The sequence below is a fragment of the Diceros bicornis genome, chromosome 22 (assembly GCF_020826845.1).
Source record: "Diceros bicornis minor isolate mBicDic1 chromosome 22, mDicBic1.mat.cur, whole genome shotgun sequence".
NCBI lineage: Eukaryota > Metazoa > Chordata > Mammalia > Perissodactyla > Rhinocerotidae > Diceros > Diceros bicornis.
The window spans coordinates 33,983,777-34,127,955 of NC_080761.1; the positions used below are offsets into that span (position 1 = coordinate 33,983,777).

A 144,179-nucleotide genomic window follows, 5' to 3' on the forward strand; every position below is an offset into this window, starting at 1 on the left:
CATACAGTAACTAGAAGGATGTGCAACTATGACATACAACTATCTACTGGGGCTTTGGGGGAAAAAAAAGAGGAGGATTGGCAATAGATGTTAGCTCAGAGCCGGTCTTTCTCAGCAAAAAGAGGAGGGTTAGCATGGATGTTAGCTCAGGGTTGATCTTCCTCACAAAAAAAAAATAAAAAAAACAACTGCATACGTAAAAAGCCAGTCATATAAAAATTACTGTGCTTTCCTCCAGTGCAGGACCCTATATAAGAGGGTGACAGGAAACATTGGAGTTCACATTTTTAGTGCCATCTTCACAATCTTTAGAAAATGAAACAAACCATATCTTCTCAGTATGTATGATCTAAGAACTCATGTAGCTGTACAGTAAAGTACAGTATTTTCAGAGAATCATTAACTCTTCCAGACTCAAGGACCTTACGGGGAACTACAGTGAAATGAGTGTTTTTAAAGCTGTGAAACACTTAAAATGACAATCAGGCCAATATGTCTAAGTCATTGCAATACCGTAGGTCTGCAAGGGCTCACAATTTATAGCTTCTTTTCTAATGGTATTGTTCCTGGAGGAGAAGGAGAGTTGTTTAAAACATAAAGTACAGTATAGTGAAATAAGTCACTGACGGTCAATTGTTTTCCGGACAAATGGCTTCAATATCACACTGTGAAGAAAGTGATTTAACCAACTCTTTAAACTTGTTCCTGTGAGGTAAATTGGGAGAAAGCATGATGTTCCCAAGACCCAAAACAATGATGTAAGAAGCTAATCACAAGCCAAACCACCAAGTATCCAAACTATAAAGCTGTCAGCAGTTGGATGGGGAAGGAAGAGCTATTCTTACCAAATAAAAAAATTAAAATAGCAGTTGTTCATGCCTGTGATATATCTATAACTCAGAGTAAGAAATAAGCTTTAAGACTTATTTCCATAGAACATTATGCTATGTTTTCAACTCTGCATTAAGAGTTGAGCAAATATTATATTGACTCCAGACAGGAAGAATGGTGAACAGTTTTCACTGATAAAAGGGTCATTTCTGGGGGCAAATTGGTATCTCCTGAGAACTAGAATGAACTATTGTCCTTCCACAGAGCTCACCTCTTCTTTTCGACATGCTAGCCTAGTTGTTAATGCCTTTGTTTTAGAAAACTTATGTTGAAAACCGAAGGAATGGATCTATTCTAGATAAGGTATTGTGTAGAACTACTGTTGTATTTTTGGTGGGAAAGTGATCATTGAGTTGTCAACTGAAATGTGACAACTTAAAAGTCAAAAAAATAATAATAATAATAAGAGAACAAGATTCCAAATCCTGGAAGTTGAAATACATGTTAATTTTACTGAAAGGAATGTTCTTACTTTATATCCGCATATTTCAATGGTTTTTACTCCACTGTTAAAACATACACACAGACACAGAATGTTATTTAATCCCAGTAAATATATCCAGACTCAAATGCAAGTTTCTCTAACTGAAAATCCTTAATTCAACAAATTTACTTCTGTATACACATCCAGTAATTTTCCACATTTGGGTTCAGATATACACATATTGCACATATTTCAAGTCATTTTTGTTGGGAATAATAAATATTATTTCTATCCCAAATATTTGTTGAGAATAAGAAATAAGAAAGAATAAGAAATAAGAAAATGAGAGAATTCAAAGATTAGGAGAGAGAAGTAAGGCACATAGGAGAGAACAGAAATTGTTTTCAGTGAAGCCATGGGAAAGGAGAAAAAGATGAGTAAGAATAACCCCAGGACAGTGAAGCAGGATGGAGCTGGATAGGCACAGGTCATGCACAGGGTTTGCCACAGAAGGATCCAGAATGCTGAAGTGAATAACTTGTGCTGTATAATTCAGATAGCTATTTAGAGATAATGGAATAAATTAGGAGAGGGAAGCATCCTATATAAAGCATCTGCAATAAACACAATGATTTTATAAATACCTCATTGAAGTTGGTGGGAAGTCAGAGCCTAGAAAATTTTAGTAAGATAGACAGAGAGAGAGAAAGAGAGAGAGAGAGAGAGAGAGAGAGAGAGATAGATAGATAGATAGATAGATAGATAGATAGATAGATAGATAGATTAGATAGAGCGTGCATATCATTTTAAATATGCTGGATATTGTCTTTACAATGACTGTGAAATGAATTTAGGACTTTTATAGTTTCATGGTCTTTCCCTGTCCCCAATCCTATTTTTTGAAACTGATAGTTTCAAGCTTTTCATTACAGAGTTTTCTTCCCAGGTTTTCAGGAATCTAGAAGAGGGACCACTGAACTTCAAAATGCTAATTCTTTCTCTAAATTACACAGCACAGTTTATTGGAATAATTACTGTACTCTGAGGCAGCAGGTCAGGGTTGAATCCTTAATCTGTGACCATGGAGAAACCGCATTTCATCTCTGCCTTCGCTTTCTCATCAGTAAAATGAGGATACAATTAGGGAGAAAGAGGAACTCTATCATTTCCAAGATTTGGCTAAGATATGAAAAGTTTATGATTCCAATAAATTTGTAAGCTAAAGTTCATTAAGCAATTTGGATAGGTTAAGCAATACAACCCAGGAAATTTTCATGGCAAAACTGAGAAAAGGAATCGTGATATGATCTGTTCAAGAAAGTATGCTTTCTGTATTCATTTATATCAAATTCACATTACTTTAGATAAATTATATATGATTCAAATGTATATCTTAGATTCTCCCCCCAATTTTAAATGATTCATTGCCTAAATAAACTTTTTCTCACTTGATTCTCTATAAAAAGAGTTTAAAATAACTTTCTAGAAGTTGTTGAGAATAAATCTCACAGTAAGTGACTTTAGAAAAGTTCAGTGTGGGCCAGAAAATCAACAAAGCAACAAGTCTTCAGAAAGACACAAAAATTATTTTTTAAATATGGAAAATATATATAGTATTGTGATGATATTAGCATGACCAATATCATTTAGGTAACTGAAATTACTGTCTAGCTTCACTTGGAAAAATAGTTTTCTTCCCTATTATTTGACATTGTGGACATCAACAAAATTATCTAAGTGCTTTCAAATACTAATAATTATCATTATTAAGAATTTAAAGCTGAGAATAATTTTTTAATACTAACTATAAACATACTCTTTTGAAGACTACCCAGTTGGGAAAAATTATTAATACTTACTATGAAATAACAAGCAAATTGCAAAAGGAGTACTATAAAATTTTTTCTGGAAATCAAATGGGAAAAAAACTATGTGCTCTACCTAGTCACTGCATTTTATGAGAGCAATAAATGAATTTTTTAGTCATGGTCTAAAGTAGAAAAGGAGTTGTAAAACACTAGTGTATTTATGATCTAGAAATTAACTCTGCACATTCCGCTTGATAATTAAGCCAATAACATTGTCATTTAAATCACTCTTATAAAGCATGACTTTATTATAGATGCAAGATGCATAAAATGCATGAGTGTCAATCCCTGTCTGCTATATCTGTCTGCCAACAAAAGAAAGTGGCCGCTTTCGGTGATTACAAAATACATCAAGTGTAGTCTATATGTCACACCTTCACAAGATACAGGTGGCAGCTTGATGAATTTGCTTTTTTAGCACCAGTGTCTCCCTCTGTCTGTCCCTCTCCCCCAATTCTTTTTCTGTTTCTCTCCCCCACCCCTTCTCTCCCTAGGGGTTCAAATGTCATTGCTACATTGCATAAGAGATGAATCCATTTTCTCTCTGCTAACTCCTCTTCCTGGGAAGATTGAGAATCTCTTCATTGATTTTGACTAGGGAATTTTTTTTTTTTTAAATAAAAAAGACTTCTGACCTTTCAAATCATCAGATTAGGATGGTTATTTTCACATTATTAAGTAATCAAGAAACAAATGCATTAGGAAAGAGTTTGGTTCAGAGGCGGGGCTATTGGCTTCTAAAAAAATACTTTGCACTGACAGCTAACCCAGATTCCATTTCTTTCTTTGCCTATGAACCACATGGGAAGCTAAAATGCATTTTAACATTGCATTTTGCCTAAAGGCTATCAGTAAAATTTAATTTTCTTACTGCATTGATTTTTCCATTATAAGTTGTAACAGTCTAATGATATCTCATAAGAATTTTCAGTACTGCGGAAAGGGATGTGAATGATTTCCCAGTGATGACTGCTTGGAAACATATTGTGATTTTGAAACAAATCTTCTATGTCTCTTTTTGATGGGCAGTTGTTTAAAAATATTGTACATTTCATACTCTTAGTGCTTAGATGGTGCTTTTAATTCACACATTATAAAGTTTAATACATAACCCTCCCCTTAAAAAATAGAATCCCAATATTTGAAATCAAAACATTCTATTGTAGGCAAGAAATTCAATATGTAGATATGGGTTTGACCGTTATTGTCAAAAATTAATGTGCCACGCTGAAATAAGGTGACTGAAAGACATTAGAATGTAAGGCTCTTGCCTCTCAGCCCTGATTGCTTTAGTAAAGGTTGACATCTCATCCTAATTACTTCAAACACATCAAGTTTGTTATATTTTTATTTCAAGTTTGGACAAAGCATGCATCAAAGATATCACACAGCCCAGTCGCCAAACAAAAAAAAAGCCCTGATTCTTCTTTTCCTTTCAAATGGTTGTCTCGTCGCTGAAGCTTCAGCAAAACTTAAAATAACCATGTTGAGAAAACATATAAAAAAATAGAACCAGTGTCACAGTGAAAGCAACACAGGATTCAACGTGCCATATGTTCAATAGCTCCAAGGGAATATTTTAATTATTATTTCACATTGTCATAAACACTACAGGTGGTTATAAGTACAAAATGGAGATTTGTGAACAAAAAATTAACCAAGTTAAATACATAATTGTTAACAAGGGTAGATGCTACCAAATGGAAAATGTCTTAATTGCTATCACTCACCCTTATCTTTAATGTGTTCATTGTGGGCATGTCTCTGATACTTATTTTCATGCAATTTGGTTTCCAGTTTTTTCTTTTTTTTAACATTTAAAGGGCTCGAAATAGAAATGGAGAACATCTGTTTCAAAGAAATAAATTGTTCTTTAAAATGTCATCAAAATAATTTAGAAAATCAATCCTTTTCCTATTTTAAAACTCTAAATTTTAATTTTTAAACCACTGTGCATACTGGGGTAGCTTTTATTGAAAAAATAAAGAAAATCAAGTCTGTATTCTTTAATAAGGACATCCATTTCTTTCTCAGTGTGATTTTTTGAAACAAATCTAATGGATTTGTAATGGACACTTCCATATCAAACAAGCCTTCCAAATGTTTAGTTTAGTTTTAGAAACTAATGTGTCCTTTGTTTAGTCAATATAACCAGACAGAATTTATAACTACCAACTAATTATGATCCCTTCATTATTCTCTGTCATCACTGCTGAGCTAGAATCATCCACAGTAAATGACGAATCAAATCACAGATTCAAGGCAAACTTCTGAGCCAGTGGTATTAATGACCAGATTTGGCTTTTAAAATCTCCAACTGAGAGGCTGGCCGGGTGGCGTAGTCGTTAAGTTCACACACTCCACTTCGGCAGCCCGGCGGGTCCCGGGTGTGGACCTACACACTGCTCATCAAGCCATGCTGTGGCAGTGTCCCACGTACAAAAAATAGAGGAATATTGGCACAGATGTTAGCTCAGTAACAATTTTCCTCAAGGCAAAAAAGAGGAAGATTGACAACAGATGTCAGCTCAGGGCCAACCTTCCTCACCAAAAAAAAAATCTCCAACTGCTCTTGATGGGGTGATGTCATATTTCCACCTTGTATTCATTATCTATTTAACATTTTTATTTACAAGTTGTGTAAACAAAGGCCACACGATAATTTGGAGTAGAAAATATTTGAGGGCGATCTTCATTTTTAATGTTTGATATTAAGAAACAGAAATTAATTTATTCTGAATAAGTAAAAACATGCCTACCAAGCAACAATTCTTTTAATCAGCCACCCACACTCTGCATTTTCTTCCATCTATGCTTGGGTTTATATTAGTCCCTCGAAGTGGTAACACTTATAAATATGCTACCCATTGTACAAGGCTCTGCTGAACAGTCACCCCATACTAGAAGTCTTCCAGCATTCCTAAATGGAATTAATTGCTAATCTTAATGAATAAGAGATGCATTTATTGTTTCTTTTACTTCAACTGGTTGTCCTTTTGCCTGTCTCCTCCAAAATATGGCAGTTTACTACATAAAAACAAAAACCCAAAATTTCTATAGGAAAGTACACATCCGTTCTAGTAAGGAGTAGGCCAAGAATGTAAATGTCCTAAATCAATCACCCTTATTTTGGTTAAAGCACTTTTCATTTCAATTTATGCAAAGGGAAAGAAACTGACTGAAGGATCTAGGGTTATGTCCAGTTGTGTGCTAGTAAGTATTTAACAAGTGGCTCTCCATCCCACATTCATAGCACTTACCAATTTCCATGGTGTAAATACTCCCACCATGGCAGGTTTCAAGCTATGAACATGATGCCGTTGAATGCAGAGATGGGAAGATATGAACAATGTGGCTCTCAAAAGCTGGTTCCCTCACCCTATTGGTTTGTCATAAAACTCAAGGGCAGGATGTAGAGACAGCCTCACAGGAATTGAAAACATGAACTAGAAATCCATGAATAACTGAGGCTACTCTTTGTGTTTCTTAATGACCAGGTGGGGTCTTTTCTCCACTCATCTTTCTACATCTGCTTCAACTTTTTTTCTGTAAGCAGAGAGGCACACATGCCTTTCTTATTAGTACACATTTCACCCAAAAGGCCTTCTCATTCTGGTTTTCTTATCACATTTCTGTTCAAGTCATAGAAGATACTGATGAGCATCCTTAACCCTGAGTCTACAAATTTTCTGGAGAGACAATTTATTTGATCAGCTTGAATGTGATAACCATCCCTGTATTACAATGGTGATGGTGGTGATTGTAATGGTGTATATGTGTGTTGTGTGTGCTTGAGAAATATTTGGACTATGGTAGCATGTGGAAATAATAGAAATAGAAGAGTATATTACTGTGGCTAGAGGGATAGTTTTCCAACAAAGGAAATGGGCCTGGTCTAGGCAGCTACCTATCCACCCTCACCTGAAAACGTCTACTGTACTCATTGTGGTAGAAAAAATCATGCCTCTCCTCTTCCCATCCCCAAAGACATTCATGTCCTAATCTGGAATCTTTGAACATGTTACCTTATGTAGCAAAAGGACTGTGCAGATGTAATTAAGCCAAAGATCTTGAGATGGGGAGGTTATCGTGAATTATTTCATGGGCCCAACGTAATCAAAAGAGTCCTTTTAAGTGAAAGAGCTAGTCAGGAGAATTAGAGCCAGAAAAAGATGAGGAGGGAAGCAGAGTTCTGACTGATTCAACTGCTGGCTTTGAAGATGGAATGGAGTCACAAGCCTAGGAATACAGGGAACCTCTAGAAGGTGGAACAGGCAAGGAAATTGATTGTCCCCTAGAGCCTCCAGAAGGAATGCAGCCCTGCCCACATCTCGATTTTCACTCAAGCCCCAAATTGGACTTAACGACCTCCAGAAATGTAAAGATAATGAATTGGTGTTGCTTTATGTCACTGTTTCTAACAATGTGTTATAGCAGCCATAGGAAACTAATATACTGATCAAATATGATTTGCCAGCCTAGACGGTTAAGTACTTAATCTCTATATTGGAAATCAACACAGAACTTAAGATATTTTATTGATTAAAACCAGCAAATTTATATGTAGAGGATATCTATATCATCACTAAAATAATTTGAGGTCCTTAAAGTAAAAAAAAAAAAAACTACTCTTCAAAGATATAATTCATGTTTACACTGTAGGGCCAGAAATGAGTTAAACTAAATATTCCACTTTAGTTTCAAGGTATTTCAATGAGTATTTCTTGAACACCTTTTGAAGCTTCTAAGCTAAAGACAATTCTGTAACCAGATGACAACAATTTGGGTTTAGGAAGATACCATAATACATATTACTTTACCACAGCTAGAGAACTAGTGCATATTCACACTTACAAAATTTTATACTATATCCAAATAGTTATAATAAGTTTGAGTGTGTTTATTTTATTTTAGGGTTTCTTACAAGTTTTTCACCTTTTTTATACAAAAATGCAGACTTCCAGAGATAGGAATGATATCTATGAATATACCGTTTCAAAACCAGAAGAAGCCCAATAGGAATTGTTGATTACTTAGTCCTCATTATGCTGCTAAATAAGTCATTTATATTTTTACAAAGAAATGAGACTGATCAATAACTGGGAATTCAGAACTTCATTTCTTCCCCTACAGAAGCAAATAATTAACTGAGACTATTCTGTGCCCAAATATATATTGTGAATCAGTTACAGAATGCGGCCTTGTCATTTCCATTCATACTAGTTTTCTATTCAAATTTGAAATCAATAGAAACTGGAATCAGAGGTTTAACTCTTTGTTGTTCTAGCTTAATTAAGGATAAATGATAACAATGAATTACTTTATTTGTGCTTTATATGAAACTCAGGAGAATCTAGCCTAACTCCTTTTCCATACAGTACCAATAACACATTCTAGTAAAATCTTTAGCTCATATAAGGTTAAACAACCTTTCAGTGAGATAACATTGATGTCACTATAAACTTTTCAATCCATCTTATCTAGGTTGTAGAAATAATGTTGACTATGTCATATTTGAAATAAAAAAATTACATCGTGTCTTGATAAGGTATTTTTATTTCAATCAGCAGTGTATAAAACCATATCAATATATCCACCCTTTAAAATAAAATGTTAGTCTGTGTTAATATGCTATGAATACAATGATGGCTTAAAGCATTTTCTGATTCTCTTAAATTTTCTTGCTTCCTTTGTTTCACTTTTTTCTTATTTTCTTGTATATTTAGGGGACAAAATTTTATTGATATAGACCACTTCAATTAGTTTATGATTAGATATAGGATTGAATAGAAATTCTGTCAGAACTTTGGTAATCTAAGGTGATGTAGAACTACTAGTAATAATAGTAATCACAGTAGTAGTATTGCTAGTAATTGACTATACTAAAAACTTATGAATTATAATACTTGAAAGTTATGAATTATAATACCTATCCCACACAGAAGAAAGTAGGTCTCGTGGAGATAAAATGATTTGCACTATATCACATGGGTAGTGTATCTGGACACATACCCAGGAGTATCTAATCTTTAAATCAATTTTTTTTCCACAGTATCATTTTATCTGTTATATTTAAAGCATCATTAGATGCACATGGATCTTAATATAGTATAGACATGCATGTGTAACGAAAACCAAATAGTTCACTGATTTTCCTCAAATATAGGAAATGTTTGCCAGAGAAATATTGCTGTCATTGTCATTTTGAGCTGCTACAACAGAACACCAGAGATGGAGTGGCTTAAACAACAAACACTTATTTCTCACAGTTCTGGATGCTGAAAGTCGGAGACCAGGGTGCCAGTGTTGTCGGATTCTTGGTGAAGGCCCTCTTCCTGGTTTACAGACAGCCACCTTCTCATTGTAGCCCCGCATGGTAGAGAGAAAGGGCTAGCTCTCTGCCTCTTCTAATAAAGACATAAACCCCATCATGGGGGCTCCGCCCTCATGACCTAATTACCTCCCAATGGTCCCACCCCCAAATACCCTCACATTAAGGCTTTAACCTATGAATTCTGGGGGTAGCAAACATTCAGTCCATAGCAATTGCTCTTTCAATAAGAGGCAGCAAAACACAGGGGCCTAGAGTACAGACTTAGGTGCCAGACTGCATGGGTTCCCATCTTAATTCTTCCACTTCCCAGATGGATAAATTTATGCAAGTTATATGCTATCCCTGTCCTTCAATTTCCTCTTTTCTAAAATGAAGATAGAAATCATCCTTACCCAACAGGATCATTATGAAGATTAATAGTTAATATTTATAAAGTACTTAGAATAGTATCTGGTGCATATAAAGCACTGTAGAAATATTTGTTCAACAAATGAGAAACAATATTAAGTCTCAGAAGAGCTGTGTCAATCTTAAAATGAACCAGTGGATTTTAATTGTATTCCAAATTCTGAAGAAAGAGTATATATATATATATATATATATATATATATATATATATATATACACACACACATACATATATATTTCACACATGATGCATATTATATATTATAAATATATAGTATACATAGTTATAAATTGTTATAAATTATATATTATATATATAATAATATATATAATTAAGTGTAAGACAAAATATTTGTCTCATAATCACTCTACTCCTGAAAGGAGATTGTCAAGTTTATAGACTGCTGATCTATTTATTCATAGACTTAACCAAACAACTTAAACCTTCTCTTTTAAAATTATGATGAATGTCACAGCAGGGGCAGTAAAAGAAGCAAACTCCTGCCAAAGAGTCTTTGAGGTAATAGTCAAAGAGTGACAAAGCAGAAGTATTCATAATTTCAGCTAATTTAGGACTACGATGCTATCCTCAGGGACAGAAACCAGGAATCAAATTAATGCAGTGCACTTAGCAGGATTTGTGTATTTTGTGTACAATTACGCACCACATGCTGGAATGAGACAATTCCCTTGCTGTGTTAATTGGGTAAATCACCTTTTTCATTTCACTATCCTTCAGTTTAGTCTCAGCAGTTTAAGTCATTTCTGAGGGATATCAGTGTATTAAATAGAAGGGAAATGATTTTTTTTTTTTAAGAGGAAGATCAGCCCTGAGCTAACATCCATGCCAATCCTCCTCTTTTTGCTGAGGAAGACTGGCCCTGGGCTAACATCTGTGCCCATCTTCCTCCAATTTATATGGGACACCGCCACAGCATGGCCTGACAAGTGGTGCATTGGTGCGCGCCTGGGATCTGAACCCAGGCCGCCAGCACTTAACCACTACGCCAGAGGTCTGGCCTCAGAAATGATATTTTTTAAAATTGATTATATTAAGTTCCCCATAGGCAGATACTTTAAAATACAGGTTCTTATATTATTATTATTATTAATATTTCTCACAAGATAATCATCAGGCTATAGCATTGAGAAGGAAGTGGAATCCTCTAGCACTACTACAAATAAAAAATTCAAACCAAGAACCTGGGATTTAAAATTCCTTCCACTCAAGGATGCCTGAATTCTAGAATTGAAAATGTTTGGAAAAGTACAGCAGCCTTTTGGCAGAAGTGAAAAATTAAACAGTTTTTTCTAGAGATTTGGTCAAGTGTTTCTTGGAAGTCTTGCCCTTTATTCCTCACAGAAAGTAGGCCGTGTCATGTGTGATCTAACCATATATCAGAGTCATAATATAGCTCGAGATGCTCCTAGATTAATGGGCATCTGGGCAAAACTGCTGGTCAACAATAAGCAGTATGGACCATTATCTATTTTTCATCAATGAAGCTCAATTTCTACACCCGGACTTGAATTTTTCGTACCTCTCTCCTCTAATTTTCTCTTTCTCCTTTAGCCCTGCCTATGCTGTTGGTGTTTGGTTCCACTCCAAAACATAAATTTTAAACAAAATGTGAAATCCATGTGATACTAATATCAATTTAGAATTAATGCTACAATTCTTCTCAAATTCACACTGCTTAAATATATGTTTTCTTAGCTTTTCTACTTTACCCATATTGTGTAGACAAATTAATTATTTCCTTTTCATCTACAAAAGCACAGACTCAAAATTAGAAGAGACCTTAGAAGTCTCCTCGACCACATCGCTGGTATTACCACCCATGTGTTCTTGGTTATTTCCATTTTAGAGCAGACGTAATATGTATCCATCCATTTAATATACATTTACTGCATGCTCCCTTTGCTCTGGATAACTGTGTAAACAAGGCAGACACAGGCCCTCTGACAAAAAAACAAAACAAAACACATCTTCTAGAATAATTACTAACATTAAACAAAAGAAAAATTACACAAACAATTGTACTTGGGATAAATACTGTAAAGAAGGAATTCAAAGCTACAGTGAAAGTCAATAATGGGGTAACTTGACCTAGTTTGCAGTGACAGGAATGGTTTACTTAATAGGAAGCAATACTTTAGTTAACATATAAGGAAATGATAGATGTGAAATAAGATGGGGTGGAGGGAGGCAAAGGAGAGAAATGTCTTATACAGAGACAAAAGAATGAACTAATATTGAGATAATCTACGATTAAGTCTAGCTCGGCAAGTATAGCTTATGGGCAATAAAGTCTGGGAGTGGTTAGCATAAAAAAGTGATGAAAATGATGGCATGCAAGGTATCACTAAGAAAGTGACCAAAATAATGGGTCGTGGAACCTGAGGAGTGTAGAGTGAAAGATAAAGACTGAGAAACTGCAAAAGGACTGATGGGTTGGTGGCATCCATGGGCTTGGTAGTTATGGTAGGGATTTTACAATGGATTTTATAAAAGTTTACAAGTATAAAAATATGCTAATGACTTCAAGTTACTGATGAGAGTGTGGAGTGATTTATGTATCATAACACTGACCCAAGCTCATCAAGCAAAACAGAATGTTTATATATCCCCAATACTCTGCTCAATTATGTTTTCTGGTAGGTCTATGATTCGAACCACAAGTCTCAGTATACAAGAAATAAAAATCATAAGCTTAAACTAAGAACTATAGTTCATCATTCATCCAGACCTCATTCCTCAAATCTCTGGTCCAGCATGAATTTAATTGAGTCCCAAATGAGTATAAATGTTTATTCAAATACTCTTTCCATTTTGTGAACACTAAATCATTATGATTCTTTCTTAACATAGAGGTGGGAGTAAATTATACGTATCCCAACAAATGAAATACACTAGCAGAGATAATCCACTGAGGGCAAGGACCAGAGTCTGTTTATTTGTTCAAAGACTTGACATAGAGTTGGTTCCAGTAAAAGTTTGTTCAATGAATAAATACATGAATGAACAAGGAGGAGTATCTGGTTCTAGTTGTTTAACACGAGGAAGCCTCTTGGACTATTTTGAAGTAAAAATTTGACCCTATTGCCAAAGGAATGTTCATATTATAGTTGGACCTTTGACAGCATCATTCAAATTACTCTTAGGCCAAAAATAGCATGATATATAACTTAACAAATTTGAGCTTTCAGACAATAAATAACTGATGATGATCTAAAATGGGAAACTAATTTTATCTTCCTTTGAAACACGTTTTATAATTCTGACCATCCTAAAATAAACTGTGAAATAGGCTTATAATAATAATTATTATTTTTTAGTGCTCCTTCTCCTTCTCTCATTCATCACGATTTGTGCAATTCTCCCACTAATTGGAGCCCATCTTTAGATAGTACCTCCTACTCTGTACCTTTCACACACCTTTCTAACTCTCATCCAAACTTATCTGGCTAGGAGATGATAACTTATCTGGTTAAATAAATTCATCTTTAGAAGTCAAAAGATGAACATATTATCCAATCTGGGGAAAAAATATTTACATTTCTCCAGAAAGATTCTAGAAAATGAATACTTTAAACCCAAAAGAATTTCAGGGCTGGAAATTTCGTGAAGAAATTTCACATCACACCATGGTAACTTCTGCAGCAACATATATACTGAACTTGAAAAATTGAGATGTTTTATACATTGCTTTTCTTCTTTAAGTAAAAAAAGTTAGAAGAAATTTAAAGTGTCCTTAAGTTCTATGAGTGCAATCAAAAGAGCATTAGATTAACAGACAAAACACACACACATACACACACATGTAGTGAAAGGGGCCTCTATCAAAATACTGGAGACTTTTGAGGATTATAGCTGAATTTTCCATTTTTGATATTTTTAACAGCTTAGATAAAAAATAACCTATTTCAAACTAAAAAAAAAAAATGCATGAAAAAGTCATATGTAAATGAATTCTATTTAGTGATGTAACTAGGTTAGCAAGGAGAACCTGAAATTTAATGTTGATAAATGGAAAATAATACAATGTGAGTAGAAAATTATGACTAAAAATGTTGTATAAGATTCATACCTAACATATTTATTTGAAGCTGTACAGGTAAGATGTGCTTTTCAAGACACAACTCAGTAAGAAAATTTACATAAAAATAAATTACAAAAGATTTAAATAATCAAAAGTTTTTCTGAGATTCCTGTTTTTGGTTATCAGACAAATGTTTCTCCACAACTTGCCATGAAAGGTATAGTAGACAGATTGGATAAGGAGACAATTATTTTTATCTAAGATTAAATGGCCTGAACGATCAGCATAATATGACAAAAAAAAATGTGACCCTTACATCTTTGTAGCCTTCACAAAGATGCTGAGAGGAGCTTTACAAGAAAGAATGCTAAATATAGACTGGTATCATGCCAACCTCAAACTGCTATATTCAGCTCAATAAAAAGTGACACAGAAAAGAACATTCATGAGAAAGAAAATGTTCAGAAAAGATGTCAAAAAGCACTTTTTAAAAAAGCAGCATAAAAATTACACGGCAATTCTACCTAAAGTAGCTCGTGAGAATAAATCTTCTGCAGTTAGTCATAAGGGAAACAAACCACAGTGATAGGAAGAGTCTAAAAAGCATGAGCTACATTCTTCTTACGTCTTTCATCAGGTTTGCTTGTGGGCATAAAATTTTCTTGAAAACTAAAAAGCAGCAGTGACTAAAGTGCAGAGAATGCCTTATTTCCTCTTACTTAATACCTAGAAAAGAGCAAGGTACTGTCCATTGTGCAACGATGCTTCAAAAATTTATGGGTGAGTGTACACACACACACACGACTTTTATAAACCATGCTTTTTTTTTTTGGTGAGGAAGATGAGCCCTGAGCTAACATCTGTTGCCAATCTTCCCCTTTTTGCTGAGGAAGATTGGCCCTGGGCTGACATCCGCGCCCATCTTCCTCTACTTTATATGCGGGATGCCTGCCACACCATGGCTTGATAAACGCCGCATAGGTCTGCGCCCGGAATCCGAACCCGTGAACCCCGGGCCACCAAAGCGCAGCACATGAACTTAACCACTACGCCACCGGCTGGCCCCCAACCAATGCTTTTTTGTTGTCAATATAATTAAATTTTCAGATCCGTAACTACTCTCAGTTTACAAAGATTTTTCTTTGTTGTTTAACCCTATAAAATGTTAAATCAACACTCACTCGTTGTTTGCATTTAAATGAAAATATCTTGGCTGTATTTCTCTATGAAATTAAGAGTAGACATTAAAAACAGGCTATTTCACCAACAAGATCCTAGAAATGTAACATCTGATAAACAGAATCTGTCTTAAAATTTTGAGGTGATATTTACCACTAATAACAAATCACTTGAGGTGTTATTAAATCGATAAAGTGGTGAAGGGGGCAGCATGAAGAGACTCATTGTGACAGATAACGTACAAACAAGTCAGAGCAGCCGACGGCAAAGGGCCTACTCTCAGCCTCGAAGAAGCTGCAAAGAGCCGCTCAGGCATCTCCAGGCCTGCCTCCCTTAGGATGATTTTTCCCCAAGTGGGAAACACTAAAATGTTCTCCACCAAATTATATTCTAGAGAAAACTGTATTCATTCACCAGTATTTATGCAACATATATTCTAGTGCTGTGGACGTAGTAGAGGCTCAATAAACATTATTTATCAACTTGAATTAATGAGTATCTATGATATATGTAGCATTTTCAATTCAATCCAAACAGCATCTACTTCCTAAACATGAACATGTAATAATAATAATAATAATAATAATTATAAGGAGGAGGAGGAGAAGTTAGAGGTGGAAAAAAAGGAGGAGAAAAGGAGGTGCTAACATTTGGGGAAGGCTCATGTAATGATTTGGTTAAAAATTCCTGATCCAGATTATTGCATTTAGCCCTAACAAGAACGCTTTGATAGACATGCCATACTTACATCCATTTTTTCCAAAGAAGAAATTGAGACTTGGAGAAACTAAATGGCCAAGAGCACATAGCTTGTCACCAGAGGAGACCACGCTGGTTTATACCTCCTCACTTAAAGACTACATTCATATATACCGTGTTCTCAGCTCCGAACGAGGAGGTACTCAAGATGCAAAACTGAAAATCTGGTCTCTGCCTTTCACACAGTCTAATGAGGGGATCAGAGAGCTCAGGTGTAGATATAAATGCTCTATAAACAAAGGAAAACATACAAGCTCACGGGAAAGAGCTCAGGGAAAGGTGAACATAGGGGATAGACCCCAAAATTGAACAAAAGCAGATCTTGCTGACAAAAATATTTATTTTTAGTTTAATAGATGGAAATATAGCTAATATATAAGGGTTGTCCCCACAAAAGATAAATCTAATACTTATTGTGCTAAGTATTTAATAGGTCACAGGAGATAATGCTTTGTAAGTTATAAAAGGCTATATATAAAGTGTTTTAGAAAGGGAATGAGATAATTCATCTATGAGGCAGGCAAGTATTAGTTTCATGACAGTGACTTTTTTAGACTCCAATTTATCCTCAGTACCTTACAGAGTGCCCAACTCAAAATAGACCCTCAACAACAACAAATTATTAAGTGGTCTCAATTTTATAGTTGCAGTAACTCAAATTTAGATGTTTGCCAGCACCTGGTCAGCCATTAAATTTAGGAGCCAAGATTCAAATCAAAAGTTTTCAGACTCCAAATATGTGATTTTTCTAAGGAAATACAAAGTACGTGACTAAAATGGTGCTCGTGACAGAAACAAGAATTTTGGAAGTGGGGATTCTCCTCCTGATGGTGATCTTACAAATGCTACTAAGTAACTACACCAACTGTCTGTAAGGGACTATTAAATAAGGGGTCATTTTGGCTTGGTGTACTCACAAACATATGATGGTTGTCCAAACAATTAAACCAAAAACACGTTTTAATCTCAATTATCTGGATAAATGGTCCAGCCATAAAATTAGAACTCATATTGTAAAATTGATGCTAGAAGAACACCATAGATTTTAAAGAGAGAGTATTCAAAATTATAATGCATACACTCAGTAAAGGAACACTGCTTATTACTAAAAATTTGCTATTGAACAAGGAATTTCTAAGTATATTTCCATGTGAGAAATTATCACATTTGATGTCTTCTAAAGAAGGATTGGGAAGGCACTTAAAAATTTGTCTATTCCATAAGCTTTTTACTCAAATGCCTTCTTTTCAGTGAAAGCCTCTCTGGCTCCCTATTTAAAATTTTACACCCTACTTCAACACTGTCTACACCTCCTTCATTGCTTTATTTTTCTCTTCTTAGCACTTAATATCTATCATATATATTTTAAAATTTTTATATTTATTTATATTTTATGTTTATTTATTTATATTTTAAATTTATTCGATTTCTCCCACTAGAATATAAGCCTTTTAAAGGGAAGAGATCTTGCTGAATGAATTAATGAAGCAGAATCCTCTAACTTTGCAGATGGCGAAACTGAGGAGAGATTTGCCCAATGACTTATTAGGCCTGGATCCAAAAGAGTCTCGTAAGTTTGTCTCACTTATAGGATTGTTATCAGGACTCAGGCCTTTAACTCTAGGTAAAATTGGAATCATATCTAATTGAGTGCCAGGAAGCATAGTCAGGATCATGAATCCTCACATGAACCTAAACACAGATTGAGAAATGTCTGTGTGGGTCTGATAAACAAGTCAAATGGACCTAGAGAAATTTTGTTATCAAGAGGTACTGAGAACATCTTTGGAATAGAACATAGCCTAAGAGAAGAGGGAAGCAGACATGTTGAACTTGACTTAATAAAAAATTATAGTCACAGGAGAAGAAAGGAAATTATCAGTGAAGTGTGGAACCAGACACTCAAATTACCCAGGGTTCAGGTTCACATGTGAGTCCTACAGAGCCACAAAGAGTTGCAAGGGAGCTTACAAGTAAAACTGAAGGAAGTGTTTCAATAAAGTGACTAAGGCTTTAGAGTGTAAGTAGCAATCGTATAGAAAAGCATGACAGAAAAATTAAAGAGGGGCCAGGGAGAAGATATTCTCATCTAGCTACCATGAATTGCCATGGTAACAGCTAGAGGCCTCCAGTGTTTCAACTAGGAGACAGGAGGGAAACTTTGGGCCCAGAAAACTCCTGACAGGAGGTGGCAGAACCTGATGGTTGCAGAGGCCTCCACAGGGTGTCAGGTGGACATTGTATTACCCAGCAGAAGTCTTAGAATCAGGAAAGCTTTACTGGAGGCCAAGTCATAGCTGATTTGTCATCTGATTGAATTTGCATTTGAACACAGGAAATATCTGCCTGGGACTCCTCAGAACACTTGGGAAGCATTTTTCCCAAGGGCTACCAAAAAACATGTATAAACTAGAAAATTTCAATAAAAAATTAAATTTATGTTATTCCTGTTAACATGAGTCCATTTGTAACCACCGGATAATGAGGCCTATGGAAACTCAAGTTAATGAAAGAAGTACAAAAATAAAGAAAAAATTAAAAACAAATAAATCAAGTCTAATAAGTTTGACACTTGTGTCAAGGAGAACAAAAACAATAATCTACAATATCATACTTTCAAAGTTAAACTTTTGAGGTATGTTCCACTAATATAGTGTGATAATCACAAGATTCTAATTTAATGCTTCAAGAAAAATCATATGAATCATAGTACTCAGGCTGAAACTCAATCCATAGAATTTTGTAACAGTAGGTGGAAGTTGGAAAATGTCATGTAATTATTGCAGATACTTTAGTCCACAAGTAGACTAGCAAATTAATTTTTTTTACATTTTTAAAATCAACTTTATTGAGGTATAACTTATGTACAATTAAATGCACCCATTTTAAGTGAATAGTTTAATTTGTCAAATATATATATAGTCACGTAGTTACTATCCCAAGATATATAACATTTCATTATTCTAAAATTACCAAATGCCCCTTTGCAGTCCATCTTCCATATCTTCCCATCTCACGCAACCACTGATCGGATTCTAACACTATAAATTAGTATTGTCTGTTTCAGAACTTCATATAAACAAAAACATATTATATCTAATCGTTATCTCTGGCTTCTTTCAGTAAGCATACATTGTTTTGAGATTCATTCACATTCTTGAGTGTATCAGTAGTGTGTCCTTTTGTATTGCTGTATAGTACTTCATTGTACGCATACACTATAATGTACTTATCCATTCCCTATCAAACTCATTTTCGAAGCAGGCTCTTCCATTTTATAAGCAGCCCATTCAAAATCTCTGTTTAGTTTTACAAATGTAAAGCAACAACTCACGCATTATTTCCAGTGGATAACTACACACTCACTATCAGCCTGAATGCAGATATTTTATACTGAAAACTGAATGCCTAGTATGATGCAAATTACCTTATCTGCGTGTGTGCGTGACTCTGGGCATGTGTGTGGGCGGTTGTTTGGGAGCGGAGGACAGGTGTAAGGGAAGGAATATAATTTATTTTGTATGTATGTAAATGGTACCATGCTTATACTATTGTGTGTTTTCATGAATGTGGATGTTCTTGTGGATCTGTTCCTTTTGTGTTGTTGTGGTTTGAGAGTTGTTTGCAGGAGATGAGGAGCCAAGATGGAAAGGCTTCAGAAAGGACTCGAGGAGAGTTGCCATCTACTGTGGGAGGAGATTATTTAAAACAGTGCAGAGGAGACCTGCTCACTAATGTACATATTGTCTTATTGATTGCACAATACGGTGACATTGCCTTGTTGGGAGCAGAGAAAAAAAGTCATTCCTTGAAAGAAGGACTACTTACCACTCACCCTGAGGAAAAGACTTTGGGAGGCAGCCTCTAAGATGGCCCCAATGATCCCAGCCTGCTGGTATTCAAATCTTTTTAAATTCCTACCTGTTGTATGTGGGCTGCATTTAGTGACTCAATTCTATCGCATGCAATGTGGCGAAAGTGATAGTGTGTGACTAGGAGACCAGGTCATAAAAGGCAGCACGGCATTTCTTTCCTTTGCTCTCTCCCTCCCTCACTCTCTCACTCCTGCCATGTCATGAGCAGCACTAAAGAGCCCACATGGCAAGGAAGTGAAGCCTCCAGCTTAGACAGGTCAGGCCTGAGGCGAATGCATTCCCCCCACATCCGCTGTGACACTTCGATTGCAGACTTGTGAGAACCTCTGAGCCAGAACCACTGTGCTGAGCCAGTTCCAGACTCCTGACCCCAGAAACTCTTAGATATGAATGTTAGTTATTTAAAGTACTGAGTTTTTAGAGTAATTTGTTGTGCAGCAACAGATAATTAACACAAAGTCTAACCTAGATCAAAACATGGGAACTCTAGTGGTGAGTCTTAGACTGAAGAGAGTTAGAAACTTCTTATTCTGCCAAAACTTCCTAGAAGTTGGTCTAAACTCCTCAAAAACACAGGTCCAACACTTATGGAAAGGGGTCTTAAGGCAAGGAGCTGTGAGCTAAGTGAGGAGTGTCCTACAAGGCCCCTGGCGACAAGTCTGAGCCTGTGGACTAAAAGAAACAAAATCAAGCAGCCAATTGTCAGTTACCCTTTAGGTGTACTTACCTGCCATTACCCCCAAAACTTGAGAAAAGTTTTTAAGAGTGTTTAAAATGACAGCATGGTTTCTCCTTTTGTGAAGTTAAGAGGGGGTTAGGGGGAGCATTGCTTAGTGGTTGGGAGAAAGTGGTAAAGGACGAAACATTACAAGCATCTCATAAGGACAGAGTTGTGACCCCAGCTACAGCTAACAGCCACGTCATTTATAAATGGCCAAGCAGTGACTCAGTATATCCTTTGGCAGAATATAAAATGCCATGGCATTTTGACAAGTGACCAAATCAGAAAAGCATGGCGTTGAATTCTAAAACAGCACATCTCTAATAAGATCACCTGAGGATCTTGTTAAATAAAGATGATAATTCAAAAGGCCGAGGGAGGGGCCTGAGATTCTGCATTTTGAACAAGCTTCCAGGTACTACATATGCTGCTGGTCCACAAACTATACATTGAGTAATAAGATTCTAGAGCACATGTAAGAGTGATTGCCCATGAAGACATAAATAGAACATTGGAATGGTCATGGTTTCAGGCCCCAAATTCCTGCAATTAAAAACATCGGAGCTCAAAGTCATTAATTAGATGTTATTGAAAATATGACCTTATTTTATACTTATAGGCTGGTTAAACCTCAACTAACAAGAAAAACAAAGGGATTTGGAGTCACCAAGTGGCTTCAGAACTGTGGTCTTGTTCCAAATATGTCTATATTTCTCCAAGGATACATCATGAATAATCCTGTTTCAATATATATGGCACACTTTATATTAATACAAAGAGACTGGGAATTCTCTAAGAATTTTGGCAGACAGACAACATTTTGGAACTTTAGCCAAAGAGATTTTAATGAACTATTTTCAAGTGAAGGGAAAACTTGAAGCAAAATATGCATTTCTATGAAAAAAAAGAATCTAAGCCTATTTGTAACCTTGACAAAATATGGAGTTTTTTTCTCATTGCTGAGACAGGAAATAAGAAATCTACAATTTGAAAATCTTTCATCTACCCCAGGAAGGTGTTTTTTTTTAAAAAAATTTAAGTCATTTCTCTGTCATTGCCATTACAGCCTTCTCCTTTGTTCTTAAAAACATATATTCAGCACATAGCAAAATCATATTATCATTAAAACAGGAAGTACTCAGATTTTTTCCGTTTCTTCCTAAAAAGAAAAATTAAGTCCCTTTTGAGATGTGCTTCTATTATTCCTACTTATTTTGAATGGTTTATATTAGTTGCCATCAATTGTGTAGAATAAGTCTAAACGGGCAGATTATATAATTTCCTTTATCGGTAATTCCCTCTAGTTTTGCAAAAGTTTGTGTTCTCTATTTCCCTTAAAAATATATAAAGGAGAAATTAAATTGCACATGTCTTGAGTACAGTTCAATTGGATATTGCTCATGCAGTCTTGAGTAGTGACACCAGAAATGCCTTTTTATATTTCAATCTTTATTTAACTAAACTCAAAAGGGTATAGCACCTATAAAATTAGGATCACTGATTAATATCAAATCAGTCCATTGTGTATATATACCACATCTTCTTTATCCATTCCTCAGCCATAAGAAACGATGAAATCCAGCCATTTGTGACAACATGGATGGACATTGAGGGTATAATGCAAAGTGAAATAAGTCAGAGGGAGAAGGTCAAATACCGCATGATTTCCTTCATTAAGTAGTAGATAATAACAACAATAAACAAACACATAGGGACAGAGATTGGATTGGTGGTTACCAGAGGGGAAGGGGGGAGGGAGGAGGGTGAAAGGGATAATTTGGTACATGTGTGTGGTGATGGGTTGTAATTAGTATTTTGGTGGTGAACATGATGTAATCTGTGCAGAAATAGAAATACAATGATGTACACCTGAAATTTTTACAATGTTATAAACCAATGTTACTGCAATAAACAAAAAATTAAAAAAAAAAATATGTCAAATCAGTCCAAATGCAAGCAAAGAGCTTAATATAGCAAAAATAAAGTGATGCTATTTATACCCGAATTTGCAGTTAATTTATGTTCTTTGAACTGCTGATTGCCTTAAGAGAGGCAGATAGAAAAATGTCTTCAATAAATCGCTGCATTTCTCATACAACCCGGTATGTCGCTGGAGTTTTGTGGCCGGCAGCCTAATGAGAACGAATGGCTTACAATCTTCTGGGACTGACCCACTTAGTCATTCATACCATCCATCGAATGGGAGACTGCTTCAGAGGTACAAGGTCACACCCTTGCCACAATTATTCTGTCTAATGAGGTATCACAAGATGTCTGCCAGTTCAAAGGTGTGTGGTAAGGGCAGCGGAGGATAAAATATTTGGTGTCCTTGCACTGAAGTATGGATACACATTTCTGAGCCCGCCTTTGTCACAGTATCAAATGAAATGAAAATGCCACTTCTTTATGGCATCATTTGCACTTTAAAGAAGTAGCAGTGATATGAACTTTACTTTCATGTTGTCAAGAAGTGAAAGAAAAAAAAAACTCAGAGAGGTTTTCTTCCTCCCCAAAAAAGCTCAATGACAGGTTGACTTAATTATTCAAATGGTAACTTTTTTATAGTAGATCATTCGACCATATGTTAACCTCAGAATTTAAAATAACCAATTTGCTTATATTGTGTGGTTCTCGTCTAACTCTGTACAGGCACCATTTTCAGTGTAAAAAATGAGTCTTAGGTCAAATCAAAGCATCCATTAACATATTATTATCTCTATAGAAATCCATAGGACTATACTAATTATCTAGGCAGCTGATATAAAGAAGTTTTTTCTAATGATAATTGCTAATTAAAGAAAATGGTGAAAAGTAAATTAAAAATAAAAACAGAGATGAACTATAAAAGATAATGAGGCAATTTATGACTAATTGAATAGCTTTACACAAATTTTCCCTCAAATAACCAATAATCACTTCCAAACACGTTGGAAAAATCAGTGACAATTCAGTAAGCGATCTTGGTTTTAAACTTCTACAAAGCGAAGCAAACATAACTAGGGCTTTTAAGACAGACATGTTTCTTTCTCAGTTGGCTCACCAAATAAGTTGATCTTCCAGAGGCAATTGGTTTTGCTTTTTGGCTCATTCAGCCGTGTAGCTTCAGAGTCATATCTACGCCTAAATACAATTTGCCCACATTATTTAATAATTCTGAGAACTTTTTAATTTGATTCATAGATGTTCTTATGTATTTCTATAATAAATTAAAATTAGAATTATGTATGTGTCAGTGATCTGCATTAGCTGGTTTCCAAAAACCACCTTAAAGTGCATTTTAAAATACTTTTTCTACAGTCACATACATACAAACATACATGTGTTTATACCTACATTTGCTTTCTGTTTTAATCCTACAAAAACACATGAAGATAAGATATCCTAGATGATAAGATATCTGTTTTACAGATGAGAAAATTGTAGTTTGCTAACATTAGTAACTGGCTGAAGATCAAGACTTTTGTAATTAGTAGAGCTAGACCTGATCTGAGTTTGACTATTTCTAAAGCCCAGGTTCCTTATCAATAGTACCATTAAGCACTATATTGAAAAATAGTCAACTTCTTATTTTGTAATCAAATTTATTATCATTTATTTTGTTATAGAATGTATATTGAACCAGAAAAAAGAAAAAGTTGTTAAAATTTCCCAGTGCGCTTAATTATGTTTATATGTAACATACGTCACATATGTGTGTGTTTATACGTACATTAGTTAATTTATTCATATTTACTGAGTCCCTGTCATACACACACACTAGATAAAGTCCTTATAATCTAGCAATTATTAAGATAACTTTTTTCTAAAATAATATTTTTTGTGTCATTATAAACAATGACCAATTTTTAAAGGCAGTATAAAATAAAAGGAAACAAAGAATAAGCAGACATATTTAAATGCCTATAGACTATTTCTTATGAAGTAGCATAATTTAATATGTACATTAATTATTTTTATTAAGCAGAGCATTGGTTAAATTTATCTATGACTCCAAATTGGGTGTAATGGTAAACACCTTGAAGAGCTGGCAGAATGTGAAAAATGAGAATCTGGCAGTCAAAAATAGAAGTTAAAGAAAACAAATTTACTTTGTTAGGGACAATATAATTTATATATGTGAGAATTGACTAAACTGTAAGTTACAAGTCTTACAGTGGTTCAGAATGTTTGTATTTAATATTAGAATAACATTTGGTTACATTGCATGAGCATGAGTATAACATGGGCAAACCATGAGATGTCCGACTGGTAATAAAGACAAAGTATTAGGTAGTGTACGTGACTTTTGCCAAATAAATCAAATCAAACATGAAAACTTTACAGGTGTTTATAAAAGGGCTGCTCCAAAAAGGCTAAACACCTTATAAAACTATCTTTGTGTGATGGTTATTAAGAGGATTTCTCTAGAGTACATCATAGTCTTTGGTTCATTTTTTATTACACATATCAAATGAGACGCAAAGGATTGCTTGAAAAAATATGCCTCATTACCAAGAGTACAGATAATAAGAACATAAAAGCACTCTCAAAAAATTTCTCCCCCAAATACGTTATTATTTGGTACCAAGATTGCCCATTAAAATTGTTTAGCACATGCAAATACATAGGTTAAATAGTTTATTTATAGCCTATAGTAATTTGATTCTGTCTATCTAAAGCAAATTTATAACTATGCTTTGTATAAATATACTGTGAGCACTATCAGGGTTTTATTCTTCAAATGAATTTACTGAAGTAATGCAATGATTCCCCATTTGACTCCATGAAGAAAAACTGGCATTTTATTAACATTGAAATAGCAAATCAACAGAAATCGAGAAATGCAGTTTGATTCATTTAATATCCATTTTGAAACAATTCATGACTCAATACTTTTTTAAAGAGTTAAAGCAGCTCATTCTGGATTAGAAATATTTTTAATTAAAGCATCCTACACTTCAACAGCAAGTTTTATAATGTAACTGCAATGGTAAGCAAAGATTTCATTAACTTCCACCAGAAGTCTCAAATTTAGGAATATTGGCTGTAACTAGAAAAATTAAAGCTACACTTCAGAATTAATTGAAATTATTAAAGTGTTTACTCTTGCATTATTTACAGGTGGAATGTCAGCAAGAAGCACTTTATACTTTCTCACAAGTAATTCTACAGTGTATATTAAGAACACAACATGACTTGCATTGAATATTGGGTCTTTCCAGGCGGGCCTGCTATAAGCTTTCATTTTACTCTGACAACTTCATAACAATTCTTCTCTGGGAAAGCATGAGGCCTAATGCATTCCTGATGGATGAGTGTGATGCAAGCTATAGGCATTTGCTGCCCTCATCAAATCTACCAATAGGATTCACCAGAAACTGTGACAGTCTTATCAGACAACTGCACTGTGGATGGAGTGCCCAGCAAGCACAGACTGAGGTTCAGTTTTCTAAACTCAGAAAATTTTATAAAACCTGAAGAGACATGGATTGTGACTATAATGTATCAATTCTATGTTTGTATTAAGTCATTCTTTGATTTCATCTTTGACACTGTATTCAGTTTTATCATAAGTATTATGCATTTTGAATTTCCTAGCTCAAAGTAGAGATGTCTCCAGAAAAAGGAATTTACCTACGATCATAATTTAAAGTACATAAGACTCTGCCCATGATTTCTGCTTGAAACCCAACCACACAGCACAGGTAGATTCACTAGCATGGAAGGAAAACGCAGGTAAAGAAATAGCAGCAGCATTTTAGCAACCTTCTTTAAAATGTTACCTTTTTAGGTAATTCTCTATAGAAATTAACGAAAATTATACAAAAATCTAGTCCCACTCTTTATTGCACAGAAGTCTGGACTGTGGGTTAAGTGACCTGGGTTCTAATTTCACCCTTATTTCTGAAAAACTAATTACATACAAGAATTTGGCATTGGACGTCATGAAGCCTCTTCTTCCTTATTAGTGAAATTAAATGTTTTGCACTAGATTTTTTTCTTGCTAATCCAAACTGCAGTATAGATGACAAAACATCTAAACTACCTATTCTAGATTCAGAGAGTAAAGGAGAATAGTACAGGATATAAAGAGAAGGAAGATAATGTAAGCTATCCCTAATTTTTGACAAGATGAGGAGTAAATGAGTAAATTAGAGAATACTAATTCATTTAATATCTATTTTTCTCTTCCTCCTTTAATAACAGCAACTCCCAAATTTTAGTGCATGACTACTCAGCTATGCACTATATTTCCCAGCTTCCTATGTATCCAGGTATGACCACATGACTAGGTTCAATGGGATTGGAATGAAAATTCCCTTAAAGCAAAGCTGTTTCCCTTAACTTCCATTTCTTATCATCTAAATTCGACATGCAGATGAGGACCATTCTCGAGATGATAACTGAGCAACAAAATGGAAGAAACCTGGGTCCATGAATGTCCTTGTGAAACAGTGTCATCCCACCAGGCTGAACCACTCACCTTAGGACCATTAAGTGAGAAAAATAACTCTATTTCATTTCAGATACTTTATGTTGGGATCTCATGGATACAGCAGCTTAGTCAGTCATCCAATTTGTTCAATGTTAAATGCTGACTATTTAAATTATAATTATTTACTTTGCTACTGATTTATTTTTTTGTAGTGTAGCATGTGGGTTAACAAAGACTTTAAATTTATTTGATTTTGTAGTAACAAGGAATCCTCATATAAGACCCAAAATGCGGGGGATGGGATCTAGAATTCTTAGACTGGTTATTCTATGGGAAAAGATAAACAAACAAACAATTGCTTACCAGGATAAATATTGCAACTTTTTCAAAGTTTGGTCATGAACATTTTACAAATTTCCAACTATTCCATTGATCATGTGGTGGTTAAGTTACTTAATCAGAAAACTCAATTCCAAGATTTTACACAAATTGAAATAATTTAAGATTACTCTATTTTTAATAAAAAGCCTTTTTTCTCCTTCAGTTCTGTGAAGTTGTCACCAATAACAGAACATTTTGATTCTTTCCCCTTCTACTCACAAGCTTTTACCTTTCTGAGTCCTTTCAGTCTCCTAAGAGATCATACTCAATAATTATCAGCTTTACTCACTGATACAAAGAAGCAGATCTCCCAATAGCATAGGTTCTTTAGACCATAGAACTATTTTAATATGGATACTATCAACATTTTTGTAGTCATCACATTATTTTGGATTTGTAGTCTAAAGAAGGAGTTCATGCAATATTTTCAAAGGTCATTAAAAATACAGAGATGGAAGCTGTGACTACATGACGTTATTTTATGATATATTTCTTTAAAATCCGGGGTACCTTTCCTAAGGCAATCAAAATTGATTAACTTAACAAAATCAATCATTTTTTTCAAACTATTATATAAACAAATTTCCTTTAAAAATAATTTCTACCTGGGAATTTCACAGAAAATTGGTCATGGGTTATCTAAATATCCAACAAAGGTTTTTTGGAGTTCTTAGTGTCAAAGCTACACTAAAAAAACATATCATATACTATTTCTCTTTTTGATCTGTAACATTCTCTTCATGTTATACAATGAAACACAAGCCTGGAAAGTGCACCCAAATTCTTAAGATTGATGAGAATAACTACATACATGCTATACTCAATAGATGTTACAGTAGCATCTCCAGGAACAAAGACCTGGAGTTCAGCCAAGCTATGAGCAGCAAAGCCTCTGCCTCTGTGGGCTGGGCTACAGTAAGAAACCCGCACAGTTCCAGGATGGTAAGTCAAAGGAGGCTGACCACTTTGGAGTTGGCAGGGGAAACAACATAAAATTTTGCTAGAGATCATTACTTTGTATGGCAGACACTGGCTGCTGCTGGGAAGCAACAGAAACTGATCAATTTGCTGTGCAGAAGTAATATAGTAGGTGGTTCATCTTGAGCAAAGCCACAAAAAGAAAGAGGTCCCTCAAAAATTGGCATTCTATTGTATATATATCATTCGCTGGAAAGGATACTCATGATACTCTGAAATCAGATTCAAAATTAGTGTCTGAAGGATATATACAAATAATATTACAAAATTTGAGACAGCCTCTTCAACAGGGAAATGCAATTATAAATCTTCATCATCATTATCATCATTTTCATCATAAGCTACCTAAATTACTCAATTTTTACCTTCAAGGTGTTTATATGGCTTTATTATAGAATACTTGGGTGGGGAAGGGGAGAAGGAAAGGAAGAAAGATGAAAAGATGTTTGCAACCTGGGTAACGAAGGTCTCTTTATGTCACACAAGTTTTGTTTTTTTTTTTTCCCTTAACATTATACTCCTTGCAATAAGGAATCTTTTAATGTTGTAAGCATGATCAGATTTGCATTTAAAAAAAAAATTCCTTTGGTGGCAGAGAAAAGGCAGAGACAAGGAAGGGAAACAGGAAGTAGTCATCCAGGTAAGATCTGTGCCGGGACTGAATATTTGCGTTCTCAAAATTCTCTCTTGAAACCTCTTCCCCCATGGGATGGTATCAGGAGGTGGAACTTTTAGGAGGTGATTAGGTCATGAGGGTGGAGCCCTGAGGAATGGAATTAGTGCTCTTATAAAGAGATGACAGAGATCTCCCTTGCCCCTTCCACCATGTGAGGAAGCAGTGAAAAGAAGGCCATCTATGAACCAAGAAATGGGCTCTCTCAGACACCAAATCCACCAGCACCTTGATCTTGGACTTCCTAGCCTCAAGAACTGTAAGAAACAAATTTCTGTTGTTTAGAAGCCAACCAGTGCATAGTATTTTTGTTACAGTAGCCTGAATGGACTATGACAATTTGGTAAGACTCTGAAGTAAAGTTACAGCCACAGGGAAAGATTTGGTAGAAAATAAAGGGTGGACCTGACAGAGCTTGGGCACTGATAGGTATCATTTTAGGGCAGGACCCCATTGAGCTAAATGTGGATGCTACCACAAATCTGATGAGACAAGCTACACTTATAAAAAATTTTACTGTCTTGAAGTTGTAAAATTGGCTTATTTTAGCCAATTACCTGGTCCTTTTACATCTGTTTGCCTGCAGAGACCTAATCCAAGACAATTTGTACCACTCACACAGTATATGCAAATTATATTATATATAACGAATATATTACACTTCAAGAATAATTAGGACTACTTGTTTAAAACCACTTTGGACCTGAAGATTATGTCTTCTTTCTTTGTAAATCGAAAAGAAATAAAAAGATGTTATCGCCAATGTGTTCAACAGTCCAGGGCTTCTTTGCTTTCATTCTCCGCCACTAGTCCTTCTATAAGCTTCTCACTGACAGAAGGCCAAAACCCAGCTTGTGACAAGCAGTTGAACAGTTTAGCAGCTCTACGAAGGTCTCCAGTGGACAAGTTTGCATCATAAAACTGCCCAGTCTGGCACATTTTCTACTCCTCTGTTCTCATTTACAACCGAAAATGCACTGAATTTTCTTAGCAAGTAATCAGAACACTTTAGGGAAGAAAGACCTTAGGGAGGAAAAGATAATCCAATTACCTTGTTCACTAAGTGTTTCCATATCTTTCACACCTGAAAAGAAGAGATTTGAACCTCTTGAAATATGAGTCATAAGACAACTTTAACTCTATATTTTTAGTATTGTGTATTCCTCCCAACATGGGGAAAAAGCAATTTTTTGTATGTATTTTGCCATCTTGTGGTATTAATTAAAATTATGACTTGACAAATGTATCTCTAAGACATAAAAAGTATTGATTCAATAAGTTGAGAAAAAGCAAAGCTAGTATTTTTTTGGTTCAATTTTCAAAACATCACACAGCATTTCTGAGAATTTTACAGAAGATCCAAGATATTTCTCATGTCCTTTCAAAATTAGGGCACTAGATTTCCATCAATATGAACTAAGCATTTCTCATATATTAGAAACTCAATAAATGTTTACTGAGGATTATTTTATTCAACTTTAATTTGGTTAATGTAGAGATAATAGTTTAACTTTTCCATCCTTATAAAGATTAAATGACAATTTATGTTGTGACTCATATTCCCTCAGTTTATTTTTAACTTCATGTAAGCAGTCATACTAAAATTTGAGAACAGTGATCAACATACCAGGGGGAAAAAGGCAAATAAAAGTAGTTTACTATCGAAATCAAATTAAATTTACAACAAATTTGATCCAATGTGATGCAATGATGTAAATAATACTTAGACTACATAGCAATGAGGCATAAATAGTAAAAGTTCACACAAATAATTTTAATTAAAATGAATCACAGGACCAATTTTTGGTTTTCTTCTTGCTTATTTCTTTACTGCTTATGATCAGCATCCCTTATATTATACTTTGCAACAGTTAATTATGCCCATATTCCCATTTCATTATTATGGGAAACGTGCATTAAAGTGCTATGAATTATATTCACTGGCAGATGGGGTCCTCTTGACCCTGAACTTCACTCCATAGTGCATCTTGACCACATCTTCCCTGTCTTTGTATTTCTGGTCTGCTATGTCTTGTACGTAGGGCAAACTGATTCAAACATCTTGGTTGATTCTCAAAAACTGTGGCTCTTGGTCACCAGTCACCAAGTGCAGGAAGTTATGTAAAGAGCTGATACAGCATAAAATCTGTGGCCAAGAAGATATAGAGGACTGATTGATGGAAACCACGTTGATCAATCTACTTCTGAGAAGGGCCCTGAGCTTGGAGAGGCACCACAGGGGAAAGTAGAGAGCATACCAAGTTCTCTTTCTATCAGATTAAAAATTTCCAAGGAAGACAAGGGAGGCACTCAAAAGTATTTGCGCCATGCTCACCCACTCAACTTTGGGAACAGATATCTGGAGACAGTTTGCCTTGATATGTTTTGTCTCCACTTCTCTGTTCCCCTGAGCAACACTTTGACAATATTCGATTCACATATGTTATCAGTTACTTATAATAACTGTGTTTCCTTCATTTGAAAGGAACTGTATCATAAAAAGGATCCCTCACTATTTCACTTTTGATATACAGAACCCATGCAATTGTGGAATTCCTCTAACATACTAATGTTGTATATCTGGGAAGACATATAAATCTATGTCCCAAAATGCCAATATTGCAAAGTGGTTTAAAATGTGGGATCTGCAGGCAGAGTATATAGGCACTTCACGTGGTATGCCACTTTGGGCAAGTTTACTTAGCTTTCTTGTACTTTAGTTTCCTCATCTGTAAATTAAAGATAATAATTGTACCAACTTCACAAGGCTGACGTGGGAACAAATGAGCGAATGCATGTAAAGCACTTAAAATAGTGACTGGCATATATTAAAGAGTCAATAGATGTTAGCTATTATTATCACTTTCTATCTGCAGATTTTTTCAGAGCTCATGAGAAGGTACTATGGGACAAAAAAATTCGAAAAATCCCAGAAGAAAATAAGACCCTGAGGCCACCTCTGCTTAGGAAAAAAAACTGCTTCCTTCTTTTAATACCACCACGAGAAGTGATGGGCTATTTATGAAATGTGGATTGTTATACTGATGAGAGGAATGACTGAGCTCTAAGGGAATTGCACAATACAAATAATGGTATAATCTATTTAAAAATCTTAACAACATACACTTTTATATTCTCATATGGCCAACAGATTCATCCCTGTGAGTCTGTACAACCAAGTTGCCATTAAGGTCAAAGAAAATGGGCAGAAGAGGGACACTTGGCAGTAGAAACAGAAACGGGAAGAGATAGGCCTGTTTAATAAGGGAGAAAAGAAGCCTGCCCTGGCAGGAACCATCAGATCTGTTCTGACCTAGCCCCTAAACTGATTCATCTCTAGGTTTAGCCTACATAAGATTTCACATCAACACATTCTTGGATATTGCCTAAAATTTTTCTCTCTGAAAACAGCATATATATATATATATATATATACTGTTATATATATTACAATTTACATTCTAATACTACTAATAATTCTAATACTACTACTAATAAGTACTTTGAAAAACAGTAAATATCAATGTACCTTAGCAAATATGGAATTTATGTTACTAATCCTGGCAAATTTCCACAATGAAAGGGGTGTATGGGAAAACAGGAAGGCTTCAAGCTCCTTAAAAAAAAAGGAAGGCATACCTTCCTGAGGGGCAGGGAAATGCGAGACTGAGGTGCTGAATTCAATCCTTGAGGGCACACAATTCTACCGCAAGAAAGCCCTATTGTCTTCAACCACACGGGTATAAATGATGAGGCTATGCCATGTCTTACAGAGCTAACCACATATGTTTCCTAGGAGGAAACAAATGGATAGCACATATGACACTGAACGAACACATCCATTCAGAGGAGAACCCACCGGACATCCTTACTCACTAAAATTACAAGCAATGGTCCACTGAAAGAAATAACACAAATAAATATTAATTGAGCTGAGTATGTTTTATAATACTATGAGAAATTTCAAACTACGGGAAAATATTTTTCCTATCTTTGTGATGCACTTGGTCCAGCATTAAAATTTAAAAACATAAGTTTCTTTGAGGGTGAAACAATGTATTATCTGGGCACTGTTTTGCAAAGGTCCCTGTTGAATAGTACCATTAGTGCATTTTTGATAAGGGTTTTTAGGGTGAATAAAAAGAGAATCTCTTTAAAATTAAGACGGAAATGTTTCCATTATTTCTTGTGGGGAAATAAAGAGGTGAATTTGGGGGAATTTTTGAACTTCAAAGATATTTAACAATCCAAGTTTCTAAAAATTTAAATTACACTTTTATTCTTTCTTTTTGGTTATTTGATCCAAACTACTTATTATAAGGCCTGGTACAAAAATAACTCACACATCAAAATGTACAGGTAGAATTTCCTCTTTTCTCTGTCTTTTCTCTTTCCTGAGAAAACCAATGCACTTCTCCTATGATGCTTTGGTTACAGCTGAAATAATAACATGAGCCTTGACTGTAATTTGTATTGTATCCTATGATTTTGGAAACATAGGGTTTGCCACACAGATTGTAAACTGCTATAGTGGTCTGGAGATTTCTTTGTGTTTTCTATATCTTGTCCATATGAGGATGGTATAGAGATATGCTTACCATGCGTTACTGCCTCTCTGGAACTTTGCAGAGTGGGGCACATGAAGAATTAGCATTGGAGTAATCCAGCTTTGAAAATGATGAAGGATGTCAACTAATTCCAGTGGAATACAGCACAGCATGCAGCTGCTAAATAAGCAACAAGGATTCTACCCAACTTCCAGAAGAGATGCCTCTGACTCAGAATGAGAGTGAATAAGGTGGGGGAAATGGTAAAGGAAGGCATGTACCTGGAAATTTTTATGTGACTTAAAAGGAGAGATTCTTTAAAGAGATTCTATTTTCTCTATGGAACTAAAAATTTTTTTGATAATGAGGAAATATTTCATAAGAATATATGATGGTCACAATTTGGGTACTTTAATATTGTTAGCTTACAAGTATTTTACTCAGCATTGCTTGGCAGATAGGGGACAATAAATATTTGGGGACCAAATAATATGTGGGTTAAGCTGTCATGTGGTACATATTGTATAATCCTGACAAGAGATTCTAACTTGACAATATATACAAATTGAGAAACAGAAGAGGGTGTAACTGCTAGGAAGAGGGCATAATATGGCTCTGGTGCCTGAATTACTGCTGTCCTTGATTTCTGAGGCAAAATCAAAGAGGAATTAATACAGATCATGAACTGACAAACTGACTTCCTCTGTGGTTCCAGGCGGATATCTAGTAAGAAGGGCAAAAACTGGGACTATGGACAGAGAAGGTCTGAGCCAGGTTCCCTGGTAATCTGATGACCATTCACCCCAAGGTGAAAAGTCATATCTCCGATTTTGAAACCCATTTGTGGGAAGAATAAAAACTGAAAGAGTATTGCCTTTAGGGTGAGATTAACAAGTTTCTCCTTTCTCCATCCCCTCCCCTCTCCACCCTTTATTCTACCTCTAAGTAGAATTTCTGATCTAGATCATTCTAGGTCACTGTATTGGGACAACATCCCAGAGACACAAACTTGTATGAACTTTTTCCCTCCTTCCTAAATAAACATCTTGGACAAGTGGCCTAGACCAATCCATTTAAAAATAGAAAGCAGTCTAGTGCTCCTGCTTTTTTCCGATTCTGTATTCTAAATTAACCTTTCCTGGAACTGAAAGGAAGCTGTGTTCTAGGCCTTTGTCCTAAGCTACCCAGGACCATATAACCAAAATAATAGGAGTATATCCTGTGATGTACATCCCAAAATGCATGTGTTTATTGGGTAAATAGTAAAAAAGAGTATATTGTACCCAGTGCTAACCTGGCTTTGTTCTCTGTTCATGTAGCTGCTGAAGGGGGTCCCCTTTATAATACACACTACATTTGAGAAATGTAACTTTGGATAGTTTTTTAAAGGTATAATTCACAGTGATCCCAATACAATGAATGCATTAAGAGACTTGTTAGCTGATTACTTAAATATATGCATGCTTAAAAAGGAAATTTTATAAAAGTTCACTAATTCTGTGTTTAAGTATAATAATTTTATTGTTCCCTTGCAAAGCAAATTAGATAGTATCGTACATGCAACAAATCTTACAACAAGCATCTCAGTTAAAATTACATACAATTGATATAATTTTAGATTAAAGATGGCTGCTGTTAAGTAACCTACCATGTCATAATCAAGTATAAATTTGTTCTTTTCCTTTTCTAGCACCTAATGTAAGTATATATACTAAACCAGGTAAATAAAGCCCATAATAACAGATGCGAAAGAACAACAATTATGTTCTCTATAATTCTATACATCTCAACCTTAAGAATATTTAATTATTATAATGTAGTATTTAAAAAATATATGGACTCATATTAGAGGCAAGGCCTTGGTGATATGGTGTATTGCTGAATCTTCATTTGATTTACGGACCAATCAGAGAGCAGTTTGATGTATTACACCCTAATATATGTCATTTTGAGTATTCAATTATTGTCCACACACTTTTAAAATTTTTAAACATACAATTTTCACTAAGTTCCATTTGAATAAATGTGTTTAAACATAAACACACACGCACACATGTAAATGCACAAAGGAAAAGCAAATAAACTTTATAATTAATTGGCTATATCTTGCATTCAGAAGTAAATAAATTTTAAATATACCATGATTTCCCAGACTCCAATGATTTAAAATACAAAACATTTTATAGAGATATAGGTCCACTTGCTATCATCCAAATATTTACACGAGAAAAGGAAAGGATTGGGCAAACTTATTTCCTTAGAGGGGAAAAAATTTCCAATTTCATCAATTATATCAGATGTATTCTCTGTAGAAATAATGTCTTGGGTTTCTATAAGAAAAGCAAGTACTTAAAATGAACATTGTATGTATTTTTTCTCTGTGTTCATTTTCCATGATTAGAAGTTTGTCATCATAAAACCTGTTTAGATAAAATGCATTGTAACCTACATCATCAATGGAATTATGTTATTGATAATTTACTAACAAGTGTATAAATTATTGTCAAATGCCAATGTGGCATCTTAGATACCACTGCTCTGTGATGTAAAACCTCTCTGTAAACAGGAAACTCATCTCACCTTGGGTAATTTTTAATTTTTGAAGTTTAGTTTCCTCTTTAAAATACAGGGGCTGGAATAAATTTGTCTATGGTTCCTTCTAGTTGTGACAGTTTATAACATGTATCTCAGGGGAAAAAAAATAGGAGTTTACTTAAATTGTACATATTTCTCTAAATATGATATTGTAAAACAGCATATATAAAGAAACTAAAGGAGGAAAAAGGAAGTCAAAAGACACTAAGTAATTCCTTTTATTTTTATCTTCTCATAGCCTTCTGGTACCGAATAGAGCAACAAATCCAAAAATATTTATCTATATAATATTCTTTCAGTAGGAAGAGGAAAGGGTGCTTTAGAGGAACTTTAATTTACTCCCTTCCTTCCATAATCTTCATCCTCCTCCTCCAAAGCCTTTTCAAATAAACATTCAATCCACAGAGCAACAGTGTCCAGGCACTGCCAACGTGGCTTTGGGACAATTTCCTTAGCCCTCCTTCAAACAAGATGGCTGCCCCAACTCCTACATGGCTTTAAATTGTCACAGTGTAATCTGACAATTTGCTAATCGCTACTAGTAATTATATTAGCTTGTTTCATAAGATTTTGGAATACAAATAATCTCAAATTGTAGGCCAATTTTTCTACTTGACAGAGGAGAAAACCCAGGTATGGAGTTCAGGTAACCTCCCTGGGGTCACATAGCCAATTTTAAGGATGAGAGGAAAAACTCAAAACCTTTGATTCGACAATCACAAAAGTGTTCACCTGGTGGGTGATGTTCATATTTGCTTCTTTATTCATTTTTCTTCATTCAACACATTTTTAAAGAGTTTGAAAAAGCATAACCATTATTCCAAGTACAGTTAACTTCTACTTTGTTGATTGTACCAGTGGAAATTCATTTATTCTTTATGGATGCAAATTGCTTTTGAACAGCCTGATTAAAACCCAGTGAACTGACAGTAGTCATAAAGAATTTGCATTTAAATATATAAGGAGATAAACAAATTCAAACAGCACTCAACTGGATAAGAAATCCTATTCATCAAATTTTCACTATAACTTTTAAATTAGCATTATCAAATATATATTATCATATAATTTGCATTGTTAAAATTTATTAAATTCAGTATAATTGTAAGTCCAAAAAGAATTACTGAAACTAAGGTATTTTCTCCAAATGACAGAGGAATCTTGAAATAAAGTTATTTGTTGTATTAAATGTGAGAGATGACATATTGATAGATATATTCAATTAGACAATTTTGGAAATCACAGTTTTCAGAAATTTCTAAAAAAGAAGACATTAGGTAGATAAATTTAAAATGTGTAGCATCCATTTCAGGTCACCTGTTCTCAAATTGCCATGTAAAATCTGTCCATTTCCCACCTTCTCCCATAATCCAGTCTTAGAAATGCAGAGATATTGAAAGTTACATCAATGATACTTCTCTAACTGCAAAACAATTTACACCAGTGGTAACCACAGCAATTGTCCTGCCCACTATTAGCCATTCCTAAAATTTTAACATAGTATCCAGCTAGTTATTTTATATAACCACCAATATTTTAGCTTCTCTCTTATACTTACCATTACTAAACAAAAATGTCCTTTGCACTTGTAGGTTGCATCTGCACCCTACTAGTAACACACAGGAGAGAGAGAACGTCATCCCATAGAGGGATGGAATAAAAAATATAATTTTAAAAAATAGGGCAGCCTTCCAACATCACATCTAATTAACAATGTTTTACTTTCTAAATTAAATGTTTCAAGTAAATAATAATCATATCCAAAGGGTTCCATAAACTATAAGACCATGTGGTCTACAAAATCATTTTAAGTTACTATAGTTATAGGACTAGATCTGTAAATTCTATGTTAATATTAAAGGAAAAGAAAAGTATGTCTGCTTTCACCAACTGCAACTGTAAGCAAATGCAGGTATACAGCACTTTATTAGTAAGAACTCCTTTAGTAAGCACACGTTAGAGGGATTAATCATTCATTCCCCGCAGACTGCCTATGTATTTCATAGGGCCATTATCTGATCTGAATAACAAGAACAATTGCATAATAAAACACATTACTGCTGACACTAGCAACTTTCTTTCAACTTTAAAGTTGCAACTACCTCTGTATTGCACAGAAAGTTGGTGACAAAAAAAATGACAATTTAATCACCCCATCCAGCTCTGACTTTTTTCTCTATTATTACATAGAGACAGTGATCAAATAAATTATGTGCAAGCTTTATTAGAAATGATTTTAATTCAGGCTATTTTCCTTAGCACTCTGACATAACAGACACAGAATGTGTCTCAGATTAGTTTTCATGTTAATTGTAAATCTTCACTTTCAGAAATTCCAACAGGATCAACAATTCAGTCCTGTCTTTTCTACTGTGGAAAATGTGTCCTATAGTAATATTGTAACAACATGTTTGAACCATTCTTAAATTTGGCTACTTCAGTACAATCTTACCTTTTATTTTTCAATAATTATTTTTCCAAATATCAGATATCCTTTCAGAGATTTGAGGTCACAAATGAGTAGAGGTCATACACTATAATCGAAATCTGATCAACCGAGGGCTTCATTTTAAATTATTTAAATTCATTTTAAACCAATAACAGAAATGGCAGCTGAGAGCAGTAAGAAAACCTCTAAGAAAACCCATTTGGGTAGGAAATAAAGTCATATACAAGAAACAATGACATATCTTTCCCAAATGATTTCCATCTATGATAACTTCATGTCAACAAATTCATCAACTGTCCTACCGTTATTTCATTAGCTTAAAAACTTATGTGTCAAGATATTCAGAGCATTTGACATTGAATAACCATAACAACTCTAAAAGATCTTTCCCTTTGTTAAACCATTGTACATTAGTTTATGCTTAAAATTTTAAAAATCAGTGCTGAATGAACATAGCTGCTTTTATATACTTATTTGAGTAAATATAAAGGTAAAAATGTTTTACTTTACCATTATCAACAACTAGATATGAGAGCCCTTAGGTATTATCTGATAATAAGGTATTTTGTCAAAAAGAAATTATCTGAGATAAGTGGTTTTAATCTTCAATCTGGCTTATAACTCTTAAATAGATTTGATTAGAAAAGCATGTTTTATACTGAGACAGAAAATTGAAAGTTAAAGATAAAACAGACCAACTTTTCCTAATCACTAGTCTACACTAGTCAGCATGAGTGCTATTGTGTCAAAGAACTTTGAATTTGTTAAAAATTATCTCAGTTTTATTTCAACTGCATTTCCTACTGTATCTACTGTATATGTTAACAATGCAGGAAAAATTAGATTCAGAGTCCATTTGGCAATGATAAAGAAAAAAATGCTGAAATGTTATTGATTCCCTCTTGTGCAAAACCAACTGACTCAACTATATTTTTCCTGACATAACATAAAGGTTTTATTTAGATAGTACAAAATATTGGCAAATGTTAGACTGTATATCTTTTTTTCTTTTTTTAAAGATACTATTAACCCTTTCACAGAGAGAAGAGTGTCCTACTTGCTTTTAAAGAAATGCTGCAGCTCCTGACATGGTGATGTTAGCCCCGAGAGGAATACTGCCTGCAAAAGTTTTTGATGCAGAGATATTCAGCCCTAGGAGACACCTTAAACCTGTCACTGGCTGCTGAGCCCCTGTCATAGTTTATAATGTGCTGTGTCAAAGTCACAGCCTCAGCTCCTGCCCCTCCAAAGCATTTTTCACATTCCCTCTCCAAATTAATTTCATCCAAATTCTCCAAACTAGGCTAGTTCCAGGATTTTCTTCCACATCTCCTCTACCTACAAGCATTAAGAAGCCTCAACAGGATTTTCTTCCAGTCTTTCAAATCATCTTTGTTAACTTTCCCTTGACCCAATTTTTGTGCAAGCTCTCTTTGGAACTAAAGATAAAACAGGCAACCAAGTGAAGTCAGAGAACGATGGGAATTGGTGTGGATTACGGTGGGAGGTAGCAAAAGCGAACCAGTAGGGTTAGAATTCTCAAGCTTTTCTAGGTAACCGAACCAACCAACGTTTCACAAACCAGGCTTCCAATAGCCCCTGAACAATAAGCGTTTAAAAATCAGATTCCCAGACTGAAGTCTTCTCAACGCTCTTTCTCAAAAAAAAAAAAAAAGAAAGAAAGAAAAGAAAAGAAAAAAATGCTTAGCAAACCACTTCTCAATTAGGAACTACTGAAGTTATATAAGTCAACTTCTGCCTCGGTAAAACGAACAACCTGTCCACGCCTTTGGGGGCAAAGCATTCAGCAGATGCCTCACTTTAGAGTCAAGAAATCCAGAAGCACAGTTTACTTACTAAAGCAGCCGCTCCGGTCCTCCTTGGAAACCCTGAGGAGTCTTCTCTTTTCTTTCCTACCAGTCACAGAAAGAACTGTCTTTCTATTCCACACAGGCCCAGAATCAACTGCAAGAGAGGACGGCACATGCACAGCAGCCCGTCGGGCTTTGCCTTTGGTAGGATGCTTCGGGTTCTGTTTGTTTCAAAAGTGGGATCTTCTCGGCCGGAGGGAGGGGGCAAAGACAGGAGAAAATCGGGGCGCTCCGAAAGCTTGCTTGGGTCCTGCAGATTCTTCTGAAGGCAAAGTACCTGCACTCTCCCCGCCGAGGCTGCCTGTCAGCGCGGCGCGAGGGGAGGAGGCTGAGGAGGAGGAGGAGCAGCGGGAGGGCTCGGGCTGGGCGGGGAGCGCGGCGTGGGGGCGGCCGGGGGGCGGCTCGCGGAGAAGCGGGCGAGCCGGCGGGGAGGCGAGCGGCTGTCAGCGCGCGGCGCGGCCCCACGCGCTCGGGCCGCCGGCTGCGGGCGCGGCGGGGCGGGGAGCAGAGGCGGCGAGCATCCCCGGCCGCTCCCTCCGCCTCCCGCTCGCGCGCACTGGCACACACCCCACGTCTCCGGCAGCAGCCGCTCCGCCGCGCGCACTCACCTGCATTTCCTTAACGAGCCACTTGATGGCTGCCAGCGGCGCGGGCCGGCTCCGGCGGGCGGGCGGGCGCCGGGGCGGGGAGGACGCGGCGCGGGATGCTCGGAGCGGCCGCCCGGGAGGCGGAGGCGGCGGCGGCGCGGGCGCACAAGCTGGGGCGGGAGGAGGGGAGCCCGGGCCGCGACCCCGGGCTGCCCCGGCGCGCACTGGCTGACCCGCGCCGCGGAGGTCTTGTCAGGATCCAGGGGCTCCGGGGGAAAGCGGTCCGCGCGGGGCGAGGAGCACATGTCAGGCAGAGGCTATTCGCGACCACTAAACCACAGAGGACTTGTCCAGGTGTGGATCCCGGGTGCGCTTCTTCAGGCGTTCGCGTGCTGTCGGTTATTTTATGGGGGTTTTGGAGGCAAGCTGGCGATAAGGGTTAAGGGTGGCGGGTTTAAAAATGCAAGGGACAGAGATTTAATTTGCGATACAATCGATGCTTAGGAAAAGCCCAGGTTAGTGAAGAGTAGGGAAGGGGAGCAGGGGCTGCGTGGTGCAGGGGGTGTTCTGCAGCTCAGATTCTGGATGTAGTTTTCAGTTGGGGTGCTTGGCAGCCTGGCTGGGCTTGAGGGAGAGACAGGGCTCTGCCAAGGTGGTAGTTGAGAAGGGGACAACCTGTCAAAGAGTTGTTGAAAACCAGCCTCGCTGCGGAGGAGAGGACGTGGGCAGGCGCTGGGGGGCGATTTCTTCCCCACCTGCTTCGTACCACAAGGTAGAATGGCCAGTGCCTCTGAGGTGGTGTGTCACAGACTCGGGAAACAGGGGAAGAGGCACTTAGACCCCTTGAGCAAAGCTAGAGAAGGGGAGTGGAGCTGGAGAGGAGGGTGGGCAGGATGGAAGAAATCTAGCAGAAAGCTTTTATCATTTTACCGTCATTTATGTCTGATCAGAACATACAGCTATGGCAACCAGTGCTCTCTCTCTTGCCAAAGAGAGTGCAATGTCACTTCGTTGGTACTTAAAAACAATAATTATCCTGTTTGTAATAATGGAACAGAGAGCCTTCCAGGTACCCTATGGTCAAAGCTGTACACACTGTGGAAGAGAAGAAAAAGCAGTGAGCCATCTACGTTCCTTATATGTCCATGATCTAATAGCAGAAATGTCACTTTCTCCTAAAGAGAAATAAAGCTTAATCAATATAGATGACATTTTCTCCAGGGTCCTTTGACCTTTTTCTTTTCATGCCTGCTTCGTTGCTTCCCATGTCCTTTTGCTCTTCAGAAGTGACCCTTCTTCTGAACCCATCCCCTGCCTGGCTCACCCGTCCAAGAATGTTCACACGTTCACAGTCATTATCACTTAAAGCTGTTCTTGGAAATGATAGGATAGAAACCAAAAAGACTTGTGCCATGTGTGCAAGTGTGTGTGCATGTGCATGTCTATCTTTGTAATAATGCAAGCACTTTCCCCCGTATGGTGTTGTCTGTGCAAGATGATGACTAACTCATTCTCTCTCCCTCTCTTCCCCCTTCCCTCCCTCCCTGCCTCCTTCTCCCACTGCACAAATACACACCACTCACTCCTGTCTCAGCTCCTTCCTGTCAGTGTTCAATAATGGTTTTACATGAACTTTCTGTTAGAAAGCCTCTGACTACCAAGAGCGAGTTGGAGCGATTGGTGGGGGGATGCTGGGGCTCAAGGCTGCTGCTACGTTTCCTGTCATCACTCACTCCTTACATACACTACTGTACTTAATGCCAAGTGGCAGCAGAAATGATTTCCTCTCTTGCTACTCGTAATAATATATTTGCCCACCCCTGGAAACACATATAATTAATAATAAAAGAAATAATGCATCTTGAAACCAAGAGCAGATGGATGCTGATGTGGTGGTGTTAGTCACCTTTTCTGTTGTTGCTGCAAAGACAATGTGACCACTTCTCCCTTTCTGCTGCTTCTGGCGGGTTAAGCAAAGCCTTTGGCCCTTTTTCCGTGTTCTCGTTTCCATCTTTCCCTTGACAATAGTTTGTGTATTTTAAATAAAGATTTCATTCTGCCAACCCGCAGGAAGCTTTTAACAAGATGCTCTGAGCGTGTCCATATCTTACATCTTTTTACTGCTGTATGAGGGTGTTCAGCAACGTGAAACTCGTCTCAGCTTCATCTCAGCGCTGGCATCTCACAGAGACAATGCTCCCTGGGGCTGATTTCCTCTTGCTTCCATACAGCTATCCTTTGGTGCCCTCTAGAAGAACACAGGATACTTTAAACAATGGAAGAGTGAGGATTATACTCAACCCCCTTCCTGCAGCAACCCTACCCACGTAATAACACCACACATGTTAATTGCGATTATCTTATTGTAAAGATTTTATTAATGATTCATTAGAGTTGGACTGGGATATCTTTCCTGAGGATGATTGCACCAAGCCTGAAGAGTTAAGAGAACTGCATTATCAAACTACCTACCTGCACCTCCTGTAGTAGTATGGTTTATTTTTCCTTCTTAAATGAAAAGGCAGCCTTAACTGTCCTCTTTAAGTTATTGTTGTATATTTACTTTTAAAAGGCAACGACCTCTTTAGATTGGTCATTGTCAGTGAACCATGTGTTTAAAACAACCATAACCAAAGTGAAATAGAAATACACAAAAGGGAAACTGGGCTAGGGGAAAAACACATAGTCTTGAATATCAGTTATCTAAGATTAGCCTCTCTTGAGGTTCCCTTTATTTTACCACGTTACTTCACTTACCAAAACTTTACTTAGCCTTGTTATATTCAGGCTTATAATTGATTTTAACAGTCTGCTCTAAGCAGAAGAAATCTCCAAATTTACATTTGTATTTTGGATTTTTGAGGGAATTAAGTACTTTCTTGTCTCAGTTTTTAAATTAGACTTAGTGCATCAATAGCACAGCACTAATTTCCTTTTCTAATATGTCCTTTAAACATGAATAGCATCGTGGGAAAACTGCCTGATTACACAGCACTCCATATTGTGGCACTGAAAATAAGGGAGGAGAAATAGATAGCAGGGTAATAAAGGAGCAAGGAAGGGCTAGTAACCTGTTATAAAGAAGACGATGACGGAGAAAGACGTATTCCAAGACCACTGGTGGGTGGATTTGATCTGTCAGTAGTAGTCTCTCATGATTTGCCTTTTTTCTTCTGCAGAAGTGGTATATACTTAATTTGTTCTCCTTGTTCCACTTTTCTTCTCAAGTTATGCTGTTTGGCAGAAAGTAGAAACAATTTTATATTGACAATAGAGTGGGAAATCATGCACTTAATGAGTCAAATTGCTAGTATTTATTTCATATGAGACAAGGATAATCCTCTTCAGCTTTTATTTTGGTCAAAGAGGGCAGAATTCTAATTGATTAAATGGGTCTAATTTAGTTAATTTGTTATAGATGCTTTGCTACCAAGAAAGCTGCTTAGGAAACCTTAAAACACAATGAAAAAAATGTCTTGACTGTATCCAATTTAAGGAGCCTTAATGAGTGGAGTCATATTTGTGATAATTGTGGGTTCATGGTTTAGATGTTATTCTATGAAATCATCATCTGGCTAATGCTAAGTGACACAAAAGCTAAATGCTTTGGACATACAGATTTTGATATAATGTATATACTTTTTGAAAAATTTATTGTGCTCATTATTTTCTATTCCTCACCCACCCCTGAACCCCAGGCCCATCATTTGCCCTTCTTTGTGCCCTGGGGTTAACCTCTAGGAACTGCATCCACCTGGGTTCCCTTGTCCCTGGGCTTCTGTTGGGGTGTTGTCAATGAAGGGCACTGGAAGTGGGCTAAGAAAAACAATTGAATGAAATATTTTTATTTCAATAAAGGTGGAGCCATTTTTGCCCTATTTGCTCCATAACTTGGCACTGTGGTTCTTTCTAGCAGTGGCTGCATTGCTGTCAGAATACACTTCTTTCTTGCCACCATGCTTCCATAGCTCCAGTTCATATATGCCTCAATAACACCATCTTAACACTTGCCCCTTCGGCTTTCCACTATGGCTAGAACCTAGGATACTCACTCTCTCTCATCAGTTCCCCTAACCCAGCCACTCCTCTGGAAAGTATCTGTTATCTAAATTCTCTCCAAAATCATTCCTGATTGTGCCTCTGTTTCCTCCAGAGACTCTGACTGATACATTTTTGTTATTTAAATTTAAAGTATTCAAAGATAAATATTTTATTCAATTGTTTCAAAGTTTAATATATTATCTAATGTGTGTAAAAGTGCCAAAATATTACCATTACTCAAACTTAAAATAACTTTAACACACTACAAGAAAATATTTGATGGTACAGCTGATATAGATAGCTAAATAATAACAATATAATAATATTTTCCACAGAGGTGTCACGTCTCTGTGTATTAAATGAGCCGGATCCATCAAACTTGTAAAAGTATCTCAGATTTTCTTACACATATATCTCAATGTTTTATGGTATCTGATTGCAAATAATAATAATAATACATAATAATACTATTACATAATAATACATACATACATACATGTTTTGAAGGCTAGCATTTATTATTTGATGAAGCATACCATGGTTTGTAAGGCACTGTAATTTTCATCAATTTAAAAAAAACTAATGAGTAGGGAAGCCAACATGGATCCATTCTTCTAATTATTAAAAGAAAAAGCCAATAATGAGGATGTAAACAAGTGACCTAAGTTACCAATGATAATCCCAAAATAACTGCCTATGCGTAGACTTTGGAAAGAGAACAATTGGATATGGATAAAAAGAATGCAATCCACCAAGATCTTTTAAGCAAGCATTAAAAAATAACACCATATAAATTAACAAGGATGAGAGAAAGTTCTTTAATAAAAGTAAAATATAATTTGAGAGAGAATATGTAATAGTTCCTATGGGTTTTTGTTCTATTTTGACCTTAAAAATTAATTAAAAGGTATCTAATGCAAGATTTTACTTATACATCTCTACTTAATTAGGGCATTGTAAATTTTGCTTCTTCTGAAGTCTGAGTAATTTTGTGTTTTCTTTTGTAAATTAGGCATAAGAATGATCACTGCCATACATGTGCACACACATACGTGTGTGTGCACAGTCTACTTTTCTAGGTTTTTTAAGTGAGTTAAAAATATACTGTCTAAATTTTAGATCTTAGAACACTGAGGTGCAGAAAACTGAGGTTGATTAGCTGACCCAGGTCATGGAGCAGTTAAATATTGGAGCTGAAACTAGTACCCAGGCAATCTGGCTCCGTAGTCTCTATGCTCAATCAGTATTTTGTCATAAGAAACTTTTTCTCAACTGTGTGTGCCTTTCTTTCTTAGGCTCAGGGCCTTCTGAAACATTTAGCTGAAATTGAGAAATTTCTATTTGGTGAATGGAGAATATAGGTTGGGGATGGTACAAAAGGAAAATTGTGTCTTCTCAGACAACTAATTTTCAATTTTTAAACTAAGGCTTTGAATTTTTTATTTATTTTTTGGTAAGGAAGATTGGCCCCAAGCTAACATCAGTTGCCAATCTTTCTCTTTTTGCTGAGCAAGATTAGCCCTAAGCTAACATCTGTGCCAATCTTCATCTATCTTTTTTTATGTGAGACGCCACCACAGCGTAGCTTGATGAGAGGTGCATAGGTCTGGGCCCGGGATCCGAACCTGCAAACCCTGGGCTGCCAAAGCAGAGTGCCCGAACTTAACCACTATGACACTGGGCTGGCCCCGAGGTCTTTTAACTTTATATTTCCATTTGAATCATTTTGCATGTTATTTATTTTCATATGACAAATCACTTTATGTGTTTCACCCAATATCTAATGACACTATAGAAAAATTGTATTATAAAAAGTAAAATAAATTTATGACTTTTTCCTGATAAATTATATATGTCTGTTCTATAACCACAGTTTACTACATTTGCTACTTTTCCCTCTTGTACAATTATTTATTTATTGTTTTGTGTGAGGAAGATCAGCCCTGTGCTAACATCTGCCAATCCTCCTCTTTTTTTTTTTTTTTTTGCTGAGGAATATTGGCCCTGGGCTAACATCCCTGCCCATCTTCCTCCACTTTATATGGGACGCCGCCACAGTATGGCCTGCCAAGTGGTGCGTCAGTGCGGGCCCGGGATCTGAACCGGTGAACCCTGGGCTGCCGCGGCAGAGCATGCAGACTTAACTGCTTGCGCCACTGGGCTGGCCTCTGTACAATTATTTTTATCTATTCACGTTTATTTATTTCCCACTCTTACCTACAACCAAGAGAACAAAAGTAATAAAAAGCTACAGAAGGCAATTCTATATATTGCCTCTGTTTTGTAAGGGGTCAACTTTCTGGAACCTTTATAGGATTTCACCCTGTTTTAGTGAAAGACAATATGTTTTCCAGGTACTTATTCCTGACCTTTTCTTCATGTGTAACGATATTGTAGAAGGGAAAAATTATAATAGCATTTATTTTTATCACAGGTTTTATGTATATTTTTAACATTTAAAATTGTAGATTTTTAAAATAGAAGCAAAAGAAATGTTACAACCATATCATATGGGACTCTGCTTTTTAGCATTCTGTATTTTATAGGTGATAAGCAAATTATAAATTGATCTCTCTTTATGGAAGAATATCTAAAGTAAATCAAAACAACAAGTCCATATAGGTTTTAAAGTTAATTTCTCCTTGGAATTATCAATATCATGACACGAGATCATTTGCTCCAGCACCTTCCCTGTCTTTCTCATTTAACACTAAACCCAGTGTGTGAAATGTTCGTTTTGATATGACTGAGTGAAAGAAGTCCTGCTATTTCCAGACAACTTTCCTCCACATCATAATTTAAAGAATAATTTTAATGTAAAAACATTTTATACATACAAATATGTGTGTATGTGGGTGTATTATTTAAATTTAGATTTTGTTATTTAAATTACAACGTGTGTGATTTCATAATCCCCCATCTCATTACATTTTCTGAAAAAAGTATTATTACATTAACTTCTTAAACAAATTTTAAATGAGGTGTTGAACAGTTACTGCTATACTCAATAAGGGAAAGCATCAAGAAAGATTTCTCCCAGGAAATCTTCTAGAAAGGATGATAAAATGCAGTGCCTAGTGAGGAGTCATCTTTACAAGTTCCTTTCACTATTCCTAGTATTAATCAGAATTCTCATCAGAGTTTCATCTAAGCTATAAAAACATGAATATAATAGGGATATAGATCATGAATACGAATGTGGGAAAGGGTTTATTAATGCCAGTGTGTTCCCCACCAAAATCTCTTCCTACACCCAGGCATCTCTTTCTCAGACACACACACGCATCACGTCCATCATGGGCACTGAGGGCACTTTCCTTCTCAACTCTTGTTCTTATTCTGCCCTCTAGGGCGTTTGCCCCTTTGGTTCTCAGGCTTCTGTTATGAGGAAACTGGAGAAGTGGAAGAAATCTAGGAAAGACTCAGACCAGGGATTTGGGAAAACATGGAGTGAAAAGATAGGATTTAAGGAAGCTATAAAGTAAGACTCTCCTAAGCAACTACAAGATGTGGAAAAGTTGGAAAGACGAGAAAAACACTGTTTTGTAGAAGTGTCACTGAGGGATATGAATCAGGGCCTCCCAATAATGCTTTGGAAGGGCCCACTGTTAAAGACTAGATTGCATTTTTATTACTTTTTTGCTTTTAGACGTTTTATTTCTTTGGACAGTCAAAAGCTCTTACACCACACCATAAGGAGGCTGGAATGTTTTGTGGTTTTATACACCCATATACACATAGACAGAGATAGTTTTCACTCAGACAAATACAGGTTACGTGGTTTATAAGTTGATTTTAAAATTTTAGGTTATTTTTAAAAGGTATGAGGATGATTTTAATAAAGATGGGGTAAATATATTTTTTCTATATTAAATGTATTTTTTTGTAAATGATATTGTTACTGAGCAAGGGCTCGCTACCCAATGCATATAACGAGCCAATTTATTTTGGCATCAGCCTTTGGGAAAAGAAATATAGCTTTATTTTGTGAGATCAATCTGCAAGGAGACAGGGGGTATGTGCCCTCAGATCGGTCTCCCCGATTCAGGATTTGGAGCAAAATTTAAGAGGTTAGGGAGAAGAAGCTGGCATGTGGAAATGCTGGCGGGACAGGTTTTGATTGGTGGGCTTTAAGCATTTATGGTAGGGTTCTAAATATTTATAGCAAGGTGGGGATCTTCCTGGATGACAGACTCATTGCTTCTGATGAGAGTCTGACTTTCAAATTCTGGTCATGTCCCGGTCCTTTGTTTCCACAGGGAGAAGACTCTTTGGTTCTACAGTCATTTCAGGTCAAGATTTCTTCTTCTGTGCGTGCTCTGGCCATATGACTTCGCAAATTTTCTGAAAGACAATTCTTAAATACCCTGTTGATAAGAGATGTGGTCTGTTCGAACTCGCTCTAGTAGGTTCTTGGTTACAACATCACAAAATAAATACATTACTTAAATGGAAGTTTTAATTAAATAATATTTTTCAAATCTTTAGTGGCAACTATAATACTTATTATCAAAAGAAAATTTTTAATATTATGAATATTAATAAAATATCATCTAATAAATAATAAAATGTTTGCTTTAATTTAACATTGATTTATTTTGTAAAAAACATCTATAAACTCTTTTTCTCACTTTTATTCTCTAGTAGATAGGTGAAAACTATTATTGAAAGCCATATTATTTTTGAGGAGTCAAATCAGTGTTTCTTAGATATTTTTATTTCCAAAGGCTCTCCCCTCAATCTCTACTTAATAAGTCCTATGCAAGCCCATGATACACAGAAATCTAGGACATACTCATCCAGACAAAAGATATTTAGCCACAGTCTCCATCCTTTGTTCTATTTGCATTGTGCCAATAATAGGTGGTGGATAGATAGGACCAAAAGCAATATAAGCCCATCATAGTTTGTGTAGTTGGTGTAGTGGGAGGGAGTGTACAGAATTTCAATGGATTTAGCCAAACACATTTTGTGAAAACCTATTTTATGCAAAGTAGATAGTGTATGTGGGGGGAAGGGAGGGAAGGAGGAGGGGGGTGTGGCTAAATTACTAATGCCCATAAACTTTTAATTCAGAAGTCTGGGAGCCCATGATTAGATTTAAAAGATTTAACATGCAAGATTTAATCAAATTCATCAGACAGCCTTGCAACCAACATTGTCATGCACAATAGTCAAAGAAATCTACAAAAAAAAAAAAAAGAAAAGAAATCTACAGTCAGCAAGATGTCTAAATCCTCAGCCTGCCAAAACTCTGAACTGAGATTATTGATGAAATATTAAATTAAAGAAAATTCTTCAAAAGTCTTTGGAGATTTAGTAAGGTTGCTCTCAACTACCAAAAAGTAAAAGAAATTCATAGTTTATAAACTGTGTTGATAGAATTATAGACACAGAAGACATACATGGCTAATGTCAACTGCGATCCTTCAAAATATAGCACAGTGTCAAGGAAAACAAGCAGGAAATATTCTAGAAGAAACTCACTAAAATTCTCAGACTTCTAGGGGTAAGCTGGGCCATGAGGCTATAATGGAGACTGGAAAATGGCATGAAATGGAAAGTACCATGAATAAGCAGCATTGCTGGATGTTAAAACAAGGGAACAGGGTTCCTTCTGTTTGCAGTAGGTGACAACAAGGGTTAATGAGTAATAAAGGCGAAGAAAATTTTCGGGCCCAGATATCAAAGTGCTATTTTAAAGATGAGTAAACAAAATTTTGCAAAATAATGGGAGAATATAGAGGAAGTTATTACTTGAAATAATGTTTAAAAATAAACAGAAAATAGAAACAAATTTTAGAAACACCTGCAATATGCTTTGTAAAATTAAGAATATGTATAGGGTACTTTCAAAACCAAAATAAAAATGGAAAGATGAAAGCAGATAATAGACTAGAGTATAAAATTTAAAAGTTAGCTTTCTGAGAAGGAGGGAGACATAGAAAAAGAAATAGGTAAAAATTAAATTGTAAAAAGCTACAAAAAAGTCAATAATAGTATCAGGATTAGAAAGCAAAATGCAACAGATACAGCAAAATTCATACTGTAGAAAATTGCAGTTGAACACCAAGGTTTCTATTTAGTGGTAAATATATTTTTGTCCTTAAAAAATATTTAAAGACAGAAACATGTTTCCTTTATAATGTAAATTAAAATGCAAAAGATATATGTAAGTATATATATATGCATAGCTATATACATATATAAACATATGTATGTATCTATATATCTGGATATGTATGTATGAATGGATGTATGTATCTATCCTAATATTGTATTATATATGCAAAGAAAAAGATAATATGCACTGTAATACCTAGAGGTATTTTAAACTTTTTTATGCATCTTTATTTTCTAAAATAAAATGATTTATTTTCATTACCAGAAGTATGTTTTAAACATATATAATTTTAAAATTTCTTTGAAATATATTCTGAGAGTAGGTAAGTGCTTTTTCTTTTTTAAATGTTTCCCTTGCTTCCAGTAGAATCTATACAGAATTTACAAAAGATGCTAAATCAAAGTAATTACTATATGCAAATTTTTATAATAGTCTAAGTCGAGTTTCATAATACTCTTCCTATTTTTCATCTTACCTTATTTCCTGCTGTATATATTAAATAGTAAAAGATGGTAAAACTAATGATTCCCCTTGTTCGAAAAGCTTTGCAAAATTAAATTTTGAAGAAAGTCTTTGCATGTTTTCTAAATATCTCCAGATCTTCCTGCTGTAATTAAATTTGTAAAGATTCACTTTGCACATTATGTCTCTCTTGACAAAAATTGTTTCCATTCGTAAAAGGAACAAAATGATAACTGAATAGTGCCAGAAATAAAATAGTTCAAGAAAGTTCAAATATGTGGTCTTTGAATGTTTTGCACAGGCATATTATTTTTCTAAGTTCAGTTAAATGATTGAGAATCGTGCTCCAGGAATAACCTTCAAAAAATTAAAAGGTACATTTGTATCAAATTGAGTGGCCCACTAAAATTTTAGGTTTTAACGATTAAAATTGAAAAGCTTTTAAAGTAGAAAAGAAATAGCTTATAATGTGAGTAGATAAATGGTTGAACATTTTTAAATATATTTATTTTTCTTTTAACATAGTACTCTTAAATCTCATTATAGAGGTACATATCTGCACCCTATTTTGCATTATGGAGATTTCATTATGAAAAATCATAGTATAATTTATATGAATCACTTTACATTTCCTCAACTAAAACCAATGATTTTCAAGTACTGAATGAGAATCATACAGCCCATAGCAAAATACTGAGTGCATAATGGTGAAATTATTTCCTTATATCAACTCGATGAGTATGTGATTCCAAATTTAATTATGATAAACTACAGTTAGTAGAGTTCTAACTACAAAAATATGCTCCTATCAGATATTTCCTAAACAAAACCAGGGTAAAGGACAATAACAAATTTCATTTATTTTAATTTTTAGTTTTATAATTCATTCTAAGGTGAGATATTCTGAATCAGTGTTCTAAAGATGCAGTAGTTAACTTGCAAAACACAATTTTCTTAAACACACAGAGAGAGAGGCAGAGGGAAAGGAGAGAGGCTTGTTTCTCCTTGTGGTTAGTCTCTATGGTACTACTTTATACCATTTTACACTTGAAATGGAAATCCCTTAGAGATGCTGCTGCAATAGAGAATGTTTGTGGGTTATTTTTCTACTTTTGGACTTTTCAGGCCCTTTTTTCTGAGATAATTCTTCTCCATGGTAGAGGATTCCCAAGATTAGGAACTGGCTTTTCCTATTACAAGTGCCAATTTCGTAAGTGGTTTTTGTGGTTTGAAGATTTCTCCAAGAGTAACAAGAGAGAAACCACCAACGTGTATCATATAGACCACCAAAGAGCCATCAGACTCGAGTGGCTTTCGGTCACCATCACCGTCAGCTCTCTGAAAATATAGTTTCACAAATTTTGCTTGCTATTAGCAAGACTTTCTGTCTTTCTGCCTGATTTTACTTTCCCACATTTTAACGTCTACATACAAAGAGCAAACCCTAAAATGTGAAAGATTTAAGATGGAATAATGTCAACAAGCTCTATCATCTGGCAAGTCTGAGTTTCCTGTTTCTATTCTATAGCTGAGTCAGCCGAAGGTCAGAGAGGGTACGATTCACTTTTTTGGAGAGAGTAAGTAGCAACTCTAGGAAGAGAGAATGACTTCCCTTAAAAGCAGTTAGGGAAAACAATGTAGTGTGAAGGTTGTATGTGTGGACTCAGGGGCCAAAATGTCCAGGTTCAAATCCCTGTTTTTCTACATGCCAGTCTGGGTAAATAATTTGTTTTCTCTATTTCTTTCATTTTCCTACTATGTAAAATTTCCTTCTCTGTAAAATGAGGTTAATAATAAATTTCCTTCAGCCTCCTTCCCTGTAATATGTCAATAATTATAATACCTTCCTCACAGGATTGTTGTAAGGCATGTCGTATGGAAAACATTGGTGAATAGTAAGCAGTATATTAGTTAACTCTTGCTGGATAAAGAACATGATGAACTGTGCTGCCCTGCTTCCCTTACTAGACATTATATCTTTTATTGCTACTCCGGTTTAAGTGTGTAAAGTAAATTTTGGGGTTCCTGCCAAAACCACACCCCTGCTTTGATATTACTCCTTACCAACAGCTCCCACTAACGGGATTCCATCTGTACCACCTTCAGGGTGACCAAAGCTGCTTACATCAGGAAGGGAAAGCTGATCCAGGGGAAAACAACATCCTCTTATGTCCTACATTCCAAGGATTTCAGTGACAAGATTCAGAAAACGTAGTCTGAAGGGGATATGTCGGGGATCTCTGATATAGATATGGGCAGCCAAACCTTCTAGCCGTGCAGTAACAGAGAGAATTGACCACAAAGGGGAAGAGAAAGAAGGGAGCCTGGGAGATGAAGAGAGAAAATAGGCCATGCAGTCCTCAAGAGGTATGTCTCAGCTCCTGACTTGCCCTCTCTACCTCCAATTAAGCTTATAAGTCTGGCTGAAATCTGTCTTCTCTGCTCCAGTTCAAAATAAAGATATGCTCACCCTACTGAACTTGAAATTAGATGAGTGATTTTTATTTCTTCCAACTAAATGATCCCTGCCTCAAGTAGATGTTTTTGTTTTGCAAAACCGTAAGCCTAAAGTTCTGTAAAAAATGCATTAAGTGATAAGTGTAAGCAAACTGTTGGGGAAGGTAGGAGGGAGATGATTCCAGGCGGTGCCAAGCATCTCTGTGCTGCACATGAACTTAGAAGAATTAATTTCTCTCATATCAGCAATGAATAGTTGGAAAGAAGCTCATAAAGAGGAGATAATGTGAAACAAAAAGGGATAAAACTTTGCAAAATAGGATAGAAGTGTTTAGGAAGGACAACTCAAAATGAGTAATCTCCTACAAAAGCATGTTCAAGGAGAAGTTGACAAGATGGTGTCAGTCTACTCAGATTTGAAACAGAAAAGGGGCCTAGGTAGAAGAAATAATGATAATGATGATGATAACTGAATATTAGTGAAAAGAAGTAACATTATATGAAGGCTGCAAAGTGTAATATAAAGAGCTCAGCAGGTTACCTTTGATAGACTTGCCATAGAGTCCCACTTTTGCCTTGGACAAATGACTTCACTGCCCTACTTTCAGCCTCCTTATTCTAAAATTGGAATAGCAATGCTTACCATGCAGAGTTGTCATGAAGAATAAGAATAAAGACTTTGTCGTCAAACAGGCCGAGGTTCCTATCCTGATTCATAACAAAAGCTCAAAAAGTGTGGAGTTTTTTTGCTTCTTATAATGATTTTTATTATTAGTTCCCATTCACAAGGGTTATTAATGGAAAGAGGAATGGAAATCTAGCTTGAACCATCAAGCTTTAAGCAACAGGAAGATTTTACCCTAATCTTTTATTGGAATTCATTATTAAACTGTTTATAGTTTATCCACATAGCAACTTACTATTCTTAATAGGACATGAGATATTGAGGAACAACAGACCTCAGTAATGGTTATTTGTTCATATTTTGTAATGGCATATCTCTCAATCCTCCATGTCACTTAAAGCATAACTCCTATCCTTGTTCATGTGTCTGAACAGTTGTCATGTCCTCTCTATTCAGTTTCAATAGGGACTCTTAGTTTTACTAGTAAAATCTTAAATCCTTAAGGAATTCTGAAACTAATTCATAAGAAATTTTACAACTTTTATATGTTCAATAAAGATCATCATCTTAGGCAAGTCACTTAATCTCTCCGAACACCAATTTCCTTATCTGTAAGGTAGGATTAATAACAACTCTTAATATGTCACCAAGCTCTTGTGAGAACAAATACCAGCCTCACCAGCAAAATCTTGGAAAATGTATACAAATTCTACAGCTACCATCATGAAAGCAAATAAACACAGCTCAAAGTGGTAAGCTTTTTCAAAAAGTCTTATATAATTAAGCCCATTTCCATATTATATATATTTCATACCATTTTCTAAATTTAGCCCTCTATAGTCACCATAAGACCCACAGCCTATGAGAAGCAGTGGAGAAGAGCATCATCATGTGCATTAAGAAAAGTTAAACCACAAATGAAAACTTAATCATCAATGTGAGTGAATCTGCTCTTTCAGTAATTCATGACCAGCCAATTTGCATTTGGAATCCTTCTTTGAGAATAAAATACTCTAATTACCTTGGCACTTGCAAAATGTGTTGTGGTATATGCTTCAAATTGCCTACTCAATATCCATTCTCATTGTTTTCTTCTTAACCTCTGTTTATTGGGGGTGGGGGAATGTACCCAGATAAAACTGGTCGTCTTCCTAACACTCTTGCAGCTAGGGGTGGCCATGGTAAACAATTTTGGCCAATTAGATGCAAGAATCACCTGGTGGGGCTTCCTGGCAATATGTGCAGGAAGGACATTGGTATATAGAATGAATGTTTGTGTCTCCACAAAAATCATGTGTTGAAATCTAACCCCTAGTGTGATGGTATTTGGAGGCGGAGCCTTTGGGAGGTAATTAGGTCAGGCGGGTAGAGCCCTCATGAATGGGAAGAGTGCCCATCTAAGAAGAGGCCAGAGAGCCAGCTTACCTTCTTTCCACCATTTGAGAATACAACAAGAAGTTGGCAGTCTGCAACCTGGAAGAGGGATCTAACTGGAACCCAACCATGCTAGCACCCTAATCTCAGACTTTCAGCTTCCAGAACTGTGAGAAATAAATTTCTGTTGTTTATAAGCCACTCAGTCTTTAGTAATTTGTTATAGCAGCCCAAACAGACTAAGACAGAAATATTCAGATGCCATGCTCTCTTTGGCCTTTTCAACTTCTGCCTTCTTCTTGCTGGGAACCCAGGTATGATGCTTATGAGGTTGAAAGTCACAGACAAGAATAACAGAAAAAAAAAATGAAGCCTAGGTGCCTGCACTCATCACTGAGATACTTCTCAACCCTGGACCACCAGACCCCAAACTTCTTGTTTCATGAAAATGTAAGTCTTCATCAATTTAGGGCACTGTTGATTGGACTTGCACCTACAACCGAAGATGTTCATCGCTAGTATTGGCATCATCTTCAATATTCTAATGTCAAGACATAAGTGCATCATGACTACATATATCTTTAAAATATAAATATGAGAAAGATGAAGAAAACTGTAAACTCTTTTAAGATAGATGGAATTCAATATGTTATTTTGGGGCTATATTAAATCTGAAAATGGGCCAGAGGGATTAGAAAACCAAGCAGAACCAGTGAGTCAGGTTTAACTGACAATATAGTTGACCCCATTTCAGTAGGAATAATTCTCCTTTTAAGCTTCCCCCATGGAAAATAGCCATAGACACATAAGGCTTTTCTTTAGTTAAGGCAACATGCACATTTTTATTACTTATATTCACACACTCATATATATATACATACACGTATATACGTGTATGTATATATGTTTAAATCTATGAGTTATGTCAAAAGTTAAGGAAGCAAAAAAGGAAATAAAGAAATAAGCACAAGATTTTGAGAAAGATGAACTATCTTAGTTACCAATTTGATTCCACAAACATTCTGTTTACCCCATTACTTTAAGGTCACTTGATAAATTTATGTCAGAGCAACTTCATGAATCTACATTAAGAAAATAATAGAAAGATAAAAGCACTTACAGCAATTACACTTTTGAAAGAAGATTAACTGATACGTGTTCTTTCTAAATAACTTGGTCACAATCATTATTCAGTCCTGCTAAATTATATGTCTTGAATCATTGCTTCATAATATTTTGGAGCTAAAAAGGAATTTTAAGAGTATATTTATTCAACTTTTTTCCATTATGAGAAAACTGAGTCCTGGAACAATGATGGAATTACCCAATGGTGTTCATACAATTCACTTACTTAAAAAAAAATAAAAGTTGACTTAGGGTTAATATTTCCAGTTGCTAACAGGATTTGAATTGCCTTGTCTCAATTTACAATTAAAATTTGTAACTATGAAAATTTGTACATGAGAAATGTAACTATGCATTATGGTTATAGGCAGTTAATATTGAAATCTAAAAAATTAAGACATGTGGGCACATAGAAAAACTTGAGAAATCCACCTGGGTGTAGGAAGGGGCAAATTATCTTAAATTGCCTTATAATTAATAAATTCTTTCTTCTGTTTCTTCTCCCAAGCTAATTGTTAAAATAACAACAGGCATTAAAGATAGTTTCCTGTTGTATATTTAAAGGAGATTATTTTAATGCTGTATGTAAGTCTGCGTCAAAGTACCACGAAAGAGATATTTTACTTCACTTATTCCCTTGGCATGCCTTGGATCCATGAGATCAATGAAATTTACAAAGTTCTTACCAGTAAGATTTTGTCTTTGTCTTTAAGTTTCCTGGGACACTGCAAATGCTGGGCAAAGTTTCTTTCCGGTGATACATTGGTAACTAAAGATAAGTAAAGACTATAGCGAGTTTGGTTGGCAAATAAACTAATGATTACTTCTTATGGAAACAGCATGCAAAATATCATCAACTAATGTAAGTATTTTTTTTCTATTGATTGTACATTGACCAAAAGAGCAAGCAACCATTGTCATACAGCTTTCTATTTGTTTTCTGAGAGAGTAAGAGTTGTGTTACTCTCACCACTTTATCCTTCCTATCCCACTGTTTATGCCTAACTCTTTCTTTCTTTATCCATTGAAAGACTCTTAATTTCTAGTATAAAACATAGCTAAAGACATGTACCTACACGGCTGAAAAAAGAATCAGTTCAAGATAGGCATCATAGTCAAGGGTAAACATAAAAAGTGCAGTCTGTGATTAGAAAGAAGTTCAAAGACACGAAGAACATTGGTTCTTTCCTGTATTGAGTAAACAAATTATCTAGCAGAGACAAAAAACTAGACAATCGGAATAATCACTCTATGACAGTGGTTCAAATTCTGGGTTCCATGATGAGTGTCAAGGATTCGGAAGAATGTCTTGAAATTATATGTAAATTTGTTATTTGCACATATCTATATAGTACGGGAGCATCTGACTGAAAGCAAGAGAAATATAGCTCAAAATTGTGTATGAAAAAAGATAGATGTATTGACTCACTAACAAAGCACATGAGAAGACACTGGAGGAATTCCCATTGAAGGAATTAGACCAGGAACTTGGATGTCATTAAAATATCTGTCCCTGTCTCTCCTCACTCCCCTTTTTCTTTTCATATTGGTTTCATTATATCCCACACAGACGAGGGCAAGTTCTGAAACATTGAGACACGGTCAGATTCAGGTTAAATCACACACTAAAACTTAGCAGCTAGAGCAGAGATTTATCCACAATTTCCAATTACAAAATGCTGGGAAAGCACTCTTCTTGGTAAAGTTTGGGTCATAAATGCTCTATATTTCGATTGCTTTATCCAACAAAATAGAATATAATTATTGTCTCAGTTCAAATCATGTACATAACCAATAGATCATGGTGGCAGGACCCATGATTGGCTTAATACACTTGAAGCAAATGGCTTGAAGAGGCATTTTCCATAATCAGGGAGGAGCTATTTGGATTCTACAGTCATCTTTTTGCTTTGTTTTTTTTTTTTTTTTTTTTTGGTTGGTCAGCCCAGCACAAGCAGACACGCACAACAATGTATGGTAAAGATACTGTTAGGAATATGGCTAGAATTTTGGTTACAGAATTTATATTCATCTTTTACCTTTCAACTACATCATTCATTCCTGATTAGACTTTCATTTTCCACTCTTACAGTGACCTAGAGATACAAAATTTCTAAAAATTTTAAGCCTTGGGTAGATAAAATACAAAACAAATCAGAACCAAATATGTATTCCCTTTTAAAAGATAAATAAACATTGGGTAAATGATATTTGGGCTATGTCTAACACATTTTTAAGTGAAATTTTTAGCATCGGAACACATTTTTCATTTTGGCTTGTTCTTTAAGTATTTTGTTAAATTTAATGTAGTCATATTATTTGGAACATTACTAATTTCATTCATTCTTTTTCTTTTTTTTTTTTAAACAGTTTTATTTATTTATTTATTTGTGTGTGTGTGTGTGTGAGGAAGATCAGCCCTGAGCTAACATCCATGCTAATCCTCCTCTTTTTGCTGAGGAAGACTGGCTCTGAGCTAACATCTATTGCCAATCCTCCTTTTTTTTTGCCCCAAAGCCCCAGTAGATAGTTGCATGTCACAGTTGCACATCCTTCTAGTTGCTGTATGTGGGACGCAGCCTCAGCATGGCAGGAGAAGCAGTGTGACAGTGTGTGCCCGGGATCCAAACCCATGCCGCCAGTAGCGGAGAGCGCACACTTAACCGCTAAGCCACAGGGCCAGAACATCATTCTTTTTCTTAATTTTATAAATTAAATAAAAAAAATTTTTTTAAATTGCTCTTTTAAAACTACAATCCAAAATACAGATCTTTATTGAGTAAAGAGTAAAAGTCCCCACATTTAACCCTTTCTCTCTCCCCAGAGTGCATCACTGTTAACAGTTTACAGGCTATCTGTTCAGATATTTTCTTGTACACATGCATATACACTCATACTCTTAAGTTTTATTTTTACTAAAATATCATATTAATATTTTTCTGCCACTTGCTTTTTTCTGTCAATAAAAATCAAGAATTCCTCCCATTTCAGTAGTATATGCTTATTTGTTCAATTCTTTTTTTAATTGCATAATATTCTATAACGTTAATGAATGCTATCAAATATTGAGTACATACTATATGACAGTTAATATTCTGAACACTTTAAATGTCATATCTAAACCCTCACAAATCAAAAAAAATCTGTGAGATGGGAATTACAGCTATTTTATTGATGAGGACACTGAGGCAAAGTAGGTAACTTTCCCAATCATTTACCTATCCATTCTTTTAGTGGTGGACATTTGGGATATCTCAAATATTTTCACCATTATAAAAAATACTGCACTAGAAAACTGAAAGTGGACTTGTTCAGTAAAAAGAACTGTAAGTTTAATTTTTAGAATTATGGCCCAACTGCCCTTCAAAATTGCTTACTGACATATATAACAAAGACAAATTTAAATCTTTTAATGTTTTTGCCAATCTGATAGATGAATATTTGTATTTAACTGTCACTTGACTTTATCTTTCTGTGATAGAAAAAGTTAAGCATACATATTTTTTTATGATATGAACATATTTTTCACATCTAGGTCTGCTCATACCCTTACTCCTTTCTATTGGGTTTTTTTATTCTTAATGATTTATATTTGTCTTTTTTTTCCTGTCTTTTGGAATGAAAATAAAAATGTGCTACTCAGATGTCCCTCTGGGGGGAGCAACATTGACTGATGGCTCCCAGGTCTGCCGCTCTAGATTGACTGCCATGTTCACTCACATAAGATGCTTCTCAAGAGCTGCTCCTAACCAGCAACTAAGCAGGTGGAGATACTAAGGCAGGACCACTCCAGCGAGAACTGGTGGTCCTCTGTGTGTGACTTGGCATTGGGGACTGTCTATCACACTGGCAGAAATTATTTCGTAACTCTACATTTGAAAGTTCAAGACGCTTCCCTCCCAAACCTCCTTTCTTTGCTCTCTCTACATTGTCTCGGGCATCCTGATCTGAAGCCTCCACCCCCAGTTCTGACTTGCTGTTTGCTTCTAGAGGGATCTGAACTAATGTACTTTCCAATTTTGTTTATGAGAATCTTTTACTGTAGAGAGAGGTTTTGTGGTTGTTTTGTCTTTTTGTTTTTGTTTTCTGTCAGATTCATCTGTACCACTATGGTTTCTAAGTTTCATTTATGCATTAGAAGGATTTTCCAACCCCTGTATTGGAAAATAAAATTTGCTTATGTTTTCTTCCAGTACTTCTACGCTTTTAAAGTTTACTTTCATCCTCATAATTCAATTGAAATTTTTTTAAATTGTTAAGCAAAGAACTACTTTTAAATTATTTTCCATATATATCGTTAGTTGCCACAATATCATTTGTGGAATAAGACATCTGTTTCCTATCACCTTTGATCACTAAATTCCCATAGAAATATATATATATATATTTCTCGATGTTTTAATAAGTTCTGCCAATTTATTTGTAAATATTTGCTGTAACTTTGAAATAAAATTTGGTTATCTGGTATAGCATATTTCCTTCATTTGGCTTTTTCAATTTTTTTTTTTGTCTATTCTCCTATTCTTATATATTTATTTTCCCAGCTGAACATAAGAATCAACTTAAGTTAACAAATAATTTTGACATATTATTAAAATTACATTCACTATATCAATCAATTGAAGGTATAGAAGACTTATATATTTGAAATAGTAGGTCTTCCCACTCAGGGACATCATTGACCTCCTCAGGTATTCTTTGTGCCCTTCTGTAAAGTTTTATAGTTTTGGCATATAGGTTTTGTTGGTTTCTTGTTAAATTGATTCCTAGATATTTTACATATTTTGTTACATTGCTCTAACTTACTTTTAAATGCTTTTTTTTTGTTACAACCTGTTGAACTAGAACATGTTTTATACATCTTAATGGTGCCATTTTATATGGAACAACAAAAATAATTATATCCAAGTGGTGTATGAACCATAAAGCAAAATAAATACATAAATAAATTCATCAAGTAAAGATAATATGTCTTCTGGACATGATATTTTCTATTCATAATCAGAAATAAATATCATTTTTAAAAAATATGAAAAATAAAATTAACTAAAATTATTTTAAATTAACCTTGGTTGCTTGGCTACTTGGATTTTGTTTCTAACCTCATTTATAACCTGAACCAGCAGAATCAGTAGTTCCTATTTATTTGCCTCGTATTTTGATTATCCTTGAAGAGTTGTGAAAATTGAATTTTTTCAGGGATTAAGACTAATTTTATATCCTTCCATATTTAAGCTTGATCCCTCATTTAATTAGCACATTTCCAAAATAGAGAAACAGGTTTTTGGATGCTGTTGACGATAGGATGATTAGAAGCAAGCAAGAGCGAGGTAAAATGCAAAATTTGCACCTTCCCGTCAGCTCTTACATGGGATACATTGGACAGAACCCCAGGTTATATTCCAAGCAACTGAATATATTGTGCAACACATTAAGAGGCTTTTCCAAATTCTAACCCTAGTACACTGCTTGTTTTATTATCAAGTGAAATGTACCAATAATATTTTGATCACTTAGATTTTGGGCTTTGAAACTTAGATGTGTGAAGCGTCATGACATCCCTAACACAAAATAACTGCTATTATTTAATAAAGCCTCTCATTTTCTTTTGTTTATAAAAACAAAACAAAACAAAAACTCATTTGCTACTCCCAAGTGGGAAATATTTGTCATGAATAATCAACAAAGCTAATGAGATTGTCATTTTACATCTAAAATCTTTATTGGATACATTTTGGAAATAAATTTTGTGAAATTAGACAAAATAGCTAATGAACCTCTTATCTTAAACATTTTACTTACCAGGCTGGCATACAATATAAAGATGCTGAAATAAGTGGTTGCAGGTACATGCTTAAAGAATAAAAAGTAATATTTGCCTAGTACTTCAGTTTGTGAAGCACGTTTATGAAGAGTTTCATATTCAGCTGCTCACCGGCTGGGTCTGGTTCTGCTGAGGTCCCTTGTAGATCCGTGGCAGTGAACCAGTCACGTAACTTTTCTGTTAAATGAAGACAGTGGATTCTTACGACCCTTTCGTAGGTGAAGATTAAATAGCAATGTGTAAATGCACATTCTTTTTATAAAATACTACACAAATGTCAGTGATGATCACTCTACAAAAATCTTAATTCATACACTTTATTTTAAAATAATTTAAACATTAAGGAAAAGCCACTGAAAACAGCTATGCTCGTTTCTCGGCTGTCACAAACACACATTTATAAGACTAGAGAAATGTAGTTTACCACTGATGGGTAGCTGTATCGGGTAAGGAAAAATAATGTGTTCAATAAATATTTGGTCGGCCCCTGCCTCCATCCAACTAGATCTTAGTTAATGATGCATTTTATAGTAATAGAGAAATGTATGCTTTAACTGCGACATGAAACTAGTTTCCTAGTTTGACTCTTCTTTCATTTACCTGATTCCATTTTCTCCTTGATTTCCTGTTCCCCGTCTTTGGTTAAAGGAAAGAACTTATTTCTTTCACACTTCCTCCTCTTGAAATGAAAGAAAATAAGGCAATGAAAAATTTTATAAGATTTACTCTTATGATATAACTTACCTTTAAGGGTAGGGAAGGAAACTACTTAAAAAATACATATATACAGATAAGAAAATATCAGTGATAAGTACTTAGAAGGAACATAATAAGAAAAGTAAAGGTCATTTGAACAGGAGCAACTGACTGGTGGGGGGCAGAGAAGCTTTAGATTCAATGGTCTGAAAAGCCCTCTGCAGATTAGGGAGTGATTAATTCAAGTTGAGACCTAGGTATCAGGAAGGAACCCAAACAAAAACAGGTATTGGGGAAGAGCATTCCAGATGGCAGGAACAACCTCAGCACGTTTCAGTAGCAGAAGGAAGGCTGCTATGACTAACATTAAGCAAACAAATGAAAGCCGAGGAGAAAAGGGTGGCAGGAGTGAGAACTTCTAGAGCCAGAGACAAGAATAAGGTGTTCAGATTTTACTTCAAGTATGATAGAAAGTAAATTTTTTAGACAATGTGAATATAATTTTCTATTAAAAAGTTTTTTTCTCCTCAAGTATTCTAATACTTTTCCCAGAACAAAGTAAAATATGCTAATTTAAATGTTAACATGTTTAAATATTCAGTCTATTTTGAAAAAGCTTTCTCTGGAACAGAGGGGGAAAGGCTATAGTTTAAAACAATATAACTCTGTTTCTAACTGCAAGTTTGGCTTGCAGCCTTCCTCCTTATAATTTATTTTTAACACAGCAGTCAGCATGTTTTCATTACCATATGTATTACATTTATTTCATCCCTGTGGTAGCTGGAATAATGATCCCCCCAAAGAAGTCTACATATTAATACCCAAAACCTGTAAATATGTTAAGTTACATGGCAAAGGAAAATTAAAGTTGCAGATGAGATGATAAGATTGTTAATCAACTGACCTAAAAACAGTGATTTATTTTAGATTATATTATATATCCAATATATTTCGATTATATCCAGTAGGCCCAATATTATCATAAGGGTCTTTAAAAATAGAAGAAGAAATCAGAAAAGAGAGCCATAGAGAAGCAGCATGAGAAAGACTAGGCTGGACATTACTGGCTTTGAAGATGGAGGAAGGAGACTGTGAGCCAAAGACGGCGGCTTCTAGAACCTGGAAAAGGGAAGGAAAAGGATTTTACCCTAGAGCCTCCAGAAAGAAACACAGCCCTTCCAATACTTTGCTTTTAGCCCAATGAAACGCTTCTGTTCTACAAACTGTAAGAGAATAACTTTGTCTTGTAGAATCCATTAAATTTGTGACAATTTGTTACAGAAGCAAAAACAAACAAACAAAAGCCCCTGCTCCATCCACTAGAATGTAATCACTAATATGGTTTGATTTTTTTTGTCTCTTGGATTACTGATGTATGCCTACTACCTAGATTAGTGTCAGCTAGATATAAGGGATCCAATAAAGATTTGACAAATGAATGAATGAATGATGCCAACATTCTGCTCAAGACCAATCAATGGCTTCTTATTCCATTCAGAGTAAAAGCAAAGGTCATACAGTTCTACAAAACCTACAGCACACTCTTTATTACTTCATTAATTTTATCTTCTTTGACATTTCTTCTTGAACACTATACCTTAGCAATATTGACCTCTTTGAAGTTCCTCTGGAGTATCAAGCGTTCTCCCACCTCTGAGATTTCACCCATGCTATATTCCTCCACCTCTGATGCTTATCTTCAGATATCTGCCTGTCTCTCTCTCTTACTTTCTTCATGTCTTTGCACAAGCATCCCTTTAGCAGTAAGGTCATCTCTGACCACACTATTTGAATCCCCACCTCTTGGCTCATCCCTTTCCTTTGCTTTGTTGCTCTCCATTGCCTCATTACCACCTGCCTATATTTTTACTTATTTATTTGCTTAGTGTCTATTCCCTGTTAGAAGAGAAACCGCAAGAAGGCTATTTTTTTGTCTGTTTCCTTCTCTGCTATGCTTAGCACATAACAGGTGTTCAACAAATATTAACTGAATGGATCATACTATCCCCAAAAGACCTTTCTTTAGGTGCCCCATACATTGCTACAGAAAATCAAAGATCACTCCAGGAGAGACTGTGGTTTATTGAAGGAAACAAAGACTGACAAAGCTTACGTTATAGTTTGAAATCTGCAGCACTACTCAGCCACAGCCAGTTGAAAGGTGGCCAAAATATTCATAGAAATAAATTAATAAAGATTTTGAATGTTACTACTGTTCTCTGAGTAAGTAATGGTACTGAAACAGAACCAAGCCTCCCAGCACTGATAACATGGGGCAAGAGAACCAAGTGGCACAATCATGGATCAGAAAAAACAAAGCTATGTCCTTAGCCCATAAATTATATATTGCATAAGTTCTCTTGTAGGAAAGAAAAGATAGTAATATAAGAAGCCACTGTACATCCATGATAGTTTACTTTATACAAGACTGTACACTGTAGTTCTCATTCCTGAGGATGGAATAATTGACTTTCATCAAATTCTATTGGTATCTTCCTAAAACTCCAAGCTTCTTTTGACATGAAAAGTTGAGATTATTTGGAATAAAATGCACCCTCTGACTGATGAGAGTCACTAAGGGATGCTTGTGCTTAACGTTCACTAAGTCAGGTAGGACGCCATCTTGCCAGAATTCCGTTCATGTGAGTCCAAGTCCTCCCTACAACATGCTACCCGCACACTGTCAATGCTGTTACCTTAACACTATTATGATGCAGAGCAACCAGTTTTCCATTTGTTCCAAATGCAAAGCATGGTTGTGCTGATGCCCCACAGAAGGAATCCCTGAAGCTTCTCTTCCTACCTAAAAAGAAGATGAACATGCTCATCCTGCTTCCCATGTTTCCCTCCACAGACTGAACTTTGGAAGCCAGGATTCAAAGGGCTATGGGGAAATCCATGTGCTGTTTTGAAGAGTCAGAAGCTTGGATTAACCGTTGAACATAGTAAAGCGATCCCACAGACAAGGGAAACGCGTGGAAGCTGTTTTGTTGTTGCCTCCGGGATAGTGCTCTTAGTTCACAAGTATTTCATGTTGAGTAGTAGCAAATTGGAGTCCTTGTTTCGGTTTGTTCTAAGGTAGCTCAACACAGTTCTCTCTAGTTATATTCTTTCTTTCATCTTTTGCTAGAGTTAATCTGACGCAATCCAAATTACATCAAGGTAGCAAAACAGATGGGTTCTATCTATGTTGGACTGGCTTAGCTGCTGCTACTTTGCATTTTTCATGTCCAATTATTTATGTACCCACCTAACAATAATATGATGACAACAACCAACATTTTGTAGATCTCTATAATTTGCAAAGGAGAGTTTTATAAGCTTTCTTTCACTTAATCTTTGCAATGACTTGTGCGATAGGTCTTCACTAGCCTCATTTTGCAGATAATGAAAATGAGAGGTAAGATAATTTGCCCAAATTATAAATTATAAATGGCAAAGAAAAGATTTAAACACGCCTTATGATTCAAAATCAATGGCACCGCATGAATTAAAAAGATGTGTCTTTCTGATTTGTTAAATGTCTGTACAACAGAAAAAAAAATACATTTAAAATCCAGTTATGTAGCATTCACTGCTTCCCTATTATAGGGTAACAGATTTCTAGGTAAACAAAGACAAATCTTAGTAGTATGCATATTAAACTCAATTTTGTAGCCAATCACAGACAGGGACGTAGGACTTATTGTTTACAATAATATGATCTGTATTTATCCTATCAATATAATCATAAAATACTAATATATATTTATCGAGGATGAGAAAAGAAGAATCAGTTTGCTAATAAGAAAAAAATTGTTTTGAACGAAGGTAGCTGCCACTAAGTCAAACTTCGAACTGACGCAGAGAGTACAAATTTTTAACCAACACAGAACATTTAAACTAGGGGTTCTTTTTCTTCAAAGGAACTAAAATTGTAAGGATGTCAAAGTAGAATTCATTTCATGCCATAGAATTATTGACTCCTATATCGGTCCATCTAACTAGACATCTAAATTTCCTTCGAGAATTTTTTTGTTTTAGAATTTAGTAAAGTGAATCTTTCAACTTCAGTAACCTGAAGCAAAACTACTGGGAGGAAAGTCTATGTGATTAAAAATTCTGGAAACATGTTAGACTTTAAATAATACTTCGAATAAGAAGCATTTTTCAAACGAATCCTTTAGCAATTTTATTTCCGAACCTGAAATTTGCTCTCCATTTGTAGCTTTAGATTTATCGTCAGTTAAGATATTCAGGGTTTTGAGCCATAATCTAAGTTTTAAAAAAGGTTGCATTAATTTTGATGGAGTGTAGTTCTTCTTTTTCTCCAGAATACTGGTTATCTTTTTAAACATCACTCAATTTTAATTGAGTCTCTTCCTTTTTCCACTATTTTTCCTAATAACTATAGTTTCACAGTAACGGAGTGCTTCCACATTTTCATAACTTTCATCTCAATATACTATTAATGCCAAATGAATTTGAGTACAAAAATTGTTATAGTAATAGCCTTTAAAATACAGAGACTTACATGAAGTAAAATATGTCTAGTGTGAATAAACTTTAAAAATTATTTTTATCCATAAAATCTGTAGGAATACCAGGTACTCCTATCTTGGTAAATATAAATTTAATTCACACTTAACTCCTCCACTCTGGTTTAAATGTCACTTTTAACTTATTCCACATTGCTCAACTAACATGAATAAAACATCTGATATTATATAATAATCAAACGCCTGTTTTGTCAGGTAACCTTAAATGTTCTCTTAAGCATTTTACACGCCCAATAACATCAGTTCAGAATTAATGTCAACATTGTAAATGATGATCTGTTCTCGTTAATAGTTTTATTATCATCCCTAGTGACATAATGTCAGTAGCTACTTTAAACTACATCGTCTTTTTATTAAAGACATGTAAAAACAAACAAAAGAAGAGCTATAACAATAATAACAACAACGGTACTGCTTTAATTTTGACAGTGCTTTAATATCCATTACATCTTCTGATCTGCCCTATAATCTGGTAGTTAAGAAGGGCAGGTTATTATCCCTCTTTTATAGAGAAGGAAACCAGGACTCAAAGTTTAAGTGACGTGTCCAAGGTCACTTTGCCGACATGTGGAAGAGAAGTCATGAAGGTCAGTGCTAGAATTAGAATTCCAAGGTTGGTCCTTTTTCTCTTCTACAAAATAGCGATACTGCTTTGATGCAATTTTGAACTTTAATAAGGAACAACACATTTTATTGTTGCTATATATAAGAAGCAAAACACAGCATTTTCACTGTAGCTCTAAAATGGAATTAATTGGTTTTGTGCATTTTAATGGTGATTATAGTGTGTACTTTATTTATAAGGTAAAAAAAAATTTAGGTGTCAACGGTTCTGAAAATAAATACAAATAATTTTGAAAGAGAATATAAAAGAAGTCATGGCATGTTGGCATTTTTTATTTTTCTGTTTTTGAACTAAATTTTAAGAGATGAAAATTATCTAGATGGTTTTGCTGCATGAAAAGTATCTTGAAATGGGGTCTATTTTAAATCCTCATAGACCTATATTTTCATGGTACACCCAAATATCAAGGAATACAGGACATGAAACAAAAACTCAATATTTTTAATCTTAATTCAATAAACAATTATTATTTTGCAGGAATAATATAATTTTTGCAATTTATTCTTTATGTTGCTTATAAAGCTTAAATGTTCAACTATTTTGGCACTCAATTTCAATGTTAGGTATCTCACCTTAGTAATCATTTACCCTGAAGACCATTTCCAAGACACTTCTGAAGAGGGTCACTGTTCTTTTAATGAAACACTCATCACCATCACCAGGCTAGCCATCTATCTCCTTCCATAGAATCTAGTAAGAAGTATTAAGTCCAAAATTCCAATAACAAAATGTGCTATTTACCTGTCAGGATTTTGATAGCCTGCAGTAAAATAGGGGAAAGAACACAAATTTATCCCAAATTTAAATCATTACAATTATTGAAATAAAAAGTTCCTGCTTAACGTTTTTATTTATTCTGAAACTTTCTGACAATTTAGATATTTAAGTTCACCTAAATTGCCTTGAGATACCTAAGAATACTTCACTCATTTATATCTTTCCTTTATGTAATTCTGGAAATATTAAACGATCTCTCTATATACCATAACTTACATTTTAAGCAGTCTTTTAAAAAAATATCCTCTCAATATTTAATGTGTTAAATGATCGTCCCCTTATAGCATGAGAAATTTGTAAGGTACCAAAATTTCAATTATTTAGATTAATACAGATCATATATTCTCATAAACTGGAATGTTGGCATATGACCTTCTTTTATATTAATCTTCTTAACTATAATGGAAGGCTTTGACATTTCAGGCTATAAAACAGTGACTCACTACCTCTACCGTATGGACAGTCATCTTGCATCTTTGAAAATGTTCCTTCTGATTGTGCTCAAATTAAGGTTGTTTTGAGAATCAACTATCTTTTACTTGAGCTATTCACTTATGGAGATTTAGGTAGTGCTGGAGATTGTAATCAGGTTGTAGCGAAAAAATCTTCCAGACATTGGAAAAAAGAGAATGGTATAATTCTGAAAGAAAAAAACCACGATGACAAAAGAAAGGTAGGAAGGCATCCATCTTGGACAAAATGGTAAATAATAACTTCAAATAGTATTGGATATTTGGGAATCTGCGTTTTCTTTTTTTTTTTTTTGTGAGGAAGATCAGCCCTGAGCTAATATCCGATGCCAATCCTCCTCTGTTTTTTTGCTGAGGAAGACTGGTCCTGGGCTAACATCTGTGCCCATCTTCCTCTACTTTATATGGGATGCCACCACAGCGTGGCTTGACAAGCGGTGCATTGTTGCGTGCCTGGGATCCGAACCTGTGAACCCCGGGCCGCGGAAGTGGAGCATACGCACTTAATCACTGTGCCACGGGCCGGCCCCCTGCATTTTCTTGTATAGAAGAAGCAGCAATTCACAGGCAACATATTAGAGTTTCACTTAATCCAAAGACAAACAAACCCATTTCTTGACTTTAGTAAAATTTGGTTACCATGTATGAGGCCTTACTATAGAACACACAATATACCAGAAAAGTGGTTGTTGGTATTATTATCTCCATTTTGTTCATAAGGGAACTAAAGCTCAGCATGATCAACTAACTTGCCCAAGTAAGAGCTGGACTTAGAATTCAAACTGAGGGATGTTTAACTCCAATGTGAATGTTCTTACTACAGTGTTCTTTGAAATAGCATTCTAACACTTGTCTGCCTGTTTATCAACATCTAAACAAAACTATAGTCTGCAATATTCATTTTTAGACATATATAGAAACACCACATTGCATATATTTGTCATAAATTTGACGAATTTGATACTGTTTGCTCTTGTCTCTTGATTGCTATTACAGAAAATGTAAATATATAACAAAAATGTGGATTATCTTTTTTCTATAATACTGTACTTTATAAACATATTATAGATAATAAGGACGGATGAAATGCTATTTAAAATTGTACAAGTCGGTGAATAATTTGGACCTTTGTCCAAAAAGTAATGTGGGATATATGTTTAGGAAAGATCCAGTAATAACATGAAGTAAGTTAGGATGGTGACATACGGACTGGGTGTCCAAACAAAGCCAGATATCCACCACACACTCCAATATGACTGAAGGTGACTGACATTATACAACCTGGTGAACCCGGTGATTGAAGACGGGGAGAGACTACAGCTACTGGGGATTGAACCAATTCCATTTCAACCAGTTCCCTCTTCCTGTGCCAAAAACTCAGAGTGGAGAGAAGCTGACATTGATTTTTACATATGTGTGTGTGTGTATTTACAAGGATAAACATACATTCAAATGTTGAAAAGAAAGGTACTGTAATAAGCAATCATTAAAACATTGTGAGTCTTCTGGTTATTTACTGATATTGGCAAACATCCAGTTATATTTCTCTATGCAGCTAAAAGTAACAACAACAAAAATTTCTTCAGACTCTTTGTAGTATTGGAAGTCAGCTATGCTCACCACTATACCACCAACACATCTTTGTAGTATTGGAAAGAACATGGGATGTGGTAACAGTGCAGTTGGCTGCCTGCTTAACATGTGTGCACTTTGGTTCTTCTTCTATAGATTGCGGAGGATTACATGAAATATATTACATCACGTAATTACAAAATGGGATCCAGTCAGACTATCTGGATCTAGATCCATCAGTTAATCTATAATACCTTAGATCCAATTTCAGTTTCCTTGTCTCTAAAATGGAAGTAATCATTGTTCATCTTTCATAGGTTGATTAGAGGATTAAGTGAGACAATGTTATGTTATATGCTCAACACATGCCTGGCCTATAGGAAGTATTCAATAAATATTAACAAATATTAATATAATTTCTGTGATTACCACTCCAAAAAACAAAAAACAGAACAAAAAACAAAATTGTCCTTAGGTGTATGTCGAAAATTTTAACCAAGGAGAAAGTATAAAAAGGAGGCTAAAACATCTGCTTGCACTCTTTATTTTTGACTAGTACTATCATTTTTAGTGAGATCATTAGTATTTACACACTGCCTAGAGTACAAGTGTCAAAATCCAAAGCATATTGATAAAAATGTATACATTATTTAATATATATGTGTTCATTTGATATCATCGATCAGCCTTTTTAAGAGCTATTGAGCAATGCAGCTAATTTTCTAGAATAATCAGTCAAAAAAATCAAAGGTTTTCATAAAAAGAGTTTAGCTCATTTTGCCTGCAAAAAAGACCAAAAATAGCTCCTTCAAAAATTAGAATATGGTTCCAAAGAGCATCTAAATTTGGAGAGGCTTATCTTACCTGAACTTTCGAACCTGTTGAAAAATTCCTCATGAGGATCTTTGTTTCTCTCATTATTTCCCTACCTTTGAAATATTGATACGTGCTCTCCCTGTTTTGTCATTTCATTTTGTCAAGGATTGCATACTTCATTTTCCTCTTATACGAACTTCAAATATATCTGCTATCTGTTCTTCAATAGCATGGCCCATCTGCTTAACTACAGTGCCAGTAAACCTGCAGAATTACTGAAGAAATATGCCCTATTTCAAAACAAAATGAGCTCTTCACCCATAGGCCCCTGATTATATCTCTCCTGACTTTTACAAAAATTCTGCTCTTATTCACTTTAATGAAACACATTTGCCCTTAGAATACCTTTTTACCTTTTTTCTTTACCTTTAGTACATATAAAATATGGTAGTTGGAGTCTAAATTAACTAAGGAAACAAAATACAAGCAGGTGAAGAAATAATTATGTTATTAAATCACTGTAATAATTTGTTTCATAAAAGTTCTGTCTCTCCAACTTTCCTTAAAATTATTCAGTGATGGTCGGGAAGGTGGAGAACAGAGGCTGATGGAGGAAATTAAGGGCCTTTAAACACATGCTAAAATCTGGCCTGCTGGATATTTGAATCAAGTCGAAAGCTTGCTAAATGAAGAGGCTGATTCTGCCTGGCTGGCAGGTGGACCCTGCTCCCTCATGTTTCTAGAATTGCCTGCTCGGTTGAAAACGTCTATCTCCTCTGATACAAAAAAATACAAGCAAAAAAGCATCAGCCGTTTATACCACCAAATGAGACCAATTACACTCATCACATTCCATTTTAAAATCGCCTAATAAATTTAGGGATCTCTACCTATGTTGCTAATATTGTGTGTATGCATTTTCAGTGAGAAAGCTGAGCCAGATAATGACGCTAAATATCTGTGTGATCTTGAATAAATCATTTAACTTTTCTGAAAGCTGGTACCTTCAGTTTTACATACATTCCTGTCTACTCTCAATTTAAGATTATAAAATAAAAGCCTGGAATATTCACTATAAATGAAATATGCTAGAGTTTAATTTTTCATCTTTGAATAAACAGTATAAAACTTTACCCATTAAAATGTTTTAATAACAATATTTCACCCATTCAACTGTTAGACCAGACATTACTAAACCACTCTCTCTATAACTGCATTATTAAATATTTGATAGGAGACTAAGAAATGAGGGTCCTAATAACAACACCTGCCATTGTTGAAAACTTACCAAGTGCCCAGCACTATGCTAATAGCTACAGATAAATTAAAAATAAATGAGCAAACTCCTTGAAAAAGGGTGACTATGTAATTTATCACCCAAATCCAGATATTTTTAAGAATGAAAGGAGCATTATTAATTATTACACTAGGAAAACAAGCCTAAAATTGAGATTGTCGTGGGCAAACCAGGGCATAAGTTCACCTGTATTGCATATGTTGTGAACATTTGCGTGAGCAAGGAGGAAAAGTGTAGGGATATGCATCGGGCATTAAAATTATTTACCATAGTTGAATGGAATCAGAGACACCGTGAAAAGAAAATTATAAGATTTTCACTGTATTGTTTCCTTGGTTACAATAAACGAATTCACTGCTTTTGAAATTTGAAGTAATATTAAAAAATTAAAAAGAGAAATGGTAAAAAAAAGTCTCACAAAAACTTTAAGATGTAAGTAATAAATGTTTCACTTCTCAGATGAGAAAATTAATGTAAAAATGTTGAAATAACATTGCCCAAGGACACACAGTGAGAATATACAAAGCTGAGACCAGACTATGTGCACCACACTGCCTCCTGATTATGTTTCCCAAGAGAAGATTTCTTGGTTGAGCATCATGGGAATTCATGCTTCTCCCTTATAGATAGGGCTCTCTTGACAATTTCAATTATCAGAATTGTGCCCTTAGGGAATTCATATATTAAGTAAGAAGAGCTGTCCATGCATCCATTACAAGAACAATCCTTTGTGGCACTCATCTCATAAATACCATGAAACTGCTGCTCCCAGTTGGAGCACAATAATATCAAGTATATGAAAATGATAAATATTTTACTAGCTTCAAATCCAAAGTTATCTTTGAAGTTCATGGAAATATAGCACTAAAGCATATTAAATAAACATCAAATGAGAAAATTTATGGCAATTATAAACTATTCCTAAAATATGATTCATTTCATTCTTATTGTCCAGAGAAGATTGGGGCTGTGTAAAAATGAGAATATACTGCATATTAGATGGCAACACAAAGCGAATTTTTCCTTCTCCTTTATTAGATATTTGGACAATATACACAAAATTTGGAGGGAATTTTTAAAACAGCATTTATCATAATACCTTATAAAACAGACATTTAATAATACGGTCAATTTCGGCATTCGGTTATTAAACATGTTTGTTTGACTGTGTTGAGCAATACAAATGCAATCCAATAGCTGGTAGTTGTTAAATTTCATCAGTCATTTAAAATACCAATAACGTTTTTAAAGTCGTATTTGAAATAACTTCTAATAAAACATATATTAGCCAGGTGCAATATCAAGCATTTTAAACATTGAGAAATATGTCTACTGGCTAGGTGTGTAAAATAATAAACTAGAAATGCAATAATAAACATTCATTTACTCATTCAATCAGTCATTCATTAAATATTTGTTTAGTTCCTAGAATGTGCCAGGCATTTTGCTAAGCACTAGAGTATAGTGGTGAATAAAACATCTACTTATAGAGCTTAAAATTTCTTAAGAAATTAAATATTTAACAATTAACATGCTTTATGAAAAACTGTGCAAACTGCTAAAGGGATATGTAATCATGAGTTGTGACTGAGTGTGAGGAGTCAGGGAAAGTGTTTAAGACTTCAGAAGTTGTGTGAAGTTAACCAATTAGGACTGAGAGTGTGCTTGAAGAATAAGACAGAAAAAAGTTAAAAAGCTATGCAGGGCCTGGCCTGGTGGCGTAGTGGTTTAGTTCTCGCCCTCTTCTTCGGTGGCCTGGGGTTCACAGGTTTGAATCCTGGGTGAGGACCTGCACACCTCTAATCAAGCCATGCTGTGGCAAGCATCCCACATATAAAATAAAGGAAGATGGGCATGGATGTTAGCTCAGGGCTAATCTTCCTCACCAAAAAAAAAAAAAAGCTATGCAAATGCTCTGAGGTAACAAAAGGCCTTTCAGAGGAACTGAATAGATGTCAATGTGAGTGGCACTACTTTGTTTCTAGAAATTTCCATATTGTAGATTCTTAGGGGCAGCAATCTGGTTAAAGGATGTCTTGAAGCTAAGGGGTGTTTCTTGACAAGCATACTGTTTTTAACTATGTTGTACATTTCAGGTATCGTTGGGGGTAAAGTTCCCCAAGTCACATTTTTTGTGCTGTTGTTCTGAATTAGCAGAAAAAATGAGGGGAGAGTGGTGAGCAGTTTGTGAACAAAATTGAGAGAGTTCACAAGTTGGTGTAGCATTGTTAGGAGGGTAACTAGTTAGGTATTAAATTACTTTTAATTTCAAAAGTTTTTCTTCATTTACACATCATTGTACTGTTTTAGGAGTTAGTTACCTCAGGAAGGCGTCTCTCATGTTATTAGGGGTATGAGTATAAAATTAGGATTCTGTAAGCAGGAGACACAGCATTGGGCATGAAAAGGCATGTGATATCTAGTTGGCTTCCCATTAATGATACTATTATTGATTGTTGGGTTAGAGGGTCATTGTCTTATTGGTCCATTGTAAAATTACACTTTTCTTCTAGTATCCAGCAAGTAATCTGGACTGTGGAACTATGCAATCATGCAAATATACATTACGCCCAATGATTAATTCAGAATTAAAGAAAAATATGTTCCTTCAGATTGAAACAATACAAAAGGGGCCAAGCAGGACTTACAAAAATGAAGGCATACCTTTGCACATATTAATGAAATTTCATCACCCAATATAAGAAAAATCTTAAAAAAAAAAGTAAAGAGAAGAAAAGAAGAGAAAAGACACATTGCAGCAGCAATTATTGTAACAGCAGAATTCTCATCAGATTCAATAAATGCCAGCAGAAAATGAAGTAATATCTTCTAAGTTTTGATGAAAAATAATTATCAATCTAAAATTATATAGCAACTAAGATATCATTTAAAACAATGAGGGCAAAACAAATTTTACCCTCCATACGTTTTATTGATAGAAAAACTTATGTATTCTGTTCATTAGAAATGTTACTGAAACCACAATAGAAAGTACATTAAATCAGAAAACACAAAATTGAATTACAGTTCCGGCTTTTGTAACAATGAGAGGAAGCAGTCTTTCCACTCAAGGTCAAAGGGAGAGAGAGACTGTCCGAACCTGGAGACACAGTGACTCCGTGGAGAGGGTCTCCTGACCAGAGCTGTTACTTTTGGTGGAGGGACTAAGCTAGTCCTTGGCAATTCTGTAGGAAGGAAACTGGAAAATAAAAACCCTGATCTCAATTTCCTTACTACAAGCTACAGGGCATAGGAACCCATTAATGGAGTCCATATATTTCAGCCTCCAGGGACAAAGAAGGGGTAAAAATGGTGGAAAGTGGATCAAGAATGGCAAACAAAAACAGCACATCTCCTAAGACCACAGCCTAGCTTTTGATGTCTAGTTCTAGTATTTATGTATCTAATGACATTGTTACTCAAGCTCATTGCGAACATGCATTTATACTGTTCCATGTATCAAAAGGTAAAAAAAGGTCTAAATAGTTGGAGAACTCAAAAAGAGTATGAAAATAACAGGAAATGCAAATACATATACAACAATTTTCAATTTCTTCCACTGAGACTAACGCTTATAAATAAATAAAACAAAATTTAAATGGACACTATTTACAAAATTATGCAACAGAAAATTCAAACGCATGTGAAACAATTGTCAAATTCACTATTACCAAATTATATTAAATAATTAGATACTATTTTTTTCATTTCATATTGTCAGATTCTTAAATGCTACTATTGAATTCTGCTCAGTTTGCAACAACAGCTATGTTATACACTTCTCTTAAGAATACCTATGATATAAATGATATGGAAATCTATATAGACAGCCATAAAAAATTAATAACTTGTGTCTCAGTCATTCCTCTTCAAGGAATCTATTTAAAGGAATCTATAAAGAATGGTCATTTATGTACAAACGTATTTACTGTTCATTGCACTAAGTTGAGCAAGAGTAAATTATATACCTCCATATAAAGGAATGTAAGTTTTGTTACCAAAAGTTTTAAATAAAATGTACAAAAAATTCTTATGTTGAATGTAAAAAGCAAAATTAAAAAGTAACCATTATGCAGAGAAGAAAAGATATACAACAAAGGGTGATAGTGGTTAAAGTAATTAGATAAGAGAAAATTAGTCACATCTGTTCAGTTAAAAGGTCTACGTAGAAGTCTGGGTTAAAATCTTTTCAAATATACACAAACATATAGACACATACATATATATGCCGTGTGTGGATGTCTATATGTATCTAGTGTATAGACACACACACATATATATTCACACACAACATATAGGTACTATACAGCACAGAGAAACTCTATCTGTGCAAAAAACTTGAGCTTGACAGTTTACAGTCACACCTTGTATGTGTGTATATATGTTTGTAGGTACACGTGTACCTTTGTGTGCTTTCCATAAGGAATTTATAACGTTTTTATGGGTGGCAAGTTTTCTATATGTCATTCAGAAAGTGCTTAGGGTTTTGTTTGTTTTTTTTCTTCTTAATGGTCAAATTAAACTTCATGAACAAAGAAATGCATTTTTCTCTAGTAATGTGAAAAAAAAAAAGGATTGCTCTCCTTCACGTGTTCAAATCTCCCTTTAAAAAGCTATTGCAAGCTAAAATGCCATTAGGTAACAGTTCCATTGCATCAAGCATCCAATTCTTGTGGTGGACATGGTATAATGATGACTAGGAAACCATCCATCTTCTTCTTGACAGGTGACCTATTTTTGAATCAAGAAGGCCATTTTCCAAGAGAAGTTACTTTACCTGTTTGTTCCTTTAATCATCACTTACAATTTACTTGGATAATTTGTAGGAAACAAGCTCTTTTGTTTTTCTGTTCTAATTATATTCACATATATGAAGATATATTACATCATTTCTGGTACAATTGTTCAGTTTTTAAAAACAACCAATTTTTGGAGTGTAACAAGCAGATGATAAATTTAATTAATTTATCAGTATATATGATTTTCTGCAATTTTCTTTTTATTTAGAGTCCATCAGTCAACACTTTTGTGTTTTTTATTTGAAGTTCACATATGTAGAACATTAGGAAGGATGATATATATTAAAAAAAAAACCTAAATAATTGTTAAAATTCTGCAACTGCTTTATTTTCTAAATACTTGTTATCCATAAAGTTTCTGAAAATTTTCATCAATCTGTTTTAGTATATATGATTAGTCAGCAAACCATTCTCTTTTGACATCTATACTTACATTAATATCCACAAAGCAAGTGTAATTGAGCACCAGAAGGGTCCTTGGTGTTCTGTTATTGATGTCTTAGCTCTAACATGAAGGTAGCAATTTAGCATCGTGCTATAAATAGAAAAATACAGTGAATAGCATTGCCTCATCTTGTATTTTTAATATTCCCTTCAGGGTAAAGTATGACATAACCTAATTACAGTGGTAGAGCTTTCCCTGTAGGGGAAGTTGTTGTTATTTCATTTGACAATCAAGTAATTAGTTTCTCTACTGGGTGGTTTACTGTATGTTACTAATTAAGCTATCCACGGGAATAAAAGTTTATTTAAAAGTTAGTGAAGACACTGCTGCTATAACAGTAAGGAAGGCAGCACAATACAATGCAAATTCATAATATGTGATTTTGTCAACTAAACATGTTTACATTTTTCTCTCTAAAAAATTAAATATATTCACATGGGATTTCAGGGTAGAGCCTAAATCATCCCAAGATGTATATGTTGTAGATTGTTGAGTATTTTACATTATAAAAGAAAAATTAAATAGCAGTTATAAATGAGGAAAAATTCGTTTTTGACCTTTGGTGTTTTAAACATGAAGGCAAATTTACAGTATTTGTCTCAATGTTGAAATGTGAGTATTAATATCATAGAGTTCCTTGTTGATGACTAGTTAATAACAAATTCCGTATTTTTTTAACTACTAAATTCAATGAATAATTTAATAGATTAATACAATGCAAATAATTTAGTACTGTTATAGTTTACTTGTTTGGGGGTTTAAAACCTAAGCTTTCAGGATGCTAAAAATGATTTTGTGATAAACAAGTATAGCGAACACCTGAACATCTTGTAATTTACTCTATCGTGAACTGTGGAACGCAGTGGCCATGATTCCTGGTATGGAGCTCTCATATGTCTAGCATGAAAGACAGGCAACAAACCAGTTATTACAATTCATTACGTAATTACGAGTGTGAAAGTGATGTGGAGGAGGGTGTTGAATGGTGGATAAAGCCATGAGGATCTGACATAGTTGCAGTGGTGTCAAGAAAGCCTTCTCTCCTGTAGGGCTTTCTAATCTGAGAACTGAAGGATGAGTATGAGTTAGTAAATGGGGGAGGAGGGAAGCATTTCATGCAGAAGGAACAGCAAGTGCTGAGGTCTAGAGGAAGGAGAGATCATGGGACATGGGAAAAAATAAAGAATTTCTAGAATGACTTTATAGAAAATGGTGAATAATCGTTCTAATCATTCTACCATTTACTAGTGTATGACCTTGAGCTAGTCACTGAAGCTTTCTGAATAAAATATTCTTTTTCGAGAAACTTGAGAGCTGCTCTAGAATTTGTTATTAAATGCATTTTGGGGTTGAACCATATAAATTGCACCTTATGCAGGTAAAATGTGGTCAAATGGCAGCAAATTTATATGGTTTAACCTAAGGTAATTTTAAAAGAGGCGCTACCAATGTTATAGTCATGAAAAGGTATTGAGCTTCTGTAATTAAACCCCATCCACAGCAGTCAAACACGTATTTAAAACATGCCTCCTCTTTTGAATTGGATGTTTTTAAACTCACTCTTTTAAGCTTCTGGCAGAGCTGGGCTTTATCATCATCGCAAAACAGGCCTTGCGCCTTAGAGTCACTTGTCTGATGATGTCTGTATGCAAAGCTGTGGGTAACTGACTATCGCTGTCTTTAACACTGCTGTGGCTGTCTGAATCAAGTCAAGACAAATTATACCTGGGCCGTGTTGGCGATAGTTGGAGTGCTTTAGTGGGCCATCCCTTTGATAGTTAGATTACACTCGTCTTGCTCGCTCGCTCGGTGTAAATGTAATTTGAGAGGCTTGTTGCTTGTTTCTAGTAAGTGTTGTGACTTGAAGATGAAAATATGTCACACCGGCTTCTTGGCTCTACTTGGAAAAGACATAGAATTGTCACTATCAAGAAGGAAGAAAATGTTTCATCATCTACATTAAACTCTGAGGACTGACAAGATCTACTGTGTAAACAAAGTTGAAGTACTTTTGGTGCACTAACTTCTTGCAACTCCAAAACAAGAAGTGTTCTCGGTCCCATTTTTTCATAGCTATTTAAAATTGTTGTTTAAGAGAAAAAATCCACCCCCCCCAATGACTTATCACTTTTGTAATATCTCAGAATAAAAGGCAAAACAAACATCCCATTTGGAAAAGAAATGACGGAAAATGCTCACTATGGGATAAATCTTTATCCTCTGAAAATACATTCCATTTTGAAATAACTTACTTCTATTTTTAGAAGAGTATGACTTTGCATCTAGAAGATAGGAAAGAAATAATAATATTACAACAAATAAAAATCAATTCCAAAGATCTCTTATTAGTCATCAAGGAATAGTCACATTAACAAAGTTATGACCCTAGGAAAGGAAAGTTAATTTCATTTTATTTTCAGCTCCATGGCAATTTAAAACACGGGCTTATCAAATATAGCTACACTTTACATTCATTGCAGAACATTATTAAGGTTATTTTGCATATTATTGTTATACCTCAAGATATCAATAAATAATGCATGCCTACCATGAGGCAGACATTTTTATTTCTTCATTTAATACTTAAAACAAAAGCTACAATGACAAAAACTGTGGTTGGCATAGGTCCTCAGAATGATGTTAAAATGTGATCTTTGTCATAAAGAAATTACAAATTTTTAGGTGGCTTCTGTTTAATGAGATGAGGTCAGAATGTATCGGAAGCTCAAATCTGGTAGGATTATTATTTTGGTGGTGATTTCTTGTTCTTGATATTGTTTTTTCCTATTTCCAGTTGTTCCCATTTCATTTCCATCTGTATTTCAGATTTTGGTACTAGATTATGTGCCAGACATAGTGTTTGTCAACGATGTGAATTTTCATTTCCTTCCGAGCCTTCATGGGTATTTTAGTGAGACGTTAGGGGAGGTTGTATTGACAGATATATGCAAAATGCAAATTTGGACCAGATTTAAAATATAATCTTTACGTTATATTTAGATTTAAAAATTCTATGACTCTAGAATGGATCGATTTAAAGATAAAAGGAATAGAATAAGCGATAGGCAGTGGGAGACAATGGTGTCACATTTAGATAGAAAATTTAGTATCTTTAGAAAAAAATCTTTTAGGAAAGATTTATAGAATAACATAAAGAGAAAGAAGAAGAGAAATGACATACAATGACACGGAGAAGGAAAAAAATTGAATTCATGGCAATGCATTAATCTTCCTTGTAAAATATTGTAGATTAGATATGCTCACTAGGCTCTAAGCCAGACTGACCAATAAGCGTATATTTGAAGTAGGACATATCTGTTCATTTTGTGATTTTTCTCTAAAAGTGCTCTTTGGTCCAGGAACTGGAGTGGAGAACTGATAAATGAGGTTGATTCAGGATTGAATACTGGATGAAAGTTTCAGTAAAACATTTGGACACAACAGAATTTTAGTAAAAGGAAAACCCTAAAATGATTGAATAAGTAGAGAAAGCTTGAAACGGAGTTAAGTGGACCCAGAGAGAGAGAGAGAAGACTTAGGAAGAAAAAGACAGAAAGCTAAAAAGAAGTTATATTGATGTTTGAACAAGTGTTGCACGGTGCAATGAGATTTTGGTGGAGGTGTAAACGGCATCACAATAGATGGAGAGGCCAATTTTTGACAAGTCCCTAAGGTGACTCCATGAGGGTGAATAGCTAAAGTAGAGGAGAACTAAAGATAAGTGAAACATAGAAGAGCAAGAAAGGGAAATTAGTATCTCAGATGGGACTTCAATTTGGATATTAACAATGCGAAGAATGAGAAAAATGACCAGTGTTGGAGAAAAGAGACTCAGGTACTGCCTTTACTGCGGAAGTTGTAAATGGATCATGGGAATAAAAATTTATGGTGAATTGATTTGGAAAGGGAGGTAAAATAGGGTAGCATCCCTTCCCCCCACACACTGGACAAAGGGGTCCTCAAGTTATGAAATTTTGTTTTATGCATTCAAATATTCCTAAAACCTAACTCAGTACTTGAGATGGGCACACTCTAAATTTAGTTTAACGAATGAAGGAAAGCTTTTTACAATAGCTGAGACAATTAGTGCTTACTATGGGTTATCATTTAACTATACATTTCAGGGCCTGGCCCTGTGGCATAGTGGTTAAGTTTGGTGTGTTCTGCTTCGGTGGTCCGGGTTTGCAGGTTCAGATCTGCACCACACGTGGGCCACGATGAGGCAGCGACCCACATATAAAAAGTAGAGGAAGACTGGCACAGATGTTAGCTTGGGGCTAATCTTCCTCAGCAAAAGAAAAACAACAAAAAACAAAAAATTGTACATTTTATGTATGGTCATTAGTGCTTTTCACCAAATATTTATAAATCTCCATCTCATCACATGTCAGGATTGTATTGCCCTCACCCTTTCTAGTGAGGCAGACTATATGACTTGCTGTTGCCAAAATAATGTGGAAAAAAAAGTCTTTAGGAGCAAAAGTGTGGTTTATTTCCCTCTCTTTCCCACTGACTCAGCTACCAGCAACATTTGAGTTGATGGAGGCACCATAGACTTATTTCTCTGTTTGAGGACAATATGCAATAAAGCCTCTAGCTGCTCTGCAACGGTGAAAGCTCTATTGTCAATCTACTGCTTGCAAGGATGGAGCCCTCGGCCAATTGGCAATAGACGCATAGCTTGAAGGTGAAATACATCTTATTGTTAGGAGCTACTGGCATTCTGGAGTTAAATGTAAGCTAGCATATCTTGACTAACACACATGTGTAATGGAGTGTCTGCTTACAATGTAAAAGGCGGATATCAATGCCCTCATTGTTACAGATAAGGAGACTGATGCTCAACGAGGTGAGGGAAGAGTGAAGGAAATGTTGTGCTACTGTCTCCTTTATAGTCTGAAATGGTGGCCACCTTGATATACACTAGTCCAAAAATAGTTGTGGAGTTCAGAAGCATCTATTCCAAGAATTCCTGTGATCTAGCTAGAATATGTAACAATGACCAAAGCTTTAGTAGAAGTTGAGCATCACAAATTCTGAGTATTTCTTACTAGAATGATTTGAAATTTCTTAACGATCATAAAAGACTAACACAACTATATGTACATAGTATGTGCAGACGAATTGAAAATTAAATACCCAGAGATGTTTACAGGAGAATAGAAGGAAATACTGAAAACAGCGTGGATAATACTGGATGTCATGTCTTAATTGTTTTGTGTATGTTTGTTTAGGGAAAAAAAAATGGACATCTCACGTTTTTACTACATTAAACCAAACAATTATAATCTTGAAAATATGTGACTTAAAAAGTTCTAAAAAACTCATGCCTATATTTTACTCCAGTTCCTTTACGTTCAAAAATTTACACTTTAAAAATCAAATTAGACTCTCATTTTAGATTTGAGATAGTATATTCTCAAAGGAACATATAACATTTAAATAATCTTTCCTAATCCCTCACAGGTGATTTATATGTCAGGCAATTCTATATGAATACTTATACATTAAAAACATGTAGGTATAGGAGGGCTTATGACATGAATTCAGATTTATTAGGATAGAATGGATATTAAGGACTGATGTTATAGCTGGATGTTGAAAACCAAGCTATAAGAAAGTAAAACACATACTCCATTTTTTCATAAAGTTATCTCATTTTCTGGGAAGCAATTTCAATTAGTGACTATTCAGCCAAATCCAAGTCACTCAGATATTACAGTTTCTTAACTTAAAATTGACACCAGCAATGAGATTTCAATCTCCAAACGATTAATTTGAGATCATACTTATGCCATACTCTTAGGTAAGACTCAACGAATAGATGTCAAATAGAAAATAATATTTATAATTTGGGGAAATTCTCTATTATGCTTTCTAATACTATAAATTAAGTGACTCTTCAATTGAACTGTTGAGATTAAGCATTAGCTTCAGGTAAAAGGATTTATACTATATCCTTGCTTAATTCTTTTCTACAATCCTCAGGATCCAATACCTGAAAGGCACTAAAAGGAAAACTTAGCAATTGGAATTCTCTTTTCAAACTGTCTCCCAACCAAGCCAGGATTCCTTGGAGGAGGTGATTCTGAATGCTGATTCTGACTGCCATCTACAGGGAGCCTCAATGAAAAACAGTAATGCTCTCATCAATCCTAGCATCTTTCTATGTCAGCTCAACACAGTTGCTAGAATTTCTGCTTCATGGTATAGTTAGTAAAATTTAATATAAGAAAATATAAAAATATAAGAATAATACAAATAAATTTCAATACCATTTTAAATTCTTCTTTAGGTCTAATGTTAGTGGTCATATAAAAGATACTTTTGTATTTTTTTGCATTTCTAAAAGGTAGCCAATTACCTGCACGATTAAAATTTTAAATAGTAAAAGAATTCACTATCAATCATACCCAAAGAAGGGAGACTATTTAATGGTAAAGAAAAATATCAATTTAAAAAAGTTTCATGACTTTCATCCTTGTGCATAAAAGAAGCCTCAGGTTTGGAAAATTAGCAAAATACTATGAAGCAATATAATGTATTGAAATGTTTATTAATGTCCAGAAGAGATATAGGAACAAAGCTAAAGGGGAGAGGGAAAGGAACATCTTCTAACACTGGCAGAGAAGGCCTTGCTGTCTTTTTAAAGTATGCATGTTTATAACGACTATTTTTTGGTCATGTTTTTAAGAGCACAAAAATAGCTTGTGATAAGATCAGTAAAAAAAGCAAGATCTCTTATGTTTTGCATAATCTAAAAGCAATTAAATCAAACATCTCGTTATTATCAGATATTTTTTAGATTTTTCAAATTCATAATACAAGTGAGTTTAATGAAACTCAAATTGCAATCAAATAGAAAAATCTGGTAAAATAACAACCACCTTGTCTGTTTGACCTACTTTACTCATTGTTCTTCTCACATCTTATGATATCAATTAAATTATAAAGATTTTTCCTATAGAAATTACTAAAGAGAAAAATAGACAGAAACTAATAATATTTAAAGTGTGAAATACAAGACTATATATGCCCTGGTTAATGGATACCTGTACCTGCAAATGAGCTAGACCCTTGAAGTGCTATCTTTGTTGTATTAACTCTTTACTCAGTTATTTCCACTGCTTGGCTTCTTTTTCTCTCTTTTTTGCTTTCTCAGGTACAATGTAGGCGTGGAGAGAGAGTGCTGTAGGGGAGCTCCAGGTCAAATCAATGTTGCAGGTTAAGAGAAAAGAACAGAGCAAGGAAGAAATCAGTGGTGCAAAATTGCATCCTGGTTACTAACAATATTTTCTTTTCTTTGGAAGTAGGTCACTTATGGTCAACAGTGGGGAAAAAAAAGAACCTTGACCTAAACAAGATACTTGATGCTTGCCTCATTTATTTATTTATTCCTCAACCATTTAGAAACATCTAATAATGATTGCTACTGGTTGTTGAGACCTTCTTAATGCCAGATGCTTTATATCTAAGTGTTATGACTACCAAGAATGCCAGCTACTGTCAGTCTCATTTGAGTGATAAAGAACTTCGGGTTTACAGATGTTAAGTAACTTGTCCCAGCTCCTAGAGTTGGTATGTGTTGCAACTGGGATTTGGGCATAGGTTTTTCTGATTTCAATTCTATACTCTTTCCTACTGTGCTGTGCTAGATACTAGTGATAAGGAAATTTTGCTCAAATTCTAATAGGAAAGAAAGCATAAAAAGTTTTTTTGATTTTTTTATTTGTTGTATTTTTTTGCTGAGGAAGGTTTGCCCTGAGCTAACATTTGTTGTCAATCTTCCTCTTTTTGTATGTGAGCCACCACCATAGCATAGCCACTGACAGATGAGTGGTATAGGTCCATGCCCGAGAACTGAACCCAGGCCACCAAACTGGGGTGCACCAAACTTACCCACTAGGCCACGCGGGCTGGCCCAAAAGTTTTTTTTTAAAGTGTGTTGCGTAGAACAGAAGCAATGAGTCTGAAATCTGTCCTATAAATTATGGGAACATGATATTAGATATGATTCTCATGTTATGCACAACTTCATCATAATGCAACATGTAGCTCAAATTCAAAGATATACGTATAAAAAAGAGGTTCAAATCAATGGATCACTCTATACACATATCAAAGTCTTGCAATAAATCAAAGCAAGAAGAGTAATCTAAAATAACAATTCCTGATCATTTTTACCACTATTAAAACATTTAAAATCTTACAAGAAATAACTATTGGTATTTATAAAACTGTACTCTTTGATCCAAAAAGTACTTTCTTTCCCCTTTATTTAGTTGTTAATCGCTTGTAAGTTCAAATACAAGTTCTAATATTCTAATGAGGTGGCAGTGACCTTGATTTCTGAGCAGTTGACTTTGTGTTAGCTGCCATAAATCCTGGAATTACAAAGAGAGAGAAGTAAGGAAGCATGTTTTGTATCTGTCAGATAGTCTGATTTTATTTTTATATTTGGAGAAGTTGAGACAAAGAGAGAAAGTCAATGATATGCCTCAGGTCACATAACTATTAAATGTCTGAAGCTAGGTTTAAGTCCATATCTACCTAAACAAAAAGAATAAGCTATTTTTACCACACTTTAGAGCTCTTTCAAAGGAAATAATATCCTCAATCCCTCCAATAAAAGCCAACAAACAAACAAACAAAAAATAATAGAGAGATAGAGAGCCAAAGCACATAGAAATATATGACAGATCACTCCTCTTTTGTGGTCCTCTCTGGATCTCTATGTCTGTTTTGTGAAACTCAACATCAGAGATCACTGACAACATCAAGAGATATATTTTAAATAATAATGATTTAAGTTAGCTTAAGCAAATTTTCACAAAAAATACCTCTTGATAATTTTGACTACAAACATAAATTTCCCAGTGTAATAAAGCAATCGTAGATTTTTGAAGATACCTTTGGTTGATTTTTAAAATAGCCATCTGTTTGAAAAAATAGTCATCAAAAAATCTGCATTTTTTGTTTAAAGTCGTCTTTTACATTAAAATTTACAGCATATAGTCTTTTTTTTTTTTTAAAGATTTTATTTATTTATTTATTTATTTCCCCCAAAGCCCCAGTAGATAGTTGTATGTCATTGCTGCACATCCTTCTAGTTGCTGTATGTGGGACGCGGCCTCAGCATGGCCGGAGAAGCGGTGCGTTGGTGCACGCCCGGGATCCGAACCCGGGCTGCCAGCAACGGAGCGTGCGCACTTAACCGCTAAGCCACGGGGCCCACCCTACAGCATATAGTCTTTATTAAGCCTACGGTCTATGGAAGAAAAAGAATAAATTTTCTCTTTTCTGTTAGCTTCCTTGATAGTCACCAAGAAATATGCTTTCCATTTTGTCCTGATAGCTAGGAGTCATAGAACTAACTGTTGGGCTTTTGTCTTTTATTATCTTTGTTTGTGCGTGTTTATATAGGTGCATGTATTTTTATTCTAATGCACCAAGAATAATTTTTAGCACTTGGTTTGATACAAACATACAAAATAACCACGTGAGAAATACTTTCGTGTTATAACAGATGCCCATTTTTTAAACATTCTTGTTAATGTATTTTATTAAAAACGTCTTAAGACAGCTCCCTTTTTTCTCTTGGCAATTGATATGATTAACTCAAGGTTATATTAACTTTTTCTTATATTATTTTTTCTCTTCTTTTTTCTCTTCTTAATGTTTAGAAACTATGTTTATTCAAAAAACACTTTAGAGATGCTTTCCTGTATCAATATAAGGCGTATTTTAGTGCCATCACTACTACAAGCTGACAATGAACTAATTTTTCATGTCTTGCTGAGGCACCCTAGTTCCAATTAATCTTAAATCAAATGTATATAGTGGTTTCAGTTTAATTCATAATGGGCTATACTGTACATAATAAAATTACCACAGAGAATTGATGAGTAGCATTTAATTAGCAGATGACAGCCTGATCTTAAAGACCGCAATATTTAATTTCTCAAAGACATAATGATTCTTGAGAAAAATATATAAAACATAGGAAAAACATGCAGTGGTGTACTTAGATGATTTAAGCACAGACCACAGGAGCAAATGGAGAAGAGGTTATTGACATTTGAAGTATTCATGGATAGTAGTAGTTAAGAGCAGGTTTAGGGGGCCGGCCCGGTGGTGCAAGCGGTTAAGTGTGCGTGCTCTGCTGCGGCGGTCCGTGGTTTGCCGGTTCGGATCCAGGGCGCGCACTGACGCACTGCTTGGCAAGCCATGCTGTCGCAGCGTCCCTATAAAGTGGAGGAAGATGGGCATGGATGTTAGCCCAGGGCCAGTCTTCCTGAGCAAAAAAAAAGAGGAGGATTGGCAGATGTTAGCTCAGGGCTGATCTCCTCACAAAAAAAAAAAAAAAAAAAAGAAAGAGCAGGTTTAGGGTCTGACTGCCTGGTCTCAACTCCCATCTTCCCTATTTCAGCCCCATTGCCCGGATAGCAGAAGCTGAAGCAAAGGTTTCAGGACCACTACTTTACCGAAAAACAGAAGTGAGGGAAAGGGAAAAAAAAAGTGGCAGAGCAAGAATATGTTACCAAGATGGCCATCACTTAGTGTCAAACATGACTAAACTCAGGAGATTATCTCCCAAAAGATAAAATAAACAAGCTTTCCTCAGAACACTTATTCCCAGGTTCTGAAAATAGAAGAATTTGTGCTCTGGCTCCCGTATCTTAATATCAAATTTCACCTCCTGGATTGTGACTTCATTTGCTTTTCTGTGTTGCATGTGTGGCAGCCCTGAATAGACTGCAGCATCTCATTCTTCAGAGAACAGGGGACCTCCAAAGTAGGAGATGAATGGTGTTCAGAACATCCATCGATGAGACACTGTTGGGTTGTACCTGATGAAGCCGGTTGAATTTCATACAGAGTGGGTTATCACAATAATGTCTTAGTTTGGAACGAATAGTCAAGTATTCCAGAGATAGTGAGGTGGAAATGATCTGTAATATCACTTGAGAAGTGTCTGTCTGATTGACCTGTCCTTAGAGCTACTGATGCTCTCTGTAATATCCAGCTGCTTAATACAATACAGTACCTCCATAGTTGTAAGATGTACTCACTTCCCCAAGAGGTGAGCTACAGGTCCAATCAGTCACAGAATTTCATTTAAAGACAACATCTCCTTTAAACAAACTCATCTGTGAAACAGGCCTCACTTTATTTATATTGTATGTCAATTGTTCACAGGAAATACTCCCAAAAGGCCCCAGGTGTGACCTTGTGGGAGCTATGTCAGTGCGATAGAGGTAGGTGATATGGGAGTTCCTGACACCAGTTCATCTGATTTTCTCATACTTTCTAGATCTGCTCAGGTCAGATTCCACATACCATTTCCATTGTACAATGGGTTGCTGCTTCACACTCCCAAACTTATGACTCAGCATGTCTAATAATACCCAAGTTAGGATAAACAGATGTGGTTACACAGGCATTTGGTATCCCATGGTCACGATCTCTCTCTACTAGAACCTAGTAGTATACTAGGAGTTATTTTTTCAATGAAGATTAATTTCTCAACTGTAGAGATCTTGATGTTGCTCTACAGCCTAGGATTCTAAACGGCGTTTTTTCCTACTGGGACTTGCCAGAGTGTCAATATAGTATCCTAAATATACCATAGATACTTCTAGCACTATCAGGTCTTCTGAGTCACATACTTTGAGTGACAGGGAAGCTTGCATCACAGTCTTGACCATGCAGAATACTTTCTTGCTCTTGACTCTACTAAAACTGGCATTTTTTTGTCACGCATTAAATGGATCATAACAGTATTCTAAAGTATGTTATATGCTGCCTCAAAAAATCCAGAGAAGCACTGTAATTAGAAAATGTGAGGTGCCTTAAATTTTTATTTCTGTTAGAAAGAATGTCTGATGTGCTCCAGTTGACTTGAATCCCTGAAATACTCACTGATGTGGCAGGCCTTGGCATCTTGAGCAAGATTTTCTTTCACTCTCTGGCACTCTGGTGTCTTCCTAGGGCATATAGAACACTTGTTAGTTCCTGATTATTGGGGCCAATTAGCATGATACATTATAATAGACCATCATGATATTCTGCAGAATAGCAAGAGGATAAATGTTTCTGCAGTGTATACCAGGAACGTGAGCATAGCGTTAACATAGCCCCAGGGCAATCAGTGAATGTGTACTACTGCCCATACCATGTGATAACAAACTGTTTTTTGTTCTCCCTACTGTCAGGAATCAAGAAGAATGCAATTGCCAAATCAATTCATGTGTGCCAAGTGCCAGAGGCAATGTGGTAGTACATCAATAAATATACCATATCAAGCATATAGTTGCAATTGGCGCTACACCCTGGGTAAGTGTAAGGTAGTCAGTCCATAGCCATCTACCAATCAGGATCAATTTTTTTTATTGATTTTTTTTCTAGCAGCCTAGTAGGTGAATGGAATAGGGATATCATAGGAATGACTACCCCTGCGCTCCTCAAGTATTTGATGGTGGTGCTTATCACTGTAATTAATCCTGCAATATAGTGTTGCTTTTATATATTCTCCAGGATAGAGCAGGACTTCTGTTTGCCTTTTTTTTTTTCCCCACCATAATGGCTCTTACTCCACAGATCATAACTCTGTGTGAGGATTCTGCCAGCTATTAGGTATATCAGATTCAATCATCCATTTGGGGATCAAGGAAATAATTGTAGGGTAGTTGTGTGGACATGTTGGATACAATGCATTGTGAGACAGTCTTGGGCTGTAAAACTCCGTCTATCACCTGGCACTCATGGCCTCCACTCATGGTATTTCAGTCCCTCCATCATCAGTCTCAGTTCAGAATCTTAATCTAACAGTCCTTAAAATACATGTCATTCCTGTTTCCCACTACACAGTTATCCTAGTATTGCCCACAAGTCCCTTTTGGAAAAGATCAGGGGAGTGTTTACCTAACTTGCTTGCAGCGATGTTACAGAGTCCATTCTCAAGGAGTTCTGGATTCCCCTTCAATCAATGGCTTCTTCATCTATGAACTGACTTAAATCTGGAATTTTTGTGAGGAACCACAATTTTCCATTTTGATGGCTGATGCCAGTTATCCATTCACAAGCTCTCATTTTATTTATTTTTTATTATATAGGCCAAGCAACACACTACTCTGCTTATCATCTATCTTTCCTCTAGGACACTATGATCTATTTACCGTCATCACAGATACCTGTGTATCAAGACACCTGATTTCCACTCTGCCAAGATACCCATTAGAGTAATTAAATCTGTCCTGCCTCTAAACATTAAGTGCTGTCACCTATATTCTTCCATTCTAGAATCCCATTATTCCTACTTATCCCAAAGAGTACAGTTTCATAACATCATCTCCCACTGTCACTCAAGTTCTACAGAGGACAGGGAACATTAAGTTTCTCCAGGACATTGGTTTCTCCTTTATGCCTATCAACGTATTCCATATTTTGTTGCCTTGTTGAAGGGAATGGCCTCTGGGAACACTTTGGGAAAATTGTTTGATGGTGCATTCTTAAGTTGTACATTGCAATCTGTTCTAACATTACCACTTCCTTGAGTATTTCTTTCTTCCTTTGTATTCTGGCAAGGAAGTGCTGACATTCCACCTTATTTACTGTAGGCTAAGATTGTGTCCAAGCTTCAAAGAATCATCTCAACAGATTATGAGGACTTATTCTACTTCTTCACAGAGCATTGACTTTCAGTTTAGGAGTGAATGCCTCAAATTCAATAAATTTGCCCATATTATAGTGTTTGCTACAGTGTGCTGCCCAGTTCTTCACTCAGGACTGAGGTATGATTTTCCCAGGTGTTGGTAGTGTTGGTTGATGTCTTATAGCTGAGTCTGTTACTGAGAATTGCCCTTGGCCACAGAGAGCTGCCTCAATAATTTCCCCTCCCTCTAGTGACCAGCCCACATCAAATGACTGGTCTATGAAGGAAATAGAAGGCCCATTCCCTTGATTCAGCTCCAGACAACCTAGATGGTCATTCAACTCCAGAACTCTTTGTGGGATTGACTGAGACCCCTTCTTCAACTGCATCACAGCAGTTCAGCTTCTCCCCTTGCCCAATTCTGCTCCCCATACCCCTAAGAAGTGCTATTCCCAAGAGCACTCCTCAGTAAAACCCTTGCATACAAATCTCCGTCTCAGAGTCTGTTTCCCAGAGAAGTCAAACCATGCCAATCTTTATATTTTACTACTATGCTCTGATACTTTTAGGATCCATTACCACAACTATCCCCCAGTTCCAACCCTATACATATTAATCATGTCCTACAATTCCAATTGGTGATAAAATAACTTTGTCCTGGAGGAAGTACTGAATTCCCTTGCCTGGAATGAGCCTGGAAATAATAAGTGTTGGTAGGACAGCTCCTGAAGAGTACCTTTTGGGAGGCATCTGCCTCCATGAGGTCTTTGCATGTGCTCAAAGCTGGAAAAACTGCTCTCTTCTGTCAAGGTGGAAGCACTGTTTTTGCTTTTGTTCAGGGAAATATAGAGTTCAAAATTCTCAGCTTTGTCCACACAACTGTCCCCATCCCAATTCTCAAAATCTTGCTCTTTTCCAACCGTAATCCTGAACTAAATAGATGAGATCTCTCAAGGCAACATGTTTGGTCTCCTTTGTAGCTCTGTCACACTTAAAATTAAATCTTGGGTCTGATTTTCTGCAAAGAGCCGTGTACTCATAGATGTTAAGACTCTGCATAAATGAAGCCATAGAGGCCCTCTGGCTTTCACAGTTTGCCTCAAGTTGGCAATTGGTTGCTCTAAGCCTATAATTTTCTCTTTCAAAGCTTCCAGTATCATTAACAAAAGCCAGCCCATTCCACAGTCCCTATAGTTATTATTGTCCCCATACCATATAAGCATACAGCCACTGCAGATTCTCAAGTCTTATCTTCCACCTGCACCTTTCCCCAATTAACCACAAGGGAAAGCCTTAGTAATCGTGATGTCATGGCATGGCAGAAGTGATCACCAGCCCCTTTTAACACTAGCTAAGGAATCTTTATTGCTGTGAGACTGGTCAGTAATGCAGCTCCAAAATATTCCCCTAAGGGTCCATTTTCTATGGTCATTCCTGATACTAGCTGTCTGAGACTGAGTTTCCTAGAAACAGAGCCTGAAGCAAAGGCTTATGTGTTAATGCTTTATTCAAGAGTTCAGTACTTGGGAGCAGGGGTGAGGACAAAGGAAAGTAAGGCAGAGAAGAAGGGAGAGTTGATATAGGGTTGCACTCCCAAGTTAACACTACATGGTGTTAAGTGTGATTGACTGCTTAATCTCATGGGAATATCTCCCAAGAAGCCTTATTAATGACCACTTCTCAGGACAGGCTATGCATGGGAGAGGAAAGGAAAAGAATCTGTTCTCTTCCTGCTGGATCTCCTGTTGGTCAAAGATTCACTTTCAGAGTTATAATTTCTTCCCACTTCCAGGTTGTTTTGGTGTAGGCACCAAATGCTCCCAGGCTGTTTATGCCTCAGCATCAACAGGAGATCTGGGCAAAGGGCAAAAGCTGTGCATTGGGCCCATAAGAGGAGGTATGCTGTAGCCATTTTAATTCGGTCAGAATCCACACCAAGGGGCTCTCTGTGGCTGTAACTGGGAGTGCAACATTAGTCAGAGGCCTGGGAACAGGCGAAGCAGAGAAGATATGAAGGGAATTTAAATGGCGTTTGATAAAACTACTTACTAGCTTTGTGACGTTTTTAACTTTGTCCCTTTGACCCAGTTGCTTCCTTTATAACCTGGGACTAATAATTGTACAATCTTAATTGGCTGCTCTACGAATTATAAGATATCTTGTTTATAAATATTTTTTACAGTTCTTGGGCCATACAATATGTATTAGCTATTGTTGTTATTTTCAAGAAGGAAAATTCTTGTAACCTAAATAAAAACTTGAAATATCCCCAGTTACTATTTAATCTTCTTGTAAAACACTGTATATACTATGAGGATCAGAAAAATATTGCTAGAGGAATTTGAGATATTTTATGTCATGAAGCAGTGAGGGAAATATTCATTAAATATCGAACTTGAATTGGATTTCTCGTTTTTACTTAAAAACAGAGATAACCAACTTGCAAGATAACCAATACAAATGAAAAGAACAGCTTTTTTCTCTTACATCTTTTTCTCTTTTTTCTCCATAGAAATAGAAAGACTCAATTATACATTTTTTTAAGATGCAATTTAGACTAGAAATGGTTGTAGACTGGTACGCTTGGAGACTCTTTCAAGATTAAGATACCTGCCCGTATGCACATTATAGTAGTGATCAGACAGTTTTGTCTTCTTGCTACTCAGTATGTATGCTTTCTCCTTCTATCAGCAACTTAATTTACTCATGAGAAACATCTGTCCCATAACTGGGTTAAGTTATTTAGGAAAGCTAACCTCATCCTTGGATTCAGGGGTGGGATGTGATGCTGGTCCAGCCAATCCACATGTTCAGTTTCTCATGATGATTGGCTCAGGAGAGATCACATGACCTGAGTCAGTCCAATGAAGATCAATCTCAAGATTTGTTGGGAACCTTATATATCAGGGTTATTGAGACTATAGATGTGAACCTGAAGCTGCTATGCATATCTTTCCTCTATGTTGGAAATTTCGGTCCGAATGATGCTAGCAAAGGGAATACAGAGTCAAATGATGATGTAACCGGACAGGAGAGTCCGATCGCCCAGGTTCTTGGTCAGTATAAGAGAGGAATTCAGACACTGACACAGTGGCAACAGTAAGCAAGCAAAGATTTATTAGAGGAAGTGTCAGATACACTCCAAGTGAGGAAGGGGGAGTGCCAGAGAATGCATCAGCCCTGTGACTTGGGTTAGTGTTGTTTTTATATGGGCTGTTTTGAAGGGAATTAGCATTATCTGGCTATCCACTAATAACGGTCTTTCCTCTACCCACACGTCAGGAGAGAGAGTTCTTGACCTTCTAGGGGAATCTCCAGAACTGTCATGGCAGTCATCCCCCATGGAAGGGGGCCTAATGCATATGGAATTTGTAAGTAAATTAAAGAAAGGTCAATGTCCTCTAGAAGTGTATAGCAGAAGGCTTTGTATGTGTTGTTTGTGCACCCGTTATTTTTATCATCATGGTTGATGGCCTCAGACTCTGGTGGTGGTGCCAGGCAGGTCTCAGTTCTCCTTTATCTACATCTTGTAGGATGCCAGAAAGACACTTCACTGATGCAGCAAGGTCTCCAGCCATGATCTGTCACTCATGTCTGGATGCCAGTAAGATGTTCCACTGATGCAGCAAGGTCTCCATCTATGATCCCTCGCTCATGTCTACCTAGCTACCTATCTCAATGGCAAAAAAGAAAAAAAATGGGGGTGGATTTTGATGACAGTATTTGAGGCCTGGTTCTAGCCAGACCTAAAGCTTGCATTACTCTTAGACCATTCAGTTATCACTAATACTACTATTAATACAACTAGTAATACTTTGATTTCATCTTTTGTTACTTGCCATCAAACATATATTGGTTCAGGGCCGGCCCTGTGGCTTGGCGGTTGAGTGCGCGCGCTTCGCTGCTGGCGGCCCGGGTTCGGATCCCGGGCGCACACTGACGCACTGCTTCTCTGGCCGTGCTGAGGCCACGTCCCACGTACAGCAACTAGAAGGATGTGCAGCTATGACGCACAACTATCTACTGGGGCTTTGGGGGAAAAATAAATAAATTAATTAAAAAAAATAAACATATATTGATTCATTAGCTGTAATGAATATACTATTAGTTATAGAAGATGTTAATGTGGGGGACGTTGGGTGTGGGTTATATAGGAACTCTCCGTACTATCTTTATTCACAACTTTTCTCTAAATCTAAAATGATTCTAAAATTAAAAGCTTATTTTTAAAAAAGTTTCTTCATAATACAAATCTACTTTATTATAGCATACTACACCAGGATAAGTAGATTTTCTTGCTAATAAATCTGCACTGAAGTCAAGAAGGTGAAGGAGACACATTTCTCTAATATTCAGAGTTGGGAAACCTGTGCTTCCTGATGGAAAAATTTCAAAACACAACCCCATATGATCAGTTTTGGGCAAAAAATTTTCAGTGAAAAGGAGATGAAAGAAGATCAAAATGATAGTATTTCAATCAGTCATTCTGCTTTATGATCTGGTAAACAATGGTCAGCCTTATATCCTGGTTTTCTAGTCATTCTAATTTCTGCTCTACTTATACTATAAAATACTATAACTAGAAGGAGACTCCTTATTTTTATTTCTCTGTCAATTTTGTACCAATCAAGGCTCTATTTTTAATATAGTATTTTCTTATTTGTATTACAAATTATATAACTTTTCACTCACAGTATATTTTTCAGAATATTGTATATTTACACCATAAAAACACCTCATCCCCAAATAACAGTAAGATTTTTTTTATTGTTGTTAATTCAGATATGTACTTTCCAGTGATTACTCTGTGGAGGAATCAGCTTTTAGTATATAACCTGAAGATGTTCAGTGACTTCAATTTCAATAGAAAAACAGAAATAGTGTAACTAAACAGAATAGACAATTCAAAAATCGTAGCCCCTAGTCCTGTACTTTGTGTAACATGGCTTTTATTTAGCCTGCTTTGATTTCTTTTCTAGACTTTTTTTAAATAGAAAGAATCTGTTTGATTTCACATAGGGGGTAGAAGTATGTATCAAAAATCCGAGAGGCCCTCCACACCTTCAAAGGCAAGTACCACAGTACTTCCGTTAACAGCATCCATATGGTTCAGAAGGAACACAAAGAAAAAGAAAGAGATAATATTCATAAACTGATGTTCAAAATAAAATGTGGAAGTCTGTAGATTTAAAAACCAGGCACTGTTGTGAGAGAAAGGATTGTCTTTCCATTTTCCCATAAAATATATTATTGTCTGGGCTTGAGAGCTTTAATGATAGAGTTTGATGTAGTAGAAGTCCTAGGAAGACAAGGAGGAGAAATAAATGAAAATCCCATCACTTCTGATTCCATAGGAATTTAGAAGAAAAAGGTAGAGGAGCAAGGAGACTGAAGAAGTGTAGATAGGGGCAGCATTGGCTTTGATTTTTCAGCCCTGGAATAGCAAAACATGCAATGGTTAGAGGATGAGGTTCAGTTTGAGTTTGAGGTCAACTCTGTGTGGGATAGTGCCCAGCCACCCATTTGGGATGCAGGGAGCAGATACCTGCATAGAGTGTCCCTGAGCTAACGCTGGAGACTTTGGCATACTTGGGAAGTGGAACAGTGCTGTTAGGGAAAGAAAGGGTCTGCCTACACTTCCAAATGCCTCTCTGTTCCTGTGTGTCACCTACACATAGAGGATCAGAGGGCAATGTGGCCTCCTGTGGTAGATGGCAAGGTAATCTCATAAGAGATGCTACTATTAGACCAAGGGCCAGATGGGAGCAGCAGCAGAAATTGAAAAGGTCAATTCAACTGGGAGGGTCTCTAGACACTAGGAAACAAGAAAGAATAAGAAATCTTCTGCTGCAGAAATCAGCAGCTATTGCCAACAGAATCAGGCAAAAACGCTCAAGTAAACCATACTTTAGCACCCCAGCCAGGGCACATTATAAATGATCAGAACAAGACCCTTTCCCTGGGGCTGGCCTGGCAGCGTAGTGGTTAAGTTCATGCACTCTGCTTCAGCGGCCCGGGGTTTGTGGGTTTGGATCTCAGGCACAGACCTATGCACCACTTGTCAAGCTATGCTTTGGCAGGCATCCCACATATAAAGTAGAGAAAGAGAGAAGTCAAGATGGCGGCATAGGCAGACTCTGAACTCACCTCCTCCCGCGGACACAGCCAATTTACAACTACTCAACTACTCGTGGAAAAATTACCCCTGAAGGAGAACTGAAAATTGGATGAGAGGAACTCCTGCAACAAAGGACAATCCCAATTGAGGTGGGAGAGGCAGAGACTCCCTTCTGGAGAGGAAAAACGCCGCCTTCACAAGCCGCCAGCTTCACGGCCGCCGGGAGCAGCTCACAGGTACTCAGCCTCCCTGAAGGTGCGGGGCCCTGAGCCGGGGAGTGCCCCCGCTGTGGGCATTTTGTGGACCCAGCACAATCGAGACCAGCGGCATAATATCTGACTTTGCCTGCTACTAAAACATTGGGGAGCACCCCCAGAAAACCAGGTTCACAAAGAAATTAAAACCAGCTCTTAAAGGGCCCACGCACAAACTCACCCGTTTCAGAAAGCAACCTAAAATCACCGGAAAGAAAGGTACACAGTGCTTGGGTGAAAAGAGACTCACCTGATAGGCCCTCAGTGCATCTCGACGAGAGGTGAGACCTCTCCAGGGACTGGGACATTGGCGGCGGCCATTGTTGTGGCCTGGTGTGGGCGTGCTGACACAGACACCACTGGAGTTCTCCCTGAGGCCTGCTAGCCCAGGGAGACTCACCTGCTAGCCCCACCCACTAGAGCACCGATTTAATCCAGCTCAGCCAGGGCAGGCAGCCCACCCTAGAGACTGGCCCCACCCAACAACAAGCCCTCAGGCAACTTGTAAGCCTGCATAGATTGGGGACTGGATTCTCTGCAGCCTGGCAACTGAGCCCACTTCAGTGGGGCAGGGCGTGCACAAGGAGCTGGTGGAGAGTGTGGGGCTCCCGCCATGGAGAAACTGGGTCCAATTCAGGAGGTGAGGGTGAGCACACGGGGCAGGACTGTGTTGACTGTGTGTGTGGACCTGTGGGTGGCAGGGCCTGTCAGCTGCAGAAAACTTGTGCTTCTCAAAAACATAGGGGGTTTGCCCCACCTTACAAAGCCTGAAACAATTGGGTGCTCATGTGCCTGAGGCCAGCCCTACCCAGCTGCAATCCTCAGACAGCTGACAAGAGACCTAAAGTCTGGAGGCTTATGGCAATTATAAGTCCCTGAGCCTAACAACCTGCCATGCTGGGGGCCTACTCACTTAAAAGAAATACTGCAACACAAATGTGGTATTAGAACTTGCAGCCAACTGTGCTGGGGCTCCCCACACCTGATAAAGAGACTGAAGGGCCCACAACAACTACAAACAGCTGAACATTACAACAGCTGACCAGGAACATAACTTGGCCTCCCTGGTGCCTACAGGGAGAGCAAACAGGCCACAACCAAAGGACACACGTAGCCCACATAGGGGTCACCCCTGGAACATTGAGAACTGAGGGAAGCACACTGCAGGCCCCCTAAGGCATCACTTACATAAGGTCACCTATTCAAGAGCAGGGGACGTAGCTGACCTACCCAATATGTAGACACAAGCACAGGGAAAGAGGCAAAATGAGGAGGCAAAGGAATACATTCCAAGTAAGGGAAGAGGAAAACACCCCAGAAAAGGAACTAAGTGAAACAGAAATGAGCAACCTACCTGACAGAGAGTTCAAACTAAGAGTGTTAAGGATGCTCACTGATCTGGGGAGAAGAATAGATGAACTCAGTGAGAATGTCAACAAAGAAATGGAAGATACAAAAAAGAACCAATCAGAAATGAAGAATACAATACTGGAAATGAAAAATTCACTAGAGGGACTCAAAAGCAGAGTGGAGGATAGAGAAGAACGGATCTGCGAGCTGGACGAAAGACTAGAAGAAATTACCCAAGCTAAACAGGTAAAAGAAAAAAGAATTAAAAAGAGTGAGGACAGTCTAAGGGACCTCTGGGACAACAATAAGTGCACTAACATCCATGTTATAGGTGTCCCGGAAGGAGAAGAGTGAGACAAAGGGGCAGAGAATCTATTTCAAGAAATAATAGATGAAAACTTCCCTAACTTAAGGAAGGAAACAGACATCCAGGTACAGGAAGCACAGAGAGCCCCAAACAAGATAAACCCAAAGAGGCCCACACCAAGACACATCATAATCAAAATGTCCAGAATTAAAGATAAAGAGAGAATCCTAAAAGCCGCAAGAGAACATCAAGTTACATACAAAGGAAACCCCATAAGGCTATCAGCTGACTTCTCAGCAGAAACCTTACAGGCTAGAAGAGAGTGGCACAATATATTTAAAGTGCTAAAAGGAAAAAACTTACAGCCAAGAATACTCTACCCAGCAAGGTTATCATTCAAAATGGAAGGAGAGAGCAAAAATTTGCCAGACAAGCAAAAATTAAAGGAGTTTGTCACCAAGAAACCAGTGCTACAAGAAATGTTAAAGGGACTGATTTAAGGGGAAAAGAGAAGACCACAAATAGGAAAAATTGTCTATTTCCATAATAAGAGGGTAATGGATACAAATGCACAAAAAAGAGGTTAGATATGATATCAAAAACATAAAATGAGGGAGGAGGGGAGTTAAAGAGTAGAGCTTTCAGACAGATGTCAAGCTAAAGAGACCATCAATTCTGTATCGAAGGAGAAAGTAACAGAGAAGGACTACTAAAACACTGAGGGAAAAAAAAGGTAAAAATGGGAGTAAGTACATACTTATCAATAACTACTTTAAACGTCAATGGACTAAATGCTCCAATAAAAGGCATAGGGTGGCTGATTGGATGAAACAACAAGACCCATATATTTGCTGCATACAAGAGACACACTTCGGACCTAAAGACACTCACAAACTGAAAGTGAAGGGATGGAAAAAGATACTCCATGCAAATGGCAATGAAAAGAAAGCTGGGGTAGCCATACTCATATCAGACAAAATAGACTTTAAAACAAAAACTGTAAAAAGAGACAAAGAAGGGCATTACTTAATGATCAAGGGAACAATCCAACAAGAGGATATAACACTTGTAAGTATCTACGCACCCAGTGTAGGTGCACCTAAATATATAAAGCAATTATTAATAGACAAAAAAAGAGAAATAGACAGTAACACAATAATAGTAGGCAACTTTAACAGTCCACTTACACCAACGGATAGATCATCCAAACAGAAGATCAATAAGGAAACATTGGCCTTAAATGACACACTTGAACTGATGGACCTAGTAGATATATACAGAGCATTCCATCCAAAAACCGAACAATACACGTTCTTTTCAAATGCACATGGAACATTCTCCAGGATTGAACATATATTAGGCCACAAAACAAGTCTCCATAAATTTAAGAAGATTGAAAGAATACCAAGCATCTTTTCTGACCACAATGGTGTGAAACTGGAAATCAACTATAGGAAGAAAATCAGAAAAGCCACAAATACGTGGAGATTAAACAAAATGCTACTGAACAACGACAGGGTCAATGAAGAAATCAAAGAAGAAATCAAAAAATACCGGGAGACAAATGAAAATGAAAATGCTACATGCCAGAATTTATGGGATACAGCAAAAGCGATTCTAAGAGGGAAGTTTATAGCAATACAGGCCTATCTCAACAAACAAGAAAAATCTCGAATAAACAATCTAACAATGCACCTAAAGGAACTGGAAAAAGAAGAACAAACAAAGCCCAAAATAAGTAGAAGAAGGGAAATAATAAAAGTCAGAGCAGAAATAAATGAAATAGAGACTAAAAAAACAACAGAAAAAATTAATAAAACAAAGAGCTCGTTCTTTGAAAAGATAAACAAAATTGACAAACCTTCAGCTAGACTCACTACGAAAAAAAGAGAGAAGGCACAAATAAGTCAAATCAGAAATGAAAGAGGAGAAATTACAACAGACACCTCAGAAATAGAAAAGACTATAAAAGAATACTATGAAAAGCTATATGCCAACCAATTCGCCAATCTGGAAGAAATGGATAAATTCTTAGAATCATACAACCTTCCAAAACTGGATTAAGAAGAAGTAGAGAATTTGAATAGACCAATCACCAGTAAGGAGATCAAAACAGTAATCAAAAACCACCCCAAAAGTAAAAGTCAAGGACCAGATGGCTTCCCTGGTGAATTCTACCAACAATTCAAAGAAGACTTAATACCTATCCTTCTCAAAAAATTGAGGAGTGGGGGAAGCTCCGTAACTCATTCTACAAAGCCGACATTACCCTGATACCAAAACCAGACAAGGACAACACAAAAAAAAAGAAAATTACAGGCCAATATCACTGATGAACATCGATGCAAAAATCCTCAACAAAATACTAGGACATTGCATACGACAATACGTTAAAAAGATTATACACCATGATCAAGTGGGATTTATTCCTGGTATGCAGGGATGGTTGAACATTCGCAAATCAATCAACATAATACACCACATTAATAAAACGAAGAATAAAAATCACATGATTATCTCAATAGATGCAGAGAAAGCATTTGACAAGATACAGCATCCATTTATGATAAAAACTCTGAATAAAATGGGTATAGAAGGAAAGTACCTCAACATAATAAAGACCATATATGACAAACCCACAGCTAATATCATCCTCAATGGTGAAAAACTGAAAGCTATCCCTCTAAGAACAGGAACCAGACAAGGATGCCCACTCTCACCACTCCTATTTAACATAGTATTGGAAGTCCTAGCCAGAGCAATCAGGCAAGAAAAAGAAATAAAAGGGATCCAAATTGGAAAGGAAGAAGTGAAACTGTCACTATTTGTGGATGACATGATTTTATATATAGAAAACCCTAAAGAATCCACCAGAAAACTTTTAGAAGTAGTAAATGAATACGGTAAAGTTGCAGGATACAAAATCAACATACAAAAATCAGTTGCATTTCTGTACACTAACAACGAAGTAGCAGAAAGAGAAATTAAGAATACCATCCCATTTACAATTGCAACCAAAAGAATAAAATACCCAGGAATAAACCTAACCAAAGAGGTGACAGATCTGTACACCGAAAAGTATAAAACATTGCTGAATTGAAGAAGACACAAAGAAATGGAAAGATATTCCATGCTCTTGGATTGGAAGAATTAACATAGTTAAGATGTCCATACTTCCTAAAGCCATCTATAGATTCTATGAAATCCTTATCAAAGTTCCAACAACATTTTTCACAGAAATAGAACAAAGAATCCTAAAATTTATATGGAACAACAAAAGACCCCGAATAGCTAAAGGAATCCTGAGAAAAAAGAACAAAGCTGGCGGTATCACACTCCCTGATTTCAAAATATACTACAAAGCTATAGTAACCAAAACAGCAAGGTACTGGCACAAAAACAGATACACAGATCAATGGAATAGAATTGAAAGCCCAGAAATAAACCCACACATCTCTGGACAGCTAATCTTCGACAAAGGAGCCAAGAACATACAATGGAGAAAAGAAAGTCTCTTCAACAAATGGCGTTGGGAAAACTGGATAGCCACATGCAAAAATATGAAAGTAGACCCTTACCTTACACCATACACAAAAATTAACTCCAAATGGATTAAAGACTTGAATGTAAGACCTGAAACCATGAAACTTCTGGAAGACAACATAGGCAGTACGTTCTTTGACATCGGTCTTAGCAACATCTTTTCAAGCACCATGTCTGACTGGGCAAGAGAAACAACAGAAAAAATAAACAAATGGGACTACATCAAACTAAAATCTTCTGCACAGCAAAGGAAACCATCAACAAAACGAAAAACAACCTAACAATTGGGAGAAGATATTTGCAAACCATACATCGGATAAAGGCTTAATCTCCAAAATATATAAAGAACTCATGCATCTCAACAACAAAAAAACTAACAACCCAATTAAAAAATGGGCAAAAGACCTGAACAGACATTTCTCCAAAGAAGATATACAGATGGCCAACAGACACATGATAAGATGTTCAAAATCATTAACTATCAGGGAAATACAAATCAAAACTACAATGAGATATCACCTCACGCCCGTCAGAATGGCTATAATTAACAAGACAGGAAACAACATGTGTTGGAGAGGATGTGGAGAGAAGGGAACTCTCACACACTGCTGGTGGGAGGGCAAACTGGTGCAGCCACTATGGAAAACAGTATGGAGATTCCTCAAAAAATCAAGGATAGAACTACCATATGATCCAGCTATTCCACTGCTGGGTATTTATCCAAAGAATTTCAAAACACCAATGCGTAAAGATACATGCACCCCTGTGTTCATTGCAGCGTTATTCACAATAGCCGAGACTTGGAAGCAACCTAAGTGCCCATCAAGGGACGAATGGATAAAGAAGATGTGGTATATATACACAATGGAATTCTACTCAGCCGTAAGAAACGATGAAATCCAGCCATTTGTGACAACATGGATGGACATTGAGGGTATTATGCAAAGTGAAATAAGTCAGAAGGAGAAGGTCAAATACAGTATGATTTCCTTCATTAAGTAGTAGATAATAACAACAATAAACAAACACACGGAGACAGAGATTGGATTGGTGGTTACCAGAGGGGAAGGGGGGAGGGAGGAGGGTGAAAGGGACGGTTCCGCTCGTGTGTGGTGATGGGTTGTGGTTGGTGTTTGGGTGGTGGGCACGGTGTAGTCTGTGCGGAGATAGAAGTGTGGTGATATACACTTGAAATTTATACAATGTTATAAACCAATGTTACTGCAAAAAACAGAAAATTAAAGAAAAAATAAATAAATAAAAAAAATAATAAAATAATATCACTAAGAAAAAAAAAATAAAAAATAAAGTAGAGAAAGATGGGCATGGCTGTTAGCCCAGGGCCAATCTTCCTCAGCAGAAAGAGGAGGATTGGCAACAGGTATTAGCTCAGGGTTAATCTTCCTCACCAAAAAAAAAAAAGACCCTTTCCCCAATATCACAGGCTCATGTCATAAGCCATGACTCTCCTCTTATATACCAGATGACATTTTAGAGAATATATGAGAAGATTGATGCTTTTGAGTCACCTAAGAAAACACATTTTCTAATTGTAAAAAATTTAATGATTGGATTGTACTGAGATTAACAAATAAAAGCAAGCTTACTTTCTTTTCCTGCTAATTAGCTTTTTGAGGATAGTGAGAAAGATGAGGCAGTTATAGAAAAAATACAGAATCTATATTTCCTTTACACATCCAAGTGTATTGTGAATCACTCTGCAACCCTGGAAAACACGTTTTTGACTTTTCAATTTCAGACTACTTTATCCTCAGATCAGCTAAGCTTCTCTCAATCTCCAGTTTTGCAGTCAATCTCTAGATGCAATCTCCAAATTCAGATTGAATTTTGGCACCAAAGCTAGCCTTTCTTTTGTGTTGTAACGTTCTAGATGTCTTGAAACAGCCTCGAATAGTCATTGTCCTTGATCCTGTCACTCTAATTGCTATATCATACTAGTTCTATCATGATTGAGTGGAATCTTATTTTTAGAGATTATCTTTCCAACCATTTTCCTTGAAATTATTCTTATAACCTTTGTTGCTTTCTCCAAGTATTTCCCACCATATTTCTCATTGTTAGACCCCAAGACACATTTGATACCAAGATGTCTGTCACATTGTTCGATCTCCTTTTAGTCAACTTTTGCTCATTATAAAATTGGCATTTCTGAGACGTGTGTGTGTGATCATCCTAAAATAACTTTCCTGCATCCAAAAAGACACAGATGGAAAATACATAAAACTAACTGGGAAAGCAATTAATTACCATGATACAGACACAGAGTTAACAACACAGATTTACATGCAGGAGTCAATTAACTAATGATTAGGGACACTCAGAAGGTCTGAAAAGTGCTGCATTGTCTGAACTCCCTTAGGTCAAAAGCAATCATTCCTATCTCCTCATTCTCACAGCACATTAATTACACCTCAACCATACATGTATTTCATTCTTCCTTTCATTACCGTGTGGGGGATCAGAATTCGCCACCCTAGATGTCCCTTTGGCTTGATTATTTTTAAGAACAAAAGACTCCAAAAGAAACTTTGACCTTCCCCTTAACTGCCTAAAAGAATTTAAGATAGAAGGCCTATTCCAGGAAGGAGCTAATACCATAAGATGACTATAGTATAATGTAAAATAGGTGTGATAGAAAGGCATGAGCAAGACCATTTGTATCAAAGTTCTGTCTCTGGGGTCACATTGTCTATAGACGGCCCAGCAAAAACTTGTTTAACAAATCTTTGCATTTCTGTCTCCATGTCAATTGCCTTCCTCCCCCTTGAAGTCCCACACCACTACCGCCAACATCCACCTTTGTCTTTAGCTGAAGATGGTATTTAAGGTGGTGGCTTTGGCCATTCCGGCAAGTTACTCAGTTTTCTGAGTTTATCCCATGTATACATGTTATTAAACTTTGTTTGACTTTCTCCTGTTGTTTTGTCTCATGTCAATTTAATTCTTAGACCAGCCAGACGGACCTAGAGAGTAGAGGAATTATTCTCCTCCCCTAGTGAGAATAGGGTGTATTTGTCTTCCTTCTCAATATTCCTGTTTTATTCATTTTTCTCTAGCATATTTTCTAGGGCATTTCTTTGCAAGATGTAGAAACTGAATACTATTTGTTGAATTGAATGGCAACTAATTTTATTTCTTAATTGTGAGAGAAGAGGTGTGTTCTATTTGCACCTCCAATACACACATACATTGTAAGCAAGATCTTTACATATTAATTTCCCCTAAAATGACTAATTGTACCTCTAATATATACATACATCGTAAGCAAGATCTTTACATATTAAGTTCCCCTAAAATGACCATATTACCTGCATGGTTCTTGTGCAGATGGGGGAGGGGAGCAAAGAAAAATGAAAGGAATGATGAATCTACCCAGAGAAGAAAAGAGGAGAGAGATAGCTGTTTTCATTTTCTGAAGTCCCAGGCTGAGTCATGTGTGTGACTATGGCCTCTTGTGAGAGGTACCATGTGGCCAACAGAGAATCCTTGAATGTCATAACTCTATGTGCCTTAGCATGTCTTTGACACGAAGGGTAAGGCTGACTTAAAACCTTTCCCTTTAAGGGAAGGAGGTGACAAACAAACATTTATTTTGAGCCCACAATATGCCAGGTCCGTGGAGGGTGCCACTTACATTTTTTCCTCAGAAAGACATGACAGTCCCTACACCAACTGAAACATCAATATATTTTGCCAAAATAATCGCTCAAGTAGCTACTTGAGAATTTATTTCCATCACTGCAGTGGTTTTGCAGCAGTGTTTGATTTGTCACCATGAGCTCAGTTGATTCCAAATATTTTCCAATCACTTATCCCTCTGGTCCATATCTCATTCCAGTTCTCCCCAGTCAATCTTCAAATTAACAATCCCTGATCACCCTTTCTTTCAAATACTTAGTTTTTTCAGATCTTCCCCTTTCTGACTTCTAATTAATGTTGCTAGTTCATTGTGCCCCTTAAACTACTTTTTCCTTTGTAGAGATTTCTTTACAAACTAAACCCCTTTTCAGCAAGCTGCCTTTACCTCCTTAAAAACCAATTTAACCAAACAGCAATGCTAATTAAAACTTCCATTTTAGGATGGCACAACTTATACCCATTTTACAAGGTAGCATAGAACATCAGGTATTGTTATTCCAAGTGTAGGTTATTTTATTCTGCTGTGAATTCAGCTGTTAGTCACTGTATTCATTTGAAAAGCCTCCACAGTGCAAGGCACTATAACGCAAACTGTGATGGCTCCTGAAGATACAAAGGCAGCCATGGGAGAGCTCATAGCATGACAAGGCATTCAAATATGACTGGAGTGCAATGTGGTATGTGCTGGGAGAGGGGCTTCTACCGAATATTCTGGGACATAGACTGGGATGACTAAACTCACTATGGGGCGAAGTGGGTGCTATGATGTGCCACCCAGAAACTCCTCCAGGTCTGAGGCCCTCATTCTCCCTGCTAACAGATCTCTACTGAATCCTTCTCCAGGAATTATCCTCAGCCAAAGAGAGCTACTGTGCCCAAGGTTATGCTTCTTCCCCAGGGAAAACTCTCGTCATAGAAAACTGTCCTATGACCAGCTGCCATTTCTTCAAGCGGGGACATCTTTGAATGTACTTGCTGGTTCTAAATCACCCAGTCAGATTGGCTGAGGGCTCTGCTACAACTGTATCACAGTTCAACCTCTGGTCTGACCAATACTGCTTCTTTCATTTCATACATGTGTTGTTGCTGAAAGCATCCCCAATAAGCTCCCTACAAATAAATCTCAGTCGTAAAGTCACAAGGAATTCAACCTCCAGTGGGGTTGAATCAGGGAAAGTCCACAAGTAATTTTGAAGGTAGTCCAAGAAAACAGCACTGACACAACCTGCTATTGTGCTTAGGGGGTAATCAGGGGTTTGATGTCGCAGGAGCAAACATATAGAGTGTATTTATATGTGATGGATGTATTAAAGCTTGGGGTCGGACGGTAGTGTGAGGAGTGGCTAGCATTGAGGATCAAGGTGTGGGAAGCCGTCTGTTGTGAAGTGCCACGGAAGGCTTGCTAAGGAGTCAGCAGAGGCTTTAAAGCAGAGGAGTGACATGAACATATTTTTCTAAAGAGATCATTTTAACAACCATGTGGAGAAGAATCGAAGGCAGAGAGATTTGTGATAGGGGAGTCAGTGTGACAGGTTTGACGGTGGGCCATACTGGAAAAAAAAAAAAAAAAAAGAACGGCAACTATATTAAGAAATCTAGAGTGATATCTATAGGATTTGATGACTTCTTAGGTAAGAAGTTAAGAGTTAAGCGTGGGTTGGTGCCAAAATAACTAGGAATTCCAAGTTGTGATATTGGAGAACTCATTGACAAATGTGATGATTACAGGAAGAAGTACATCTTTACATAAATATTTTCTACAATCCTCAGGACCCAATGATAAAAATGTGGGGGAAAAAAACAAAATTCATGAAATCATCAAAGTGAAAGAAAATATGTTATGTGAATGCCTTAGAACAATGCCTTGCATAGTAAGCACTACATTTATTAGTTTGATAACTAGGTGGGTCTTCATTCTATCAATTTAGGGATGGACAGGCATGTCACACACTGCTAATTATCCCATCTCTCTTTGAGAGGTTGGAAAATATAGTATAAATTTCATACGATCCTTAACATACTTTGTAAGCTAACACCCAAGCAGCAAACAAAAATCTCCAAAGCAATTTTATCTTATATTTTATTATACTTTCAAACCATTGTAACCTGCACTCTTCTTTCCAGGGGCTTCTGTCATGCTTGTGAAATCAACAGCAAGAAGCAAGTACTTGAGTAACAGAAAGTGAAGGACAGCCACTAATTCTGCTCTGCAAAGTATCTAGTGCTCTAGAGGTGCTCAAACATGAAACAACGTCTTTACTTTTCCTAAGCCTAAAAATATTTTAAGTTTTTAAGTGCTATCATCAAACTTGGGTTTCCAATACATAATGTTTCTTTATACTAATAGTAGCCATGTTTCACTGAATGGCCCCTGTGTATTTGGCACTAAGTGAAACACTTTATAAACGTTACCTCTAATCTTATTATTAGTCCTACAGGATATTTATTCATGTCTTTGGTTTCCACCTCAGGCTTTGGGGTGTTGAATAATTGGCTTGATGTCAATGCAGACCTCCGGTTGCAGAGTAGCTTTCACCTAGTGTTCTATGCCTTTACAGCTGACTAGCTAAGTCATTCTTGAAAATTATCCTGTCAAACCAAAGTGCAGGACAAAGGGAATGATGACTGTGGTCTTCGCTTGCTAATTCACTGGATTGCTTTCAGGTTTCATAAAAACATCAGTGAAAAGTAAGTGAAGAAGGTAGAAATGTGGCAGTTCATACAAAAGACTTTGCTTGCTGGACACTGAACGTTCTCAGTAACGTAACTAGCTCTATTTCTCTATGCAAACCAAGAAAAGAAGAGGGTAGTTGTTGAATCCGATATCAGAGGAATCTAAAAGGAATAAGATAGAAGAAGGCAAGAAAGGAAAATCATCATCAATACTATGTAGATAATTCACTCTATCTCTTGTGTGTGTGTGTGTGTGTTTAGTCAAAGCATGTGATACTTTTACTTCATTTTATCCTAGATTTTTGTAGTGTCTTCTCCCTTACCCAAAAGAATGTGTGTTAGATTTAGTATGATTGATTTAAATTTGGCTGCTACTACTGTACCTGTCATTTAACTGTTAACAAAAGTGAGTCATACAACCTTTCTCTTGGGCCTTTCACTTCTCTTCATGGAAGAACTGTCTTTCAAGTATGGCAATAGTCACAAGTATGAGCAGGAAAAGCACTTGAATGCCACCCTCCTGCTCATGGTGGTTTTATTAAGCCATACCAGTTTCCAGGCTTTTTACATTTATTGGAGAGATGCATGACTATTAAAGGTAATCAGAAAGCAGTATCATGGTTTTGAAAGAGGTGATAGAAATTTAGAATATTTATTAAGGGCAATAAAATTAATTTTCATTTTATCAATAGAATATTGATAATTGAATTTCTTTGCCAGATAGATGAAAATCAATAGATATACAATAAAATACAATGATATATTACTTCACATGTTTTTGTTCCATATAACACTTGAAAACAGGAAAAATGCATTTAAAAAGATGAGCAAAAAATAAATAACCACCCACAACCCTTCTATTTGATATAACTAGGATGATCATTTTCAGATATATTTGTCAAGACTTATTTCCCACTAAACCCAGACAAACTAAAAATAATTTTAAAATCTTTCAGAAGAAACTAGGTGAATTTAGGGTCAATAAGGAAATACTCATTTTTATCAGGTGTTCTGCCTATTTTTTATCACTTCCATCTACCACTCATGTTGTGTTTATTTTAAGATGCAAAAGTTCAACTGTTGGATAGTTTTGAAATTAATCATGCCAACATAAGTTATCTCTTACTTGCATTCAACAATTATCTATTACCTCCTGCTGAACTATGACAAAAATCAGAGAGACCCTATGATTATCATCATTGATTCTGTGATCAAAATTAAGTTGAACTTAAATTTCTTTTATCAAAAGAAATTAACAAGAATATAGGAAACTCAGGGGAAAAACACTTTGTCAGTCACATTCCACACATTTCAATCTAACTTCAGAAGTACGTTAATACCATGACATTCTTTTATTTACAACTTTACAGAATAAGGAGGATTTTGTTGCTAAGGAGCTCAAAATGACAGTTGCCTTTCTAATCCAGTAGCAAAATGTAAAATGCAATGCTGAATGTCACTAGTGCCCTCTTAAACTGTACTAAGTATGGTTTTAATATTGATTCTTGCACATGTCTTACACATTCCTCAGCATTCAGTACTTTTGATGACAGGTTGTACTACAAATCACTCATATCTTTCATCCTGATCTTTAGATATACATTTTTTATACGTTTTTATTATATTGCCTGTCTTCCTTTAGTCAGGATCATAAATGCATTTTACATGTTAAGAAAAGATAGCTTTATTGGAGTAATGCACCACCAGAAATAGAAAAAATGAAAAGAGAAAAGGTTAGGATAATGGCTATCTTATGGCCTAAAGTGCAGGTATTAAAAAAATGATAATAGGAAAAGAAAAAAGCCTCACTTGAAACATAATCCATCAAGGTTATTTTAGAAACAATAATAATACCTTAAAGTCGTATAGCAATTTAGTTTCAAACTACTACGTACATTATCTTATCTGATCTTTAGAACCACTCTGTGATATAGAAAGAGACGTTATTATTTCCTCTATTATCCAAAACCAGCCATTGACTGGTAATTACGAGAGATTATGTGACTTGTCCAAGGCTGTAGGGCTAGTAAATGATGGAGTCAAGATGTGGAAGAGTGTTGTGATTCCTGGTGCAGCAATTTAATTTACACTCCACTAGGGATATCTTCCGCTCATAATAAATACAAAAGTTAAAACATACATGAGCCAAGAAATGCATCCTGCCCTCTTTTCTCATTTTTTCTTGTCTGGTATTCTGTAGGAAAATGTTCTAATATAAATTTGTGCCTGGAACAGTGCTGAGCAGTCATGAGAACTCATTCAATCTTTTTGAATAAATGGAAAAATGAATGAATAAACAAATCCACACTGTTGAAAATAGCGCCTGAGGAATTTCTGATTCCTTGTCATTCCCATATGCACTGTGAAACTTGTTTATTTTTGCTTGTACTAGCACTATAATTATAGCATTTTGTTTACATGTAAATTATTATACAGTGATTGACTAAATTATCATTTGACCTTGCATATTACTGTTTATATTAAATAGCTCATAATGAATATTCAACCAAAATAATACGGCTATATCATACTGATGGCTAGGACATTTTCTCCTTCTTTATTTTAATTCCTTTTGCTATCTTAGAAACAATAGCCATAAGAGATTATATTTACTTAAATTTAGATTAAAGGAAGATTGATCCATTGTTCTTATAGTTCTGATTTGGAAACTATTAATGCCCATTAGATTGACCCATGAGTCATATACTCTATATGAAATATGACTATTTTTAGCCTCATTAGGATGCTTTAAAATTCAAATAGCATAGAATTGTATAGACTATGTAAGTATTTCATCTAATTCTATGTAAAAACTGGATTTATCAGGTATATGTTAATATTTCTCAAATGAATATGCATTACCAATTATCATCGAACCCATAAATAGCCTAATAAAATTGTTTGAAATTATGCATTGTTTTACAGCACATATTGATAATTCTTTGATCCTCATGCTACACTCAAATCATGCAGTGTTTGGGTCTTGTAGGGGTATGTGTATGTGTATGGCAAAACTGCAAGATGCTCAACAAACTCATTTCATCTTTCTGCATCTATCAAAAGACTCTAATTCCCATCTTCATTTGCAGTTATTTTGTTAAGTAGGGCCATATAACTGGGTTCTGCCTAATGCAATGTGGGTAGAGGGTGTTCTATGCATACGCATAAGGCTTGCTCTGTGATCTTCCACAATCTCTTCTACTTTAGAGATGGTCAGGGCAGTTATATTAAAGGTAGTGGCGTTACACATAAAAACAGCCTAAGTTTTTCAGTCAGTTTTGGAAGGAAGCATCCAAGAGAATCTCTGCCACACATTGAAATTTGAATGGAAGAAAAGATTGTGTTGAGTTAAGCCACTAAGTCGTATGATTTACTTGTTAATGCATCATAGCTAGGCTACACTAACCAATAAGGATATTGGTAATTTTAGTTGTTGCCATGAAATTACAAGAAAAAAGGAAATTTGTAGGCTTATAAGAAAGTGGACAAAAAAGGAAGTGAAATTGTAAGCTAGAAACCTGGTGAATTGTGTCATGTGGTGGCAAAATACTTGATCACCTGTGATAACTTTGAAAACAGACTGTGCGCCTATCAAGCTTGTGGGTCTAGAGAAAGAAGTTGAAAATCATTGTTTTAGCACAGTTTCTTGTTTATTATTCATTTAAATAAATAAGGAATTATAAGAAAGAATGAGCCTAAGAAAGAATTGAAAAGATTGTGAGTAAAACTGAATAGAAAAACAACAGAGTTTGGGGGCTTTTCATTGTTGGAAAAGCCAACTACTTCTAAATTCCAAACAGTAAGAAATTAAGAAATATGTTTTTTAGCAAAACCCCGGTAAAATTTCTCAGTTGAATAAAGTGACCCAGGGAAAAATATCAGATTAAGTTATAGCCCTTCCATCCAAGTCTGAAAGCTTCAAGACACCCACCATTAAATTGAATGAGACAGACATGGGAGTGAGAAAGTTGAAAAATATAAGTGGATTTGAGAACTACGTCTATTAAAGAACTTTAAGTGTGGAACAGACTGGAAGCAAATAGATCTGAAGCCTACTAAGTTTTGAGGAAAATTAGGACCCTAAAAAAGTTAAGACATTTTAAGACTTAAAACAACTCTTAAGACCTCAACCTTCATGAGCAATAGACACATTTAAAAAGCTCTACAGGTCTGTGGGAGTAATGTTCCCCCAAAACTATTTTATATATAGACAAAGTAAATAATGAAGTAGGAAGAATCTCCCAGAGTGTGGAGCCAGGGCCCAAGGAAAACCACAGACAAGACAGTTTCTCTCATAGAGCAGATTCACAGATAATCAAAAATCAAAAAACTTTTGGCACATCTAGGTTAGAGGGATTGCACAATAATAATTCAATAGTGTTTCAGAATTGCTCGAGACTGATGACTATAAGGTCTCCTCTTAATTGCCTTTCCAAATGTGAGTATTTATTCTAGTTATCCAGTCTCTACCTTACATGTTGTGTGTGATTGTATAGGTGTGCAATCAGATAACTTAATTTTGTGGTCAGGGGGCACAACCACTGAGATTTCTAGGAGATATTATAGGTCATCAGGACCTCATGGATAGGGCTGTGTATGACTTAAAGATCATGGACTTTGAGCTGGATGCATAACTGGATGGGACTTTCTGTGGTCCCTTTTAGGGAGAAAGAAAGCGTGTTCTAAGTGCAGAAAGAAACAAGACAGATATTTGGTGAACAGAAAGGAGGATTATGTCATAGAATGCCTAGATGTTCAATAACCCTAACACTTCTTTCTGGATGCTATGTTTTCCAAACTGCTGTAGTTAGTTTGGGACCTTATGACTAGACAATGGCCATGTGACCAGCCTCTTCAATATGGGAACAAGTGATGTGCATCATTCCCAGGCCCGGACGTGAAACTTTTTGCACAAATTTTCACATTATCTTTCACTTTTGTGACAACTGGGAAGGTTACATAAGAGATGGTGGCATAAGAAGTTGGTAGCCCGGTTCACTTGATTACTACTTGAAGGAAAGTCACCAAGAAAAAGCTCCAACCTAAAATATACTCTTTGTATCCTAGAAGTAAAATTTTATTTCATGAACCTACTAACATTTGGGGGTCTATTTATTACCTGAGCTTAGCATGGCCTGCCCTATCTAATAAAATATGTCCCATTCAGCTAACAGATTTGGCAGTGTTTCGTACATTTTTGTTTGTTGAGCACTTAGCAGAGTTTTTGGTATATAACAATAAGCAATTTGTGCTCAATAGGTGTTTGTTTATGAAATGGATCATCAGTTCTATGAAGGTAGGACAGATAATATTTTACAGAGAAAACAAAGGTCACATATGTATGCAGTAAATTGAATTATTACTCCAATTCTTCACTTCCTTTATAGCAAGATCACACATAGACAACCTTTGGCCGTTTATTTTTTAGTGCAGTGTCTCTTTGAGGTCAGAATATATTTGCCTACCTCATTGATACTGGGTTTGTCACGTGGCTTTCTTTAGCCAATGGGTTGCATATGTAAGTTACAGTATGCTAGTTTCCAGCTGAAGAGTTACAAAGCATCCAGTTTCCATTTGCCTCTTGGGCTTCTTTTAGGCCATGAAGATAGTGTGCCCAGGGAGCTGCTTTTCCTAGAAGGAGACATGTGGGAGGCTATGAACCTACTTGCTGTCTGGAGCTCAGCCCAGTTGAATCCTTGTAATCCAGCCAAGATTGGTTAAATCTCAGAAACTCAAGGACCCATGAACCATTAAAAAATTGTTGCTGTAAGACAAGGAGATTCTGAGGTTGTTTTCTACATAGCAAAAACTGACATTACAGTAAATTCCAGACCTGGAAATTGAATTCAGTCTTCTGACTTCAGATTGAGTACTCTATCTACTACACAGTGGGAAAGATTCATTTTGAACTTAAACAGTAATTCTTCTATTCAGCCCCTACTAAATTTTTAAGTTGGAATACGTCTTTAATCTTTAAATTATTTTATTTGTTGATATTTGTTTTGCTCTGTGTAGTTTATTATTTAAAAAAAAGATCTTTAAATTTTTTTTATCTTATTCAAAAGCAACTTGCTTCCACAATTATAAAAACTAACAAGATAAAGAAAAAAGAAAAAAATTTACAAAATGGTCATTGTCAAGTATGCTATTTTTCTCTTCTTATGAAAATATGCAACTCAAATGGATTTTGTTAATGCCTCTCAGGTCCTCTATGGCATTTAAGAAATAACATTCATTGGACTTTATATACTAAATTAGTTTTCCATCTTCAATGTGTAGCATGAGGGAATGCTAATCTATGGTTAAAATTTTTTTTAGGTTTGCCTCATATATTTAATAACAAACTATTTAATAACAAGGTCAAGAAGACTTCTAATTACTTGTATTTATTTTTAGCATTTTCCTCATTAAATTAGGCTTTAGAAAAAAAGGCTTTTATAACTTATCCCATTGAGTATCATTATTTATGTGCTGGTGTCTCTGATAACCCTCCTTTTTTGTGTGCTTCATTGTTTATTTTACAATAAATCTTTTAAAATACAAAACTCATTTCCTCTTTTACTCTGAGCTAGATTTAAGACCTCTTCTTTGAAGTGACCGTTACTTCTTTCAATTCAGTCGAAAACTATAAAAAGTCTCGACAGGAGAAATGAATTTACTAGTCAGTTAAAGTTACTAGCAAATTCACGCAAAAGAACTATACTGGTTTACATTTAGACACAACGCCTGTGGAGTTAAATTTTATTATTCCATACACTGCAGCTAAGATTGGGAGAGGCTACACTCTAAATGACACATACAGCACATCTTGGTATGGTACAGATGAGGTATTAGTATAGAACAAAATATTATTGCTGGAAATGTTGAATATATTCCAAATATCTGCAAAATGATTAATCAATTTTTTTTTTTACCAGATCTACTTCCTACTATGCATTTTCTAATCGCTTAATAATAATTAAGCAAAAAGGAGGGGCCGGCTCGGTGGCGTAGCAGTTAAGTTCGTGCGCTCCACTTTGGTGGCCCGGGATTCACAGATTCGGATCCCAGGCGTGGACCTATGCACCACTTGTCAGGCCATGCTGTGGCGGTGTCTCATATAGGGTGGAGGAGGATGGGCACAGATGTTAGCTCAGGGTCAATCTTCCTCAGCAAAAAGAGGAGGATTGGCAACAGATATTAGCTCAGGGCTAATCTTCCTCACAAAAAAGAAAAAAAGAAAGAAAAATATTACCAAAGCAAATAGTATATACTAAATAGTAGGATTTTGACATTTGTAAAGATATTTTTGATTATTTGTTCCTATGTTTACCCATTTAGGTGCTTTTTCTTAGAAAATAAGGTGCAAAATGGTACTTACGACACATATAACATTTAGAAGAGAACGTGTCTTATGAGAAACAATTTCTTTAATCTTTCCATCCTTGTCTTCATAATCTTATATTTAGTTTCCCTTAAAAGTCAGAGGAGACTTTCATTGTTTAGAGTTGTGAAAATGAATGTCAGACAATGGTTTTCAAGTTTATTCAGCAAGGGAAAATGCTCACATTTTTACAAGCTTCTCATTTAAAAATTCCCTTTTCTTTTTCTTTTGAACTGGCACTGGTGAGTTAGCATGACAGATTTTATTCATTCTGACACGGTAGAGGAAACTCTGATGTTATCTCCTAGAATATTGGAGATTGCTCCCAAATTACTATATTTTAAGCTCAAGTTGAAATGAATAGTGTCAAAGCAGTTCAATCACAAAGGAAGAAACAGAAAATAGGATAGCATGATCCTAAATTTTTATAATAACATGATTTTACCAATACCTGTTTGCAATAGGTGCTTGTGGCCTGGGATGTTATATTACCTTTGTATCTTTGCTACAGGTTTTCTCAGTCTTGGCACTATTGATGTTTGGGACTGAATAATTCTTTTTTTTTTTTTTTTGTGAGGACGATCAGCCCTGAGCTAACATCCATGCCAATCCTCCTCTTTTTGCTGAGGAAGACCGGCCCTCAGCTAACATCTATTGCCAATCCTCCTCCTTTCTTTCACTTTTTCTCCCCAAAGCCCCAGTAGATAGTTGTATGTCATAGTTGTACATCCTTCTAGTTGCTGTATGTGGGACGCCACCTCAGCATGGCCGGAGAAGTGGTATGTGGGTGCGCACCCGGGATTCGAACCTGTGCCGCCGGTAGCATAGCGTGCACTTAACCTCTAAGTCACACGGCCGGCCCCAATAATTCTTTATTTGAGAGGTTGTCGTATCTGTTATAGGATGTTTAACAGCATAATTGGCCTCCACCCATATAAACATCTCTGATTCAATGCATACAAAGCATGCTGGAGGATGGTACCTCATTCTTGCAGGTTATTGCCTCAAAGCTGGTGCTTTAGATTTTCCTTCAGCAGACCATTCCAACATTCTATCAGGTCAGCAGCATCTGGGGATGTATTATGTATTACAACCAGTGAATCCTGTGCTCAGAAGCTGTCTGAGGATTACATGCCTGTGGACCAGGCATTTTGTAAGCACCTGGATAGTGGTGCTGACTGGGGCCCAGTAGCAAGAAAAGGTAATCTCCCACTCTGACTAGGTGTCTATTCCTGTGAAAACAAACCACATGGCTTTACATGATAGAAGGACCCAATATAGTCAGCTTGAAACCAAGTGGCTATTTGGTCTGCTTAAAGAATAATGCCATATTGGAGGTAAGCATTGATCTTTGTTGCCGGCATTTTGGAGATTCAGAGGTAGTGGTAAGAGCAGTTGAACTAGGTTAGGTAAGTAGGAGTCCATGCTTTGGGGCCCATGCATAGCTTTTGTCCTTGTCATCATGCCTTTGTCTTTCATATACCCATCATAGTAGCTACTGATAGTTCTGCATCAACTAAAATTAACTGGTTGAATATTGCTTCCATTTGGAAGTTTAGTGCCTTTTCTCTAGTGCATTTTTTCTTGTAGGCATTCACACTTTATGCCCATTCTCATACATCCATTCATATGCCTTTATCCCAGATTTCCCTGTCTCCAGTCTTCCAATCTTCTTCCTCCCAAGTCCCTAACCAGCTGACCTAGTCATTTGTCACTGCCTATTAGCCTGTATATACTAAGACCACAGATTAATTCCCCTTCCATGCAAAGTAAATACCCACATGCTTATGCATCATGACTGTCTTTCAAGTCTAACCTTGAGTGAGGCTGCACCAAAGCTACCATTCCTTTTCAGCTGCTTCCACATAACAATCTGGCCCATATGTAAGACAAGCTTGGGGATTTTACTCCTTTTGGAGCTGTTTGTACGTGATTCCCCCAAATGGTCATAGGTATGAGCTAGAGGAAGGTAACCGGTGCCACTGTAGTGGGGGGATTAGAGGTCTAGGCTACTTTCTCAAGCAGTTTGCTTGTGCCCTCTGACCCTGCTTCTGGTCGCTCCCAGATATACTCTTTCTATCTTAAAAAGAGCGTTTTTATCTATTGTATGATTTCTTCTGAGTCCACGGAATTTTATGATTTGGTGCATTTGAAAGTATCAAGCTAATGATGGACAGTCACAGATGGTCAAGCCTCCTTTCCACCAGTGCTCGAAAGCACTCCAGGAGCTATTTTTTAAATGGCTTCAAATTCTTTGTTGCAGATGCCATACTCTTGTTTCTGAACCCCACAACCTACTGGGGCTTGCCATAAACTCCATACTGCATCTCTTTCCAACATCTAAACTTCAACTCTAATGAATCTATTGAGTCAATTGGCTCACAATGCAGCTGATCACACTGTAGCCTGGAACTGTTGCAGAACTGTGCTCCACTCAAAGCTGGCAGCTTTGTACACATAAAATATTGTATACCTTAAATATATTTAGTACACAATATGAATCACATTGTACACCTTTAATATATACAATTTTTACTTGTCAATTATCTCAATAGAGATAGAAGAAAAAACATAGATGTGAAAAAATATATATATGGCCAGAGCAGTATTCAGAGATGTGAAATGTATTTTCTCTAGAACCTGAGGAGGCCTACTAGGAGTTAAATTCCCTTCTTTGTAAGAGGGGATGCAAGATGCTGCTATTTTTCTTTTACTTTGGAAGGGATGTCCTGGCATGTCCCTAAACCTTAGACACTTAAAAACATTACTATAGTGACAGGCCCTTGACTCATTGTAGAGTTTGTCTTCTAGCCTCTAGAATGTACATGTCCTACCAAGGCCTCAGCATAGGAGCCACTTATTGCTTACCCTTCCTGATTAACATAATGCCATCGATGTAATGGATCAAATTGATATTCTGCAGGATGTTCAAATAGTCTATATCTCCTTTTACTATAGACAGAATGTGGTAGAATTAACATACTCCTGGGGCAAACTATAAATGGATACTCTTGTTTAGTCCAAGGGGATGAGAACTGTTTCTGATACTCTGTCTTAACTGAATAACAAAGAAGATGTTTACTGAATCAGTGGACACACACCATGTACCTGAGATCTATTAATGTGCTCTACCAAAGATATCATATCTGGTACAGCAGCTGCTGTTGGAGGTGCTACTTGGTTAAGTCCATCCTGGTCTATAGTCATTTGCTGGGATTCAGGATCCATCCATCTGGTGTCTGCAGAGGACAGGTGGGTGAATTAAAGGGAGATAGGGTGGAGACCACTATTTCTACATCCTTTAGATCCTTCAGTATGGTACTTATCTCTGTTACTCCCTCTGGTATGTGGTATGTATTTGTTGCTTGTTTTATTATCTTAGCTGGAGGAGAGTGGTAGTTTCAGAAACTTCTCCATGGCCTTCCCTACTATGATGCTTTTATCCCCACAGGTGAACGACGCACATTCAACTGTTATTCCAATGGTCAAATATGTCAACGCCAGATACATATTCAGATATTAGGGAAATTTCCACTGGGTGGGTCTGTGGACTCAGTGGGACATTTTAAGTTAGACTTTAGTCAGGAATCGATTACCTGAACCCCTGTGACCTGACTTATCAAAGGATCCATAAGGCCACTTCAGTTCTGCAGGTATTAGTGTCAAACTCTATGCTCAAGTGTCCTCAAAATGGTCTGTGTAGTACTTCTTCACTGTATAGTAAATGGTCTACAGGTAATGGCTCAAGTTAATGGCCATAGATCTCTGGGAAAGGCCTGGAGAAAACATTACAGTGTATCCTTGCCAAGGTTCCAGAATCTTTCACTATGGGGACCCAGTCACCTCTTCAGATAATAGTTTCTGTATTCAATACAGCTTCACTAAAGACATACTTCTCCAAGTCTTTTAATCCCATCCTCAACCATCTGTCATGGCAATTCAGACGCATCAACAACTGGATGGATTATGCTGTGACATAATTCTGGTTATAGGTCTGGAAGAGAGGAGAGGAGTTGACTCTCCTGAGCTTCTGAGTAGGCAACCATTGTCTTGTGGGGTAAATCTCTTTGCATTATTTTCTGATATTGGAGGAGTGCTAGATTTTAAGGAGATAAGATGGGCCATTTCTGAAGGCTCAGAATGTTAAGAGAAGTCTGGGGAGTCAAAATCTTCCAGGGAATTCTCCCAGATGTCCCCAACTTGGGTCAGAGTCCCAGGGTTTCCCCACTAGGGCCCTGTCTTGGGTATAACGAATCTGTTATGGTTGCACATTTAATGATCTTTGAATTTCAGCACCCTGTTTTTCAAGTCCTAGGCTCAATCTTCGCTTTATCTGTTTGCTCAGAGCAAGATAAGAGGGTTTCTTTGTGAGTTGCCGAAGAGACTCTCTGGCTGTCAGTTAGTTTTAAATTGTTTGTTAATAGCTCTCAGTTTTTCATGACTAGTCTGCATCAAGGCAATAATCATCCATTTCTGTTATCCTTATATTTGTACTCCTCCCTCCAATGGTACATTTCAAATGCCTGGATCATGACACTGTATTTACCTCTACTTGCACACCATCCCATCTCATCACAGGTAATAATTTTTTTTTTTGCTGAGGAAAATTTGCCCTGAGCTAACATCTGTCACCAATCTTCCTCTTTTTGCTTGAGAAAGATTCACCCTGAGCTAACATCTGTTGCCAATCTTCCTCTATATTTTGTATGTGGGTCGCTGTCACAGCATGGCTGTTGACAAGTGGTGTAGGTCCGCACCCGAGAACCGAACCTGGGCTGCTGAAGTGAAGCACACCAAACTTAACCACTAGCCACTAAGCCAGCCCTCATCATGGGTAATAATTTTAAGAATTGAATTGCCACCATGTTGCAGGAGCTCTCTACACATTGCTTAACTCCAGGCACAGGATCCTCATTACCAGCTGGATAGTGATTAAACAGGTTATGCAAAACTCCATTCTAGCACCAGCTTTCTCAGAGTACTCTTGACACCAACTGTCACAGGTTGATTTTTCTGGGAAGCAGGTATTAAGATGAAGTTAGGAGTACAAAAGGATTTTGGAGAAGTAGCAGCTATGAAAGAAAAGGGTGGGAAGTAGGATTGGGCAGGGTGAGCTGTTAGATCATGTCACACAGTTCACAAATCTTTCCCAGCTGAATGGTGAGCTCCAGAGCAAACTTTGTCCATTAGAGGTGTCCTGCCTTAGTTGGAAATGTCTAGCCCAATGTATGTACCATTATCAATCATCTTGCTAAGTTCTTGGCTTCCAAAGAGGATGAGATCTCAGCTTGAATGCTGAGGGATCCTGAAGATGCTAATAAGTAGACACTGTCAGCTAACCGCACTCATTGTGACTAAGCTAGTCCTTCCTTGAGGAGGAATCTGAGTGGCACGTCTCTGTGTCCACCACAGCATCAAAAAGAGAATCTTTAGACTTTCTAAACTTTCATCAAGTTGATTTTGTGGAAGAGATAGGAATGAAGATAAACTATTCTGTGTAATAAAATTAGAAAACTTGTTGATTCAGTTTCTTGTGAATAGCAAGTGAGGGGAGAGAAAAAGAAAAAGGAAGAGGGGGCAGTGGAGAGTATGTAAGAGCCCTAAACTTATGGAGAAGAAGCCAAGAATATCTGATATTCAATTTTTGATCTTTTAACTGCTACACATAAAATGTTTAGTCTTTTGAAACCTTCAATGAAATTTAGTGTAAAATAAAGATCAGTGCTTTATTTTGGTTGAAAGCAAGTAAAATATTTTCTGTTCTACATCTGGGGTAATACAGTACAGAGCAAAAGAACCACAAGTGGATGGCCAGATAATCCATTCATAATTTTAACCTATTTCACAGATGATCCGGAAATATACCTATGTCTTAACAGAGCCAAGATTCAAATCTTAAATCTGTGGACTGTGCACTCATCTAGACTCATAACATGATTAAGTTCCCTTTCAAAATATATATTTTTTCAGTTCCCCGAGGCAAAACATTGGGATCAACTTTCACTCAAGTTTATTTTTTCCTTCATTTTGTTTATCTAATCAGTTGATAAGATATGAGGAGTCTTTATTTACAGTAATTCTTCATAATTTTCCTTTCACTCTATTCCTACTTGCCACCAGTGATATCCAGACCCATAACACATCAATCCCAAATTTCTGGCACTAGCCTCCTACATTTCCTTTTTAAATTTCGTGTTTCTAAGACACAACTATTACTTTGTTATTCTAATAGTCAAAAATACTCAGAGGTTTCTCATGGCTTATTATTTTTAAAAATATTTTTGGCTATTAGTAGATGTCAGCAACTGTGCTGGTGTTGAGGTACAATGATGAATAAAGGCACAGTCCTTACTATTGAGAATGTCATATAGTTGCAGACATGGCAGAACATAGAGTTCAAGGCAGAGATTCGCATGTAAAGGCACAGATCATATGGAAAGGGAGATTTGTGATGATTACATCAGTTCTGGACTCTTCTACCTGGCTTTCAAGATTGAAGTTATTTATTATGTCCTACTTACCCGTTTTGTCCAGTCACTGCCTAACACAAATTCTCCGTTCCTGTTAGAAAAGTATTTTAATTCGACCCCCATACACAAAGCTCTTGCTCACCTCTTTGTCTTTGTTCAGTCTTCCTGCCCAAAATGGCTTGCAACAGCTCATGCCTGCTTATCCACATCTTTTTGCTAGCTTTTAAAAGATAAATACCAAAGCCAAGGTTTTGTTTCAATCATGCGGTTTTACCAGACAATCAAAGTCCATTCAGTTTGCTTCCTTCTCTAAATCCCTTCTGCACACAACTGATTGCATCCCCCTCTTGGAATTTATCTCTATTTGTTATTGAATTCAGCATGAGAATATCATCTTTAAAATTAGCTCTTTTATTCACTAAGGACTTATTCCATCCTAAGCAGCGTAATTAAACAGATCCCTATTCCTACTATTCACATTGTAGAGAAGTAGACACTAACAGGTGGTTTAGCCTATCTCAGAATTCCCATGATTTGCCTCAACAAAAGTTTTATGTGTTGCAGACGTAGTGGTGAATAAGACAAAAAGGGTTCTTGTCTTCATGAAGCCTAGAATATAGTAATATAGATATATTATAAACAAATAAATGATAAAATAATAAAACCTGTATTTACAGACTGCAATAATGGAAATAATATGTTAAAGAAGGAGGATAAGATAGAGAGTGCCTGTGAGTAGATAGCTTTTTTAGGGTGTCTGAAAATGCCTTATCAGAGGAGTTGACGTTTTGATATTTATGATGTCAACTCCTCTCATATGGCAAAGAGCTAGTCACATAACAGGAATAGAAAGGAGCATTCCAGGCAGACGAAATGATTAATGCAAAAGGCCTCAAAAGTCAATGTAACTAGAGCATAGTGAATAAGTAGGAGGTGGTACAAGAAGAGGATGAAAAGATAGGCTGTTGTTATTAGAAAATGGTGTAGTTCTGTTTGAACTAATTTCTCGTTGATTCTCTCACACCAAGAAGCTTTGTACTCCCTGGTGGAGTATGGTACACTGCTGGCCCTTGGTGTTTTTTTGATTGTTTTATACACATGTCAATTGAAAATTAGGATCAGAATTATTTATTGAATAAGGTCTTACGAAGGTTATGTGTAATCTTCCCAAAATGCTTTGTACTTTCCAGCCTAGTGTTCGTTAAAGTTGCAAGTGTCAAAAAAAGGTGCTAATATTATGCTGGCATTTTTGGAGAGCAAATCAATTCCTGAATTAAGTTATTGGTGGTAGTGGGACATATTTTGATCATTGAAAAATTGTGAAAAGTCAATCCACCGGTTTAAAACAGAGGAAAATGCAATGAATCTGTTTGCTATAGTTTTGGCCTTGATGTGTTCAGGTGACCTAGAATTCAAAGAATCCATCGTCTGAGTAATCTCATTTTTTTTCAGGTTTAATTAAATTAATCTATTCCCTGGAGTTCTGCCTTCTTCTATTAGAGATATCCCCTGAAGTAATGTGGAAAATTGCCAATTGTGAGGGTAGTTAATTAATGCAACAATTATAATAATAGCTAATATTTATTAAGTATTTAGCATATACCAGACATTTTTGCTAAGTATCCTATATGCATTTTTCTCATTTAATTCTCTCAAAACTCTTGGAGAGAAGTGTTATGATAATCCTCATTTATAAGATTCATAAACAGAGCCTAAGAAAGTGAAAGTAACTTGCCTAAGGTCACGTAATTAGTAAATGGCAGAAACAGGATTGGAATCCAGGCAGCCTGATTCTTGAGTTTATGCTTAACCACTATTCTGTCAAACCAAACCAAACCAAACCACACCAAATAAAAAACCTATTTGGAAATCTGAATTATGTGTGCTTTCAATCTCCAATAATCAAATTAGATAGATAATTATAAAGACACCACATCACTTCATGCCGTATTTTAACAGCAGAAGACCTATTTAAAAAGTAAAATCAAGAGACTCAGAGTATTAAATAATAGATTATGTAATTTCTGAATGATGTATAGACAATGAATATGAATTGGTGGTGTAAATGTGGTTTTATAAATAGATAGCATGATAAAAAAAATTCCTAATTCCATTTCTTCAAATAATTCCCTTTATGAAGTCAGGGTACTTTCATCAATCCTCGAGTTTCTCCATGTATTATAAAGAAATAAAATAATGTTAAAAACATGTTCGTTAATTTTAGAGATCACCATGTATGTTTTGTGTGTGCATAATTATGGGCAATGCTTAACAAAAAAAATGCTTAACAATGAACTCGCTGTTGTACACAAGGAAATTTGAGCCTTCAGAGCCTTATGTATGCACTTCCTCCACCACACAATTATGTGTTAATTATTCCAGAATGATTGTCTGACATGCTGATGGAAAAAGAAAATACATGTTTATTTTAACTGTTGGAGGACATTCCAATTAGAGAAGAGTAATCAGAAAACAAAATTTAAACATACATTATTTTTAAATTTGTGTATCAATCCAATAGATTTGAGACTCTTCAGCCTGTTTTACTTTTTTGAAATCTTTTATTTTCTTCAGCCTTCCCTTGGTTTCATTTTTAAAGTCTTCTTTATATATGACGTTTGTATTTGTGAGTGTGTGATGTTGTGTGAAATATCTCACCCTTTCTCTTTTTCTTGCATGTTTTCTATCCTCTTTTCTTTTTAGCAGAGGTCTGCGCCTCAGGGGCCATAGGGTAATGCAAAGATATGAATTGTTTCGGGGAGCTGTAGGTGCATATGCTTGCACCAGCAATGGGGACTTGGCCAAGAGGAAGGATGTTCTCCTTACTGGGGCCACCGCTACCTAGATTCTTCAGGTCTGCTCAGTATTGATAGATATTTGATTTTTAAAAAATGTTTAAACTCCTTATATTTAAATGTTGGTCACTAATTGAAAATAAAAAAAAAAAAACATGTGCCAAACAAAACACATGCACAGCCTGTCTTTTGTATAAAAAGTATACAAAGTATAATGGGATTGATTCTGATGTCAACTCTAAAGTTTGCTAACAGAGTGACCATGGTGAGTTACTTTTGTTATCTGAGCCTCTAATCTTCTCACCTTTAAAATAGAAATAATATTATATCACATTATGTTTTGAGTATTAAAAGACATAACACAGATGAAATTCCTGGCACATTTCCTAACTATGTAGGAAGATTGACCTAAATTGTAATTAACTTCCCTGTATGTCTTTTACTCCTCTTGTCACATTTTTATTTGGCTAAATGTGTGTTACTTACTTATCTACTCCATGAATCCTCCCCAATTCCCTCTTCCTCCTCAAATTTGTCCAGCCTTTATTAATTTATAGTTATTATGTTGTGATAGATTATTGTCATTAAATATATCTCCACTTTAAAAACATATATGGTTTCTCCCTCTGCTTTGCTGATATTTTCATTCCAACTTTGGAAATGAACGGAGAAAACATTTGGTAGATGGGTGATGTCAGCATCATGGCAGAGTGAGTTGCTCCCTTTGTTTTTCCCCTCTAAGTTACAACCAGTACTACATCCGTAGACCAACAAAGGACTCTCTGCACAGCACATCAGAACCCCTGAAAGATCCACACACCTATACATCTGAAGGTGGGTGGACTGGACCTCGTGGAGGCAGTGGAACTAGGGGAGCAACGGCAGCAGCTCCAGAGACCGGAGGTTCCAGGAACTGCAGCCCTGTCTGCCACCAGAGGCTCCAGGAACGGCAGTAATACCCATGAACGAAGGCCCCAGGAACTGAGGCAACCCACAATCCTGGAGGCTTCAGGAACTGCTGCCGTGCCTGTGACCCAGCCCCTTCCACCTCCCCCAGTGGCATTGCCTCTGACCTCAGCCCTCTCAGCAGCAGGCACTGTATCCAAGGTCCTGGCACACCTGGCAGCAGCAGCAGTGCCTGTGACTTGAGGTTCCAGAAATTGGTCTGGTGCCTGAGACCAGAGGCTACAGGAACCACAGCAGCACTTGTGACTCAGCACCTCGCCCTCCCCCAGCAGCGGCAGAGGCACCCGTGACCTAAAGCTCCAGGAACCGCTGTGGTTCCTGAGACTAGAGGCTCCAGGAATTGTAGCAGTGCCTGCAACCCAGCCCCTGCAGCAGTGGGGGCTGCATCCAAGACCCTGGTGCCTCTGACAGCAGCAATGATGCCCGTGACCTGAGGTCCTTGGAACCTCACCAGCAGCCAAGACCAGAGGCTCCAGGAACAGTGATGGCACCTGAAACCCAGGTACCCCTCCCCTTGTGGTGGTGGCACCTGTGACACTGGCACACCTGGCAACAGCAGTGACATCCATGAACCCAGCAATCTTGGCAACAGCAGTGCCAGCACCCACAGAAAACCCGGGAGCAGCAGTGCAGGCAGCACATGTAGCAGCAAGCAGCGGAAAGCCTGGTAACAGTGACAGCAGAGCCCACGACCCCAGTCAACCCTCAGTGCAGCAGCACCCACAATCCTGGCCCCCCAATCTGTGGGAGTGGTGCCTGTAGACCCAACATACCCAGACACAGCAGAGATGCCCATGACCTGGGCTCCTGCCACACTCTCCCCTTCCCCCTGCCACAGTGGGGGAAGCCGTGACCCAGGTGACCCTAGAAGCAGCAGAAGTGCTCTCCAGCATGGTGACCCTGGTGGCAACACCGGCAACTACAGGCATTAGCAACATTGGAGGCACCAGGAGCACAACAAGGGCACTAATGACACCTTTGGCAGAGGCAGTGGAGGGTAGAAAATGAGACTCTCAAATACAATCAAAGCAGCTCAGAATCAAAGGGAACAGCCTTACCTAAATTAGAATAGGAAAGGAACAACTCATCAAGCACCGTGAAAAACTATGGTAACACAATATCACAAAAAGAAAATGACAATTCTCCAACAACCAAACTTAAAGTTACAGAAGATTGCCATCTAACCAATAGAGAATTCAAAGTAGCTGTCATGAAGAAACTCAGTGAGCTGCAAGAAAACTCAGAAAGTCAGTTCAATGAGCTCAGGAATAAAATTAATGACCAGAAGGAGTACTTCATCGAAGAGATTAAAACTTTAAAAAAGAACCAAACAGAAATTCTGGAGCTGAAGGACTCAATAAATAAGATGAAGAATAATGTAGAAAACACTGGAAATAGAGTAGACCAAATGGAAAGAGAATTAGTGAGTTCAAAGATAGAAGTCTAGAAATGATTCAGGCAGAAGAGGATGGTAAACCAAGATTTTTTAAAAAAATTGACAAATTCTATAAGAAATATCTGACTCAATTAGGAAAAGTAATATAAGAATAATGGATATCCCAGAAGGAGAAGAGAGGAAGAAGGAAGCAGAGAGCTTATTTAAAGAAATAATAGCTGAGAACTTCCCAAACCTGGGGAAGGAACTGGATATACAAGCACATGAAGCTTATAGAACACCTAATTATTTCAATGCAGAAAGACCTTCGCCAAAGCACGTTATATTAAAACTGTCTGAAGTCAATAAGAAAGAAAGGGTGGCAAGAGGGAAAAAAACAATAACCTACAAAGGAACCCCCTTAGCCTATCAGCAGTTTTCTCAGCAGAAACTCTACAGGCGGGGAGAAAGTAGAATGATATGTTCAAAATTTTGAAAGCTAAAAACCGTCAGCCAAGAATATTCTATCCAGCAAAGTTATCTTTCACATATGAAGGAGAAATAAAGGCTTGCTGAGGCAAACAAAATCTGAGGGAGTTCATTGCCACAAGATCTGCCTTAATGAGAAATCTTGAAAAGAGCTCTCCTACCTGAAATGAAAAGGCAAAGGTATACAAAGCATTTAGCAAGGTGATAAATAGATGGATGGAATCAGAAAATTGTGACTGTATATCAGAATAGGTTGGTAAACAATTATAAGAGAAAGGTTAAAGGGAAAGAAAGCACTAAAAATAACTATAACCACTTCAATTTGGTAATGAACTCCCAATATAAAAAAAGAATTTGTGACAACAAAAACATAGAAGGCAAAGAGAAAAAGCATGGAACCTACATAGGCAAGTGGAGATTAGATGCTATCAGCAGAGAAAGAACTATCTCATCTATGAGATCTGTTGCACAAACCTCATGGTGACAACAAAATAAAAATTGAAAGCAGAGTCACAAAACATAAAAAAAACCAGAAAACTGAGAAACACATCACAGAAATCCACCAAACTGTAATGGCAGGCAGAAACACAAGAAAAAAGAAACAATAGAAATATAGAGCAACCAGAAAACAAAAGATAAAATGGCACTATTAAGTTCTCATATATCAATAATCACCCTAAATGTAAATGGATTGAATTCACCAATCAAAAGATACAGATAGGCTGGATGGATTAAAAAACAAGATCCAACAATATGCTGCCTCCAGGAGACCCATCTCAGCTCTAAAGACAAACATAGGCTCAAAGTTAAGGGATAGAAGATGATACTCTAAGCAAATGGCAACCAAAAGAAAGCAGGTGTAGCCATACTTATATCATACAAAATAGACTTCAAACGAAAACAGATAACAAGAGACAAAGATAGACATTATATAATGATATAGGGGAAAATCCATCAAGAACCCATAACATTTATTAATATATATGCACCTAACTTAGAAGCACCAAAATACATAAAGCAATTATTAGCAAAGCTAAAGGGAGAAATTGACAGTAACACAATAATAGTAGGAGACTTTTGTACCCTACTTACATCAATGAATAGATCATCCTGACAGAAAGTCAGCAAGGAAACACTGGCCTTAGATGAAAAACTACACTAGATAGACTTAATAGATATATATACAGGACATTCAATCCAAGAGTAGCAGAATACACATTCTTCTCAGGGGCACACAGAACAGTCTCAAAGATAGACCATATGTTGGGAAACAAAACAAAACTCAATAAATTTAAGAAGATTGAAATCATATCAAGCCTCTTTTCCAACCACAGCGAAAATCACAAATATCTGCAAATTAAACAACATTCTACTGAACAACTATTGGATCAATTAAGAAATCAAAGGAGAAATCAAAGGATACCTGGAGAGAAATGGAAATGAAAATACAACATACCAAAATCTATGGGCTGCAGCAAAAGAGGTACTAAGAGAGAATTTTACAGCAATATAGGCCTACCTCAAGTAAGAAAAAAATCTCAAATGAACAATCTAACACTATACCTAAAAGAACCAGAAGAAGAAAAACAAAGCCCAAAGTCAGTAGAAGGAAGGAAATAATAAAAATCAGAATAGAAATAAATGAAATAGAGACTAAAAAGACAATAGAAAAGATCAATGAAAATATGAGCTGATTCTTTGAAAACATAAACAAAATTGACAATCATCTTTGAAAAGATAACCCTTAGCTAGACTCACTAAGAAAAAGAGAGAAGGCTCAAATAAAGTAAGTTAGAAACAAAAGAGGAGAAATTACTACAGATACCACAGAAATAAAAAGGATTATAACAGAATGCTATGAAAAACTATATGCCAACAAATTGGTTAACCTAGAAGAAATGGATAAATTCTTAGAATTGTACAACCTTCCAAAATATAATCAAGAAAAAATAGCGAATCTGAATAGACCAATTACTAGTAAAGAGATTGAAACAGTAATCAAAAACTTCCCCCAAACCAGGACCAGACAGCTTCTCTGGTGAATTCTACCAAACATTCAAAGAAGCTTTAATATCTAGCTTTCTGAAACTCTTCCAAAAAATTGAAGAGGAAGGAATACTTCCTAACTCATTTTACGAGGCCAACATTACCCTGATACCAACATCAGACAAACACAACACAAAAAAGGAAAATTGCAGGCTAATATTGCCATCAAACATAGATACAAAAATCCTCAACAAAACATTAGTAAATCAAATACAACAATACATTAAAAGAATCATGCACTACATACAAGCGGGATTTATGCCAGGGATGCAAGGATGGTTCAACATCTGCAAATCAATCAACATGATACACCACATTAATAAAATGAAGAATAAAAATTACACGATCATCTCAATAGATGCAGAGAAAGCATTTGACAAGATTAAGCATCCATTTAAAATAAAAACTCTCAATAAAATGGGTATAGAAGGAAAGCACCTCAACAATAAAGGCCATATACAACAAACCTGCAGCTAACATCATATTCAATAGTGAAAAAATGAAAACTATCCCTCTAAGAACAGGAAAAAGGCGAGGATTCCCACTCTCATCACTCTTATTCAACATAGTAATGGAAGTCCTAGCCAGAGCAATTAGGCAAGGAAAAGAAATAAAGGGTATCAAAATTGGAAAAGAAGTAAAACTCACTATTTGCAGATGACATGGTTTTATATACAGAAAACTCTAAAGAATCCACCAAAAACTATAATAAATAATTAATGAATACAGTAAAGCTGAAGTGTACAAAATCAACATACAAAAATCAGTTGTGTTTGTATACATTAATAATGAACTAGCAGAAAGAGAAATCAAAAATACAATCCCATTCATAATCACAACGAAAAGAATAAAATATGTAAGGAAAGTGTTTAACCAAGGATGTGAAAGACCCATACCCTAAAAACTCTAAGACATTGTTGAAAGAAATTGAAGAAGACACAAAGAAATGGAAAGATACTCCATGCTCACAGACAGGAAGAATTAACATAGTTAAAATGTCCACATTACCTAAAGCAATCTACAAATTCAATGCAATCTCTATCAGAATCCCAATGACATTTTTCACAGGAATAAAACAAAGAATACTAAAATTTATATGGAACAATAAAAGACCCCAGATAGCCAAAGTAATCCTGAGAAAAAAAGAACAAAACTGGAGGTATCACACTCCCTGATTTCAAAATGTACTACAAAGCTTTAGTAATAAAACAGCATGGTACTGGCAGAAAAACAGACACACAGATCAATGGAACAGAATCGAGAGTCCAGAAATAAATCCACATATTTACGCACAGCTAATTTTTGACAAAGGAGCCAAGAATATACAATGGAGAAAGGAAATTCTCTTCAATAAATGGTGTTGGGAAAACAGGACAGCCACATGGAAAAGAATAAAAGGAGACCATTATCTTACACCATACTCTAAAATTAACTCAAAATGGATAAAAGATTTGAATTTAAGACCTGAAACCATAAGATTCCTAAAGAAAACATAGGCAGTATTCTCTTTGACATCAGCCTTAGCAATATCTTTGTAAACGTGTCTCCTCAGGCAAGGGAACCTAAAGAAAAAGATAAACAAATGGGTCTATATCAAACTAAAAAGCTTCTGCACAGCAAAGGAAACCATAAAAATGAAAAGACAACCTAGTGACTGGAAGCAGACATTTGCAAATCATATATCCAATAATGGGTTAATATTTAAATATATAAAAAATAATACGATTCAACAGCAAAAAAAAATCCTATCAAAAAATTGGCAGAGGATCTGAACAGAAATTCTTCCGAAGAAGTTATACATATGGCTAACAGGTAAATAAAAAGATGTTTAACATCACCAATCATTTTTAGGGAAATGAAAATCAAAACCACAATGAGATATCACTTCACACCTGTCAGAATGGCTTATTATTAAAAAGACAAGAAAGAACAAGTGTTGGAGAGGATGTGGAGAAAAGGGAACCCTCGTACACTGCTGGTGGGAATGTAAATTGGTGCAGCCATTGTGGAAAACAGTATGGAGAATTCTCAAAAAATTAGGAATAGAACTACCATATGATCCAGCTATTCCACTTCTAGGTATTTATCCAAAGAAGGTGAAAACACTAATTCCAAAAGATATATGCACCCATGTGTTCATTGCAGTCTTATCCGCAATAGCTAATACCTCGAAACAAGCTAAGTGCCCCTTGTTGGATGAATGGATAAAGAAGATGTGGTACATACATACAATGGAACACTACTCAGCCATAAAAAAAAGATAAAATCTTGCCATTTGCAACAACATGGATGGAACTTGAGGGTATTGGGCTAAGCAAAATAAGTCAGACAGAGAAAGACAATTACTGTATGACGTCACTCAGATGTGGAAGATAAACAAACAAACACATCGATACAGAGAACACATTGGTGGTTACCAGAGGGGAAGGGGGTAAGGGGAGGGCAAAAGAGGTAAAGAGACACATGTGTACAGCAACAGATGGCAACTAGGCTTTTGGTGGTGAATACAATGTAGTCTATACAGAAGTCTAAATACGGTGTGCATTTGAAATTTATATAATGTTATAAACCAATGTTACATCAATTAAATAAATAAATAAAAATTTTTAAAACAGGTGGGTGGACTTCTGATCTGATCTGTATCTACATGTGATCCACAGCAGTTTGCTGAAAAATGGATCTTCTTAACTTGCGTTTGAAGAAAAGAGCTATATAAATTCAATGTGTTATTAACAAAAATTGTTAATTGTATATGTTTGGATGATCCCTTCGAAAGCCTGCGCCACCAAGCCTTGCAGGAATCAATGTGAGGGCAGACATTCAATAGTTAACGGAAATAGTTCCTGATTTCCTTGTTGGATCTATTTGTATTTTTGGTACATCTTTTATCATTCCCAATATCAACTCTCACTTAGTTTTATTTCTGTCAAATCCCTCCAGACCCATTATTGCCTTTGCAGTTACTAAACTTTTTCTTTGTTTCCTAGATTATAATCAGTCTTTTCCATCGGACTCAGTATTTCCACAGACTGTAAACATAAATGTCCATCTTTGGCATGGCCTGGGAGTTCTTTAATATTTTGGACTGTCCTATGGTCTCATATCAGGTACACAGTCTTGTGGGCAATGGAAAACAAAAGATAATGCATATCCTACAGAAAACAAAAAAATTGAAAAATAAATTTACTCTCCATGTACTTATTTTCATGATTGAGTACTAAAACATATGCTTAGGTGTTTTGGATAGCTCATCATCACAAGCCCTGATAATATACAGTCCTCGTGGTTTGTGTGCACAAAAATGGATGGACTTCTACAACCTCATATACCCGGAAATATATGTTCTTCTAAATGTACAAATAAGATTCCCACATAGCTCTATCCCAAGAGTGACAGTGAGGAAGACATATGCTTCATTTTTTTTCTTTTATTATTACTTGTAACATTTCATTTTTTCATTTATAGTCTCAGTCCTTTCTTTTTCTTAAATGGTAGTTGAAGAAATGGTTTTACTTTTTCATTTTTATAAACAGAAATAAACATAGGAAACATATTTTTCAAATGAACTGTGACGTCTCAGATTTCAGGTAAGACTATTTCATAAACACCTTATATTACAAAAGATTTTTCCCATAAAGCAATGGTCTCTTTTTTGCTGGTAAATTTCAAGCAACATATTAAAACAATCAATTTTAGAGACTGTTCTTATTTTACAGTTTCATTTCTCTGATACCACCTATAGAAACTGATATTGGAACCTGAAATATATAGTATCAGAAAAGAAAATTACAAACTAATTTCATATATAAACAGATATTAAGGGGCCAGCCTGGTGACATAGTGGTTAAGTTCACGTGCTCTGCCTTGGCAGCCCAGGGTTTGCAGGTTCAGACCCCGGGGCATGGACCCACACACTGCTCATCAAGCCACACTGTGGCAGCGTCCCACATACAAAATAGAGGAAGATGGGCACAGATGCTAGCTCAGGAACCATCTTCGTCAAGCAAAAAGAGGAAGATTGGTAATAGATGTTAACTCAGGGCCAATATTCCTCAAAAAAACAAAAACAAAAAGACAAAGTAGAAGCATATAAAATCCATTAATAAATAAAAATAAAAAAATAGTTTAATATTAGGAAATCTACTAATATAATGCCTCATATTGGTAGGTTAAGGGAGAAAAACTGTATGATCAAACTGATAGATGCCCAAAAAACAATATTCAGTATGTATTCCTAATTTTAAAAATCTTAGTTAACTAACTGGAAGTAAAAGAGTAAAAAAATACATTACAAAGTAAAAGTTGCTGATATTCTTAATGATCAAATACCAGAAGCAATTAAATCAGAAACAAAGCTGAAATAATTTAAGGGAAACAACAAAACATCTGGGTGATGGTGAAATAACCTGTGTATTTCCTTAACATAATATATTGTTACCCAGGCTAAAGTAAGCCTTGTTTCAAATGGCTGGGCACTAGAGACAGTTCCACCAAACTTAGGGGAAGACAAAGTTGGCCATTATGACCATTATTTTTTTAACATCCTTCTGAAAGTTTTAATATAATTATTCAGGAAAATAAAATGAAAAAAACCACACAAATTTATAATTGAAAGAGGAAAAGTAAATATTAATTGTTGATAACATGATTTTCTACTTTGGAAATGCAAAAGAATTAACTGAAAACCTATTAGAACTAATCTATATATTAGCATAGCAGGATTGAAAATAATAGCGAAATCAAATGTCCCCATATACTAATGATAAACAGTTAAAATAAAATGGAAAATAAGGAGCCATATATAGTAGCAAGAAAAAATATAAAATTCTAAGCAATGAACTAAAATTTCCCAGACCTTTATGAGATAAACTACATAAATTTTCTATGAAATTGACAGGAAAGATGAAAATGAAGAAACATATTTTGTACTTCAATAGAAAGACTTAGAAAGAGAGAGAGAGCCACATTTCCTAAATTAATATTCACATATAAGATCATTCTAACCCAAATCTTAACTTTGGGAAGGCATGGTAAACTTGACTAAATAATTCTAAACATCACTTAGATATACACATTTAGAATAAAAACAGTAAATAGTAAGTGGGGCTTTCTCTCACAATCGTTAAAATGTCTGTAAACATACCATTAATAAAACAGTATAGTAACACCAACAGAGTACATGGATAGGTCAATGCAAGATGATGAAAGGTCAGAAGTAAAGATAATTATACATACTTAGTTAATGAATCTTAATTTGGCATTTTAAATCAGTAGGATGACCAAATGGATTAATCAATAAATGACAGTAAAATAATTCGGTAACAACACACACATACACACACATACATATACACATCCTTACACCATATTTTATACCAAATAAATCCCTGATGGATTAAAGGCTTATGGGTATTTTCATTACATTGAATCTTTAATCCTCAGGAATTTATTTTTCTAATACCCAGTGTTGGTGAGGGCACTTTAATACACTGTCAACTGAGTATGAATTTTTACAAAATTTCTGGAAAACAATTTGGTAATATGTGTAAATGTCTCAACAACATTCATAATATGTGCCTTAGCAATTTTATGGTCAGAAATATATTTTTAAATATTCAATAACATTTAGAAAGGTCTTCATTATTATACGACAATAATAAGAAGAAAGACTTGCAAACACTGAAAGTATTTATCAATGGGATTGGTTAAATAAATTAGAGAATATTCACTTAATTGGTCTGTGGTCATTGATATAAGAATATCTTTTATTTATATTGAGAGACATTCAAAATTCCTTCTCTGTCTCTTTCTCTATCTCTGTCTCTCTTTATATATATGTATATATTCGTGCATACACATGCATATACAGACATGCATATGCATATACAAACACATATACACAAATTGAAAAGTATATATACCAAAGGCCAATAATTGCCAGCATTAATATCTATTAAAATTTATTTCTTTTTGTTTTATTTTCATTTTCTGATGTTTTTTCCTCTTCACTATGGATTGCTCATAAAATACTCTATCCTTATATTCACATATAAGATATATATAATAATAATTTTAATTTTTTTGTGAATATTTTCATTAATTATACTTGCTTTGATTACTAATCAATTTTATTTAAAGATATCTGTGGCCCTAATCAGACTGTAAACAGAGTCATAATGTCTTATATGTCTTTGTATTCTCCAATGTGCCTACAATTCTACTAAATGATTAATAAGTATTGGCTATATTACTATCATTTTAAGAATATTCTGTTAGTGCTAAAAATAGACATAAATAAACATAAACATGTCTCTGCCTTTAAAAATCATATCAAGTATGTTTTTTAGAAGATGAAATAACAGATACAGGATCAATTAACATGATATGAGTAAGCAAATTGTGCTATGAACAGAAGGTCATGCAAAGTTTTCTGGAGGAATGAGTATTGGAACTGCATTGTAAAGAAGACTTAGGACTTAACCAGGTGAAGAAGCTTTGAGAAATGAGCCTGTGACTGAGATAAGGCAGGATGTGAAGGGGCCTAGAGACAAGAAAAATCAACCTTTTACAAAAGTTTTTTGAAAAGTTGAATTATTGGATTCAAACTGGAGTGGGGATTTCTAAGAGATAAGTGTGGGTAGTAGAGAGGCTAGATCTCAAAGAGCATTCGGTAATGTGCTAAGAAAGTTAAATTTTATCTTTAAAGTAATGGAAGCCTTTGATGTTTGTTAAGTTTGAGAAGAGAAAATGTTCACATAGTGTTAGAAAGCATTTTGAGATATATTTCATGTGTCCAAAATGTGGTAGAAGGCAAACAAAAAAAAATAAATATGAATGGACATAAAGAATTGAAAGAAGAAAACTGAATGGTGAAGAAATACATATCCTCAATTTCCCCAGTAATCAGTACAATTTCAAAAAATAATCAGGTATCTTCACATTCATCAGACTAGGAAACACTTAAAAGTCTGACCATATCAACTGACAAAGGAGATAGGGAAGCAGACACCATATAAATCTGGCAGAAGTGTAAATTAGAACAACTTCTTTAAAGAGAAATTGAATATATCCAAAAAATTTGACTGTGTACATGCCATATAACCCAGAAATCTCATTTCTAAGAAAATTCTTATACAAGCGAGGTAGGAGATCTGTACAAAGATGTTCTCTGACTCATTGTTTGTAATATGTGTGATGTGGGTGGATGGATAACATAGGAAAAGTTAAAAAAAAATTATTGTAATTTATTCATGTACTATACATGGGATACTAAACATCACTTAAAATGAATGGATTAGATCTTATAGATCTCAAAAAATGTTGAATAGGGGCCGGCCCGGTGGCACAAGCGGTTAAGTGCGCGCGCTCCGCTGCAGCGGCCCGGGGTTCGCTGGTTCGGATCCCGGGCGCGCACCGAAGTACTGCTTGGTAAGCCATGCTGTGGCGGCGTCCCATATAAAGTGGAGGAAGATAGGCACCGATGTTAGCCCAGGGCCGTCTTCCTCAGCCAAAAAAAGAGGAGGATTGGCGGATGTTAGCTCAGGGCTGATCTCCTCACAAAAAAAAAAAAAAAAAATGTTGAATAAAGAAGCAAGTTACAGATAAGTGTATGTGTATAATTTGCAAGCACATGATTTTTATAAACGTAAAGCTATTTCTATATAATTAGTAAAAGTATATAAACTGGGGTGAGCTACAGATCAAATTCATGATAATTGTTTCTGGGGATGGAGAGAAATGGAACCTGTGGGTGAACATACGGATTTCAACTTAAATTTCTGTACAAATGCATTGAAAATACATCAAAATAATTGTCTTTTTCATTTGTTTCCTTGAAGAGGTGGGTACATGGATGTTTGTTACATTAGTCTTCATAGTTTTCTGGTTTTTTAAAATTATTTTGAAAATATGTCTGGATTGGCTTATCTGGAAAATGAGATAAAACATACAGAGACAAGATTAAACTTGATATAACAGAAAGTATAAAATAATTAATAATTTGTGATCATGTTAGGGTGATATAAAACACATTTAAACTCTTCTGACAACTGCATAATAAAAACATAAACATAACATAAACATACACACATACACATGAACCAGGCTATAGACAATATTTGACTATTTAATCCAGCAAATGGGCCATAAATAATATAACTATTCTGCTAGTTCTTTGGGCAAAACTGTAGGGAGGGCAAACTAAGTTCTGGAAACCCAAGAGGACTGATGTCAGGGAAGGGTGATAAATAGTTAGGTTTTAAGACTTAAACTTCTGTGTCCAGATAAGCTGAATTGAATATAGTGGAATGAAAAGGAAGCAGAAGGAATTGAGTGCAGATGAAAGAATAAATTAAGAAAGGTGGGAAGCAAAACATTGCAATTCGCCTGCCCTGAGTAATACCTTTACCTTGAACAGCAATGCCAAGACTAGAATAAGAGTTTGGAAAGAATGCTATTCTGGAAGTCAGGAGATGAGGATACTAAATCTGGCTATACCATTACTACGTTGTCGATTCTGGGCAAGTTATCTCCCTCTTCTGGGCCTTGGTTTATTCTTTGCCTGCCCCTGAATCTCTCCGTCCCTCCAGATGCTGTAAGCCCTCATAACACTTTGTCATGGTACTCAGGGATTACCATTAATGAGTTGCCATATCCTGTAATCTCATCTATGGTATATCAGTTCCCCTTGTTGGTTTGAATCTTTTTCACCCTAACATTACTAAAAGCTGGCTATTGCAAAAGTTTTGAATCTATCAGTGGCCCAGACTCCCAGAAGATCATGGTCTGGCCTTTATGCTCTGCTGAAAAACTCTATTTCCTTTCATACATCCCAAGGCCTTGGTCATCTCCAACCTTCAGGGTCAGTGGAACAATTCTGGCATCACTCAATCATCATCTTCCACTTTACTATCCTAGTACTTTCCCCACATAATTTTACCATAATGGGTCTGAGTCTTTGTCAGTCCCACCAATGGTAGAGTATTGTTTTGATAAATGTTAAGAACAAGTTCAACTTAGTGGAGAGATCAACATAGGAATCACTTGGGTGAGGTACAAAATTATGTGCATAATAAAAAGACAAAAAAAATTGTTCAGACTAGTCAAAATACCCAGAAGAGAGACTGGTAGCATTTTTCAAAGTAGACATGAAGATGCACACTTGTGGACCCCTGAAATTCTCATCCTAGGGCTCACAGTCAGGCATGTTAATATCTGAATGAAGGAGAATCATCTCACCAGCCTGGTTCACAACAATTTCCTGGACCCAGAGTTATGGCATTAGCACCAGGGCCAGTTTCCCAGATGTTCCCAGAAGTCTATCTTACCCAGGATCAAATTCAAGTTCAGGAAGGCTGGAGCCTAAAGCATATGGTAGTCTTGGGACCCTACACTGCTACAGAGTGGGTTGTACTGGTGCTTTCATTACAGAGCATCAGCTAAGGATGATCAAAAAACATAAAAGGGTAACAGGAAGTCGGTGGGGTGGGGGGCAGTTAAAGGGAATGGGATCCAAAGAAGACATTAATCCAAAGATGTTCCCAAGAGTGTAAGCTGAGGTGCAGAATTCAGGCAAGTGGTAAATGGATAAATGAACTGGAAAGCCACGGCTGGAAACCTGTGAAGGATTCTAAGTAGGCTGAATAGAAGAAATGTCTTGGACTGCCTAGCATATAGATAGGTAAACATTGGTTAGGCATTGCTCTATCTCCAAGCCTTCTGTAAAAATGTGAATATAAAGCTCATACATATCCTTTCTCTAGTAAGGATAGATAGATAGATAGATAGATAGATAGATAGATAGATAGATAGATAGATATAGATAGGTGGATGATAGATATTTATGGAATTATACACCAAATACTTTTATGTGTAAATCATGAATTGTTTTTATTGTCTGAACTATATTAAAAAGCATTAACATGAGGCACTTTTAGTCAGGGAGTTCTGCCAAATGTTTGCATTGTTAATGACGTGGCCAGTAAGGTGGTTAAAGATTCAAGTTCTATGGAGTCAGAAAGAAATCCCAGAAGATTTGAAATTAACTGTGTGGTATATTTTAATATATGAATACTTCTAAATAAGTTTTCAAAGTTCCTATGGATTGATTGTCTCTCTGCCTTACTTCTTAGGGTAATTCTTAGTGTTGCAGTAGAAAATGTTGACTTTGGATTTACATGGATCTTGTTTTCAACTCTTCTATTAACATTTTCTAGGTGTTTGACCTTGGGCTGTTACCCTAATCTCTTCCAACCTAAGTTTACCTCATCTATAAAATAGAAATACTAACTTCTCAGTTACAGAGTTTTTATGTAAATTAGTGGGATGATTCATGTAACGCATCCAATGTGTACATACCACATAAGAGATACTCTATAAATGAATTTTTTGGGGGGAGGGTGAGGAAGATTGGCCCTGAGATAACATCTATTGCCAGTCTTCCTCTTTTTGCTGAGGAAGATTGGCCCTGAGCTAATATCTATGCCCATCCTCCTCTATTTTGTATGTGGGACACTGTCACAGCATGGCTTGATGAGCAGTGCATAAGTCCAGGCCCAGGATCTGAACCCATAAACCCCGGGCTGCCAAAGCGGAACATGTGAACTTAACCACTATACCACCAGCCAGCCCCTATAAATGAATTTTTGTGACTTAATTTATGTAAAGGTATATGACATTTAGAAATGGACAATGGGATGGGAATCATCAAAATCACAGCACTAAAATTACCAGCTAAATTAATTGGAAAATATAATCCAATATATAAAGATATCAGGGCCACATTCAAAACATAGAAAAGTCTTAAACCAGTATATTCTATGACACTGCTATAGTTATAAAACAAATGACATCATCAGGTCTAAAGTATTTATGGCTCTATAAATATTGGTTGTTGATCACTAAGTAAAATAATGCTTTAAAATTGTATTTAAATACAACCTTGTTATAAATAATCTTTGTTTTTTGGTTTTTTATTACACAAGTAATATGGGTAATTACAAAATACGTAATGAGTAAAAGCATATTTTCATAAGTCACCTGTTATTCTACTTCTCAGAGATAACCACTGCTAACATATTGTGAATTAATTTCTAGACCATATGTTCATGCATTTATGTATATGCATACACACATAGATATAATTTCTTTTAAAAAACAGGATCATATAATCATGCTATAAATACTCTTTTATATCCTTCTTATTCAATTACACATCCCTTTTCCTAATATCCTTAATATCTTTCTAAATAAAATGTGCTGCAATATTCTGTGCAATATGGTGACTGAACAAAAGTGTAGCTATTCCAAATGCAGTTACAAGGAAGCTGCTCCAGAGACGAGAGGCTTCTAGAAGCTGAGTTATAACTTCATAAAATAGAACATCTTGTTCTATTTAAGTTTTTCACGCTATCCTGTACCCACATTTTTATTCCATTTTAAGACCATGACATATTGGTTTGTAAAATACCTTGTGATCTTTGGTTGAAAGTGCTGAATATTATTATAACCATTTATCTTCACATAGTAGAAACCCTTGACTGGAAAAGGCATTGTTTTATTTTCCTGATGCACTAGGGGAAGTTACATTTTTGGCTCTAGCTATTGCTATTAATTCCCCAACTTTTATGACCATGAACCACCACCCTCAAATTCTTTTCTTTCCATTTTCATCAATATAGCTATATATAATCTTGTTTTTGCAATGAGAAAACACAGATCAACAATGCATTACAATTGGCAGGTTTATGCAAAATTAAATATCACCTGTTTACTTTAACAGACCTTTACACCACCTCTGAATTGATAATCGTTTTTCATATGGATCTCATCCATTGATTTAGGTACTTGAAGACAATCAGTAAGCAACAATATTAACATCATACATTTTCTTTATTAATAAGTAATAGGAACAATGGAATTTTCCATTCTTTAGCATTAAAGTCACCAAAACTTAGGGGCTGGCCCTGTGGCATAGTGGTTAAGTGCACGTGCTCTGCTGCTGGCAGCCTGGGTTCGGATCCCAGGTGCGCACCGACACACCGCTTGTCAGGC

General features: G+C 36.1%; 1 long non-coding RNA gene across 1 annotated transcript; it reads right to left on the reverse strand.

Annotated features, from left to right (window-relative positions):
- Nucleotides 1-41,887: 41,887 nt before the first annotated feature.
- LOC131420067 (uncharacterized) lies at nucleotides 41,888-91,454 on the reverse strand. Its single transcript, XR_009223455.1, has 4 exons — nucleotides 90,988-91,454; nucleotides 44,070-44,231; nucleotides 43,110-43,246; nucleotides 41,888-42,093 (listed from the first exon to the last, which is right to left on the reverse strand). It is a non-coding gene; the product is annotated as an uncharacterized LOC131420067 (long non-coding RNA).
- Nucleotides 91,455-144,179: the final 52,725 nt, after the last annotated feature.